We start from the raw sequence: 119,804 nt of genomic DNA, 5'->3' as shown, positions 1-119,804 counted from the left end.
ATTTTGTTAACCATCTAACACGAGTATATTTCTATCTTTCTTCAATTTGAAAAAGGAACTGTCATGTCTAAACGGTTTTTGGGAAGGGAAACGGGTTTTATCAATAGGATATAAAAAACATTGTTTTGAACCACAGTCAGCTTAAAAATACTATCGAGACGTTAAAAATACAGTTTCTAGCTAACGGAGATATGTGGGGGAAATATTCATAAGGTTTTTTTTTGATTTACGACATCTCATGGAAGTTCTTATAATGAAAAGCTGTAACATATTGATTTCATCATGTGTGCCAGCGTGACCTCACTGGCCATATAAAGTGTGCTTGGTTTTGTTAGTTTATTTCTGACCAAGAGTGGCCCTCGATGAAATTAACTTATCCTTTCTCTTGTCTTTGATTATTGTTGAAAGATTATATTGGAAATAAGGTCAACAGAAATTAGGGATTTTACAGAATAACAGCTATGCAAGTCTTTGGCTTATATCTTTGCCCTTTTTATAAAATCTTGCAAAAAATGCCACCGCCTGTCGATGTGAGCAAAAGGACCTTTAAAATCATCGTAACTAACAGAATTACAATCAGCAAAGATTTCGGGCTCTGAAAAAAAGCCTATAAATTAAAAAGTTATTGCTATGTAAAGCAATCGTTTAAATCATAGAAATAACTATTAAGTGCGTACCTTCTTACCGTAGGTGGGATTCGTATACTGAAGTAGGCTAAAAGCCTCTTATCACTATTAACTCTGTATTAAGATAGTTCCGCATCCCAATGAACTGAATGCGATTACATTTTAATGGAAATTTTGAACTGAAATCATTTTGACATTTTCACTAGCTGCTTCCTTTCTCCAATCCCATTTAAGATTATTTAAATGTAATTCAGGAGCATGCACAGAGATTTGATGTAGGGCTTGGGAGAATGTATGACCGTGTTTAAATTATTTAATCATACATAGATCACAGCTATAATATTCCATGTACTCTTAATAAAATCACTAATTATTTTATTAATAAGAACAATTTATTCATTAGCACTAAGAAAAATATTAATGTATAGAATCGAAAGATGGCACTTACCAAATCAAGAATCAAATATATGCCATATACGATATCGTATTCTTTTTTCAAGCTCACAAATGCATTTTGATAACGTTTCATATTACGTTTGTAAAGCCATACCTACTTTTTATTGATATAATTGATAAAAATGTCTTATGAAATTGATGACAGAAATATCTTGATAAAATTATGGTTTTAATCTCTTTATCTTTGACCTTTCTGATTCCTCTAAGAACATTCGCAATACAGTGTGCCTTCCGGCTAAGGTTACGTCCACATTCTCAAGAAGTATCACATTTTATAACTATTGTAATATTTCCAAAAAAATTTATATACTATTAAAAACAGTTTTTTGTTAATACTAAAAGTTTTGTTATAGAAGTGAAGTCTTTATTTACTTAAAAATCTTTATTTATTCATTTGTATATTATTAGGGTTTAGTTAGTACGAAACTATATTACATAATCATATAATGAGATCTAAGACTTTCGCGAGTATTCAATAAAATAAAACTAATATTTTTCGGATTTACTACACGAATTTTATTATTTTAATCACTTCACATGTCGTCTGCCCGTGATCACGGTTGCTGAAAAGTAACTGAAACGTGGGGATTATGTAGTTAAAAAAAAAAAATTCGCGTAGTAAATAAAAAAATATTCGTTTTATTTTACATAATCATGTTTTTTTTAAGCAGACATTAGTTCGATCTTAAATTTTTGCATTCTTAAGTCCCTTGCGCTGCGTATGAAAGACTACAGAAAGACTGTGTACTAGTTAATGTCATTATTTGACCATAATCCACTATTCAAAATGAGACGGTAACAAAATAATTTTGAGAATCAAACGGCGATAGTATAGATTGGAACAGCTGACCAATAATTTACTTCTCAATAGTAATATATAAAATTTACATAGTTATATATTATGGAGTTATTTCAAAATAATAATTCCATATTGATGGGAACAAGAGAGTGTGAGCTGTTTATTTAAAAAAGTTAACATATTTCTAAAATGACAGTTTATTAATAAGGATAAACATATTCAAACAATTATTGAAATTCAATGCAATACAATGAAATTTCAACCATATTTGCATTAATTTCCAATAATCCGAATGTGTTTGATAGTGACTGAGTTATATCGCAAAGGACTGATTCATCCCTTTTTGAGCAATCTCATGTTCGAAGTAAGTTAAAAGTAACTTTTCAGTTTTGGAATCAACGTCAAATGGCGTTCCGCATGCGCGAAGCGCTCACTCGTGTTTATGTGATGCGACCATGCCAACGGTGAGGTCAGGGTCCAATCGCCGTACTGTTTATTGGTTGTTTTGTGAAATTACTAAACTTTGGGAGTCTTCACGATCTGGACCAGAAAGGCGAGGCTATGCTGCAGGGTTGCTACCGAACTGCTGTCAAAACTCTGAAACTATCGATTCGCAAAAGACAGTCTCGAAGGGGGACGTCATCCAGTCGGTTTTGCTGTTTCATGGAGTGCTTTCCCACCTCTGGCATACGTTGGAGGTATAACTGCAAGACAAATTAATTTTGTGTGCCCGGTCCAGTGTCTACCGCCATAGCGTCAGCTCCACAGATGTCCATGCGTGGGCCCATTTTGTGGAAGCCATGACTAGTTCCCGCGCATTAGGAGGTTTTGCCACGCTTATGACACCCGCATTATCAGGCGGGGACTCATGTCACCGGTTACCGAGCCAACGCTGCTGGCAAGTGATCCTCCTCGGAATCTCCAGACGAAGATCTTTGCTGCAGTGTACTGAAGCGCCGAAAGCTCCTCGCATTAGGGCTAAGGTACAAAGGGCCCTAAGTCAGCTATAGAGCCAAGAATTGGAGTGCCCAGCAGCCAGTATGTTCACCGTGTATGTAATCCGTGCGCATGCGTCCGATTATGGCAATGATTAATAGGCAGACAACACGGTACCCTTATGTTCCAACTTTTGACAGTTCTACGGAGGCATGGTTACTTTGGAAAACAGTTGCACGAGATAGCAAGAAAAGAGGTGACTTTTTGCATCTGTTATGGGCCGGAGAATTCTGTTCGTCACACTCGCGTGGGGCTGTCAGAGAGTTCAGTTGGCGGTCGTAGATTTGCGGCTAGACGTCATATCAAAGATGCTTGACAGAAAGGTCGTTTGGGTTGCCATGAAGTGATTCTGCTAGCAAGTCATCAGCGTAAAGAAAGCCGCGGAACGGATATTGTAGACTGTTTCTTTCACTGATCCGCTCCTTCGGGGGACCGGGTATAGAGAGTAGGGAATGTGTCAACCGCCTTTTTAATTACTTTGTAGAGCAAGGGTAGAGAGGGAAATAGGGGCCACTATTTTTCGTCCCATAGGCCTATGTCATTATGATGCTCTGAAACAAACCTTTAAATTTTATAACGAAATTTATATTTTTAATATTTTTCGTGTCAGCGTTGCAGCATCAAGTATTGTGATAACGACAAGATCTGTCAGAGGATTTTTAAATCCAATCTAGTTTAAAGAATACAAGAAAAAGATAAAGATTTAACGATAGCATGTTGATTGGCGTAACTAAAATAATAAATGCATTGGTACCTAGTGTTAGTCCTGTTGAGACATCCCTGCAGGTGGTCGCGATGGACGAGCTGAACTTCCCGTACGATATAACACCCTTCACTGAGGAGGAAAACAAAGAATTTTTGAATTTCTTACAAGGTATATTGAGATCTAAGTCTTTCGCGAGTATTCAATTAAATGAAGCTAATATTTTTCGGATTACTACTTCTATTTTATTATTTTAAAAACTACATACTCCCGACTGTGAATCATTCATATCCCGTCTGACCGCGATCACGGTTGCTGCAAAGTAACCGAAACATCGGGAGTATGTAGTTTGTAAAAGTTTATCCTACCAATAGAATTTAAGTAACCTTACTAGTTTATCTATAAAAAAGATTTATTATAATATAAATATAAATGACTAGTCTTTTGCACTGCAATCTAGATGCTGTTTATTGTTACAGTTAAAATATTTGTAGTAATTATGATCGATTGATATAAAACGCCGACAATTTGTTTCATTTAGGTTTAACTAAAAAGTACAGTCGTATTGGACCCAAAGGATATGTACTAATACGAGAATATGATCGGGGCATGGCTGCCAATATTTATAACTTCCCATTGAGATCTGACGATGTATTCGTCATATCTTTTCCTAAATCTGGTAATTTTTCAGTTTTTTTAACACTATTTGGGCTCTTCTTTTTTTCATCTCCTATCTTCTCCAAAATCCAAGTGAGATCGCTTAATAGATATTTTAGTTCTACGATAAGTTTTTGTTTAATATTTTATTTATCCAAAGCCGATCCTATTTCATTCGAAAACCACTATATTTAAAAAGTTTGAAATTAAATTACAATAATGTGTTATAACTTTCCAGGGACAACGTGGACTCAAGAATTAGTGTGGCTGTTATTGAACGATTTAGATTATGAAAAAGCAAAGAAAAGCTTAAATTATAGGTTTCCATTTTTAGAGTAAGTTATTTTATACGAAATAAATAATGCTACTACTATTTTACTCTTATAATATTAAATATTCATATTATTTAAGGGCGTCAATGTTTGATTTCGAACAACCTGTACCTGAAGATCCCAGATACGCTATATCAAAGGAGATAAAACCACCAACGGTAGATCAGATAAAAAATATGCCATCGCCTAAATTTATTAAATCTCATTTACCTCTCTCTTTACTCCCGCCAAATTTACTGGAAAAATCAAAGGTAAACTACTTAACTAATTCGCAAATTTTACTTTAATCATCTGATATACCATATCGTAAGTCTTTGTGTAGGTAGTGTACGTCGCCCGTGATCCGCGAGATGTTGCTGTATCCTTCTTTCACCATTACAAGCTTATGAAGATGATGGCGCCAGATAGAGACTTCAAGACCTATTGGAGCTACTTCATTAACAGTAAATGTAAGTTGTTTCTGTTTTCATTTAGAAATAATGCTTTGAAATAATATAATAGGCATTAATTCATCTGATTTACAGTACTTTGGACGCCATACTTTGCCAGTGTACTGGAGGCTTGGGAAAAACGCAACCATCCCAATATGCTGTTTTTATTCTATGAAGAACTGTCCAAGGTTTGTATAGCGTCCTCCTTTTTAGGGTTCCGTAGCCAAACGGTACAAAACGGAACCCTTATAGATTCTTCATGTCTGTCTGTCCGTCCGTATGTCACAGCCATTTATTTCCGAAACTGTTGGGCCTACATAGTTAAAACTTTGTAGGTTGATGTATTCTGGTAACCGCTATTCGAATTTTGAATAAAAATTAATAAATTAAAAATTAAAGCGGGGCACTCCATACACGGAACTGATTAAAAAAATATTTTTTTTCAGCTAACCTATACAAGATGGGTGTCTATGAATAGAACTTTAAAAAAAACATTAAGGTTTTTAAAACCATCTTTCGTCAAAATCACTTGTTTGACCGATAGACGCTTCCAAAGTGAAAAAATGAGTGTCCCCCCCCCTCTAACCTTTAAAATAAGAGAGTGAGAAAACTAAAAAAAATATATGCTTTAGATTTCAATGGAAACTTTCAACGAAAATAGTTTTGAAGGAGATATCATTATTAGTTTTTAAGAAATAAAACATTTTCAAAAAATGCATATACAACTTTGTCGTTCCAAACACTATGTTAAACAAAGTTATTTTTTTTTATAAAACATCGCTCAAAGTTACAACGCACTACAGTAACTGTTATATTATGTTATCTACTTGCTGCTACGGAACCCTTCATGGGCGAGTCCGACTCGCACTTGTTTTTTATGTTAATATGGATGCATTAATTCAAAAATATTAGGTATAATTATTAACGACAGATATTTTTATATAAATATTTTAGAGACTTTTAAAAAGAATATTTTAAGCACTTATATTGCATAAATGAAACTCAATAGATTAAATCTATCTTTTAGGATTTGTCCGGAAAAATTCGTCGTGTTGCGAATTTCTTTGACAAGAAGATAACAGATGTCCAAATAGATGAACTGAAAGAGCATCTTAAATTTGATAACTTTAAGAAAAACAAATCCGTAAATTATCAAGACATGCAAGATAAAGGCCTCTTTAGCAACGATGGTGGATTCGTGAGAAAAGGTTAGAATAATTAATGTTGTCAAATCTACTGGAAACTCAAAAAATATATAAGGTAGACTAACTAAAAAACTTTATTAAACAGGTAAAGTCGGTGGATGGAGAGAGCACTTCGATGAGGAAATGACAGCTCAAGCGGAGAAATGGATTAACGAAAATCTTAAAGGAACGGACTTTAGATTTCCTCAATGAATTTTTAATTTCACAATAAACATTTATATCGCGACGCTGATGTTTGTAAAGTTATAAAGAACTTAAATTAAGAAAAAAAAATTTTTTTCTTAAGTTATTGTAAAGATAAAATTGACATTTCTTTTTAATGTTATGTTAATGAACAATAGAACACAAGTTTAGATCTCATCTGGATTCGATTACAAGAGAACAACTGGCACCGACTTCATATTTCTGGTTTATAACATCAGAAATTAGAATATTTGCGAGAAGGTTGTGCAATCTTATCATAAGAACAATCAGCAACATTGCACTTTCTAAACTAGCTACTACCTATATATTTTTTGCTATGACAAAGTTCCATTAATATCAACCTTGAATTGATAAAAAGCACCGTGGGTCATATACGTATATTATATTTAGAGCTATAGAGATAATAAAGATATTTATTATAGATGTGACGATATATAATCTATGACATCACATTGTTCTTATTAATTTTATCTTCGGTGTTGTTACGTGCACGAATCTGTGTTAAACCTAGTGCTGCCCAAAACCGGTCTTGGTCTTGCAAAAAAGCAAGAACAAGACCAAGACCAAGACCACATATTCTTAGCAAGACCGAGACCAAGATTGACTGGGCAAGATTTAAGCAATAATAGGACCAAGCCTGTTAGACTCTTGCATCTTGTAGTTCAAGACTGCGGGTCGTTTCAGGGAGTAAGTACAGGGGTTTGGGGTACACGCTTAGGGACTGTATGAGACGCAAAAAGTATATGAATTTTTTTTTTAATTACGAACACTAGGTACTAGGTACATAGCGAATGAAAATATCCATTAAAAGAAAAAAGAGTGTATCCCTAGTTTAGACTATCGGCATTGTGTGTGATAGTGAGCGGTGCCTTGTCAGCATTATCACAGGCCAGGTACTGAATTCTCATAGAATTTTTGCAGTTATTCGGAAGTACAAGGTCAAGATACACGTGCGGTGGCTTCTATTGCGTATACAAACAATCGTCGCCGCCGCGCCGCAGACACAATATTTGACACCGTTTGATTGCCGCCACAGAGTACAAATATTCCAAAGTAATCGAATCATATAAAAAGTGTGCAATAAGATTTATGTACTGTTCAGGAGCAGGAATATAATAATATATGAGAGAACTGTTAAAATAAATAATTTGATATATTGACCGTTTCATCACAATATATTTTTGTAAATATTCATTTACATGTAAAATACAGTCTAGTTAATGTCATTGTGTTTTCTATCTGTTTAAACCATGTTTTAGTACATTGAAAATTATTAAATGTAAATGTTTATTAAGAAACAGACTGACTCCCGCGGGACACAGTTGATAGCTCAGTAGGTTAGCTAGAGCATTGTCACTTAGGTCGTGGGTTCAAACCCCAACCGGTGTCAGTAGATTTTTTGAATTTCTCATGAAATGTTTAAACAATTATTAATTTGGTTGGTCTTTATCACGTCTATATTAATTTAAGCTCAAAATGTACCCACACTGTTGCGTTGTTTTAATATCTAGCGACAGGATAATAGGTAATTGCAAGACTTGCAAGGCTCTTGCTGCAAGAACAAGACCACGACCAAGACTGGGAGTGCAATACCAAGACCAAGGCCAGGTGTATTAATGCAAGACCAAGACCAAGACTGGCCAAGTCTCGTCTTGTTCTTGCATTTGGGCAACACTTAAACCTAAAGTCTTAAACGAAAACAATTCGAAAGTATCAAGACAATCTTTTAGTATTAATTCTGTTCCGCTAGTTAACTTAGGATGTTTTAGTCATCGTGGGCCAAACAGTGGTCCGCATTGACCGCTGTGGGTGGTCCCAACTTCCAACCTCTTATTTACGAGCGTCATCGACGCTATACTCGGTAGCGAGGAGTTGCCTCCTTCTTGATTTTCTTTTGTTAAAAGCGGTTACTTTTTCTGCTTAAGATTCTCGTAAATGTACCTATATTCAGCACAAAAAATATTGTTAAAACCAGTAATATTTTGTGGTGGCAAACAGGGTCTATAACAATTGAGTAATATAAATATGATACATAGGAATAAAAAACATATAATTCACAAAATATACTTACAATAGAAGACTAAGACCATTGCTTTTAATTTTTTAGTATTTTATGAGTATTTAAAAACCAGTTATCTTCGGAGAGCCTTAAAACCCAAATAAGTTAATGAAATTAAACTTATTTGTTGTGGAAATTATTCGTTCTAAAGACTCGTCAGAAGATCTACAAGATTTCTATGAAGTTATTTTACTGTAAATGAGAAAAAGAAAAAATAAGAGTTATTTTTATTTATATTTTATATTACTACATTAATGCAATAGGACTAAAGTCATACAAAACTTATTTACAATATATCATTGTGTTATATAATGTTCCGTGGATTTGTTCGTTTACAAGACGTAGCGTAAAAAACCCTCACCTGTTTTTTTTCAAGGGACGAGAGTGACGATCAAAAAAAAATTAACTTTAAACTAAATCAAAAATCTATATTAAAAAAAAAATTACAAATAATGTCAATAAAATAGCTTGCCTTTATTTTATGAAAGGAAGTTTAAATAACCTTAACTATATGCAGAAAATTACACAGCAACCATTTCTATTCTCATTATTAATCTTATTATTTTGGTGTTTATTGAATACATATCAAATATAATAACAGAATGTAAAACGTCCAAGACGTGAAAGTATTTAGCACACTGACCGTTGAACAACCTTTCTCTTGACACATAACAGCCAGTGGTCGCTGCCAGTACATACATACACATTATATACGCCGCTTGATAAGAACAAAAATTTAAACAACTTTTTTCACTTTATCACATTATTTAACCATTGTTACTATGCTACGGTATTAATATTAAAATTTTCACATAGTTTAGAAGAATCGTCAATATATAGCTAGCCCTTGCTAAGTCCTCAAACAGCGCTGATAAAATAATTATTTACATAATTTTTATAGACAATCGAAAATTTTGGTCTGTTCGAAAAGTACATAAAACGATGTGTTCATGAATGTTGCAGATGGGGGAATCTGAAGTCCGTATCCTGCAAGTTGTGTTCTATCCAATCCTCGGCCTCTTTTGTCATCTCGTCATCGAAATATTCGCGCCAACCGCCTGCTTTACCTGAAATACGTGATAATAAAATTAAATTACTAGTATTTATTACGATTTTTAAGACTTTTGAGTGTTATATAGCTGATATAGCTAAACGGATTAGCTCTTTGAAGTGGCAGTGGGCAGGCCAAGTAACACGAAGAACAGATGACCGTTGGGGCCGAAAAGTTCTCGAATGGAGACCACGGATCGCGCTGCGTTGGACGACCACCAACGAGATGGACGATGACTTAATTAAGGCTGCGGCTCCACGGTGGATGCAAGCGGATTCCGACCGAAGCGTTTGGAAGTCAATGAGGGAGGCCTATGTCCAGCAGTGGATAATCTCACAGCTGCATGTTTTAGATAGAAGCTGTTTAATATGCTCGTGCTTAGTTTTAAAAAAATATTTTTTCTTGCAAGTGCAACACGTTGGTTCCTATTACACCTAGGAAAATATTATTATTGTCGTTTGTGTTAATAGTCATTGAGGACATGATAAGCGTCTAATTGTGATTAAGTTTATTTAAATTAGTCTAAAACTATGTATTACTCGCTTAGTTCTCGTATTTTGTTATTGTTAACCGTTCAATTATTTTTATTTTCAAACCGTATAGTTCAGGTGAGCTTTATTGGTCCACGGAAACGTCACACAATGCCGTGATTTTTTTCAAACATTAATCTTAATATAAGAACAGACGGAGATAGAAAATACATTTTATGGCAACTCCCGCTCTTGTTAGCTCTTAAAATTATATTGATTTTTTTTTCACACACGAAAGCTGACTTTCTAATGTGTTTATCTCACGTCTTACCTTTTCTTATAAAATTATCTTTTCCTCCTTGCAGTAAGCCAAGCACTTTCATGACGTCATAATTCACTGATTTATTTTTCTTAAAGTTTTCAATACTCAGGTGGTCGCACAACTTGTTAATCTCCGCCTCGGAGTAATTCTTCCCAAAGAAGTCAACAACACGTCTCACAGTGGCGGAAAGATCCTGAAATGAAGAATGTATATTTGAAATAATAATTACTGCTATAAAACAAAAATACCAAAATATTTCTTTAATTTTTATAAAACTAGTTTAATTAATATAAAGATCCTTCTTGGTTAATCAGTTTTACGATTATACGAATAGTAACAGACAAAACTTAGTCAAGAATCTGAAACCCCAAGAAATATATAAGACAGTTGATTAAAATAACCAGTCTATAAAAATATATAAACTTTATTACTTTAATAATTCCGTTCAATGTGATGTCTAGTTAATTTATTCTGCGATTTGTTATTTAGAGTAAATTTAATTAAAAATTCCATAAATAATTATATTACGCTCCGGTCTGTTTAGTTCGTTCTTAATATTGTTTTATTTATTTATTTTGTTTTCTTAGACGAATTGTCTAACATGTTTTTAAAAAACACTATTGTGTTACGGGTCACATACACCACAACTTTCGAAAATCAAATAGGAAAAAGCAGAAGCATTGTTATCCTAACATCGAGGGCGTGGAAAAAGGATGTAATTTTGTAGGTTTCTGGAGAGAAAATCTTCAAAGATTTTTTAAGAGCTTTTCTGAACGATATAGCCGGGCTTGGTACTCGACTCCTGGTATGGGTGTCTTAAACTTCAACAAGAAACAGCACCTTTTTGAAAGGGATTTTAAATTTTACCTTTGACATTTCTTCATAAAATAAAAACAGCATATTAGGATGATCTCTCTTCTCCCACGACTCTTTAAGATGTTCGAAATATGGTGTCCAATGATCTGAATTTAAAAAATGAATATAATTATTATATTTTCCATGAAAATAGTAGTTATTTCACGGACTATAGATGGTAGTAATCTATAGACAGAATTTCCTTAGTAAGAGAACTCACGAAGGTACTCACGTAAATCTTTAATGAAGAACTGCCAATAGGTTTTGAAGTCGCCGATGTATCCCTGCGTCCTCATTCCTTTGTTCAGATGATAGAAGGAGACAGCAACATCTCTTGGATCTCTGGCTACGTAGACAACTTTCGCGACATCCAGCAAGTTTGGCGGAAGGATGGAGAGCGGTAAATGTGTTTTAATGAAGCGAGGTGATGGGGCCGTCGCTAGTTGTTCTGTGCCCGGTTGCGTCACTTGTTCCAGTAGCTTTAATTTATCTTCACTGTGACTGTTCTCAGAGACGAAACGCTGCTTCAATATTGGATGGACGTAAACTGAAAACCTGTGTATTACTCTATCATGTAGTATACAGCGACAATGACGATTGCAACAAAACAAAGGAATTCATTCGGTACAAAAATTACTTTTATAATTTTAATTTAAAAAAAATTGGCGTTTCGACATTCTGTAAGTAGTGGGCATCGAGAAGCAATTGATTGATTACGGTTTAAATAAATTTTATTCATTGCTTACTCTAAGAAAGGGTATCTTTCAGTGAGAGGAATAGCATCGGATTTCTCGTAATCTAAATCATTCACGACCATCCACACCAGTTCCTGTGTCCATGTCGTACCTGAAATCAATGAACAGACAAATAATAAACAATACTTTAATTTGGGTACAAGAAAATGTGATGTATAATGTTTTTACAGAACCAAAAATCCCAATCTATTTATATTCTGTGGCCAACCACTTCTGTGTCAGGATAACACAAACTCTTCCAATTCTCATTGACAAATTTCGAACTTTGACGTATTTGACGTATTTAAGTTAATTTCGGGTTATCACGAAACATTAAAAAAATGCGAAAATGGTTCAACCTAAATGACTATAATAAGACGTATTTTAGTTTAAGAGTGTTTTTACAATACTTACCAGACCGTGGGTAGCTAGCTACGAAGACGTCTGTAGATCTAAGGGGCATATTGTATATATTAGCAGCTTCCTGTTTAAACTTATTAGGAAGAAAATATCCTTTGGGTCCCACCCGAACGAAACCAGTGTGTTCGCCTGAAATAAATCAAATAACTAATTAGTTATGTTAATGTTTACTACAAATATGTACCAAAATATAAGAGTTAAATATCTTTTATTACTAATATATGTGTTCAACTATGTTAGGCGCTTGCAATCTGTACACAACAATCTTAGCAGAACAAGTACAAACAAAGTTGTTCTCCCAAAAAATTGCAAACAAATTGCAATAAATATATTATAATATTTAACTAACTCCAATCAAGGCTGGTAAGTGGTAACAATAAAGAATATAATTCTGTTTCATAAAGATTGGTTCGGAAATGAAGCGTGTAATTAAAGTGCGTTTTTTTTTTATTATAATGGACTGTAAAATTTGAAGGTCGGGGTAGTTTGTTTTTTTTTTAAAGTTGACCTCATGAAAAGGCAAGGAAGTATTTTAGTTAGTTGTATTGATTGCATTATCGACTCTTAAATTTCAAGGCTGTGAAACTATGCGCAATTTAAATGAATAGGAAATAGCAATTACTGCGCATTGTGAAAATTTAATTTATATTAAGGTCATGAAAACGAACAAAATTTATGATCTTAAGAATCAAAAGATAGCAATTTAGTAGCAGAAAGTTTGAGTTGTTTTTTCAGTTGACGTCAAAATTTTTGACAGCGTTTTTCTGTACAAGAATTTTGTACACTTGCAACTGTGTCAAAAATATTAGGGCTTTAAGAATAAATTATAAAAAAAATCAATTGTAAATATTATAGGTAGGTTTGCAGCGATTTTTGCACTATACAATATAGTTTTGTAAAGTGTAGGTATACTTTTAAATGAATAACACTCGCGAAAGTCTTAGATCTCATTATGTAGGTATACTTATATCTATATGTGTATACTTATATCTTTATCTTTTACGTAGCATAGAGACACATATTATTATTCAAGATTATTTATGTTTGTATCAAATGAAGCTAACATCTTGGAGAGTCTTAAAGATGTGAACATTTGGATGATTTGTAACTCAAGTTATATTCAAAGTGCAATCAACTACTATTTATAATAAAATAATGAAACACCTAAACACAAGTTACAAGATTCTTAGGAATACCAAATCCACGTTCCATAGTTGGGTGATATTTTAAGTAGATTCAAGAAATTTAGAATATTATTTACCCATAACTATTAAATTCTCTTTATGATTTTTTTAAACCACGTTCTTAATATATGGCAATATATGGCAGTATATGGCAATTTTAATGAAAATTATTATGAGTCAGATAAAAAGCGCAAAACAAGTGTAATATAAAATCCTTATCTATGTATGACTTTTCGTAATAAAATTAATACCTAAAGAAGAAAGCTGTTTTTGTTCTGTTTTTCTTATTTATTTTGAAATTAATAGATATTGCACAGATAGTCTTTTGAAAATCGAAGTTTATCAATTGACACCTAATATTGACCTTTTATTTTTTATTACAATTTACATCTACATACTTTTTTCCCTGTACTTTAAGATTTCGACGATTCGATACTGTAACATTGAGATTATTAAAGGCATTGATACATTTTATTTTGTAGGTAAATTAATTTTATAATCAATTTTCTACCAATATTATTTTCGGACTCAATGCCTCTGAATAAAACGTCGTTGAGTTATTTAAAGTAAGGATATCGTTTTATGTGTTTTCAGGAAGATGACGTGAGGATGAGATGAGGACCTCTAATTTTTTTAGATTAAATCTTTGTAAGCAGAAAACTTTGCAACAATATCTTTTATTAATAATTTAATTTTAAAATGTAATAAACTATTAAAAAGACGTCATGAATGTTTACTGTTGCCAGTACTTTGAATTATTGATTATATATAAGTCATATTAATTTAAAGGTATAGCATGAGTGTTGTTATCTTAATAATTAAACGTTTAACGCCTTCGCCAGATAAGACGTTTATCTATGAATGTTTCCCTCTTCTGAGTATCATTGTCTCATGCGGGAACCTAATTACAGTACATGAGGATACAAATAAAAACTCAAAAATAAACAACAAGCTCATAGACATGTTTGTACAATTATGTAAATTTAGCTAACATAGGAAAAATATATCGATAGAAGAATTTCGTCTTTCAAATATTTTTTTTTTAGTTAGTCTAAATCGATATTATCTTATTTATTTATGAATTTAATTATAAAGATAAACGTATTTATAATTTATCCAAACACAAACTCATATCTTTATATAAAAATTATAATTAAAAGGAAATATTTTTTTAGAAAACTATATAATATCGTAACCTGCAAACTTTCTCCCGGAATTCAAGATTTACCACTTTTTGCACGGTTGTTTATAAAAAATAATAATCTCTTAAACGATTTTATTCATAACCCTATTCCAAATATGAATATTTTTTTTAAATCTCATTTGTTTCGTACCACTAAAAAAATTGCAACTAAATAAATCAAGTCTATTACACGCAAGTATCCGGTTGATAAGAATTCTATATTAATTTTATTCATTTTTAACTAGTGAGTTATTTGTTTTTTTTTTTAAATATATGTTGACATAATTATAATATTTCAGTCTGTTTACTATTATATTGATATGTTCATTAGTCTGTTATTCATTTTGCGTAATGAAAACCCTATCAACTGAATATCATTTGAGCAATCTGTGTCACCAAGTTTTCGAATGTCACCATAAAAGTACAGCAAGAAAATTAAAAGATTATTTATATTCTAGTAGTTCTTTATAACTTTAAACTTATATTTAATATAGAGTGAAAACATAATGTTATCTATGCTTTATATGACATGTAATTCGTAGGTAAAAGTTGCATATAAACAACTACATATTTACCTGTGAAAAATTTCATGAGCATCTCAGCCACATCCTGCTCAACGTCGCGAATCTCCAATGGACAATTGTGATTATTTTTATGAGGCATAGCACCGTTAACACCGCTACAAATTATTTAAACACAAAAGAAAGTATTATTTCAAAAGAGGCGGGCGCACGACTCACGGACCTGCGCACGACTCGTACGATTCACAGACTTGCTTTGATTGAACGTTCGAACCTATGTCAATGATCTTTTACTAGAACCATGCCTAATGAAATGGTCTATTAACATTTATCTACACTCCACCTAGTCTATTAGCCACAGAAAATCAAACGATGATAATTTACAGTAAAACAAAATTTTCAAAAACAATCATAATTTTACAAACATACCTAAATATTTTATAAAATTCTGTATTCATCAGTAATATTCCATCGACCCATTAATAGTATTAGTGTTACAAGTGAAATCGTTTTTAGTAATGCGATAAATCGATCGTACGGACATGAAGCTCGTGACATTAACATAATTAAATTGCTTTATTTTTAAGGCAACCTGTTCGAGATTATTTTTATAACAAAAATATAAACGATTTCTTCTCTTTTTCTATGTGATTCTTGTTGTAGTGGTGTTCTTAATTTAAACATATATTAATTAACAAGAAAATTAAAACTCTCGATTTATAATTTTAATTGTAAATGCTATAACTTAAGTACGTACAAAATGAAAGCAATATCACATTTAACACATATTGCCATTCTTCAAACTAGGCGCTGTCTTCTAAACTGTAAATAAAATGCACAAATCGTTTTCGAATTTTGATAAAAACGTTCCAAACTCTTTAAACCAAATATGAATGGATGTAAATGTGAAATATTAATAATAATAAAATTTGTGAGAATGAGTACCTATATTTTGTATGCATGTTGTCGACTTTCACGCGAAAACTAATGAACGGGCTTTCATGAAACTTTAAGGTAGTATAATGAAGCTTAGATCAAAATAAAATACGGGCTATAATTTATCCCGAAACACGGGATAGATGTTGTATTTTATATGAAGTCACGTGACATAGACTTTTTGTGTTGCTACCGGTTAACAATCTTATCGGTTGTAATTTAATACAATATAATTCGTCTCTGAGCCCAATTCTGAAGTCCAGGATGGCGAGTCGTGAATAAAAAATAAAGTCAAAATAATAATAATAATTACTTATACGTATTACAACGACAAAAAAATCGGTGTTAGAAAATAGATTTTGTTTTAGAAATTACATTTTAAATGATTTACTTATTGACGGTACATTAGTTTGGTTTAGGTAAGGACCGAAATAAAGTTTTAAAACAATAGAAACCTTCAAAAGCAGTGGTTAGCACAGTAGTTATTTTCTACTTCATTAGACTACGAACCTACAAGATATTATGTATATATTTTTAGATCGCACGTTGTTCCTAAATTTTTATATATCTAAGATTAAACAATTACTCATTGCTCATATTAACTAATTACTCATTTAAATTTTCAAAAAACTTCACAATTTGTTTTAAAATCTTATATCATGACTGGACTCATACTTTCATTCTTACTTCAGTACTTTCGTAAAGAATTATTCAAGTAAATATTGTCTTTATTTTCCTCCGCCTTCAATCTGAAGTATTGGTGTCTGTTTAAAATGTCCTCGCCAAGTGTCCTCGCTGCATTTTTGCTTTTGCTGTCAGATTGTGTACATGTTTTTTTTAAAATTGTAACTCTAATATGAAAAATTCTAAATTCGGTTTCGCTACAAGTTAAGCTTATATTTAAGGTTAAGATTAATATGTTCTATGAGAGTTTAACCAGTTTTTTGAAGAATAAATAGTTGAAACTAAATTTTTTGAAGTATAAACGTAAATTATATATTCCCTTGTAGAAAAATTCTTTAAATAAAGTACACTGAGAAATTACTAGTAAGTGACAAGAGAATTTTCAATAGGGGATATTCATGTTTTTTTTTTTTTTGTTTTAAATTAATAGTTTACTACCTTATAACGTAGAAAAAATATAAATTAGCTTCAAAATACTCTAGATATTTTTAAAAATTGAATTTAAAACATTGACAAAATTTGAGCAGTTGAAACGCCGTCATTTTGAGCGCTCTTTGCGTGACGTCACAGCACCCATCATGTGGGTATTTACTGTGAACTTTTCAGTTACTTCGTACATATTTACAGTTTAAATAACTTCAAAACCATGGAAGAAGCCAAAAAATTATCTTATAAGTATTGTATAGTACCGGAGTGCACAAATGCTATTCGGAAAAACACTCGCCAGTGATTTTTCGTATTTCAAGTGATGCGAAAATGCGAAAACGGTGGGGTAAGGTGATGAGAAGGGATAATATATTACCTAAATCGTGTTTATGTTGTAGTGAAAACCATTTTAACGTTAGTATACTTTATTTATAACAGTAAGTTTGTGAATTAGAAGAAAGTAAGTTTTGCATTAGTTATTGAAGATCAGAAAATTCGATTTAAAATTAACCTCGCGTATAAGAAATGTTCAGTAGCTATAACTTTCAAAAAAACTTTATTACTGTTGTGGTTTTACGAATTTTTTATGCCTTAACAACACATACGTCTCCATCTCGTTTTACTTGGACGTATCCAACTGCTGAATCACCGTAAGATTCTCGTTAAAACCTGAAATAGACAAGTACTTAAAAACACTCAAAGAAAACAGTCCACGTAAATCAGGGTATCAATTTATAAACATTAAATCATTATATATCTATCTCAGATACACACAAAGTCAAAGTGATTATACTTGAGTGAACGTCAATAATAAAACATGTGTGTATTATTATTATATAGACGTAAAATAAAAGTTTCAGAGTAATTTTAATGACAACTGTATATGTATAGGTTATGTTTTGGTGTATTATAAGTGAACTGCTGTGTGCAATTATGAATAAAAATCTATATCATGGACTTATTGTTAGATATATTATGAAACATAGCAATTACCTTGCAGCTTTTACTCCTCTGATCTCTGCGCTTGTAAAATCGAGATTAGATGCAATATATACCGTCATAATAAATGTATTTTCGGTAGATTGTCGGATTGTGCTTTCATAAAACCAGCTTCAGTCATCGTCATAAATTCATTACAAATCTAAACTAAACTTCACACAAGAATACAGGTTTAAATTACTTATTTTTTTCACAAAAACTTGTAAAACAGTATGAGTTTCGACCCTGATGAATGCAATGTCGTATGAGATGACGTCACATTTCGTTCCACCAATGATAGCGTGTTTTGGAAGTTTGACTTTCGCTCCCTTATTTTGCAGTTTTTGAATATTATTATAGGGGTTTAAATAATAAGTAAATAAAAAACTTTTTCATTATATAATGACGATAATAAGTATTCGAAGAAAAATATTTTAAGCCATATAAAATTTTATGCATATTCCCTATTTGGACAAAATTACCCAATTAATCGAACAAAGGAATTTTTATTTTCAAATTTAAGAATAATATCATAAGTCTAAATTTTGCCTTAATATAGAATTAATATACTACAGAGAATCATTTCATATTGTTTTAAAAATAAAATTATGTTATTTAGTTTTACGAAGAAATGAAAAATAAAATATTTTCTAGTATTTTATCTCTGACCATAAAATAATCTGAAGTTAAATTGTTTAGAACAATATTTTCTACTACATCGTATTTTACTTTTCCTTGAATTCGCAAAGAATTTAATTTATGTAAAAAAATATTTTTCACTACTTATCACTATCCATCGACTGCTTTTTTGCATGGTAAACTTGCAATTTCCTTTAATTGGCTTAAAAATTTTAGTTTTATATAAAAGATAAGAAATAAATTTGTTAATAAATAATTACGCAGTAAAGTCAAAAGACTATTATTGTCAACTTAAAGCTCCGAGTTTCCTTTAGGAACTGTATACCTGGGAATTAACCTAACAAAATATATCGTCTATAAAACTGCGTTTCTTACTGTTTTATAATCTTTATCTTTATTATTGATCGTCAACTGTTTTTTATTGGTTTCTTCATATTTCTAAGCCATATATTTCTATTCGTTAGTACTGTTAATAAGGGACCAAAACAAAAAGGGAGAAATAATCTTTCGTAATATTCCATGACAATCAGTTTAAATGGAAAAACCTTTTCGATTTCGTGATCATCGCTCACAGATCCCTCCTCAACAATATGTCGTTGTTGTTAAGACTTATCTTATCTTATTTGTCTTATACATCTAATGTTTGAATGACAGATAAATTATATAGAAAAATTGTTTATGTTTTTTTTTTTTTAATTATATTGGACATGCCCTGACAGATTGAAAGTTAATATTAGATGGATATTCCTTTAAAACAGTAAACAATTTAAGCAACGTGCTTTAATGGAACAATTAAATCATGTCAGGACAGGAATTTTTTGTTCCTAACGGTGACTTTCTTTCAATTAAGAATTTTTTAGTAAATATCTCTGTAAATAATATTTTTCAAAGAGTATACATTGTAACTTTCCTTGGGGGGCTGGACTTTACATACATTGAGGTATTTAGATAGCGATAATTCAATGATAAAGTTTTGCCAGGCGTTTCTAATCCTATATTTCTTATACATATGCTATAAACTCGAACTAAACAGTAAGATAGCGATAAAGTATTGTTTTGATAGAATGACTTGCGTTACTTGAAAATAAATACAAACCCACATTTACTTTTATTGAGACATCCCTGCCGGTGATCGCGATGGACGAGCTGAACTTCCCGTACGATATAACACCCTTCACTGAGGAAGAAAGTGAAGAGCTATTGAATTACTTACAAAGTAGGTTTTTATAATTCTAATACATTATAATTATTACATTTTTGCATTGATTGTCCAACAAAAATTGTATATTTATCATAAGTTATCAAGTATATCCGTTAAAGAATACACCAAGTTTACCAAAATAGGACTTTCTGTGTCTGTATAATAAACTATATCAGAAGTTTTTTTTTGTTCCTTTCTTCGGATAAAATACTTAACCACAATATACTTGTAATGTTAAAGCTAAATCCTTATTCAGGTTCTAAAATAGTCTACAATCATATTGGACCCAAGGCCTATGTCCTACCCCGGGAGTATAACAGGAAAGAGGCAGCCAATATTTACAACTTCCCTGTGAGATCTGATGACGTATTCGTCGTCACTTTTCCGAAATCAGGTACTTTTCACTTCTCCTCACTCTTTCATTCTCAATTTCAAGACTACCAACCTTACAAATATCAAATTGGATACTTATATTGCAGCAATTAATTACATATTTATAGGAATTTATTAAAAATTACGTGTTATAACTTTACAGGGACAACGTGGACTCAAGAATTAGTGTGGCTGTTGTTGAACGATTTAGATTATGAAAAAGCAAAGAAAAAATTAAATGATAGGTTCCCATTCTTAGAGTAAGTTATTTTACACGAACTTTTAGAACATCTTTTTTAAGTATTCCTTGTTGATATAATTTTTTGTCTTATTCCTCTCAAGGGCATCACTGTTCTCGTTTGAAGATACTTTTTCTGGCCATGTTAAGGATGGTGAATTACAAGATTTTGGTCCACCGACGGTTGATGATATTAAAGCACTACCTTCTCCTAGGTTTATCAAAACCCACTTACCTCTCTCCTTACTTCCGCCAAACTTACTGGAAGAAACAAAGGTATAGTGTCCAGCTCTTATTATAAAATTTACTTTTAAATTCCAATAACTTCTACTTCTACAAAAGTTTTTAAATTAGGTAGTTTACGTCACCCGTGATCCGCGAGATGTCGCTGTATCTTTCTATCACCATTACAAGTTGATGAGGGTCATGGCTCCAGATAGAGACTTCAAGACATACTGGAACTTCTTCATGAATGGCAAAAGTAGGTTGTCTAGAATATTTTTCTAAAAGTTTAATCAACATTAATATAGCAACGAACTTATTATGTTCACAGTAACTTTTGGTCCGTACTTTGCCAGTGTCCTGGAGGCTTGGGAGAAACGCAACCATCCCAATATGCTGTTTTTATTCTATGAAGAGCTCTCTAAGGTGCTTTTTTTTATTTTCTTTTTATAATATTTCATTCGAAATTAATTACAATATTAAAACTGAATAGTTTTATATTAAGACTTAGGTTAGGCCATGTGTGAGATTATTGTAACTAAGAGTTATTTTATAGTCGCGTACACGGTGATTCACTTCCAGGATTTGCCTGGAGTTATTCGTCGAGTCGCAAACTTCTTTGACAAGAAGATAACAGAAGAACAAATAGAAGAACTCAGAGAACATCTTAAATTTGATAACTTTAAGAAAAACAAATCCGTCAATTATCAAGACATGCAAGATAAAGGAATTTTCATGAAAGACGGTGGATTCGTGAGGAAAGGTAGACAGCATATGCAGCAGTAGTTTCAAAGTATCGGCTTGTTTTTGATATTTATTTTATTTTATTATAAAACTTCCTTAATTCACAGGTAAAGTCGGCGGCTGGAGGGAGTATTTTGACGAGGAAATGACAGTTCAAGCCGAGAAATGGATAAACGATCATATTAAAGACACGGACTTTAAATTTCCCGAATAAAATATGTTATTACGTGTTTAATGTCAACCGTTAACTTAACCGTTAACAAAACAACACCCATCTTGTAAAATATAAATATTTAGTCCTAGAACACGGGATTTTTATTTCCGTAGCGTGCGTCTGAGAGACTTGTGTCTTTTTTAATGTTTTGTATTCAATATAAGCAATACCTAAGCGTTTCCGCAATATATTACACATTCATAATAATGCTCATAAAAATTATTTTATTAAAATATACAGGAAAAAAAATACGATTTCACTTATATGATAATTTTATTTGGTTTTGTTTAGCGGAGTCTGTGTTAATAAAAACCATACAATTTATTACTAATAGGTAAACGACTCTTTCTATCGTTTGTTGATAAAACAAGTTCCATTCACGAGTTGAATATAAATTTCTTTGTCGCTTATAAAGACTACTGAATTCTCCTGCATATTAAGAATAAAAATAATATACATAAAGACAATATACGTATATATTTTCGCTCATGGAAATATCGTTATAGAAAAAATATTTAAAATTAATTAAACCAGCAAGATTCTTACGGTTACGGGGTAATTAATAAAAATGAATTGTATCGCAAATTTTCTATTCCATTTACCTGATAATGTTTCAAAATAGAAATGAACAATACATATAAAAATTAATTTAAATATGTATGTCTATACAATATACATACGTTTTAAGTAACATAGTTTTATATTGTTAATGTTGAAAACTCATTAAGATTGTTTTGTCGATATAAATGAATGAAATGAAAATGGATGATGGATTTAAAGGGCGCTTGTGACGTTTTACACGCCTTTACTCTTATCTGTCTTGGTGCGAAAAGATATCGCTCTATGAACGATAAGGATAAACCTAACGGGGGGCTATATCTAATCTTATTAGTTACTGCAAAAACTGCGTCTCCGATGAGATAAACCCCACATTTTATTCCAACTTAATATATTTTTCATTTGAGGTTATTTAAAAGGAACCATATTTTTTTATTTCACCCAATCGTCTCATTTATTATATAATATATAATGTTATTGCTCCCCCTGCAATGATATACAGATAACAGCATATAGCTATTAGTAAAACCAACTTACAATACCGATTAGATAATTCATTTGACGTATTATGGATTAACTTCTTTAACTTTTATTTCGATAACTAGCTTTTCTTACGGTTTACTTGTTTTTTCTTATATCAGCGGCGACATGTTTAAATAAACTTCAATCGTATTAACACTATCTCATTAACAGTCTATTCACACTATCTGTGAAGATATCCAAGTTTTAAACAGAAGGTAGCACAGATACAGGCCAAATATTCCGATACTTTGCTGTCATGCGGAGCAAAGAGGCGAAGCTTGGTCCGGATTTACGGAAGGACGTAGGCTCAGCGTGCATCAGATTTTTCGATGACAAAAATGGCTGAAAAGAAAGTATGCAATTCAAGAGCAGACCCCCCTAAGTGTGTTCTATGGTATACTTTACGCCTCTGCTAAAGGCTACCTAAAAAGCTTTGCTTATTAGTTCCTCAACGATTGTGGTCTTATATGAACTAAGAGAACAGCGCTCTTATGTTAGACAAATACGTTTTGAGTGAAAAGATGTGTATAAGCTGTGCAAAAGCTTGTTTATTTTTTGGGCCTTCTATTCATATGAGAATAAACAAACTGGTGTAAAGAGTGGAAGTTGAACGAAGTCATGAAATTATAGCCATCAAGAAGACCTTAGTGTGTCTTAATCGGCTCAAATGTGAAGGCAACTGTTCAGTCCATCCCCCACATGAGTACGTAAGACAACACACTGGATCCCGAAATGTTAGGTTTCTTTACCTTGTCTGATGGGTGGTTGCTAGAAGTCATTATATATTATAGGATTACAATATCGCCGTAACTGTTCAAGCAGACGCGGATTTAAGTTCATACTAAGAGTTCCTAATTACTAGGACGGTGCACACGTTAAAATAGTTAGATTTCTTTGCTCATGGTGAAAATTTCAGAATTTTCATAAATAATGCAAAAAGTGCTTTGAAGATTTTACTTTATTGATATATTGGCAATAAGTCCAATAGTTTCGATCCTGATATGAACCAAACCAATGCTGCACTTAACAACATATTATATTATTAAATTTACTGAAATCTGAACTCTGTTCCCTTAAGATTTTCGTTTATCCATTTCCCCGCTTCAGCTGTCATTTCCTCGTCAAAGTAATCTCTCCAACCGCCCACTTTTCCTGAAAATAAAGCAATTCTCTCATCGCTTGTTTTATGTGTGTGTGTGTGTGTGTGTGTGTGTGTAGAAACTACAGTGTGTTTTTACCTTTTCTTATGAAACCGCCCTCACTTCTAAATATACCTTTATCTTGCAAATCCTGTAAATTAACAGATCTGTTCTTCTTGAAATTATCTATCTTAAGATGTTCTCTCAGTCCTTCTATTTGCTCATCGGACAGTTTTTTATTAAAGAAATCGGCCACTTTTCGAATGACTGCAGATAAATCCTATTTTAAAAACAAAACTTATTATTTTTTTGTTTGAAAGTGACAGTATCCTCTTCTATTCTAGCGACCTTTTCAATATTATGTATTTTAGCTTAAAATGTAACCAAAAGTAGTAATGGAGACTTCTCAATAGTCTTTAAATGTATCAATCAAAAACAAAACAAACTCTTTTTATAATTACATTAGAAATTAATTTATATTTCTTTAAATTTTTATTCATATTTTGACTTACATTTTTTTCTTAATTATTATTTCACAAATTATAACACATCTATAGCACATGATTACCAACTATCTATCAGAAGATAATTATTAAAGTTTCAGACCTTAGAAAGCTCTTCGTAAAATAGAAACAGCATATTGGGATGGTCTCGCTTTTCAAAAGCCTCTAGAAAACTAGCGAAATAAGGGCTCCAAGTCACTGTAAGGATGGAAAAAAACAAGCCCGAATACATTTATATTTTAACTAATTCGGTCTTCTGAATTTTCATCAAAGAAAAAACTTTATACTAACAGTTATTATTGATGAATTGTTTCCAAAATGATTTGAAATCCCTCTCTGGTGACGTGAAACGCATCAATTTGTAATGATAATAGTAGGATACAGCGACATCTCTCGGGTCACGAGCTATGTACACGACCTGTACAGTTTGAATCACTGGTATCAAACGAGTGTTATTAATTTATTATAATCTGTAGTTGGTAATATTTAATTTTGGAATCCAAGCCCTTTATTAAATTCTATTTTTTTACCTTGGTGTTATCTAATAGAGTGGGCGGGAGCAAAGATAGAGGTAAATGACTTTTTAAAATTCTCTGTGAAGGTAATTCGTTTAACTGTTTAATAGAGAGGGGCATAAATGTCTTTTCAAGAGGATTCCTATCTTCCATAGACATATCTTCTGCATCCATGAAACCCAGAAGTCTGTAAAAGAACAAGAATAATAAAATAAATAAATAAAAATATATATTATTTAAAGTTAATGATTATTTTTACTCTAAAAATGGCGATCTTTCAGTCAAAGGGATGCTCTTGGCTTTCTCATAATCTAAACCGTTTAATATTAACCAGACTAATTCTTGAGTCCAAGTTGTTCCTGAAATAATAAAAAAATACATATTTAAGTCACTTACTTATCTTATAAACGTTTCTGGATTTCACTTCAACGTTATAAACTATAATAACCTGATTTCGGAAAACTGACGACAAATACATCATCGGGCCTAAGAAGAAAATTGTAAATTTCAGCAGCATCATCCGTGTATCCCTTGGAGACTACGTAACCTTTAGGACCCACGCGGTAGTACTTCGAAGACACTTTAAATAAACTTATAAACTTAAAATTCTATAAACAAGTGCAATTATATCAGAAAATTTTATTCGAATACATTCTGTAATGCGTTGAAAAAAAAGATTCCTCAATGTTATTACAAGTTTAGAAGAGCTATGGAATCATATTTTGTTTCAAATGAAATTAAAATTTAATCGATTGTTAGGGGTTTTAAATTTTAGTCTAACCAACTGGGGCCGGGGTCTGCAAAAATTAAGACAGCTCAATATAACATAAATAATTTAATCCTTCAAAATAATATCTTAAATAATAATGTCTACAAATTGCGATATCACAAAAAATACTAAACAGAACCTACCCTATTACATCGTACACTTTAATAGCGTTAATGCTTTTGACTGGACAGTTTAAATGAGATTGTTAAATTGATTTAACATTTGAACTCTTTTGAAACAAATGCTTCAAAAACACCTACCTTGAATACATTCTTTGAGCTGTTCATTTTCTTCCGTATTGAAAGGTCTCATCTCATAAGGAAAGTCCTTAGCCATCTCCGTAATTGATGCTGTATAGTTTAGTGTTCAAACTGTTTGTCGTTTCAATCCAGAATAATGTATTATATTATCTACTATCAAAAAACGTTTATCCATAAAAAGACAGAATATATATTAAAATGATAAGAAAGAAATAACACAGCAAAACGCACTTGAATAAATATAAGAAATATAATAATTTTATCTTTATTATCGAGGACTATTTTGATAAAATTTCTACAATTTATATGACGTCATGCCATTGCTAAACAATATTTATACATGCTACAAAATATTATGTATCAATTAATTTAACGTGAAGTCGTTTCTTTTTATAAATTTTATGATGTTTACATTTGTATCGGACAATATTAAATTATACTTACAACATGTTTAATATTATTTCGTTGGCTTCTTTTAAAATCGATATACGTAATTTTTCATAATAATATTTATAAGGGTTATTTAAAAGCCAAAAAATATTACTGTGTGGTGTCATGGTAAGCCACAATTGTCGTATAAAATGTAATAAATAATTAAGCGAATTAATAAACACAATTCTTTGAAATATTTTTTAATATTTCTATAATTTTCGTACCACTTCTGCAAAATAAATCAGTCTTTCTGCATTCTAAGCTTGGCGCTCTTTAAATACTAGCTATGTTTACAGAATACAATTTTCTTCAGATTCAAAAGTTGCAATGCTGTAAACAAAAAATTGTTATCATCAGGTATTCTTATCTTTAACTTCCTTCGATACACTCGATGAATGAAAAACAATGGAAATGTTGAATTTAACATTCTGATTAATCTGCTTGCTTCGATGTTTACTTACAGAGTAGTGAAGGCAGAAATGAATCTGTAAAAATATTAAGAAAATTAAAAAAAAAACACGAACAGTTTTCTTTCGTATATCATCGTATCGCTCACGTATTAATGACCAGGTCAAGGACAGACTTACAAGAAACCGTAACTATATATAAATTAAGCAAACTGATAGCGAAACAGAGACATACCTAGTACCTACTCGGATAACGAAGTGAAGTCATTAGTTATAGAATATCTTTTTCTAAATTCAAATAATAGATTCTTTGAATACCTCTATTTACTTATTTAAACAACATATTTTATATTTTCATTTCAATCAACGTGACGGTGTAATTATTTTTTTGTTACTGAATCATACGTTACGTGACAATTTCCTTTTCTAAACAAGGTGAATATCAATTGTATGTATTAATATTTTTTTTTTTGTTTAATACATGAACATGTCAAGTAGTTAGTCGTATAAAATGGACATCGTTAAGAAAACACGAGACAGTTTTATTTTAATACTTATATTATTAAAGAAAATAATAAATTACTAAAAATTAAATCACATAAGAAAGGCACACAATACAATGACAGTTAAATGGAGTTAGGCGGAGATTGTTTTACGAGGAAGCTAAAACTACTTCGGGAATTTTCTCTGAATCTTCTATACGCCTGCACATGAGCGTGACTGGATCTCTCTGGCGACCTGGACCACACTGTTCAGTAGCACCAATTAATTTCATCTCATCTTCTTGTGACGGTTCCGGGTCTATATGCCTCCTGCTGGCTATCACCACCTCAGCACTTTTCCCGTCACTATCCGCATATTTTTCAGTCTCTGGGCCAATTTCGACACGGTACGGTGTGCTGGGCTCCACAAAAGCCTCCATTACTTGAACATCTGCTCTGTCCTGAGCAATCGGCTCGTTACCGCTTTTGGAGCTCTTCGAGAATAGATCTAGAAGGAAGGGAACTTTTTTTGGCAACGCTACCAATAGAACGACATTCTGCACGTCCGCCTGCACATTAAAGTCGCCGTCTTGTCTTTGATCGTATGGAGGTGCAGCGGCCGCTACCGCCAGCGTGATTGCGAGGAAGACCAGCATTGTACGTGCTGTTTGTGGACCTTTCGGAATAAGACTGTTCGATCTCAATCCTCGCGCAGCTTTTACCGAGTACTGGCGGACCAGTCGCCACTAAATCGGGCACATTGTAACGGTTCTGCCGACACGATAGTGCTTTTAACTTTGCATACGGTTTGTCTGATACTTATATGATTGTAGGTTGACTAATCGTAAATGGTATCTACATTTATAATCGGATATTCATCTATGAAACTAAAGTATGATATGTTTTATCTTTAATTTTATTATTTACAAACAAGTCTTACAAAACTCTATCCATAATTTCATTAGTTTTATGATGGATGGATCCATTATTTCTAAAATTATTTGGCATTCATTGCTACAATTCGCCAAAATCATTAACAAAATGGAGATATCAATGTGAAGTCGTTTAATTACTATATGAAGGTTCACATGCCTAGGATTAAGAAATATTTTGTGACTATTATTTTCATAAATATTAAATTTAAATTTTATCGTGTTATGATGGATACGACGTCTGTGTAACCTCTGATATTGACCGCGGGTCATCAATACGATAACCGAGTTTCCTTTAAATTGCGCACGCGCATGGTTTCATAGTACGATCTAATAAATTATTTAGCTATCCTTGCTATTACGTAATTCTGATAAAATGAACATAACTTATTAGTAATTTATTTTAACTTTTCATATTTTTAATATGAATTTCAATAACTGTCTAGATATTTTATGGAATTATTTAAATTTTAATTTTTTTTTACATTTATAAATAATTAACTTACATTTAAATGTCCTAATACAAAATACTATTCTTTTTTAATTATTGTCTTAATATTGATTTGTTCTCGCCAACATTAGACGACAAGAGTGTGGACAAGACTGTATTGAAAATATTAAAAAAAAAATAACAGAAAAGAATACTGTTAATTTAGTATTTTTTGGAGAACCTTAAACATAACGTAGTCTATGTCTAATTTCAGAGAATCCGTTAATATTGTTTTTATGTTTATTAGAATTATAGATACGACCTCATTGGCCATGTTTGAATAAATCAAGATAAAATAACTATCAAAAATCTCAGTTCAGTTGTAATTTGTTCCTTCTATATGTGCATTTATATAATTGTTTAAGAGAGATACAGCTTCCTTTAGTATCGGATATCGATAAAAATATTCCCATAAGATATGAAGTGGATTGAAACACATGTTGTAATTTTTTCTTAATAAATAATTTGAATATATGAACATTCACATTAACATCTCGTCTGCCCGTGATCACGGTTGCTGTAAAGTGACCGAAACTTCGGGATTATGTAGTTTTTAAAATAATAAAATGTAGTATAATCCTAAAAATATTAGTTACTACCGAAAGTCTTAGATCTTATTGGATTATAATTTAACTCCTATTATATAGATAGATACCTAACAGGAATTAAATATCTCAGCAGAGCTCGCTAACCACTGATCGTTTTACCCTAGATTGAAAGGAATTAAGTGGATTTTAAAAACAAGGCTCGTGCGTATATCACCTAATACATTAAGGCGTTTTTCCTGCGATGTCTGTGTAAACAATTAGAAAAATATATCAGCACAGATAACAATTAGTGTTAAGACACCTAAAATATCGTGCACATAAAAATCCCATACAAATGTATCTTGCCTTTATATCTATCATTCATTTAGCGCTTTGCTCTCTTTCAAAAACTTTAAAAATATTTAAGACACAAGTGTTTGTTATTTATATTTTAATAAAACCTCCATGTTATTAAATGTTAATTGTTAAAATAAAAAATGTAAATAAAAAATTTGTATGTATATGTTCATTATCCAAATCATTAATACGTTGTTTTGAAATTAACTTCAAAAATGTATGTTAAAATATTATCGTTTTCGTTTAAAATTAAATTCTCGGCATCAAGTGCATTAATAGAAATAAAATAATCTTCAATAAAAATACTAAAAATGGATTTTTCAATAAGAATTTTTATTTATTTTCAACAAAACAATACACATACATTAGTACATATCTTCTTAAAACTAACATAAGATTACAAAAAATAAATGCATTTACGTATCACTCTTGCAAAGCCTTTACGGCATTTATATTCTTGGCATCATCTTCGATCACAATAAATTTTCAATGGTTGCGGTTTTTTCGTAACAACGGTATAAGAACGTTAGCAAGTCGCTGCTTCAGTCTGAAAAAATACGCTATATAAGAAAAAAATTAAACGAGGAGACGAATTTTGTTTTTATTATTAACTTGAAACTTTAAAAGTTCTTTAGACGTTCAATATCTTGTTTATAAAACGCGGAAATATCAAAAGTTACCTTTTAACTTTTTCCTGTTTTCTAACAGAGGCGTCCTTTCTTTGTGGACTAGCTTCGGGCTTTTGTGTATCTTCACTGCTTAATTTATCGTTTAATATATCCGATACTGGCTTCGCTGGTTTCATGGAATCGGAATTAGGCTTCAAATAATCGTCTAACTCAGCCATATCCAATAAGTCTCCGAGATAACTCGACGCCGATAGAAAAGACTCGGCTGGAGCAACAGCAATGAGGACGCCATCTATATTGAGACGATAATTTTCGGTGCCGTTTTGACGCTGATCAATCTTTTTCTCTTCGCAATCAGGTGCTGGAGCTGGGGCGGCACAGGCTGCGGCCACTATCAGCAGGACTGCGGCCACCTCGCATACAACTCGCTTGTAGTTGACCATCTCGTCTGTAGTCTATACAGTCACTGACGACCGCCCGTGCTTGGGAGGCACACTTTGTACCCACTCTCCCGTGCATCTTTTATTTATTCGAGAAGATAGCGGTACAGGCAACGCGATCTCGCCGAGCTACCAGTTGAATTAAACTGGATATAATAAAACGCTGTTAGGGCCGTTATAGATACCCAAAGTTTATATATGAATGTATCTATATAGTTATTATAAACCACATGGGTTTTCTATTAATAATTTCTACTTCTTTGTTTATGATATTTTCATTAGCTTAGTAATCTTTTTATTCATTTTGTACCAATATATTTTAAAAAATTACTTCGTTTTAACATTAGAAATACTCTCTTGTGTCATGGTTTGCGGAGAATACAAGTTGTAGGAGTTGTTCTAGGAGAGACTATTAATTACTGCTTATACAAAAATTTACAAAAAACACACAGAGATATATCAACGAGACTATATAAGCCCGGTGATTTTCTCATATTTTAATATGATGTATGTTAAATAAGAATTCTTGGAAACCAGGATAAAGATTTGTTTCCAATTCCGTCAAGTTTTGAATTCCGCCACAGTTCTTTAAAACCAAAAATTGTCAATTCTATAATCAAATTTACAATAACAACAACGAAAAAGAAGTTTATATAGAACTGCGATGTACTTGAAATACACATAAGAATTTTATTTTGTTTATACTGATATGACCTAAACATACACTGAAATGCTTAAGTAGGTTTTATCTTATTTGGTGACAAATTTACGCTGGACCTAAAAGTAATTCGTAAAAAAACATAAAAAATGATTTGGCTGTGTTGTGAATTTTATAGTATGTAATTGTGGGATAAAAACTTATTATCTCGGTCAGTAAGTTAAAATATTAAAAAAAATACATTTAAGACGATTCGTGCACAGATTATAGCTTCGTAATTAATCCAATATCATCGTAGATAAACAGTGTTTGACACAGATAGAATAAACAACCTGTTACGATGCGGCTGCGCTGGCACGCTAACTGTACCTACAGCTACAGCGCGAACGGTAAACGGTACACTTGTTTTGTTTTTATTTACTACTCACGGATTAATAGCCATTGCAAAATGTTCGACGTTTAAATTCTATGTTATACAAGTAAAAGATTCTAGAATTATCTAGAGATATCTAAAAAGGTTTTAGTTTTCTTTATTTTTTTTTTATTTGGTTGAAGAAGAACGAGCACAGATTGTCGATATGCAGTTACAACCATAGCGAAGGATAATTATGGATGTATCTAGATTTTTCCCTACATCGTTAGAAATTTGAACGCATGGCTTAAATTCGTCGAAAAAATCCTATTACTTAGAACCTTAGTGAAAGCAAATGAATTGTAAATTTAATTAATATAGCGATAATAAATAAAAAAGTTAAATGAGTGGAGTCAGCATTTAAAATTTAACAGTTTGTTTAATAACAGGTTTTTATATAGTGGAACAAATTTCTTATTTGATGTCAATTGGAAAGTAGGATGTGTAAACAGGACCAAGCGGCCAGCATTGAGGTTTCCGTGCAACTTTTGTTCTCCTTTTTAAAACTGTACCGGGGCATTAAGCTTTTGCAACACACAAATGATATGACAGAAAATTTTATCACTTTAGCTCCCACAAATTAAATTTAAATAAGTATCTAATATTCATGATGTATTCATGTAAGTATTATTCGCCAGCGGCTTATATTCTTGTGTTCTGACAAATTTTGTTTTAAATATTAACAATTGGGAAAAGCAGGTGTTACAAATGAAACTTGCTCGTATTATTAAATTATTATATTGCCTGTATTAGAAATATTTTCAAGTTTTTGTAGGATTTTAAGGAATTATTATCACTTAATACTGTTCTTATGAAACCCAACTATATTTAATGATTTCTTAAAAGTAACGTTGCGATGGAGTTTCTATTAATATCTATTTAGAGAAAATATTATTTTATATCAGTCACCCATAGGTATGTTGATTTTATGTTCTTTTAGATTTCTCTTTCATTTATGAGCTTGTCAAGAAACTAGCATCCAGTAACCATTTGATTACAGTCATTTAAATAAACAATTTTATTGCTATGAAATTACCGCACCCAAATACTAAGGGGCAAACCTAACTTTCTCGTAGGTAACTGATGCTAAAGGCTCGTAAAGATTCCTACTATCAAACTTCAAATATGCTTGTAATTTATAAATTACTTTGTGTTCTACAATACATTTGTATGGCTTTGTATGTTACTGATTACATGACATTGCTTTTTGTGAATATTTAATAATGATCAAAGCTCAGTCTAACTTAGCTACCTTTAACACTCCTATGGGCTGGCAAGACAGGAGAAGATTTTTTTAACGACATTTTTGCTCGACATATTCTGGAGAAAATTGTCTGAAAATATTGTATGCAATTTAAAATCTCTGGATCGGAAGACAAAAGTCTGTATGCAATAATTTGTGGCGACATCTTATACACTTTATATTTTTCCTTATTTAACTTTTAATTTTTCATTTATAATCAAACAAAAACCTTTTCAAATTCTCTTTGTTGTAATATCTTATCAGTCATCTATTTCATGGAAGGCCGGTCACTGACTATTTATGAACCCTGTTTAAACACAATTCACACTTTGTGTCTGTCAACTAAGTTTTGAGACACAAAAACAATGAAATGTTCCTTAATATTTAATAAAAAAAAATTGATAATCATAAAATGAATAATAAATTACGTTTATTTAAATAATTGTAGTTAATATATATTCTAGTATAATGTTTAAAGGGAACTATTAGATAATAATAAAAACACACCCATTGGGTAAACAGTAAACTGGTAATGATGTGTTTAAATTGGTTACCAGTGGTAACTATATATGAACATATTTAGGTACTATTTGATGTACTGTTTTTATGTTCCACGAATAAGCTTAACGAATGCTAACCGTCTGATGCTAAGCGGTCACTATATAGTATAGACTATGGACCTCTGTCATAGTTTGGTCGCTGCAGACCCTAATTTTCTTCTAGCATGTAAGATTAAGTACTAACTTTTTAGTATCATCTGCAAGGGTATTCGTAAGTAGTGGTAAGTGACTCCTAAATAAATACTGTGGGGAGTGCAGAAATTAATGAAATCAACCGTACACACTGTATGTATCATAGAAATGTTTCGTACTTGATAAATAAATCTAGCTTACGATGAAAATTAAAAAAAAAACCTGGAAGCAAAAGCTCTTTAAAATAAACTAATAAAACTAGTCTGGATTGATTGTGTGTTGCTGTTTTAGACAGCAAAGTTTGTCAGAGTATCAATTTTTTTCATAATACATATGGGGTGAATGGCCGGCGCAGTTAATACCCAGTAGACAAAGTCATGTCTCTAACCAATTCGTGAGGGTTCCGGTAGCTTTTCCAATATTTTAGTTGTGTCGAATACTTGATCATGCGGGATCCGAAGACGGGTGTTCCATCACCTTGAAGACCTCAAATTTTCTATCCACTGGATGCTAGCAACACTGGTGTGGGCAAAATAGTTTATGCTGGAGTCTACAGGTTACCATGGAAGTGTCCTCCTAATTGTTAAGCTCTGACTCCTGTCTGGTTAAGTCTGTATCCAACCTATTCATATGAAAAGCAAATGTGGTGATACAAGTAAGCAGATGGTGATAAAATGAGACGTTTCTTCGCATCTCATCCTTTTCAATTTTGCTTCTCTTGAGAGCTCCCTAAAGATTCGCGGACGCTAAGATTAATGTGATACATCAGGCGACCGAATATTTGATTCCCACCAGTTGGTGTCACAACTCCCCCATGATTCATACCCGAAAGAAGTCAGGCTGAAAAACATAAGCATTAGGCGTATCTTTCATGAGTAGATATTCAATTCGCAAGACTCCGGATGTAACTTCCAAATAAAGAGCCTTCACAAAAGTCACTAAGATCTACAAAAGCGCATTACAGAAATCATTTCTTGATCCTATTAACTTCTGGCTAAACCTGCTTCTTTGACTTTTCTTTGCTGAAAAACATCGCCTTAGCAATAACAATAGCACAAATTCTCGCTAACATAACTGCGGTTTCTCTGACAAAGGTCCGCGTCCTTACTAATATTAAAAATGCGAAACTACCTATGTCTGTCTGCTACTGTTTCACGCTTAAACCACTGAACCAATTTGGATGAGTTTTGGTATAGAGATAGATAGAACCATGGACATAGGTTACCTTTTATCCCGATCTCAACCCCGATTCAACACGGGTGAAACAATAAAGTCCAGTTCGAGTTCAGTAGCCGTATTGGCAGAGAATAAATGATGTCAACGCGGACGGAGTCGCGTACAAAAGCTAGTAACTTATAAACAGGAACTGAGAACTCTGCGTGAACTTGACAAAACTAGGCTTGGATGATATATATACTGTAGCTTTAAAGAAATGTGCACCGAGTTGTGTTCTGTTCTGACACGTACATATGTTGGATCTGAATCTTTGAAGCTTGCAAACGTGTATCCTGTGCCTTATAAAGGGAGCCATGCATAGCCTGCATATTATCATCCGATATAAATTACCTTACAGATTATGGATCATATATATTTAGAACGGATGCCTCAATTCACACCAGGAAGACAGTGACCATCTCAGTAACCGCCAATACAGGTTTCTATGTAATATATTCTCCGTACGTATTCAGTAATGCAAGATTTCTGACAGTCCATGCATTTTGGCCACTCCACATTAATACTTGTCTCTGGTAACACTAAATATATTTCTCAAGTATCTTACACATTATTTATATGTGTTTTATCAGAACATTATTTTTAAGATTAAATTTATGCGGTGTTTGAACAAATACACAGATTAGTTAAAGAAATAAAAAGAGATTTAATTATCAACAACCGTTTATTAAGAACAGATAGTCCCGATGTCAAAACATACGTGTTACAACACTTTCCATATAAAATCCGTAAAATAGTATCATTTTACTTAAGGCACTTTAAAAAAAATTACATTTTTTTCTAATTTTAGGTAAATTAAAATATTTAACATTATTCTTTCATATACCATTCATTCGATCAGCTGTGGAAAGAGAAATCAACTGGTGGTGTTCAACAAAAATAAATCAACACATATGGAAACTTACACAAGGAAACAATTAAAAATATCATTGCAATATCATTAATTACATTCTAAAAACTGAATGGAAGACAGTTGACAAATATCAGATGTTTAAGGAAATTAAACTTAAATAGTTAAAAATTACATAACATCAAACAAATTGAGTTTTTAATGTTCTTTGTTATATATAATACTGGCTTCACTAATAACGAATATAAAAAAGTTGAATTGTTGAATAAATCCAATAATAAGAATGATCACTAATAATACAACCAAAAATTTTTTTAACAAAAATATAACATCCTGTATTAAGCCACATATTAATCAGTCTTTAGTAACTATTTTCTAAATAATTTTATGTATTTTTTTTTTTTTATTACTATCAAATGTTAAAGTCACAGTATTTTTTTTTTTTTTGAAGTTTAAAAATTAATTATTGTAAGCTATTATTGTCATTTCACATATAAACTTAAAGTTTGTACCAACTGGAATACTCCTTCATTTCTGTTTAATTCATAATGTCTGTTAAATAATATAAAAATTAATAAACAACATTATTCAATTACATTCTTAGTTCGCTCCATGGCTACCAACCACACAGCACCACTTAATTTTTTTTTTTATTAAGCTATGGCTTCATTCACACCGGCATAATGGAATATTTAATCATCATATTAATTTGTTAAACAATCACTTAACAATAATGAATTTGTATATAACAATAACGGTGTCAAGATTCGACATTAAACGATGACATTCTGTGTGTACTCCATAGCTACCAACCTAAGCATGTGTTCATAGAATCCATCACCATATCTCAGACGGTACAGAGATGTGTCCAAGTAGCGTTGCACTGATGTAGCACAGCTGAATGTGGGGCATGGCAATGAACACAGATCACGTGATGCGGTACACAGGGACACTGCCTGACTCCATATACGGGTTCTCACTGTTGAAATGATTTTCTTTAATGTCATACATAATATTAATATAAAAAAATTTCCTTATATGTACATAACAGGTAACCTATTCTTGAATAGCGTCAAAACCATCAAAACCATTAATATATGAATATACATCTGGCTAACAAACATTTTAATTTTGTGTAAAAAACAAACTCTAAACTGCATTTAAAGTATCAATTCCATGAATGAATGAATGAATGAAAAAATTATTCAGTTTCTTTAGTCTAATTCCCAGTCTTATTTTTACCATTTTCTCACTTTAAGTCCAGTTTAAAATAGTTTCCTTATTTTTATGTAATTCAACTGCATATTAGAATAAAAAATAATATTAATAATGTATTATTCCGAGTTATCTGGTCTATTTTAATGCTTACAAAAGTGCTGCATTTCAGGATCGCAGTGCTGCAACAGTGCTGTCAGGGGCACTGTTCTGTCTACACCCGGCATCGTACTTCCAGAAACAAACATAGATTGAGCCGTAACTGTATTTGATATTACCCTTTCTATTTCCTCTTTCATGCACTGAAATGTTTTAGAATTTCGTAAACAAACTTAGAAGTAGCCATATGTAAATATTACAGCAACATCGATAGGAAAAAGAAATTTATGACAACCTTAAATTTATAATAAAGAATATATGATTGAGTCTGCTTGAAGAATTATTTTTTAATGTTCTTTGTTATATATTTATACACATATAATTATGTTTGGTGTTATTTACCTGTTCACTATTTACATGTCCTGGTAATTTCCTTAGATCCTCTCTGATTACGTGTAGCCTATAATGGGTGGGTATTTGCTGAAAATAGATGGGGTAAGCTTAAAATGTAAAATAATTAACTAAGCGGGCCGTTTAAGATAACTAACTCACTTTGGTATCAGCCAGCATTAATATTCTATGCACATGGGGTTGCTCGGTCGTATCTGGTGATAAACTGTTCATACAATCGGGATACAACTCGCTGAGTACTACAGTATTATCTCCCCCCAATTTAATTTTATCTATTTCATTTATAACCAAGTCATCGAGCTTGTCGTAAATAAGACTGGCAACTCTTGGCTTTACGTCTGAAAAATAATTTCAAGCAAATAAATAACTATGAAGTCTTAATTAATGTCTCTACATTCGCTTTTAATGAAATAAGGTGAAAAATTACTAGAAGAATACTGCATTTCTGGCTATAACATCAAATAACATATAATCTACAAATACTTACCAAAATATTGTTATGAGAGCATGGAAAAATATTGATATGTAACAATTAATAGAAAAAACAATACATACATCATTTACTTTCAATATAAGTTTCAAAAATTGTTTTAGACATACCAAAATACTGAGCTGCACTATTGAGTTCAGCATCTTCACACCAGGCCAAGATTAACTGGAGAGTTTGTAATATTGTACATTGTAGCTTGAAAAAGAAGGAACCAGTTCTAATAGGTTGCCTTTTGCTACATCCTTCACAAACCCACTGTACTCTGAAAAATATAGTATACAGAGTGTTGATATTATTAAATTGTTTTCTTTCATTTCACTAATATTATTTAAGTCAGCGAGAATAAAAACAAAGGAGGTGGTTCAGAGTCAGGAACCGATTATAAATTATTGTATGTCTACTTTTAATACAAATAAACACATAGTACATACCTATCAATGACCCGTGCTAACTTACACACAACTTTACATGTAGGTGCATCTTCAGGGCACGTTATATTTACTGGCAGAAGTCCAAAGGCCTGCAGTTTTGTAATTAGCTGACTTTCTAAACTACGATTCCCACTGTCACTCACCAGTTCTTCGTACAGCTTTAGATTGCTAGAAATAAGAAAACATTAGAAATACATCTACCTAATTTTCATGAATAAAGCTTGAAAAATCACCACTCACGCTGGGTTACAATTGAATGGTAAACAGATTTCGCTATTTGATGATTTTCGATTGTCTTCATAAGTTGTCGAATCTGCTTCCATGTTTACAAAACTGTGTGTTGTTTGTTATGAAAAGTAAATGTGCTCATTATTACTATAAACACAAGTTTTTAGATTTATCTCATATGTTTGTTCTGTAAACGAATTTTCATGATAGTTTATAAAGAAAATTCAAGTTTGGATACATGTTTCTTTTTTCATAATAAATTAGGTGCCATAAGTGTCAAATTTGTCACGACTCAAAAATTTTGTGGTAATATTGGTACTCAAAAGTGTCATGAACACAACATGTAATTAGAAACCTACACAATTTAAATAAATGTTAATTATTTAAAATTTAAAGTAAGATCACAAAATCAGGGGCAATTATTCTTATGTACCATAATAATATTTTCATGTTAACCAAAAAGTTCTAGTGTGTATACATTACAATTTAATTTTCTTTACCTTATTAAAAGTAGAAATAACGAAATGAAGAATAATTATATACTATTGAAATTGAGGCGATTAACCTTAGAAAGTATAAATATTTTATTTTAAGGAAGTTTTTTTATTTATTATTTAGTTTATTTTAATTAGGATATAAATACATATTAGGTTTACCTATGTTCCTATTTAATCATTATTCACATAATTGTAGATCTGTCATGAAATTACGATCGATATAAAAACAGATAATAAAATACTTGTATACCAAAAAAAAGTTTGAATTTCTTTGATTTACAAATTTAATATTTGGATAATATAATAAAATATAATTTGATTTACTAATAAATATATTAAATGTTATAGTTGTTATGATGGCAACAAGCCTATATTGTCAGTTAATGACTTGAGTTTCAAGAGACTCCGTTGTGTTTTTACTTCTTCCGTAATCTTTCTTTAAATTTTGTTTGTAGTTAGTATTACAGACGTTTATAATTCATTTATAAATGAAATTCACCGTGTAATTCATTTTTTTACTATCCTCTCATCATATTATAGTGTTTTGTTAGTAATAAGCTGTACTTCAGTTTGATTTATTGTTGATACTACGGTTATTGCAGCAAAATGGTACGTATACCTAGATGTATTTTAATTAAAATATATTGTCGTATGAAGAAACTGAGTTAATATTCAAGTGTAAACATTTATATAATGAACTTTCATTCTGTTTACAAAAAAAAATACAAACTATTTAAGTAAAAGGTTTATATTTCTTTGATTTTTTTTATTATTCTAAAATAAAATGATATGCATATTTCTAATAAGATATTTAATTTCTATAATTAAATTAATTAGTAGAAGTACATTTGAAGTAATAAATAATGATTACAGCTACCTATTATTAGGTTTTAGAAAACAACACATATCTCAATAAACTGATAAAAAAATTATATATCTTACTTTTTTTAAGTCTAAAAATAAACTATTTTTTATTATAAATTACATGATCACTAGCCTGTAACAATCAACACATGTTAAGTTGCCATAAATAGTAAATTGTGGCAGATAGTCAGGTGTGTGTGGCTATTGTTTTATTTTAAAAAAATGAGCTTAGTTTACCATTCCTGTGTATAAAAGAATTAAAATATGTATTATTTATTTTCTTTCCAATTAAGAAATTAAAAAAATGGATTTCATAAACAAAAAATATTTTTCTTTAATAAGAGTATTTAATTTATAATACACTGTGAGCGTATATTCAACATTTATCTTCAGTATAAATATAAAGCAAATTGATTTAACTGCCTACATTTTTGTTACAAATATTTTACTTGGCCATTGTAAGTCAATACATTCAAATGTTCAACATGTAAGTGGTATAACATGTTCCATAACCAAATTTTCTGTTATTCCACGGTTCTTAACCTTTACATGACAGACGACCTATATTGGCGCGAATCCCGATAAATTTCAAATACGTTTAAGATATATCCCGGACACCGAGATGAAGGTAGAATTGAATTATTATTTGGAAATACAATTTGATTCCTTTAGTCGGAAACCTACTACATAACATTACGTCCTGCGTTTCTCCGACATTAAAAAAGGCTCTTTCCTTTGCCATATTTAGTTTTATAGTCCCAGAACAGTGAATTGCGTAGGCGCATTTTAATTTGCTCGCTGTTGACTAACCGTTAGGGCAAAGATGTTAGCACTAAAACTTTCTAAATTACCATAAAATACTTTCGTTCCTTCTCGTAAACAATGTAAATGTTTACTATTTAAGTAGTTTTAAAATTTACTCATACATACGAAATATGAGATGAGAAATACGCCCTAGCAAACAGGGCTTTAATGGGTCTATTCTTATAGAAGCTTATTTTCAAATAATAATAACAATTAACAGAACGATTTGAATGCATCAAATCATCGAATTACTTCGTTAGGCTAATATAAATCATGGTACCACAATGAAAATAAAATTATTACCTACATTCCATCTCACGTACGTATATGAGAGTCTATAATTAAACCTAAGCTATAATCAATAATGTTGTGTAATTTGTTTAGAGCAGTAATCTAGCTTCTAGAACCACGTTCGTCTCTTGATAATATGAATTCTAAGTTCGTACTAGAGCAAAAAACAATAATAAGAATGCTATATACCTCTGAGACAAGTGTTTCTAATCTATTGTAACACTAAACTGTTGTCAAAAAAGCACAAATCTCCTGTTGAAGCAATCGAAACGTGACACTATAATAAGTATATATCGTAAAGGTCTAGATTTTTCCTAGAACTCTCCGTCCTGTCTTTCATCGCTCACGTCGATCGTTCCTGGAAGATCTTGGCACTTTATTAACTACAAAAGGAAGCCATGAACTCAAACCATTTTATAATATATGGCCATTGCGGTTAACGGGGCTGCTATGATCGGAGAGTAATGTGGAGCGTTGCCAACTCACAGCATCTAGTGCAGATAACTTATACATGCTTGAAAACACCTGTATACATCCCTACACACTCCATAACAGAAATTCTCACATAGTAATCTACCAGAAAAATTCTAAAGAGGTTGCAGTCACTTAATTTGTTGGTTTTATTGAGACCGTCTAACGTGGGTACATTGCAACCGTTATGTTCTCACAGCCATCAAAGCAATGCGACTAAGAAACAGACTCCCAAATACATATTAACAAATTGTGATTATTTAATATACCTACCTATAATTTCTTTTGGATACGAATTCGTTATTCATAAAATATTCTTCATAAGTATTTCATGCACAGACGAATTAAACAAAAAAAGACCGAAAATATATATTTTTAGTATTTGTCTTGTCATTAAGTTCAACAAACCAACAATCACTATCTGTTTGTTAATTAATGACGCAACGTAAATTACAATAATCGCGAGATCATCGTAGGCTGCATAACGTCAAAAACGCATTTCCTCAATATGGGGAGGGATGCGCACGCGCACTTAATATTATGTCCGTGTACTAATTAACTGGTTATTCAGTTCTACTGCACACAGTTCCCGTGATTGCTATACACCTTGACATAATGACTCATAATTATATATAACTAGCTTTGGTCTTTGACTTTGCTTGGTCAGAATTCATGCTATGCTTGGTCATGGGACAACATATAATAGAAAACTGTTTTGCCGTGATATCGCTGAAACTACGCCGATTTTCTTGAAAAATTATAGCATTTATGGTAATCGCTCCATAAAAATCTTTTTGTAGTTTTTGGTTGAAAATGCTGCAAATAACTGTGAAATGTTAATCCTCAAACACTTCGCGTTTATGTCTAATGTTTAATACGATCACGAATGTACATCAGAGATTGTGACACTTTTATTTATTGTTTCAAGTTTCATGTCACATTGTAATATTTTTTTAGGCTTTACTTTCACGATAATGTCGAAGTGATTCGTTACAATATTTATATCCAAACGAACTTTCACCCGTCGAGTCAACAATGTAACCAGTCGTTTTTTTGAACCGTATTCCGAACGTGGGACCTATAGACTGTGTTGTCTACTAGCGTTTATTTTGAAATCACAAAGCGTTGAAGCGTAAAAACTGTATTAAGACAGTTTAGCTTCATGTTATGCAAGTAGGAATCAGAATTTATCTCGAATGTGTTGCGCGGAATTAATATTGTGTGAAATGTTGTTACTTACTGTCTGTTCACCATAAGATTGTGTGAAACTTGTTGCGTGATCTTAATTCCTAACTATTGTAGGCGTTACGTCGCTATAGGACGCTAAAATGCAAACAGAAATGCATAATCTATTTGCGTTTAAAGCTTTGTTTCAAGTACGGTCGGTATGTAAAGGAATAAACAAACACGCTGATATCGTTTGATTATTTCAAATTGAATATTAACTTTGTCATTTTTCGTAGCTTACGTAACTTGACCTTGGCCTGAAAATGATGCTTTCAGTGGCTTAGCTCATATTTCAACTTTCTTTTAAACTTGCGGTTACTCGGTCTTCCGCTGCGACAGTTTCAGCTAAATAATAAGATATTTATGAAAGAGTTGGGGACGTCGTTAGCGAAGTCATGAAAAGCTGCTAGACCTTTTCAGCAACGTATATATCTAACAAAGTTATATAAAAATGGTCTCCATATAAAGGCTCATAATAAAAATGCCACTCATTTGTTTAGTTTAAAAAAATGCACTTAATCGTACTAAATCCAACAACCTAAGTGGATTATATTTCATTGGCTCTTATTCATTGATTCATTTTAGTCTCGTGAATAAGATGCCATGCCACATATAATTGTCTGCGAGAATATTTCACAGAATTAACAAAGCATTACTTAGGCACTATACATTTCGGATATCATGTATAAAACATAATTAGTGTGATGTACCAAGAGGTCAGTATATCGAGTATCTATACAAACTGCAGACGTTTTTGTCCTTAACTTGTGCCAACTGTCGAATATTCAGAGCCCTAACTTCCTTATTACGTGAAAGCAGACTGAACGGCCAGCATTAGCAAAGAGTTTGTAAATCACCACAAAAATTCATTACGACATACGGTCATTTTAGACTCGGAATTTTTTTTTCTTAATTTTGAATATGCAGATAATAATTTTGTTCTGTTCAACAAGTAAGTTCTCGAATATCTTGATTCCTGATATAATTAGCCGAGCGTTCCACATTTGTCTTGGTTAGTGATGTGTGTCGATGTTTTACAGAAAAGTTATAAATGTTACTATGAAGGTTTTGACATAGTTTTTAGGCGATATTATATAATGTATGTTTCTTTTATAATAAAATCATATTTTCTTATGTAAAGCGGTCTAGATAAAGTTAATGGAACTGATAGCAAATTTCAGATTTAGGTCAATGTGTCCTTTAACTGAAAGGTTTTTGAATAAATTTACTCATATAGACTATAGAGTTATATCAAAATTTTTCATCCATTTCATAACAAGTGTAAAATATGTCTAACATAATTTGATCATCCCACAATTTGACAGTCAAACCAATAGTAAACAGTCAGAAACTCAGAAAGCATAGCAGTAACGCTCAGACAAACCTCGCAGACGGTTGTGTTTATCGTAAAAAAATTGTGTGCCTCTAAACGTGCTGTGGATATTTTATTTCAATTCAACTGTGACGTAAAAAACGATTCCTCTGCGACAGTTTTCATTCAGGGACCAAAACCATTTGCAATTTTATTTTCGCATGTAAGTATGTAATATTTTTTTATATTTATCTATATGGTAATGAAATTTAAGTATAAGTACTAGACTAGTACGTCCGGGTACCGACCGGTTGGAAAGTAAGGCTTTGTTAAGAAAACCGGATTGATAAAATAATAAGTTGACGCGTGCAACATTTGGTATATTACTTCCTCTTGAAGAGCAATATAAATTTAAATAAATAGGTTATTAAAAAATATATATCAACATTCAACAAACAGCTGCTTCGTAAATTGGACATACTGTTTTAGGACTAGTAAGGATCTATTAAATCAATCTCCAATTATATAGAATCTATAGTTCACAAATTCAAGGACAATTGAATATTTTTTTTTTTTTAATTCTCTATTTATATATTCAATGCTTTTGAACCTTCCTCAAAAAAAAAAAACTTCCTACTACATATTATGTTTTCATCTACATATATTTAAATGAGTTTTATTACTGTTTGAAACTTGATTTTCTTATAACATTACATAAGATATTAATGTATTAGCATTTAATAACAATAATTAACGTAATGATAATTATTAATTGGAACCATAAATGTCCGCAGTCGATAAATTTGAGGTATTAATTACGGGAATATACGTGATTATTATGTTCTAGTTAATGTATAATGTTATAATTAATTTAAATTATTATTGCTATTTATAGTTAATAATTCCCTTTCAATATCTTAATGTTTTTGTGAGAAAAAATATACATTCTAGGAAAACGTCATCCTTACAATGTTTATACCTCTCATGTCGACCCAAACAGTCCGTACTATTTAAAACAACTTCTTAGAAATAATGATTTAACAGTGTAAGTCGACTATTAGTATTTCAGTAATAATATCTACTAAGAAAGAGTCTTCGTAAAACTTCCCAGCTGAGATTTCCAGGATTGGTACTACGCTTGTTATTAATTTATATAAGATTTTGTCTTTTAAAAAATTTGTTGTTAAGGATACAAAATTTTCTGTTTACGTATGTGGGCATACCTTTCTCGAAAAATGTATAAACTATCTCCCGATCAACAAATCAATCGATACTTGCTCTGTGTATAAAGATATCAGTAGCACGTGCGTACTTTATTTTTATAGTAATGTAACGAGAGTAAATAAACATGATCGTATTAACAACCGGTCAACGAACTCGTTTGGTTGCTTTTAGACTGATGACCTTTTAAACTTTTGTTCAGGAATATAACGGGGAAAGATATAATATTATGAATTTCATACACTTTGAGTGCATTGAACTTATTATTTTATGTTTGATTTTTTTCCATTAAATTCAATCAGATGTTAAGGCTACGAATGTATTACTCGACTGTGCAAGAAGAGAGAAATGATGTGTTTTGTCTTTTATGTTACACATGTGCAATAATTGATTAAATTAAATGTCGATTCCTGACTTGACCTCTAGTTTTCCGATTTGCTTACTTGTATCCCGTCTTAAAACCATTTTAATTATCATTATCCAATATATTATTAACCTTGTTAAAATTTAACCAATAATAATGAAGTTAGCATGTAATCAAAAAAAAATGCAATAAATTAAGTTTATTTCCGTTCACTACTTGAAAATTATTTTGAACCCTAACATGGTCCCTTTGTTTATTCAAATACACCTATTCAGTAAGTGAATTATGTAGCAAACTATTCTACTAGTTATAAGGCTATTTGAATTTTTAGGAGATATATAACGAAACGTAAACCTAAATGCAATCCACCCCAATGAGACGTATACGATATATGAGATCAATGAAGTGATCTAGACACAAACTTACATGCATATAATATTAGCCATACATAAGTCTTTCTTAGGAACACGACCAAATGATGGGACGACTTAAGTACTGCTATGTATATAAATTGTTTATAGTGATGAGATCTAAGATTTTCGCAAGTATTCATTTAAATGAAACTAGTATTATTCGGATTTACTACGCGGATTTTATTATTTAAAAACTACATAATCCCGACGTTTCGGTTACTTTGCAGCAACCGTGATCACGGGCAGACGAGGTGTGAATGTCTGTCAGTTGGTCCTTGTTATTTATCATTGTTCATAGTGATGTATGTAACAATACTTTAGAAGAGACTTGACTCTAACTGCTTGTGGTTCTATTTACTTTTGTGACTACTTTACGTATTTATTTCTTTGAAATCGTATTAAGTTTTTGAACTCTAACCCTACACGATATATTCAAGTTCCAAATCTAAGAAACTTTCGATTGGAATTCTCGTCGAAACTGCAAGACATTGAATTGGGTGAAATTAAAATTTCATTTATTTCATTAACGGTACTGAAAGATTAAAATAAATTTTAAGAATCTTGCATTTATCATTCATACATCTAAGATACAACATTTCAGTATTCATTCTTCATGTACATACAAGCTCCATTGAATGGCCTCGCTCGGATCGTTTTGTCTCCCGTGTCCTATTTTAAACTTATCGCAGACGTCGCCGCAACGTCTACTTGCTCCTGACTTTCTGAATGCATTTAAACTTATTGTTTCCTGAGTAAAGGTTGCATTCTTTAAAACCTTTTTTTTACTTTTTGTAAATACCGAATCAATCCTTTATCAGATAAGTTCTAACTAATTTTTACAACTTGCAACAATAGATCGAATTATTAAACAGTTTATCTTTAAAGCTGTTCTTATTTAATTATATTTATTAGAACTTATCAGTTTAAGCTAATGTTATCGTGAAGTTGCGTAAATTACTTAGTACCATTGAAGTAATAGCAGTCTATGCAGACTGTTCTGTGTTTATATTTTTTGTTAGTATAACATCAAGTTAAAATTTCATCGTTTAGGAACAGGGAAGCTGTTCTTCATGTTTATATTCACTGAGTATTTCGTGCCTGTATCTCGTTGTTTATCGTCTAGAGATAGGGCCAAGTCGTAAAGAGATTACGACTGTTTCTTGTTCCTCGATTTGTTTGGTTTCAGAGTGAAATAATTTTAGAATTATCCTTCATGCGGCTTGTATGGTTTCAGATTCTATATTTATTTTTCTATCAGTTTCGTGTTTTATTTTACTACAAAGCATGTCATTGTCATTCTATCATAATTTATAACATAGCATCATTCAATGGGTACATAAGAGTAATGCTGGACTTTGTAGCTTACATTTTGTGAAATACCTTAAAATGTACAGAAAACAAAAAACATATTAAATTTCAGTTATCTTAATATCTTTAATGCTATTCGATACAAGTGCGGTTCTCATTGTGACAGCGGGCGCCGGATTGTCGCGTCTGCGGTGCGAAAACTGAAGCGGGCTCTTTCTGTTGCTACATCATAGCAATCTCAATATAACTAAACCCGACATTATGGGTCAACGATGTTGCAAAATACAATCAAACTGTCCTATGAAACTCTGATTGATCGTGTCTGAGATTAAAGAATCTTGAGATTTTGTTCGTTGAATGAAAACGCTTGGTATATTTATGATAAAATAATTCAAAAATAAATTTAAAGAATGACGTTTGTTATGTAAAATACGATATTACGGCGCCGTATTGCCGCGCCTGGCAAGTTGCGAAAACTCGAATTTGGGTTATTGTGACACGGCCTTTGAAGTAATCCCCGGGGGAGGCCGACCCTCGATAGGTCATCGTTTGTCATCCCCATGATTTATGTAATATGGAGAATGTCAAATTGTATAGAAAATTATGACGATTCCTAAAGCCTCATACCTCATTTGTTTCACAGGAACTGCACTCCAAAACCAGGTGTAATCCATTCAGCATTTTCCAATACAAACATCAATAGGCGTATTACTTTAGAATATTAATAATGAAGTTTTATAATATAATTAACAGTTAATTTGAAGTATTTACTTGTTATAATATTTTAACTCATAAAATTTTAAAGTCGGAAGAAGAACAATGGAAAATTTTTACGAAAAGATTATCCCGGAATGATCTTTCCGCTGAACACAATGATAAACAAAGTAGAATATAATACTTTATGATTTTATTACCTATACTTTGAACACATTATAACCTATTTTTCCTTGTAACTCGGTCCGCGGTAGAGAATTTAAATAAATCCTCGTACTAGTAATATAATAGATATTTTTTAAATAAAAGAATTTTTTAAGGATAAATATTTAAATTATTTCTTTATGATCGTTTAAGAAAAATATTAAGACACGCCGATTGTAAACAGATTGAAATTGAAGATTTCTCATAAATATTCATAATATTTTCACAGTTTTGCTTTCATAATAAAATTTAGAAGCAGTGTTTATACAGAAGCAGTTTTAGGTAAAGTCTAAACGGGGTGATTTTCCTGGTTGTCCAATTATTTTGAACCACCAATTGTGTAGTCGTTACCAACAATCATGGTGATCGCTCTTACGTTACATAATGAGCCTAGACTAGACTGGAAGCTACAGACTACATGCTGAAATTCTCCGTATATTTTATTTTAAATCTAGCTTATACAAACACTGGTTTTCATAGTTCCACTCATATTTTATGTTGAATATTAATATCATTATATTTATTTGGATAATACCTTTATTACTCCAGCAAGATGTCCTTAAGAAAGCCAAACAAAAGGAATAAATATGCAGACGGCGTCCTGGTGCAAAACAATCGTGTGCCAACGAACCCAGGAACTACCATAATTGAATCGATTCAAATCATTCTAAAATATATCGATGTGTCCTGTGATTCATCACATATAAGAGATAGAATTATTACAGCTATTCTATATAAATAGATATTGGATAATCAGAGACTCGTTTAATTGACATCGCATTTCTTATATTCTCTTTTGTATCGATTAACGAATTATCGATGTGCTACACAAATACTGAAGCCGTGGCAATGAAATAGATCATTTTATATTCATCTTCCCAATAGATATCGAATATTGTTCTTTCTAAATTTATACACGTGCGGCTAAAAAACACGTGCAATGCGCAGCTGACGCTTTCAGTTCGACAATAACCGTTAATTTTTCGGTATAACCAGCCGACACAGATAAGAACTTCCGCATACAGATATTTTTTTTTTTACTTTTTCTCTGTTTATATAACAAACGTATCGAATATGAATCATAGTTAAATACATATAAATCCTCTTTGATATTTATTTAAAAAATTCCAAATTCAAAAACTTATATACGAATACACAACATTTTGTTAACCTTTAAACATATCGTTATATCATATACGTAATTCATATTAAGTCATTTATTAAAACGTATAGCGTTAACAACATTTTATATTAATTTGAATAATTTCCTGTTATTGTTACAAAACCGAGCCGTTTATACACATAACTAACTTATGAAATACGAAGATTCTTATCTTTCTAGTCTTGTGTTACGGCAATAAAATGAGTATTTATATCAATATGACGGTAATTTTGACAGTTCTTATAATTATCTGTATTGTATGAAAAGGAGGGTAGTTTATAGCTAATATAATTATTTATTACTATCATAAAATTATATTAAATGTTTGCGTGTGGTCATCCAGTATAGTCTTGTGCCGGACGACGGTCATTAGGCGAGCCGCACTAACCTATATATAGACATAAAATGTGCTACAAATATTCATGTTTAAAAGAACGTGAAATCTCTAATACAAATCGGCTCGATCATCCAAGAAAATACTATATTTTACGTTTTTAGTCAAACAACTTTTGATAATAATAGAGTGCGTGGCTTACCACTAAAGACCAAACTAGATGTATGTTTTTAGAGACTTATTGATATGAAAAGACATGAGTTAGTTTTAAGTGAAGCATAGAATTTAATGTTCTATGAACATAATATGCTTTACGAACTCATGAGAGCCAAAGATCATGTTTCGGCCTTCAGCTGCACGATCACGATCATTATCCATTTAAGCTACCCCGTGTCGATGATTAGATACGAGATACAAATTGCCATTTAGACGGAATAGATTCTGTAATACAATTCCACTGCTCGATTATCAAATGTATACTCTATAATTGTTTTAACTAGAAGAAACCAATCAAACAGAGCTTATTGTGAAATAGATTTTAATTCATAAAAAAATCAATTTCAACCTTTCAACTTATTGTGCTACTTAAAAAAAAAGCTCAATTTAGATAACACAAAAAAAAAATATTGCCAAATTCAGCGTACAGTAGAGCTGGAGTGGAGTGCAATGCGGAAATGGAATTGAATAGCTATTTGAACACTGCCTGTAAAACATCTTCGAAAATAAATCAAAATGAAAACCGTGAAACCAACCCGTTTTATAAATACAGCGTGGATTACAAGCTATTTACCATCTTTAGCTTATGTAATGTCTTGTAATGTTATTTATTCAGTGGTAATGAACTCCTTTGTTATGTCTTATAAATGCAGATATTCTTGATTTGACTCCAAAAAAAGTATTACCCTATTGATATTATAAATGAAAAACATTTTTGAGTTTATGCATAAAGTATGCTGGTGTAACAGGTACAGGCAGGCACGCTAGGCACGCGACGGGGGACCGGGGATGGTCTAAAAATAAGACCAAACGTTCTCGTTAGCTCCGTACTTATTCGCTATTACAAAAACTGGATAAACATAAGACATTTCTTTCATTATTCTCACTTTCCAAAGCGTTTTATAATTGTAATACATACCTCGTTGATTTAAACATCGGAACGTGTCCAAGGGCCTTTCACGCGTGATACTTTTTGCTGCTACCTGTATTTTAAAATGTCGTGACTGTAACTAACGTGACAGAAATGTCATTTTCTATACAAGTCTGTTGATGCCCTAATAATATTTTTCCAAATGTAATATTAATTATTTCAATAAGAAATTATGTTATGGATATGTGTATAAAAGCTGTTTTAAACTGCATGAAGCGGCGTAACACTTATGTTAAGATGAGCAAAGTGCTTGCTAAACTTACACACGGCACTCGTATTTAATTTGTTATTTTTGTTGAAGATTTTTCGCTCAAAAAAACCACATAAACATTCCAAACATAGCATTCATTCTTTTCATACATTTTCGGGAATATTTTGCTGAGTAGGAATTCCGAGCTTAATTGGTATTACATAAAAAAATCAAAGTTATAGCTATCTAATATGATAGCCGTGGACGAACGGATACCGTTCCGGCCTTTGCCTCTAAGATCCAATTGCATTCAACAAATAGACCATTGACATAAGTAGTGTAGGAACTGATATAACATCTCCTTATTAGATAATCTGTTTTTTTATTGTATTATATTATTGATAGTCTGATCTCTGTATGAAAAAATATATGTATATTCGATCGCAACTTATGTTCTGCGTCTTCGTTTTACAATAACTTCATGGTCAGTCATTGTTTAAAACTTCACTTCAAGAGGATCCCTTCAGTAATATAATAGAAAACTATTGTTTTACTCTAATAATGGCTCTGAAGTAGAGTAATTAAATTTTACATCATTAACTTGGTAGCAAACTTTTTAACGTTCATTTAGACATTGTCATGAAAAGAACATGAGTTTTTCGGTACTTAGTCGTACTATTAAACGAAATAAGTATCTTATATTTTAATTTTTTTATGTAAAATGTTCTGTCATTTGCGTACAATATTTTAATTTGAATTAATAACCATCAGCATCCATAAAGTTACATTACAATGTAACTTAACAGACAGACATCTTCTTGTTGAACTTATTTCATTCAAATGATAATAAAGATAAAATAATTATGATTAATATTTTAAAATGAAATCGAATCAAACTTCTAGTGTACGTCATTGATTTTTAAATAGTCGAGTCTGCAAAAATCCGACCCATACAGGTTTTAAAGTGCCATTCGATGCGGTGCAAGTCACGGTTGCATAGGTCAGTTCAATGATTTATCGAGTGTCGTAAAAATTTACATAAAACGAATATTTTTAAAATTATCTACCTTAATTATCAATAAAAACGGCGTGACTGTTACATTTTAGATAATATTTTAAGGCTCTAATAGACACATAAATGTTCCCGATGCCATAAATGTAATTTCTATCCGGGTTTATGTGTCCTAAGTTCAAGTCCCACTTTAACAACACACTTATATGTTTGCTCAAAGCTTTCGTATAATTAAATCCTAGTTTATAGGTTGTGCTAGATTTTTAGTGGAATAATATTCTTAAATATTTAAAGAAGTCTCGGTAGTTGGTCTTCCTTAAGTCTTTCACATAACGATGTGCCACTGATTGATATTCTGATAGTACTTCTGATAGTAATTTTGTCCGTTGAAATTGAAGTTTTATTAAATTCTACACGACATTAAAACTTAATTTTTGTATTGTAGCATTCAATATAAAATGGATTGCATTTTTGGGTGTTGTATAGTCATCGACATAGATGTGCTCGGTTGCGTAAGAAACGGTAATTAGATATTGCAATACTCATTAACAATTCGAATCACGCTTACGTCATACACTTAATATGCAGTGTAACCGAGATCTGCAGCGGTGTGAAAGAAAAGTGGTCAATCCATCTTGTATTGAGTGGATGGAGTCACTGTAATTGCTTTGTGCAATACTTCTCGGAAATATTGTTGTTATTTTTTCTGCTATTCATTTCTTTCCTAACGAAACTAATTTCACATCATACAAAACGAAGCCAAACGAAGCTTTTTTCATGTCATTAATGCGTTCTTTATTTAGGTCAATTCTTTTGACTAAGTGAAATTGTTTAAGTCCATAAGTAAGGAACCAAATATTATGCATTCCCATTAAAACAATAGCACTTGAGCAGTTTTAGAGAGGACAATGAATTAAATTTTGTATAAAAGTAATTTCCTTTGAATTTAATATCTTTTAAAATGTTATGTTACGTATATTCTGAGTAATTTTAAACTATTACACAATCTCTTACTTGAACGATTAAGTACTACTTTTATTCAAGATAAAACAATAATGACTTGTACGCTACAAAATACTTAATTTGTAAATATCTTTTTTGAGATATACGGCAAGCAAACTCTTATTGTGTGTTTCAAAACATACATACGTTAATGAGATCTAAGATTTTCGCGAGTTTTATTCATTTAAATGAAACTAATATTTTTCGGATAAACTACGCGGATTTTTATTATTTCAAAAACTCATCTCATCGGGCATCTCGTCTGCCCGTGATCACGGTTGCTGAAAAGTAACCGACACATCGGGATTATGTAGTTTTTTAAATAATAAAAATCCGCGTAGTTTATCCGAAAAATATTGGTTTCTTTTAAACATACATCCGTTTAATGATATTGATAAATAAACTTGACACGAAATTTTTTAGTTAGTCGTCATAAACGACCTTAATACGAGACAGGTTTGAAACCTCAGGAGCTAGTCTAACGAACATAGTAGGCCATATAGGGCTTAAGCACGAATCAGACCACATGGTGTTAAGTGGTCAAGGCGAAAAAGTTCACAATTGTTGGTCTAGTAAATAAAATAGATGTATTTTTATATAACGGCATAGTAACTAGCAAAATAGTTACTGCTGGTATTGATTTCAAACCTCAAAGAATATGTGCTCAGTGAGATGAGGTACGATTGTTCAAAATCAATGGACGGTTTAACAATAGTTAACCGTACAATAGTTATATAATACAATAGTTAACAGCATAGTTTCAGTTAAATAACGCTATCTAAAAGTGCCACCATAATATATAAACTCGATGAAAATTCATTACAATTTTTTGCTCTTGAATGTGATCAAGTCAAGGGTCGACGATCTCGTTTTAACCACGAACAGCAGCTATTTGAAAGTGATTGATTTCAACGGACAGTATTGTTACCTTGGAAGACTGTTGAGAATTCAAATATTGCATTGTTATAATTATAAAAAAAGATCAGAACTCAATTTTGCCTGAAGTCAACAACATATATCATCAGAAGTTTCCTCATTAAAACATAGACCCCGATTCAATTTCAAGAACAGATATTGTTAGTTGTCATTGAATTGTGCAAACAGACCTTGGATTTTGGAGCTCAGAGCAAATCGGTGTACTCGTTTTCGACATTATTAATTTTGTTTTTATTTTATTATTCATCTCCCTGTTGAAAAAACTATAGGAGAATATTAACAGCTTGTGTCTAGATGGTAATCCAATCAAACTGGCCATGTAATCAATAATGGAATGGCTATGTTGTTATGATGGAAAACATAATAAATTTACTGCTCGGGACTTCCTGTCCTATGATACAAGGACCCGAATCGAACAGGATATTACTGTTAGATCACAAATTGATTTTTAAATTAGCTCTATGATCGGTGTAATTGAAAATCACTTTTAGACTACCACTATCACTTTCATTGATGGTTGTGATAAAAATTAATTTTGTACCCAATTAGTATGGTCAAAATTTTTCTTATTTTCTTTCAGTTACTGAAAATAAATTAAAATGTTTTTCTTACCTGCTTTAACTGGTATAAGAGTACAATTATATATCCGAGTCAGAAAAATTGATAAAGATACATTAGCAGATTATCTCCAACATGTTTAATAAACTGCCAAATATTTATGGTAGACTGTCCCGACTAGACTGATAGACTCGCTCCATGAATTTTTGTTATGACAAGTATTGTTAAGACAATAGACTATTAATAAAAAATATTCTTCTCTGTGAGCACACGGGTACGCGAGCCACTTTCATCGCTTTGGTATTGTTTTGGTAATGATTCATAGGAATTATCATCACTTGATCTCGCATGTGTTCCCAAAACTTATTAAAAGTTTCTTACATTTGTTTTGATTTCTCTAAATTTTATAATAAAATATATTTAATGAACAGACAAAAAATTTCGCCAGATAATAGATTGTCTGGATTTTCTGCATATTACTCTTCAATATCCAAATCCGTTCCACACTTTTTATGAGCGTTGAAGACGTGGTTTTCGTTTGAAAATTCTCCGAAGTAAGTATGCAAAATTAAAATATTTTTTTTTTTTATAAGAAAGCAATTTGAAAAAGGTAACCGAGCAATGACTACGAGATAGAAACATCCATAGTTCAGACTAAAAAACAAGTAGAATGTGTAATGTGTGTCTTTTAACAAATGAAGTCTCTATGTTAAAATACATTCAACTTATTTTGTCATTAAAAGATTTTATGAATTATTGTATGTAAATAAATATGAAGCAGCAAACCGAATGATAACTCAATACCGTACTATCTCATGAATCTAATTAAATCAGTCTTTTTGCTTTCAACGAACAGCGACAAATCAAATGATTTATATGCATTTCTTGATTAGCATTTTCTAATGTTCTAAAATTTAAAAATATTTTAAATTATTATATATAAATTTATTTTCCAACAACGTGTCAACAAATAAAAAAAATATTTTTCTTGTAGCATTAAGAAGAACTGGGTCTTTTGAAAACTTTATATAATTAACGTCGGACGCTATGTGCACCAGGTTCATTAAAATTATAAATTCTTTCATACAGTAGTAACAGTGTGTCATCTGGTTAGGTGAAGAACCTTTCGCTCTGAGCGTTCTTGACATTTGTAAAAATTCTGTGTTGCGCCGTTTCAACTTGAACCAAATTCTTTAACATGAAAAATATCTTCCAGGCATTTCAATCGAATACATATACTCCTTGTATCTGTTCTCATTCAACATCTATTTCAAAGTAATCTCATCACATTCAAATTGCTTTCCAACGATCTGTCTGTAGGAGACTCTTTATTCCTTTTGAAATATCTCAGACGATTCAAGTACTTGTGCTGTCTTAAGTTCCATAGCTGCAATCAATTTAATGTCGGTCACAGCTGCAGAACAAATCGGCATGGGGCATTATAACCTTGTCAAATGCTGTTGTAATGTTCTTGCGTGTAATTACTAATAATGGTATGTGCTTGAGCGATAGTTGGGTTATCACAGCAATCGCACCCCTCGGACGTCGCTGCGAAGTCTCATTTAGTTTTATTGGTGCTTGCTGCGTACGTTGACGTGTCTATAGGACGGCGCTGCAGAAATTAGTTTCTCAAGATCGATATTACTCATATTTTTTTTTGTTGTGTGTGATATGTGTGTAATTTTTTTGTTTGTGTTTAAGGTATGTATTTTGTGTCTATATACGTTAATATAAGGTTAAATTTATAACATCCGGACGATGTTATCGTGTATTCAATGTTGATATAAAAAGTTATCAGTCAGATGATTTGTTCGATGTTTTTAACAGCCTCATACTGTTATAGATAAAAGGTTTTATCGATACAGATAATATACATAAAAAAAGTTTTTCAATTTAAAAAAAAAATATTTATTCAAAAATAGAATTACTGTGCATAATTTTAATATTTTACTATTGTTTTAATATAATTTATTACATAGAACTAGTTGTGACTTCTTCAAGTATGGTGTATCCATAATAATTGTATTACCTTTATAACCTGAATGAAATACTATGTCCATATTTATGTGAAATGAAAATATTAAAAATAGCAATCGTTTCAAAGATAATGAATCAAGTGACGGAAAATTCAAAACTATAGCACGTGTTTACCAAAATCGATGACAAAGCAAGTCCCTGGCTGTCTAAAGCGAGGGTGACTGGCGAGGGGAGAAGTAATTATTGGAATAACAAAACTTTTTTCCCAACGAAAGTTGGACCTGCATTTGTTATATATGAACGCGACTATATTTTTCAACTCCGCCGATGCAATGCTAAAAATTCAAAACTTCTGCAAACTCGAATGCCTATTAAAATTTCAATGCGGCTCTGAAACCGAACTTTCTTAATCGCCATTATTTGTTAACACTTCACTAACCTCGATACTAAACACTCTGGAATTAAAACCGCCAATTTAAAAAGTAAAAGTGTAGGTCTATTCCAGTGGTTTACCTTATTTACATTGTTTATCTTTATAAAATCTAATTATTATAACTGCCTTATGATTTCGTGATTATGTATTTATCAAATTTATAAACTCGCCTGGAAGTTTGTTGACTTTGAGATATAAAAACCGACACATATATGTACATCGCTATATAGATAGATATCATCTAACAGGATACGGGATAACAATTGTATGAAGCAATTTAATCGAAGGTATTAAGTACTTGTAGGGTTGCTAGCGAATTTGAAACTACGTGGGCTTATTGCATTCAACTGCATTTTGTAATTAAATTTCAACAGGAATTGCTTTAAGTCCGGCTTATGAATACATAACAGTTTCCACGTTGGTACTTTATAAATATATTAATATACGTATTAATTTATTTATTTTTTTGTTCATATATGTGTAAGTTAAAAATATAATGTAATGAACGGTTTGTAAGTCGGATGTTTCCTATGAAGGTAAGAATATAGTAAATAATATATTTACTAATACAATACAACAGTTATAAAACGTTGCAAGCTTATACACATTAGGTAGTTCTCACACAAGCCTTTCCACGTTTAACAAGAGTATTTTTACTTCCACATAGCAGCGATATACGTGTATATATATCCAGTTTATTTGCAATCACCATGACATGTCGTTTTATAATGTCTCGACAATACTGTACATATCCGGTCCCACCCTGACTATTGCTGAACGCAAAATGTAGAAAGTCAAACTTATTCTGGAGGACTTACTGGTGTTTTTTCAATAACAACAAAGTTAATTCAATCCTTTTCTCGTTTTGATGTAAAAATTAAAACATGTATTTTATATTGAAAAATTCGTTTCAATGTACCAAAATTTATATATTTAATTCCACAAATCCAACGATTCGTGAATATAATGAATAAAGATATATATTCAAACATTATAGAGGCTTATTATAAAAGGAAATAAGGTATACGCAATTAAAATAAAATATAACCATACCTAAATTTTATATTAAATATATAATAAACATTCAACAACGGAGAGGACATTGCCTGTTAGTGAATGCGTGCCGAGCCCTCCGGGACCCTCCCAGTACCGTTACGACGGTGTCTTTATATGCCTCCATATTAAACATTGGTAAAAAGAAATTAACTCCTCGCCAACCCATTACAATGACCACACAAAACATGTTTAACATTGTCGACATTTCTGACTACCTTATAAAAATTACCATGGTAATTTTTAAAATGCTTCATTCAAAACATCAAATTTATAACATTAATTTTAAATAAATTAATTTAAAACCATTTTAGTAGGAATAAAAAATATAATGAACTTATTTTTACGATAGAAAAGCGCAGGAACAAAACAGCCGAATTAACCTGTATATACTTAGTGGCATCCAAAATGAGGAAACGGAATAAAAGTTACAATATGGTGTCAAACTCAGACAGAAGCGGTATACTGATGAGATGAAGAGATTAAAGTGGCAATGAACTTAAAAACTAATTTGGAATATAATATATTTGACTTTATGATTAACTGTTACTGGGCCACTCCATCGCCGCGCCCACTCATGCTGCCTCTATTGTTATAACTAATCTATAATCTGCCGTTGAATCAGTGTTCCCTAAACTTAAAAACACAAACACTTCATATACTAAAATATTTTTTTATTTTTTATCAAATTACCACCATCAAGTCTTTATATGACTTAAAAAAAACTCCAGAGATACGTTCTTTTTGAATTGTAATCATACATTTTGCAATAAAGTAATAAATATTACTATCTATACGATGTTTGAAAAATTTACAACTGGCAATAAAATGTTCAAATTGCTAGTTACCAAGATAAACCCACATATCACGGACGGGTAAACAAAATATTCGCGATCGTATCCGGCATCGAAGCCGCTATAATCGGAGTGCAACGAACTTGCATGTTTACACAGAAAAGGACATGATCCAAAATATATGAGGGAAATATTTTTAATATGGAATCTATGAAATGTATGCATTGAAAACGTATGTAGTGTTAATCTGTAGGCTGTAGTCCACCAGACTGCATTGCTGCTTAAACCAGTTAGTCTTGTAGAATGCGTAATATCTAGCATACCTGATGCAGCGAGTCTAGACTCTAGATGACAGCCTCTTCTGTTAATGACACCTGCTTGTTGAAGTTATGTAACAGCTTATATTATTATCGTCGCCCGAAAGCTGTGTTATTCATATTAAAATATTCCTATTGCCTCTTTAAAAAATTTCTTTAAGGCTCTTGAGGTAACAGTTCATTTGCATTTCTTCATAACAAATACATAGTTTGTTTCCATAACGATTCGTTTTATATAATTATTGCTTCCTATTTTCCTGTTTCTTATTTTTTATAATGTTTTCCCTGACAGTAGCATTAGTTATGGATTTTATACTAAATTAAATCGTCTTTGTTATAATATTCAGTTTATTAATGACGAGCAAATAGCTTTACAAAAATTATAGATTTGATCTACACGATGCCGCCACATGTTTCGTTTAAGAAATTTTATATCTTAACTACGATGGAGATAAAATTTATAAATAGCTAGTGAAAAGAATATTGAATATATAAAAAATTTATGAAGACGATTTTTAAACAGCAATTCTGATAGAAGTTATAGTGATGTAGGAAGTCAAGTCAGTTCATTGAGTCTCTATAAAATATTTTTCTCCGGAAATTTTCATCCGGGAAAGGTTGAGATGGGATGAATAAGATGAAGCTGTGATGCGTCTGGCGCCAGATGTATCATTTATTTGTTGTATTTATTATTCGCACATGCTAACAAAAGTTTACTAACGCTTGCAGTCATTTGGCAGTCTAAATCGAGCGATGACGGCCCTCGCTATAAATTAGTGTCTGGCTTTTTTTGCCACCAACCATTAAGCTGTATGAAGTTGTTAGTTGTTACTTTTGTAGACGTTTCTCTATTTAAGATCATGTTCCTTTAAACTTTAAGAGCTTCATTACCATATTCAGATAAATGTTACTTTATGACAGCATAAAGACACGAGGTTTCGTTGTCGTGAGATCATCCTAAGTAGGGTTATACGACATCCAAACTGTGATAGGGTATACAAGAAATATATTAAATTCATAAATTTATAATACGCATTGTTATAAATACAGGTAAAAGTTTTTCAACAATGACGTCATTGAGATTTGACATTTCAGAAAGACAAAATCTACCAAAAGCCGGATTTAATTATTTGTTAAAGTTTTTTTAAACAAGTTTAATAAAAGACCAGCAATTAGCGGCATTCCTTCCGATCTGACGGCATACGGTAAAAAACCTCACGATAGTTCATGGCTATTTAAATAACTCATAAACATGTTGTTGCTGTTTCATGATACGTTTGTATACTTTTATATAAATTAATTCGAATAGTAGAGGCTTTGAAGTGCTAAATTAGTTATCCCATATCTTTATGATATTTTCTTTTTCGTTTCCAGTGCACAAAGTATGAAACCTGCCTTGAAATAATTATACCATATAATGCATATTTAAAAAGCATATCCATAATAAAAATAGTTTGCTAACATCATAATCTCTTAACAGGTTGTCTATTAACCTTATACCCTTTTTTCATGTCAGTTATTCTACACCCAGTACTTAGACACGTAGTTTGCCAGTCCATTTGCTGGGTTTTGTGTTACATATTAAGCTGTCCGTAAAAAGAAGTTTCGTTTGTAATTTTATTAAGTTGGCTGTCAAATTAATTGCCAACTTACATTCCTATTTGCTTAACTGAAGCTATAGAGTTAGCAACGAATTAGAAATAAAAATCTATGTATAATATAAATTGCTTCTAAAAATATTTATCCCGTGAAATGGCCATAAAACGCAGAATTATATCACCAAATATCTACCTCTTCTTTCATTACTCTGATGTCATACTTATTACTAAAAATTGTGCAACTCGTTGCATACATCAATATGCAACACCGTATTAACCCAGATGCTGGGTGTCGGTACTGACTCTGTTAATTCTATTCATATTAAAACGTGACATTAAACGAGTTATAAAATAAAATAATTTTGTACCTACAATAAACTTCTTGTTGTCATTCGGGATTGATTGTGTAATAGTCTTAGAAGTTTTTGCTTTTGAATTGAATAACTGCTTGGCTAGTCTTTTATTGTTGTTGAAATATTTAAATTCAAGGATTCACTCGAACATTAAAACCTAACCTAATACAAGAAAGCGGGTTCCGTTTATCGTTAAGTCAGCAAGTACGTGATTTAATTTATACAAACAATGCCATCAACACAACGTGAATACAAATGTTTGTTGCAAATGCCTTTTCTGTTTACGAACTTTTCTTCGGTCGTTTCAAAATACTTTATAAAAAATTCAACGTAGGTACAACGCTTTCGTTTTCTCAAGACGTGTACAAACATATCTATTGACCGAGTTGTTTGAATTCAAAGCCTTAAGGTAAAATCATTAACGACATAAAAAAATATCTTCATATTTGGATATCGTGAAAATATGTCCAATTAGTTGGCCATGTGACCTCATGAGTGAGGGCTTTCTACGGAGCCTTCACCATGACCTGAGACACATTCAATAAGCTGTCCACTCGTATATTTATAAACATTGTTTTAAACGCTGTAGACGGCGTGTCGACGTAGCTTTATAACCATGACTAATGAAGAACTCGGGCTAGATCCCCTAACGTGCGATGACCCCGCAACGCAACAACTCGATCGAGGTATTAAAGTGCTCAGAATGTAAGGACGCTATCGCAATCTATAATTGTCTTTGTCGTCTTATCATCTGTGTTTCTCTATATAGATAAGATTGGCTTCGTTAACAGATTATATCCTCATCGACGTGTTTCAATGTGGTCTAATTAAAATTTATTTTCTGTTCTAGTTAACAATTCCGTGATCTAATCTAATAAATGATAGTTAATATGGAAACTTCTATTTATTTTAATAACTTATTATCTGGTTTTAAAATAGACTTGTTTCATGCTGCGTTCCATAGAATGCATTGATTTGTGACTAGTGCGAGGTCGGTTTACGGTTTTTTCGGTTGCATTTAAAACAGCCCGAAAACGTAAATTCCAAGATATGCGCTTCAATAAATAATCGGTATTAATGAAGATTTACCAAAGAAAGTTATTCAAATCAAGGTTTTGTTAGACGATTCACATTGTAATAAAAACTTTAACTTTACTCGTTTACTTTTAATGAAATCGTCAAATAAATTCACTTTCATAAACTGATTAGACTCATGTTAATGGTAGTGTGCAAAACACAGATATGTGAATGAATGTTGCAATTCTAAACGAGTCATGAGGCCCTCAGACGTGGGAACGTTGTTTTGTGCTCTGTGTATGAAAGCGTCCTTTGTGTGCGTATTATTCTTTTGTTATCAAGGTCTTTTATATATTTTAATACGCTTACGTTTTTTATTGACCAAAATGTGAAAAATGGTATCGGTTTATTAAAGTATAACAAACATGAACTGTATATGTCTAAAAAAGGCTTCCATTGTTGTAATTATTTACATCGTTTTGATTTGTATGTCCTATTTCAGTCCACAGATAGCTGGACTTATGACAATGTTCTGAATAGTTTGAGAATAGACTGAAGAGAACAATAGAAATAAGCTCCCTCGAGATTTTTGACCCGAGGCCCTGTAAGCGAGTGCCGTCTTACAATAACCGCTTCATTCACAATACCACTGCCGCCAGCTGATTATTTAGCTATTAAACGTCAGATAATAATACTGCAATTATGCTCCATGGCTCAACTTGTCTTTTTTGTTCCAGATAATGTAACTTGAAAGTTCGAGATGGCGGAAGAAAATAAAAATGCTCTCGTCGCGTGCGATCCGCCTCCTAATTTTAATAATTTGGATGCAACTACAAATTCAAACCAGCCTTTAGAAAGTAAAGGACACAATATAATTGATATTTCCATTGCTGCTGTAAAAGGAGACAGTGATATTGTTCCTGTCAAAGTAGATGATTCTAAAAATGCAAATGTCAATGTAAAACAAGATTTAGTAAGAAACGGTTCGTGCGACGCTATAGATGACGTACGATCTTTGGGGGACCTTGACAGTTTGCCTGTCGGAGATGACTTGGTGTTAGGCGCAGCGGGAAGCGACAGCGGTGTAGAAGGATGTGGCAGAGCTCTCAGTAGCGGAGGTGGATCCAGATCTTGTGCATCTAGTGTTGTTTCATGTGGATCTGGGTGCGGATCAGAGAGCTCTTCGTTAGCTGGGGCACCTCCGCGACCACGTCGTCGAGTAAACATCACCGTTCAAGAACCTAAGAGAAGTTCACCGGTCAATTTATCATCACGACCCGTAACAGCACCTCGTGGCCCTAATTTGGCAACTCGCGAACGCGCAAGAAGTAGGGAAAAACCAACACCCCCAGAAAAACCGCGACCTCTAACACCTAAGCCCAAAATACGCCCCACAGCTGATCTTCCCAACTTAGTTCGAGAAAGTCCAGCTCTTCGTGCAAAACCAACAAAAACTTCCACAGCAAGATGTCGAACTCCAAATTCTCCCGTGGATGAAAAGAAATGGCCAACCAATGGTCACGTGCAGCGACTACCAAATGCAACTGATGCCTCAGCAACCCGCGTCGCTGCTGATAAATATGGAACATTGCCACGAAGGAGAAGAGACGCTGATCCGGAGTCATCTCCAAAACATGAAAGTATACCGCCCACCTCAAGAAGGCCGACCGTCACACGATCTGTTTCGTCTCGATCAACTAAAACCCGTGTAAGGATTTACGCTGAAAAAACATGCCAGACGGTTCTCGTCGGGGCTGATATTGAATCGGCGCTCGCTGGATTCGTGCCAAACATTGAAAGGTATTTTATCACAAATATTGAATGCTTATCACGTCAGTTTAGAATATATTAGAGGCACGGCACTGACACTCAAAGCATTATTACATACTAGTTTCTGCAGGCGACTTCGTCCGCTGGACTTTCGATTTGAATTCAGATTTCGATATGATAAAATATATACAACATATATTAACATAATATCAGCGCCATCCTTCGTGATTCAAAAACATACTTTAATACCATTTTCCTTAAACAATAATTTGGATTTTCGGATCAATTATAAACTATTTGTTATTTTGATATCTTAATTAAATAAAGGGTAAGTATCGTCAAAACCGATCAGTAGCTTTTGTGAGGAAAATCAACAAACATCTGCGATCACCATATTAACGAACCTTCGTCTTTATAAAATTGGTAGGACTATATTTCTGATAAATAAAAAATTTTGTTATTTTAGACGGGACGTTACCCTTTGTCACCGCGGAGTTCAGGCTAGCTCACGGGATACTGAGACAGCTCGGCTAGTAGCAGCAGTAGCGGCAGCAGAGGCAGCAGCAGCTGAGGAGAAGGAGCGAAGACAGCATGTCGAGACGCAGTTAGCCGCTGAACGTTCAGCACGTCTCAGTGCCATTTCAGAGCTAGAGAGAAACTCCCAGAGATTGCTCGAACTTGCCGGCGCTGGTATGTATTTAGTATAAACGTCACTTTTTATCTTGTGAACATCCTGTATTACTATACAAATTTCTTAAATTCTGCGACTGATCTTTAAAAATTAACTTTTAAACCATCCAAAGTTCAAACTGTTATCTAATAAGAGAAATTAAACCACATTTTGAACATCATTATTATTAAAGGCGCTGGCGCTGGCGCTGAAGGTTGTCTGCGAGCTTTGGAAGAACAGCTCCGATCAGCGCGGGAACTATCAACAAGACAGCGGACGGAAATAGACTCGCTCAGGGAACACTGTGATAAACTACATGCGGTTAGTGAACATGGGTTATGTACAATAAAATATCGCTCCGTTTAACAAAACATCTTAAGAGCAAAGCAAACCTTAAGAGCGTTATCCAACCAATTCGTTATCCCTTTCTGTTTCGGAGTATTTTCTTCAACTACTTTCTTCTATATCGGCACGTGTCCTATATTATTAACGTATGTCTTCTCTTGGTGCTTGATTTTTTTTTAAGAAAAATGCTCTTGGTTGGGCTCATGATACGGAGAAAAAATGTATTTACTTAGGTTTTACGGATTTTTACATTGAAATAAAACTTCAAAGATAATGAATGGAGAAAAACAAAACGAATCTTCTTATCGTTCAATGGATTGCCGTGCGGGTGCCGGGTCCATCGTTGCAGGGAGAGGAGCTGCAACAGTGCCTGGGACTTGCGACCCAGGTGTAGGTTCAAGCGGCCCCTGACTATGTTTAATCCTATGAATATTGTTGTGTTCTATCAGGAGTGGTGTCGCGTGCGCGAGTCGCGCCGCGTGTTGTCCGCTCGTCTGTCGGAGGCGGAGCGCGAGGCCGCTGAGATGCAAGACTTCCTCGCCGCGGAGACCGGAGCCCTGGGGGACTCGCTCAGGGACGCCGAGGCGGAGATTGAAAAATTAGCTTCTGAACTAGAACGAAGGTAGGCAGAACACTTCCAAGTTTTGTGAGTTTTGGGTGTGGTCGATATATCAAAGTTCAGTTTAAGAAGATGTGGAACGAAGGTATGCAATGAGTTATTCGTTTGTGACATTTTGGTTGATATCTTTATATAAGAATATGTTAGACAATAGATTTGTAATAAAATAAGGTAATCTCACACGGAAGAACATCACATCTTACACGGTGCTATACAGACGCGTTCTTGTTATTGGATACAATAACGAAGAATATTTTTATTTTATTCACTATCAAATTTCTACGTCTTTAGTGTTGGTTTATTTGTTTACCTAAAAATTATTTCTATATTTATTCCAGCCTTATACGTTGTTTCCAAGCTATAACTTTAACAGATAATAAAATATAAAAAAATCCTTAACAAATGGTAACACTGAAATAAGTCAATGATAATATCAAATTATAATAGAATAAATGTAATTTGAGTAGTGTAAGAGACAAGTTGAGAATTTACACGAAAATCTTAAAGCTTATGTAAATCTTAATGAGATCTGAGATTTTCGCGAGTTTTATTCATTTAAATGAAAAACTACAGACTCCCGACGATTCGGTCACTTTCCTGCAACCGTGATCACGGGCAGACGAGATGTGAGATCACACATTTCTTTCAAAAATAAAGCACGCGTAGTATATCCGAAAAATATTAGTTTTATTTATGTAAATCTTCCAAAAATGTTTTGCAAACAGTTACCGTTAATTAATTCCCGGGTCATATTTTATGGTGAACTTTACATATTAAATAAAAATAAACAAAAATATTTCAAATGGCGACAAATTTTCATCAACGCAATGAAAAATATTAACGTTTTATACACGATGTTACATGAAAGGCGAATACTTTGATACCTACATTAGTCAATTAAAAATTTACTGTGTAATATTTTTTACACTAACTGTATAGTTTATACCAAATCACATAAAAAAAAACTTCTCTTTCTCTTTATTTTGAATTTTATCATCAAGTAAAGCTAAATTTTTAATAATAGCAATGAGTGGAGATTCCTATAAATATTCTTATTGTCATATATGGCTCTTTTTTGCTATTTTCAAATTTCGTATATTCTATCTAGACGCGGCGAGTGTCGTCAGTTAGTCCGTATGTGTGAGCAGCGCCGCCAGGAGGCGCTAGCGGCGAGCGCGCGGGCTCGGCGCGGCGCGGGCGCGGCGGCCGCTCTGGACGCTCTCGCCCGCCGTTTGCACGCGCTCACCGAGGCCGTGCGTGCGGCGTACCAGCTGCCCGCACACGTCGTGCACCCGACAGTCTTCCACAACGAGGCGTATTGCAGGTACGTCAGTGAGACTTGTGTGATTCATTACTTTTCTATACTTTATAGTATCGTTAAAATGAACGCAGAGAAAATATTTTATCGGCATGACCGCGCGTTTATAATTATTTTTAACAATATAATCCAGACGTTTTGGGTAACTTTGCAGCAGCCGCGATCACGGTAAACGCGACAAATATTAGTTTCATATCAACTAATACCCCCGAAAATCTTAGATATCACTACAGAACATTAAAATTTTTTTATATATAAATCTGCGCACTATCAAGCGAGTACTTAATAGAGAACAAATTATGTGTTTATTTTCGCTAACTCAAAAACTACAGTATTTCGCAGTGATTTTTTTTTTGCAATTAATTAATATGTTGCTTAAAGCCGTAGCGACAGCGGCGAGACCCTGTCTCCGTCGGAGGAGCCGCTCGGTCTCCTGGGGGCGGTGTCCCGGGCGCTCCGCTCGGCCTGCACACCTCTCGTGCATATGAATCAGCACGAGGACGACCGCTCCAGAATGTCCGATGACAACGACAACTCCGCAGACTTGCTAGACTCGGAAACGGAGCCCTGTCTCGTCACCGATCCGGGTGAATAACACATTACTAACACCAGACTATTTTACATATATGATTATGCTGATTCAGACTCAAGCACCGATTAATTTCATATGGACTCACGAAACAGCTCGTATAGACGAGCGTCTCTATTAAAAATATTAACACGGAAGCCTATAGTTGTTCTAACACGTCATGCCTATCACCTGGTGGAGGATCAGTAAAATGACTTGTTTATGACACAATGAAAATTATTATATGACAGAATTACTCTAATTTTTCTCATTTTAATTCTTTCCACGATTTATTTTTGTAGCAAGCATGATTTTTTATATAAAGGATTATCGCAACGAATACAATGCATGCATTAGTATTGCATGGAAATATAGATAACAATAACGAACTATTAATTTGTGTCGATAAACATTATACATTTTCGTCCATCAACCTATTAATCATAGAATACGCCGAGGACTGGTGGTCGGGGGCTGAGGGGGTGGAAGGGGGGGACGGCGCCGCCGGGTCCAGCAACGATGACCTCAGCCCGGAGAGGGAATCAGCAGATGTCGACAGAGGTTACTATACACAATATTTGACACTGACAGACAGCTTGACTGATGCATTTTTTTAAATATTTGAAAACGGAAGCGACGGTTTAAAATAAACAGCCAATAACGTAATGACTATACTTTGTGGGCTGTTTAATTTCAGTCAGTTTATGTTTCGATGAATATGCATTTCATATGATTTGTATTAGGGTCAAAACCAAGAATGGTTTGACCGGATACTGGATATTCAGCAAGTATTGAGGCCAAAGTGCTTGATATACAATTTATGAACCCACTTACAATTGCTAGTAAGGGATATTTTTTAAAAAACCTCTCAAAGCAATAACGACCCATACACAGTGGTAACTGACTTTGAACAAATACCCGCAATTGTCAAGGTTTACCAGAAATTATCTTCCAGTACCTGAAAGTAATTAAAACGAATGGTTGCTTTTAGAAGCTGGTCTGCTATAAGAAGCCAAGAAGAATAGTGTCTCACACAAAAATATGGACTATTTGGTCTCATTTCACTACAACTTTATTTTGTTGATTTTGGACTAAAAAGTAAACAAATAATCTTGACGTATTTTAGCAAATAAAGAATGTCCATACCTGAACGTAGTATAATTTGCCTAACGTAAAATAATAAGATTTTTTACATTTGCTATACGGAATTTGGGTGGATATTAAAGTTCTATACAGTATCCAGAAAGAGAAAACCAAGCCTTATAGGCCGGATATCGGATGATAACCGGATATCCGTTACATGTCCGACTTATAAATGGCAATACAATGATGTCAATTAATCTTAATTTTAGTCAGCCAATAAAAATCATTTTACACCTCACCTTTTCTTTTACTATTAGTGGTTAGATATATACGTATAGCGTTTATTTTGCCTTATAATTACATTAGATATAAAATTTATCATCATTCGATAATCATAGTTATTACTGAATGGCTATAAGGTAAAATATTCTTCAGTATCAATTAAATATACCGACACATGTCTAAGTCTTAACAGATTTCTTTAAATCACACAATTCCATCGTTTAAAATATTCGGTGTATTTGTGGTGTACAGAGGTGGAGGGGTCCGCTGAGTCTTCGGTGTCGGAACGGGAGTCGCTTCGAAAATTGTCAGCGGCCATTTCGAGGCAGCGCTGGGAGGCCGAGGCGGAAGCGGACGAGGCGGCTCGTGGAGCTCTGTTGGACAGAGTGTTGTTGCTGGACTTGCGCCTGGCAGACCTCTTGCGCGCTCTGGCAGCCGCCGCCTCCGCCTCGGCGGCCTCGACCACCACCCCCGCCTCGACTTCTTCACCAGATACCACCGCTGCGCTCGTTAACGCGCTCAGGTATATTATTTTGTTGCTCTACTTTTATAACTGCAATATGTGGGATCGATTCACGCACAAAAAAGCTCTTTATGAAAAAAAAACATAATATGTTCCAAAACGTTATCCTCAGTCGTATCTGATGTTTTATAATTAAAGTTTCAAATTTCCAGAGACAAAATAGAGGTTACAGAAAAGAATGTTGCCGACGTTGTCGTCAAGAAACTCGCCGAGCTTGAAGCTTGTAAGAACCTCATAGAACAGTATCAACAAAATATAGAAGTGAGTATATGGAAGATAAATATTATTATTATTATTATTAAAGTAAATAAATCTTATTACATACATAATTTTTAATGACTAAGTGAAGTGTAGCGAGTAGTGTCAGTGACGTTAACTGATGTAATGTGAACCAAGTATTTACACCATTCAGGACCTGCTCGCTGATCTCGACTCGAGACTGACACAAGGTTAATACACACTAGCGCTTACACGCACACATTGATGCATAACAACTTGAGAACAAAATATGTATATACATACTTTTTTATAAAATAAAGAATTCTATTTTCAAAAGTCTCTTAACATTTATACTTGATAAGAAAATACAAACACATTCTATTTTCAAAACTCTTTTAACTTTTATACATGTCATGAGAAATAAATACATTCTATTTTCAAAAATATATGCACCTACTTGATTATTTATTATTACATAATCTCTCAGATACACTTTACTTAAATAATTCTCATAATGAAGATATCACACGCGGCTTCCCAGCACCGTGTACATATTGGTATAGAATATAATGTATATTACACTTATTTTATGTTATTTTTGTTATGATTGTTCCTTATAACTTAATATACTATAATATGGCTCGTAGGACCATTTAAGATTTCTTTTATCGTTAAAAATATATCTTTCCTGCATTCTATGGAATGGTACAGGATATTCGTAAATGTTATTGAACCAATAAACATGCATGTTAAATAAATTAAACGTTCCATTATATTTAATCACCTATACTTATAAATAATACAGCTTTTTTTGCAAAACAGGTAATTATTATTTGCAAAAAATAAAATATTAGTACTTATCCACAGTATTCTCTTGAATGTGTGAGGTATAAATTACTTGCTTTGAAAATAATTACTGACCATGAAATAAAGCCAAGCTTACCTTTATTTTCATAGCTTCGAGATATAAGTTATAGTTCACATAGGTATCCATAGATCTAGTTTGTATATTATATTATAGTTAACGCTTTTAGATTACAAACATACAAGTAAAAATTTTGATAACATATTACGTGTGATTAATTTTACAGGCGCTCAAAAATCAGGTCGTTCAGCGCGTTGAAGAAGACGATAGCGAGCTAATAGAACAGGTCGGTATTTGGTGTATAGCTGAAACAATAAATGAACCATAGACGCTGAATATTATCCATAAAATCTAATATCAATGCGGGTATATGTAAAGTTTCTTCTATAACAGGAATTAAACTCTTGTGATCCAAATGAGCGAAGTCGAAGATGCGAAGCCGTGGAAGCGGCGTTAAGCGCTCTACCAGCACGTCCGCGACTGTTGCCGCTCCGCACCCGACTGCAGCGTTTGGCGCGAGCGTTAGCGCCCGCGTCTCCCCCCACCCCGCCCCCCGCGCACACTTCACCCGCCGCCACGCCAACCGCCTGCACATAACCCGGGATGTTATTAATTAAGTATTGTCGTGTTGTGACGAAACTCAGGTTTCACGAAATTAATATGGTTTGTAATAAATTGGTTATTGTATAGTGTCCATTGAGATATGCGAATGCATTGGTTCTTAAGTGGATTATATCAAGGAAGTTGCCTTTTACAATTTCCTACATTCTAGAATATTCTATCGAGAAATTCTAACGCTACACAGATTGAACAGGTAACATGTTTTAGTTGATTTAAAATAAGATGGATGGCAGATTTATTAATTGTGGGACATTTGTTGTTCAGTATTTACAAAATTCTATTGTCATAAGCTACTAACTTTTAATTTTATTATAAAGTATTCACGTGACGCCATCTTTGATCTAAGTAATTCGATCATTGATTATGACTTAAGTTATCCTGAAATTTATCCGCGGGCGGATCGAAAAGTAATATTACCTACCATAACATTAAAAATTATTAATAAACTAGCGCAAATAGAAATTTATAAATAAAGATGATTACTGTAATTAATAATATTCTAAGTACAATATACAATAAGTATACTGACAAAATATTTTAAACCAATTTTTGTTGACGGTGCTTTATTGAAATTTGAATTACAAATAGCTTAAGAATCTATCAGGTATTAAAAAATCAAACAATCATTGACAGTTATGAGTCATTTAAACTACAGTATGTCTAAGAATACTTATTAACTGTGGCTTATTTAATAATTAGGCTTGTTCATATGAATTACAATTGCTTCATCATATATTATTAAATTAAATTAAACATAATTTCTATTCTAGAATTTTCTATGCCATTTGTTATGTTTCAGTCAGAACAATTACTTTGTGTAATATTATATTTTATTGTTTATATGTAAGTAAATGACACGTAAAAAATAATCACTGACACCAGTTGGTCATTACTCATTAATTAAACAGATCACATTTTCCATATAATAATTTGTTTCTGTATGTTAATTTGATTCTCGCGCCCCCTACCGGTGCCAAAGAATATAAAACTTCCGAACCCCGAATTTCAATGTCTTCTACATATTTATAAAACACATTATGCTTCAAATATTACTTCACATATTGTGATGTGAAATTGTTACCGAATTAATAAAATTATCCAAAGATATAATGTTGCAAGTAAAGAAATATTGTATTAGCCATAAATATTGTTAGCGAAATGTTAATAGGAAAAATCCGTAATTTTAGATAGCGAGTGATATATAACAAATCGTTTGATGTCGATTTGGTATTCTCAATATTTTGGTAATGTATTTTTTTTATAAATTCTGCTAATAGTCGCAAACCACGCCATTTATGCAATCATCCGTCCTCCATGTCAGCGCTTGCCATTAATGACAAATAATTTTATATAGATACAATATATTTAAATTGAGAACATTTTGTGGTGATTGAGATAGGCATGGGGTAGGAAATGTTTACATAACGTTTTGGAATTTACAACCATACAAGTAGACGTCGTAGTGACGTAGGTATGCTCATAATATTGGCACAGAGCTGCAATAAAATTATATTTTCAAAAGTTCTTAAGCAATTGGTAACATATTTATAATTGATCTCAACCTGTTTAATGCAATGTATGTAATGTTGTTTTCTTTGATTATTGTAGATGTCAGATAGAATACTTTCAAGTATCAGGTATTGAAACGTAAGAATGATTGTTCGTTCCGATAAGCATTTATTTGTAAAATCATTAAGTATTCATTATATTTGATAGCAATAATAATAATTAACATATATCGTTTTGTCTCTGTTAAGTTATTTTTATTTCTGTCACATGCTATTATACAAATCTATGTCTAAGTGTTCGTAGTTATATCGAAAGTCATTTCATATCGGAAGTTTAAATTTGCCATTGTGCCATTAACATTAATGAAAATGTATTGAAAATTGCAAATGTATTGAATTGTTGTTGTATTTGTGAAAAACTATTGTGTGTTGAATATATGTGATGATGGACAATTTCTTCTCTTGAAATCTAGTCAATAATGTGGACGCAAAATCATGGGATCTTCAATGGAACATTCACATACAAAACTGGACGTAATGGTATTCAGTTGTGTCCTCTTGGATTCAATTAAGGTCCCCATTTGCATGACATGTTTTTGCCTCTACTAACCGTGTATGTTTGCATGTCAAACTATATATGGAGAAATTAAAGTTTTTCATTCACAATTATGTACAAATGTTTATGAGCTATGTATTTTTGTATGAAAATCTGTAGTTTGGTTATGCGATGGTAAATGGACTGTTTGACGATATCACATAAACCTAGAAATTGTAAATGAGACTGATGTATTTATTTTCAGCGGAACGTCTTGTTTTTTTAGGAGATAAATGCCTCTTATTCAAATGCAAAGGTTCAATTATTGTAACGAGATTAACGAGATTCAAACGCTTCGTCCATTAATGCTTGCTTTAGATGCTAGGGCTTCTTGGTAAGGAGTTTGATTGTAACACTAATACATAGTCACATTGTGTTGTATATAATGTGTAAATACAAAATAAACAAACACTTTGGTTTCATTTCACTCTAACAACAAAAATAATAAGAGAAAATAGTTTGGAAAAATTTATTTCATACTCCAATTTGAATTAACATTTAATTTATTTAGATAAACAGTCTGGTTACATCATGCCTCAGCCTTAATATAGCTACTTCGTACACTTTAAGAGTTGGGGCAAATTTTTAATGTTACTGTTTTAATTTAATGTAACTAACTTCATTACTTGAAATTTTATATTAAATACCCTAAACAATGTGGTAAGTTGGATAAACAGTTTGTATCGGGTTACACATAGCTTTCGGTGATAGAGCGAAGGTAGTTAATTCTAGAATAGTATGACCTTTTTTTCAGTCCAGACATATCCTATTGACAACTTACCTACCATATAGCTGAAATAGTTTAAACAAATATTTTTTTAACAGCAATATGAAACCGATATTCAAACAAAGGACATAATGAATACGGCTAGGAAATACAACCATATTGGAAACGATACACTATTGGCTGTAACAATTAATCTAATACATTTAATAATGTAACAAAATTATTCCTATTTGCACTTTTTTTTATATCATAAGTAAGTGTTCATGAAAATTTATTATATCGACCACTAGCTGTTCAATTCTCATCGGATAACATTAAATAAATTATTAAGCATTGTTCTTATATTAACATCAATGATTTTATGTACATACATTATGAAACGGATATTTAAAATTCCACATGTCATAGTTTCAGAAGTGTAAGCGACCGATGAGCACATTCATATTCAAAATTTTAATCGTATTTCGAAATTATTGTACCCTTAGTAACATCACACATCTCCCAAGGCTGAGGTAAAGCGTACTACAACAAGATTCGTACATCGAGTTAAGGTAATGTGCTCTACATTTATATAATTTTTTCACAATAGTCAAAATTTATTATTAATGAGAGTTTTACATATGTTATACGCAACTTACTGGCATCATGTAAAAGTATAAAAAGATACGAAGACACGGGAATGCAGTGCTATAGTCATATAACCCAATGAGTGTGATAAATATAAATACGTCAGTCAGTGGGTCGTCATTTTCTACATTTCACTATGTACAACTAAACACTGCATTGCTAACCTTCCGTTAACTGAAACATGTATAGATCATATACAAACTTAAAACTGTTTACACACTAGAGTAACTAACTTGTTCGACTTCAACACGCGCTAACCATCAGATATCTCAAGATGCGAAATAGTTCACAAAATGCAAATGACATTATATTGAGTTAGTACATCACAATACATGGAAAGTTGAATTATATAATAAGGAATGAACTTGAAGCGTCCCATTGATAATGTCATATTTATTAAATTATTACAGTGAAGTCACATTTTTACTTAAATTATAAGAAAACAAATGAGAAGCATTAATACTTTGAACTTTTTTTATCTCACATGAAGATATCGTTTGAATGAGTGACTATAGAGATAGTTACATTATCAGTCAGTTTAGTGTAAATATCAGGCCTCTAGTCACATTCAAATGATAACACCGCAGCCTACAATCCAAATCACAACCCCCTTCCCCCAAATCCGACATTCAATACTGTTTCGCGATCCATTCCCAAATTTAGTCAACGAGATCAAATTGGAGACTACGTGATTTCCTGAAAATCAATTTACTATACAGAACAAAAAAATATTATGCTCGAGTCAACCGCAGCTATACAAGATCGAAGTTCGACATACACGAAACAATCTTCATCCTAATAAAATATTTATAATCGAACACTAAACATGATAATTAGTGATAGTTATATATTTTTCTACTTAAACGGTAGCGTATCATTACAGTTAATCATAGTTTTTTTTTTACTAAACTTATTAGAAAATATATAATCATTGTGACAGAGACATAGAATAAATAATTTACCAAAATAGAGATAGTGCAAGTTTAAATATTGTACCGGCGACGACGATGGAACCTGTCTGGTTAAGGTACAAGACTAATGTTCGTCTGGCACCTTACACAAGATCGAGACGGCCATTTATATATTTGCATCTAAGCGATATTTACATCAAGCTTTCTCTAGAATTCAAACGCAGTAGTTCCTTACAGCCGAGGAACTTTATGAAGTTTATCTTAAGTGGAAAGATAAAGCCGGTGGTAGTCGTTGGCCCCGAAGGCTGCGTTGCATTTTGGACATTTCCGTTGACGTGTCTCATAGCGAGTGCGGAGACAATCCCAGCAGAAGACGTGAAAGCACTTGGACAACACAGCATCCTTTCGTTTCACCTGAAAATTATCATACAAATAAATACATTTGTGTACTAAGTGAAGTTTCCAAACATCCGACAACCGTTTGGTGTTAGGTTAATGAACATTTTTCCAATTATCCAGTATTCGCTAGGAAAATGCTAACAAAAATATATATAAAATGGGCACATGACAAAATCATGAACTGCCAGCAAAATCACCGACATTGTCCAGTTGATAATTTACCTTGCATGAAGGACAGGTGAGAGTTTCCTTGTACTCTCTTATTTCTTCTAATAAAACCTCGTCCATGGAACTACCCGCTTGTTCCATCTTCTTCATGCGCTCGGCCTTGCGACGTAACACCGCCAGCTCCTCCTGTAACGATCGATGGATTGAAGATATATACTTATTTGGAGTGGGAAGTCAGATTATTCTGTGTCGAATTAAGACTAGCTCAAAACAATTCTCCAGATATACTTTCATAGGGCTTATAGGACAGAATAGAAATGATGTAGGAGCTATTCGTATCAATGTGACTACATCTTGTATTGGCACCGAGGGTTATAGCTTCGTTTCAAATCAGTAAATCCTAGTTCATCCTTGTTCCAATCATACTATGAAATATCTCACATGTAATCTTTTTGTTTTGTAAGCCTCCGCCTCGAGCGCGCTGGTTTTCTCTGCGACCACCTGCTGTGCTTCTTTCATCTGTGCGTGGTATTTTTCTGAAGAATAAATAATTGGTCACTAGGCTGACATCCAATAACAAACACATAATGCTTACGTGTTATAAGCAATCATTATAACGTTGCGCCCATTAAAGCAATCATTATAACAATCAGACTAATGATATATGTCTATATTACTTTTATAGATTAAATGTTAGAAGACATTTTCGACAAAAAATATATATCATTAATTTTAAATTATATTGTGTAAGAAATCTCCCTGTTAATGAGATTACCACTTCACGAAGACTTCACTATCAGATTATCCTTCAGTTGTGCAGGAAGGACAAAAACTAGTTCACGGAAATTCAAAAAGGGAACGTATTAATTTTAATACGACCTCAAACTCTTTTGTTACGAAAACAATATCAAAGACATATCTCACCAAGATGCAGTTTAAGATCAGCTGCTGACTGTGCGGACTCTATGGCCTTTCTTTTATGCATTTCCATAGCCTGCTGTCGTAATAACAGCTCCTTCTCCACCGCTGACAGAGTGTTCTGCAACAGACGTTCTTTTTCCTCAAGCCGCCGTGCCACCAGCCCCATCGACTCTATTTGCTGGTCCCTTGTCACCACCTGAAAATATGCAAGTTGAAATGGTTAAAAAAGATTATAACTACTTAATCCTACATTCGCAAGCCCAAACACCTGTTTCAGAACGAGTCGCTGACAGATTTTGATTGGGTCCCATGAGGGCTCCCCTTTAGTCTGACGAGAAGGAGATGATGAAACCATCTCCTTCTCGCCCTTAACCACCCAGTCATAGTGTTTCTGCATTCAGAATGTCTATATTGCTGACGAGGAAGTTTTTCATGTATACCACTGGCCACTCCCCACCGATGATATCCAAAAGCTTGTTGAGGAAAATGGACCTTACAAACACGGGCCAATTGTGTTGAGAGATGGGATGGGAGAGTTCCTTGAAAGGACTATCTTTCGCTACACATCGTTGAAACGGGCCCAGGTCTTCGCTGCTTTGGCTTCGAGTGGGTAAATTAACCATTTACATTCTGAGAACTTTGAGAAACGTGACCCAGGGGGCAATGACCAAGGTGGACTTCACCCTAGCGATTTCGCTGGATGTCACCCATTACGTAACTTACTGTTCGAGACTACGGTACGAGAACCTGACGTTTCACGAAATACCTTCCTACCTCTGGTGTCTATTAGAGGTCTGCCTGCATAGCATAGATGTCCTGAAACTGTGTCGTGGCGCATTGAAACCTCAGACGTTCGGGTAAGAGGCTTTGCGGAGGCGACCAGGCTAGCAACAGTGGGTATCACACAGGTGGCGGGTTGTAGACCTGCCTGCCTGGGTGGCCTGCTGGGACTTAGAATCTCAATCGAGGCTTTGATGTTTCACAGGCCTCGCATCATCCACATTCATCTCTGTTCAATCAATGCCCAAAAATAGTATCTGGGCCTTACACTGGAAAGTAGGTGTGGTTTCGGGGCCCATTTCTCTTCGTTGGCTTGGGAAAATATTCTGCCCGAAGTTAGTGGCAAGTTTGTTCCATGTCTAGCGCGTATATGTGGGCGTCGTGAGCAGCATGGCTTTCTACGGTGCCCCTATTATATGGTCGAAAGAGTTCGCACACATGTCGTCGGTATTTTTCATATTGTTTAGTACCGTGATGTGCCGGAGAGTGAAAAAAGTTGTAGAGCAGCAGTCTGCCTCTGTAAGTCAGTCACAGTCCAGACAGTGGCTGATCAGCAGGAAGAGAGTTAATCCCGTTCTTAGTAGACGGCATTGTTTTGAGCGAAGGCCTTCACCAGTCACCAGGCCGTCACTTAGGGGACGCATATAACCACTCTTTACGAAGTGTCAGGTTCGACACTGCAGCCCCAGTGTTAGAGCTGATACTTCGCCTTTCGAAGATTGCGCCAACTTGTATCTGGGGCTTATCAAAGAGCCCTGAATGCTCTTCTTAAGAGTTTCCAGAGCTTCACATTACTGCAAAGGAAGGGCACCGATGGGTTTAAGTGGGTATATCGGCCCGTCAGCCACATAATATGTGACTGTTCTCTGCCTGCCCTGTTGAGAAAAAGTTTCACCGAGTCGACGCTTCTAGCGAATGAGCCTCTCAATTTCAGGTAGAGCTATTCGCTGAGTCCTGACACAAGCAAGAGACCCATGACAGTGACGAAGCATTAGAGGCTGTAAGGCTTAGGAACAAAGGCCTTGAGATCGAGCTGAGGAAAAGCTGCCGGTTTATTTTGGTTGGTTATGCTGATTGGTGACTTTCATCCGCCTTTTGAACGATGGAGCAAACGGCACGGGACCCGTACTTGGTAACGAGCTAAGGCGACAAGGGTAAAGGATTGGTGGGCGACGCTGGATCTATCCCTTGTAATTTGACCTACTCCTCAGACACTCCCTTCGGAGTGCAGAAAAGTAAAAATCTCTTCCTCATCGACTAGTCTAAGCTACTATTACTATATATGTACCATAAAATTTAATAAATTTAACAGAAAAAATCTTAAAAATGTCGGAATCCTCTACCTGTTCTTGTAAAAGCTGTTTTTCTTCGCGCAGCAACTTATGCAGTGAATTGGCCTTTATTCTTTCCGACATAAGTTTGAAATTAGCGTCATCTTTCTCCCGTAACTGCTGTATGAGCCGGGAATTCTGTTCCTGCATGTCTTCAAATGCTTGCCCCGTTACCTCCATCTCGTTCAGTAAAGCTTCTTCCTCCTAACAGACAATAAATTAAAGGATTTTAAATTATTTTTAAAAAACATAATATCAGAGTTATGATCAAACACCAGAGATACTTTGGTTACGGTAAAAGGTGGACGAAAAAGTGCTGGTACTAATATTATAAAGGCGAAAGTTTGCCCAGATGTACCGACGTCGACTATTCTGTGGTATAAGATACATTACATGGTTTTTGATGAAATCTCCTATATCAAGTGTACATAATTAATTTCTCCCTGAACTGTACCGTAGACAGCGCAGACTCAGTCTCGGACATATTTACTGTAATGCGTGTTCGCTAACCTGCGATCCAGCGAAAGGCCTAGGGAAGGCCATGAGCGGGTCGTTGTTGGGTCTGGCGCACGATAACTGTTTCTGGAGCTCGTACTTCTGTTCCTCCAACTGTTTGATCTTACGAAGCGCGTCCTCGTCCGCCACACGCCTCTCGCGTTTGCTTTCCTGATAATAATATATATAAACCGTTGAGATATAAAAATTGTTTGTCAATATTCTTATATTTAAAATCGTACTGACGTATTTTTCTACCAACTGTTTTTACCACAAATACATTAGTACATTTTTAAATTATCTAGTTTTTAAACTTAAGATACAAAGTAAATAATAATAATGGTATATTAAATGTAATAGATGTTAATGAAATTTCTGTTTTCAGTATTTTTATACATTTTTTCGGTTTTGATAATCTCGTTCTGATCTTTGTAACTTAATTCAGAATTCCTCAAATCCTTTGCCTATTTTCTTTAAGTTTTTTCGTAGAGAACTTTAAATGGTTCATAAATGTTGGATTTTCTAGAAAACAAATAGTTTTTTGCTAGAAAATGTCGTGTACATTGGCTGTTTGAAGTGAGCTATAATATTTAGAAGACTATTGTTCTAAATTCAAATTTGACAATTAAAGGAGGAATCCAATTAATTCATATAGTAACCTGCGCCATCTTGGCTTTCTGTCGATGGTCTTCTAACTCCATCCTGGCTTTCCTCTCAGCCGCCATGAGCTGCACTTTGTCACGTTGTTCTTTGCTAACTCCCTTATACATGTCCAGTAACAGCTTCAATTCCTTTTGCTCGTTCACTGCTTTTCTATTGGATTAGGTTAAATGCTTTTGTTTACACAATGATTTAAGTAACTAACGCCATTAATAAATTTGCCCTACAATATAATACTATATATATGCTTATTTTAAGTCTTGATTATATCCTTATTTTAAGAATAAGAATTTAATTCAAAAAGTATTTCAGTCAAAAATTAAGTTGTTTAATAAGGAGGTTGCATTCTAAACTGACATTTATCATAATCTAATATAATGGTTCATTTGACAACTAATTTCTTTCATATGCCGACCGTACACACCATTTAGTTATGACACTTACTTAAGCTGTTGTTTAAGGTCCTTAATAAGTAAATCTTGTTCGTGTAGCTTAGCTCTCCCGTGCTCTTTATTAGCTGTGGCCGCAACCATCTTGTTTTCCCCACCACTCCCACCTTCATCGCCCTGAAAGAACATAATTACAATTGTAAATCATCCCATAGAAAAGGATCTACAAATGATAATATAATAATTTCATATTTATAAGATGTTTCTATTATTGTTCAACAGATACAAGATAGAAAAGGCCGTGATAATATAAATTAAATTACAAACATAACGCAAACATGTCATGCTGGTGGATAGTAATTGTATTCTCAAACTGGTTAGTATAAGTTATATAAAGCATGTATATAGTTAGTTAGTGAGTCAGTACACGAGCGACCTCCGGCTCGGGTTCTTCTTTCTTCACCACAGGCTTCTCATCGGTCTCTGGTGGCGGATGAGGTCCTGATCCTACACGGCTGGTGGCGTCTTCGAGCTCCTTGCGGATCTGGAAATAGATATAATATTATACTTTTAAATACTTCACAAAGATATTAAGTAATATTCACAGTGCCATTTAAATATAATGTATGAATTGACAAATAAAGTGCATTATATACCGGTCACACTAAGTTTTTCCTCATAAAAGCACATTAGTCTTGAACTCTTTAATTATATCAGCTTAATTTCAAAATGATATCAGATTCACGATTGCATCAAAAATTTAGAGTAAATAAGTTTATTCACATTTTGATTAAAAATATGCTTACTTAAGTGTATGTATTTTTTTTTTTTAGTTTAATTTCATTTTTTAACTTTATTAATGTTTGACGAAATAATTAATAATCTGTCTCTAAGGTAACCCCAAATAGAAAGACTTATATTTTATTTGGATATCAAATGGGTACATTAAAAGCTTAACTCTTTCGAAATTTCCTGGCTGAAATGTTGGTCTTGGAATACCTGTTTATTTATTATAAGTAATGTATTTAAAAATAGAATAAGAAATTTAAAAAGCTGTTAAATTAGGTTCCTCTGCAGTATGATGACTTTACTTTTTTTTAAATTTATAAACACAGATATTAAGTCAATTCTTCTTATTCTATAACTATATAATTTGAATATGGAGAATTTTTTTTTACAGAGCCAAAAGAATACATATATGATATAATAATATTTATTAAATCGTAACTCAAGATAATACCTTATTTAATTCCTGGCTGGTGTCCTTATACTTTCTTTTATACCTATGTACCTCTCCTTTCAGCTGTTGGTTATGATTCTGTAGAGATGTAATGAGATGCCTCATTTCTCTATTAATTGGTCCAGTCTGCTCATTAGCTGCTAGATTCTGTTCAAACTCTATTCTCAGCATCTCATACTCTTTCCTCAGCTGACCGAGCACATCTTCTAGCTGTATCATTTCAGCCCTTAAAGCCTTCTGCCTTGCGAGCTCTTCGCTCTGAAACCGGTTAAGGCATATTTATGAGGCATATAATGGAAATATTGAATCAACACTATGTTCAATATAAAGTCTAAGATTTTGTATATTATATTTTTAAGTAGAAAATTTATAGATTATTATTATTATAGTATTGCAGAATTTCTTCCAAGTCCTATAGACATCAAGTGACAAAAAAATCCGCAAATTATATCGCTTTAAAGTTTATAAAATATACATTCTATAGAGACAAAACTCTTTACATTAAGTGTGGAACATCATTTAACAAAATATTATTAATCAAGCTACTAATACCTCCATCATCTCAATTTGCCTCATGTGGAGATTTTTGGCGTTCTGTAGCTGAAGCCGTGTCTCATCTAGCGCGGTCTTCATTTGCATGGACTCGTTATATAGAACGGAGAACTGACTTTGAAGACACTTGTATTCTGTGGTCTCTACTATAACAGATTCTGGCAACTGGCGAATCTGTGGTCATAACGAAGATTTGGTATAAATATATGAAAATCATTCATATCTTTTCTATGTTAGAATAAGAAAATATTGAAAATCTACTCATACAAAAAGTATGTATAATCTCCCGAGGGAGTAACTAACTTTCTATTAGAAACCCTATATATAGAAAAAAAAAATACTTCATACATAGTATAACCATGTAAACTTGTAGTAGGATGACATTATATTTTATATTATGTATTTAATACATAACAAAATCAACAAATGTACATAAAAATTCTTTAATACATACATCCATTTTAAGCTTCTCCAACTCCTTGAGAGTGTCTCTATGCTGTCTGTGCAGACGGTCTAACTCAGCCAGCCTGTTGTTGGCCAACTCACGTTGCTCTTCAAGCTCGGCGGCCACATCCTCCAATTTGGCACTGGCAGCTGAGTGTGGAGGGCAGGGCGCGGCCACACTAGCACTCACAGTTGTACCGGACTGGTGATAGCTCTTCAGCTTCTCTATAGCCTCAGCTAAATGATTTTCTAACTTGTCATTGCGCGAACGTACCTAGAACATACAATGCTATTGTTTTGAGTGACCTTTCAAAATTTTATTGCAAAGCTTAGTACTGATTGCATACATTAGATTTTTTAATTAAGTTTATTGGGATATGTGTGTAGCCAGCCTAATTATAAGCAATCACTATAGTCTATAGAAGCATATGATATCTGTAATTAAGGGTAGCTAACTGTACAAAATATTGGCATACCTTCATAAGCTCATACTGAAGATCATCGATTTGGTTCTTGAGCTCAGCATTCTCTGTATCCCTACTATTCACTGCATCCTGTAACTGTGCCACTCGTAGAGTCATAGCATGATGGCTTTCATGCAGAGTTGTGCATAATGCTTGTAAACGACGATTCTCCACTGTAACTTCCTCATTTGTCGCTCGGATAACTTCATCCAGGGATGGGGCTGGTGCACTCTCTAAGTATTTATAATTCAATAATGACAATACAAAAAACTTTATTATAATATAAATGATACAAACGAAATGAATATAAATTAAAAAATAATAAAAAAAAAATTAAGTTATTAAATATTTCCTCATGTTTTTTGAAACCATATTATTTTCATTATTTTGAAGTCATATTATTGAGTGACACTTGTATAAAAACATTAACAGATTAACACTATCTTAATACAAAATGATTACCACGAATCAGCCAACAATTCTTACCCTCGCTTTCCCCTTTGATAGCTCTCCATATTTTATCATTTCTCTGCTGTAGTCTATCAAAAGCTTGCAAAACCTTTGCAACCGCACGTTTGCTTACTTGCACTCTATTGGCCAATTGTGCGTCCAACTCCTCTTTATCCCAAGTGGACAATTGCATAAGAAATGAAGTGGTAGCTTCATTCTCATCTATAACATGTAAATTCAGGTACAAATACTGAAAATAATGGCATAACCTAATCCTCAATAAACAGAATAAATTTATACATGAAAATTAAGTATAGATATATATGTATTAAAATCATTAATTTCACAAAAAAATTAAAGACATGATAATTTTGTCATATCACATACATTTATGACTTACTTTTATTTTCGGATTCATCAGCAGTCTCTGCATCAAATCTCTGCAATAATACTCTAATATCCTCATTCAGTAAATTCCAATAACGGTTGACGACACATAGCACAGCATCATCTTGTGTCTGACGTTTTTCTAACTGCTCAATCCTTGCTCTCAGTTCAGCTTCACACCTGTGTCTTTGTTCAATCCTCTGGGACACAAAAAGTACTTTTATATTAGTCTTATTAAATGACAAATGGAACAATAAGAATACTCAATGTTTCCATATGACTTTATTGTATACAATATTAGTATGTGTATGTTCAAAATTATAACTAAAAATATCACATAATTAAACTGTCTTTTGTCTTTCACGATTAAAAAAATTTAGAGATCTATAACTAGTCTAAAACTTGTTGAACATCAATCAGCTGACTGTGACATGGTTTCATTTTAAGTGTGTATATAGAATCGTAAGTGGATAGTATCTATATAACTAATAGACACGCATTAAGTTTTACCTGTGCTAACTTTTTGTTCTGGAATTGAAGGACTTTAATGTCCATTTCTTCAAGAGTAGATACAGGGCCAATAAGGTGTGGCTCGAAATGAACCTTCTTAATCGGCGGTTGACTGCTGCCATTTCCACTCTCTTCCGCAATTCTCTTAGACATCTTGATCTGAATATAACGTTAGAATATCATAGTTTCTACCGAAAACTAAACGTATTGATTTCGACTATAAGCTGACCAAGTAAAAAAGACATGATACAGACAGGATTTACACTAGCAACATATCTATTTTATTTGGCCGGTTTATGTACATACCTGCTTGTCAATATTGACAAGGTAAAATTAATATAGTTTTAAAGCAAATCTTTATTAATGAATGTTTTAATAATACTTATTTCAGTAGAGTCTAACATCTTTTAAGACTTCATTTAATTGAGGTCAAATAAATTAAATTATAACAACAGATCGTCTTTAGCTTACACTCTACAGTACCAGTACCAACTCAGCCAACCTAACCGTTCTACAAAATACAGATTAAACAGAAATGTCAAATTGTTCATAGTACAGATTATGTATGAACTTATGTTTTGGCATAAGAACCGTCTAAAAAAACCACCTTTGTAAATTAAATTTTTCACAATTCTAATCATATTGCAACTCATTTAAGTTAAAAGTAATGAAAAATGAAATCTTAAAAAATATGTAGAAAATCACTTAAATCTTCCAAAGCAGTATATATTAAGTTAAAAGAAAAAGCACGGCAATAATTATTTTTTTACATAATTTATACTGAAAATATAGATCACGACATAAATAGAAATAAAACACAATTTTTAATTATCCATTATATTTCTATAATGCAATTGATCTTGGAACATTCTTAGAAAAACTTTGTACTTTTTATCATGGAATGATTTAATATCTTGGTTTGGTAAAACAACATCTGCCATTCCCCCCATACTTTGAATAGCAGTTTTTACATCACTAAAATGCTTAGAAACACATGCTCCTAAAATAGCTGATCCAACCAGCACAGACTCCTTCTCATGGGGCAATAGAACAGGCAGTCCTACAGAATCTGCCTGGATCTGTACAAAGAGTGGATCTTTGGTAATTCCTCCACATATGGGTAAAGACTTGAATTGTGAATAACCAGAGTGTACTAGAACATCTATAATATGCCTGGTGCCATACTGAAATATTTATAAAGTAAAATTTTATTTAAAAACTGTATATTAAATATAGTGATAAAAATGATTTTTATATTACAATAAATATTTCGACATTAATACTACTTACTGATAGAGCTTGTAATGTGGCTAAATAAAGAAGAGCTAAGTTTTCTTCACTGTTATCAATGGTTAATCCAACTATTATGCCCTTCATGGTAGGGTCTGCTAAAGGAGAACGATTCCCATGGAAATCTGGCCAGATATGAAAATCTTTGGTCAGCAAACTAAGGTCTGTAAGGCCTTTACTTTCTGCCATTTTTGTTAACAGTTCTCTCAAATAGTTTCTTACTCTAAAAGCATAATAAATTATATAAGAGAAAATAACTCAAAATATAATAAAAACTTTCTAAGAAACACTTACTCTCCAGTATTTAAATCCTTTAAGAGAATTCCTCCCATGGGATGGCTTGAAATTACATGATCTAGTAGCATGCCTGATGCACTTTGACCTGCTTCATTTAACCACATGTCAGGTACCATAGCGCTAAAGTAAGGACCCCATATTCCCTGGACACTTATAGGGTCCTTATTAACAGCCATATGACAGGTAGAGGTACCACAAATTAATCCTAACCTGGTAGACATTTGCTGATCAATATCTTCTCCCTTAGTACCAATCATACCAAGACCGCCGGCATGAGCATCAATAATCGATGTGGCGACTGGTGTACCAGCTAAAAGACCCAATTTTTCTGCAACTTCTTCCCTTAAACCTCCACAATAATCTCCTGGCATTAACACCTTACTACCAATTTTTTTTAAATTATCCTCAACCAGATCGTCCAGACCAATTGATTTTAGGAAAACAACATTCCAACCCTGTTTACTTTCTGTTGAATATTCATAGTTCCACTTACATACCAATGAACATAATGATCTTGTTGTAGCACCAGTTGCCTTCCAAGTCAGGAAATCTGGGAGATCAAAAAAGTACCCATATTCAGGCCAAGACTTGGACATATGTCTCTTTAACCAAAGTAGTTTAGGCATTTCCATTTCTAAACTAACTTTTCCACCAACATAGTTCAGGATAGAATGGCCAGTTTTGTTAATGATATCTGCTTCATCTTGAGCTCGATGATCCATCCACATAATAATATTCTGGTCATCATTGTTAGAGTTGCTAACAGCCTTTGGATTTCCATTATTATCCAAGACTACAAGAGAACATGTAGCATCAAATCCAATACCTTTTATATATTCTTTATCAATATCTTTGGTCACGGTCTGAAAATATTTACATTTTAACATTGATTTCTGATTTAACATTAATAAATACTTAGCAATTGTTGTTATTACTAAATTTAATTATTAATTTTAATTTGAAAACATTTAAAAGATTTTTCTTAATGAGATATAAGACTTTCGGGAGTTTTATTCGTGTCTCATTCACATCTCGTCTGCCCGTGATCACGGTTGCTGAAAAGTAACCGAAACGTGGGGAGTATGTAGTTTTAACAAAAAATAGGGCACGCGTAGTATGTCCGAAAAATATAAGTTTCATTTAAAAGATTTTTCTTATATTTATTGTGTATATTATTTCTGTGTAAGCAACAAACGAAGATTTTATAAATTATAAGTAAGAAATATGATTGTTTACCTTGATAACATGTTCACAACATTCCCATACATCAGTCGAAGATTGTTCATAATAATCTACTTTGGGTTTCCATGTTTTCAAATTTTTGGCGGCTAATTTAATGACACGTCCAGTTGGATCAACTAACGCACCGCGTACACTCCCTGACCCAACATCTACCCCAATAAAATATACCGGATTCATAACTGCGGTACCTTAAAGATTTCAAAATATTAAAATAAAAATAGTCTTCATTTATGAAATGGTTTAAACAAAAAGAAAATCAAAACACCTTATCAAATGTGAATATTGATAATTATGTCTTCATGATAAAACTAGTAATAAAATATAAACTTATTGACCTTGGAGTAGGACTGTGTATAAAAATCGATTTTCCATTAAATATAGCTTTTATCAAATCTTACTTATACGATACTGCAATCGATTACAAGAGAGAAGTTAAAAGTTTATAGGAAAGTATCATTTTTATATCGGTTGCTTTATTAACAATTGACAGCTCTATCTAGAAAATATATATTCAAAACAACTTATTTCTTGAAAACCAAAAAAGTGAGAATCTTCTTCCTAGTAGTATAACTTTTAAAGTTATATAAAGTATTACCTACTTACTGAAATAATTATCTATGGTGACGATCTCTTTTCATCTCCCTTTTTTTTCGCTTTTATCAAAATCTACAAACATTTTAATACAGCAGAAAAGCAGAGTTTAACACAAAGGAATAAATAAAAATACTCAGTAATATTGAAAATTATGAAAAAAAAAGTTAATTTATTTTTCATGTTATGTACTTATTTTCAATATATTTGATATAATATAGAAACCCTATATTTGATATAATATAGAAACAAATAACTTTGATTATATTGAACATATTCATATATATATATATATATATATGAAAGAAATATTGCAAAGCGATAGAACACAACATATCACATCGAAAGAAAATCGATATTAGTTTTAGATAAACATCCCTATGTCGAAGATAAGATGTTGATGATACACAATCTCCATAACCTTTTTGTCCTTGGAATTACTTCAGAGAATAATAAGTGCGTATAGTGCATAATATGAATTTATATGACATCTTGATGTTCACGATAGAGGCGTAACCTAGTATGGATGTTAACGTTTATTATAACTTGTAAATGGATAATATATTACTATTATTTTAATACACTATAAAAACTTATATTATGTCAAAAAAATATGAACTAATGATCAATTGTAATTAAATATTCAAATCTAGTTTTTTTTTAAAACCCCATTTGCTAAGATTAACAGAATTATAAAATTTTTAGTTAATTTTGGTTAAAAGTAATATACGTTTCATGTGGAAATTTGTATTTAAACTTAATAGACCTATTTAAAAATAATTCTGACGTTATCGCTCTAAACATTTATTTTTAAATGGTAGTATAATAATAAATATAGAATTTTATTCATTCACAATATTATCACTAAGACTGAGTAATCTTTTTCTAAAATATATACCTACAAATTAAATACTTGATTCATAAATTAACAATTCATTTCTTTTTTCATAAGGATTATTGTCTGTGAACTTTATTGCTAGCTCGTAATGATGATGCTTCAGATACAGCACTCCAGCGTTCAAATTATTTAGTTGGCGGTGAGACAAAAAAGACATGTTAAACGGAGAAGCGGCACGTAGAGATTGAACTCTTTGCAATCTTGTTCATATATATAGGTACAAAGGCCACCAAGCCTGATGAACACGTGCACAACACGAAATGTAAGAAAATTTTGCAATCGGTTAACCAGACAATAAAAAGAGGAGACTATGTTCCAACACTTAAAAGATAAGTTTATCCTAGTCAATCTCTTACTCTAAGGCTCTTACTCTTATTAAACACCGTAACTAATGTCTTAACTCGAAGTTGTTATCCCTTAGCAAACGCTATCCTTTCTTTTGTTAGTGTAAAAGAATTATATTGGCTACGGTAAGAATATTATAAGTTAATACAGGAGCATCGTGTTATTAAATATCCTATAATATTGCCCTGTCTACAGTTGTCAAAAAATTACAATTCTGCCACACATCGGAGATAGGAAGAGAATTCCTCTCTAAACATTTAGGACGGAATTCTAGTGTAGGAAATTTATTGCATCAAGAGTAAAAAGATTAGGCCTAAAAAAGTAGCCTGAACGCTGCCTGCCTTCTTAACCGCCCTATTCACATATTATATAGATGAAAAAATGTTCCGAAATAGATATGTTAAATATTTCTAGTAATAAAAGATGGCACCTTGTGGAATGAAGCTAAGAGTTGCGTTTAAGTTGGTAAGGCATAATTTGTCTTAATTTGGCAATAAATTGCACCACACAACAAGGTGGTACCTCTAGTTTTGCAAGGATTTTGTTAACTGTGCTTGAATTTACGAGTGACAATGACAGATGTCAATATGTTTTTATTATAGGTTTAAAATTTCAAGCATCTAACATGTGGTGATTGGATTTTCTTAAAGGATAATCATAACAAGTATTGAATGATTAAATCATATTGTGGAATTAAAAACGGATGCATAATTTATATCAAAACCCAATTGATCAATAAAACGATAACTTTTTATATTTAATAAAATAAAATGGTCCGTTTTAAAAACAGGTAAATTATTTTATTACAAATATATATATATTTTCTTAACTCGTTTATTGAGTTATTATTTTTACTTGTAGATATGTTACTGTAGAAATTAATGCACCAGCTATACCTGAAAATAAACCTCTTCACTTGAAGTCGAAAATATTTCATGACACCGTTATGGATAAAATACAACTTTTATATGGTGACTTTGGAGTAGCAGCTGTGAAAATAGGATTTCTAGCAAAATATTGCAATGAGAACACACGAATAGCTATATTGAAATCAAGACATGGTCCTCATAAATTTGTTACGAGTGCCTTACCATTTGTAACTAAAATAGGTAAATTAGATGTAAATTTAAGGACTCTACATGTTGGTGCTACTTTGAAACATAGTTTTATGTTCATCCAAAAGCATCAAAGAGCTTACTTGGACTCAATGTGGTCAGAGCTTAAAACTGATGAGGAAAGAAAAGCATTGGAAAGTGCTGTCATGGATTTTAGTAAGACTGATGTAGCAATAAACTTAGAGAATCTTACATAAAACTTTTATTAAGATAATAAATACATAATAAGTTACTCAAGTATTATTATTGAGTTATAAAAATGATTTAAAGTCTTATTTTTATAAACCTTTTTACCATTATAGGGTTACTTGAATTTAAAAAAAACCTTAATCTTAATTCCAAGTTTGAAAAAAAGAATCATTAAAACATTAATAATAATTACATTCTGAACAAAAAACATAGGTCCATTTCTAGAGAATTAGAAAATATAAGAACTCCTTACATTTTTATTATAAAACTCTTCTTAAATGTTGCTATCTACATAATATATACTATTATATGTCTATACAAAAATTATAATCATACTTAATAACATAAATTACTCTTATTATAAAGAATTGTAACAATTTTTAAAACCAAAGCATGTATTGTGATATATTTTTAAGTGCCTTATAATTTTTATTCCGGAATACTCAAGTACAATTTTTTTGTCAAAGTAGATTTAGATAGTGGTACTTGAGGTTTGTGTAGTTTAGTGCATAAAGCTGTAACATTATAGGTCACCTTAGTAAAAATGTCGATCAGATGTTCATATTTGGCTCTTTTCTTTATAAGTGCACAGATACATTGGATAAATATTGATCCTTTATCTTCTATTCTGAACGCTTCATATTCAGGAGCAGTAGCCCAATAGACCAAGAAATGAGATTTTTTTAAATAGAAATCGTTTAAAGGTGGACTGTCTGCAACAATTTTATTTTTCACCTCCGACTCGGTTTCTACTTGACAAGCTTGAAGGATGAGTACTTTTGGAATACCACGGAGATGATGGGCATGTTCAGAGTCTAATAGATTTTGTATATCATCTATTTTCACCCTTACCGAGTCTGCTGCATAAACATGGTCTCTTACACCATGAGAAAGTATACACAGCATAAAAACGCTATCTTCAGCTGTGACATGATATTTCAAGACATCTTTTATAAATTGAAAAACTTCTTCATGATTTAAGTTAGATTTACTTTTTACTTTGAAATTCAATGACGTCATAGTTCTCTCTAAAGCCATAAGATCCAACCTAGAACCCAAACGGTCTTCTAAATCAATGTGTTCATTGTTTTGTAGGCTTTGTTTCGAAGGATAAAACTTGTCTTGGTTTATTATGCAACACACACCGATTCTTTTTCTATTTTTTATAACATATGCATCTTTTAATAGCATTGTGTCAGATTTGAAATTAGCCCCAGGTTCATTTTCGTCATTGTGACATTGGTTCATCAGCTCAAATATCTCATCAAAGCCCTCTTGATATTTGTCTTCTTTGATTTTTGATGGTCCAGGAATGTTGTATGTTTCTATACTAGTAAAGTTCTGAGGTTTATTTTTTAAGTTTGGTGAATTTATTTGCTCTTGTATTTCCCTTAAGACTGATGCTAATATACTGACCGTTGAAAATTTTTCAATAATTTTCGCAAGCTCTTCAATATCATAGGTATTGGTGTAAGATTTTTTGTCTTTATCATAATATCCCAATTTAATAAACCTTTTTGATATTAGTTCCAGTAAAACTAATTCACATGTTCTATATTCAGCTACATTATAATTGTATGATATAAGTGTCTTTTGCAATCTAGAAAATATTTCAGAATTTAAACTTTCACAAAGTTTATACAGAACTTTCTTCATGGGATCTGTATAAATGCTAACATTGAGGTTGTCCGGTAAGTAGTGTTTCCTAATTTGCGAGACATCAAATCCAAGTTTTCTTATAATATTGTATAATCTACAAATAGTTAAAGCTTCCAGAAATTCATACTTCCATGTTTGGCGTGATTGTGCATGAAGTGCCCAGTCATAGAGCAAGTTTACACTATGGCGTGCTTCATCGTTAGATAGCCTCTGATAAACAATTAATCGCTGAAGAGCCGTGTCTGGGGTTTCGTACAATAAAAACACCAAAGAAACCATATCATAAGGATCAATATCTTTTTGTATTTCCAAAATTATGTCGACACGTAGATTGTTAATACTACGAAATATGTTATTGTTATCATTTTCTGTTTGGGCATCAGAACGCAACATTGTCAAACAATTAGTTTGCGGAATATTTGAATTGTAACTAAAAATAAAATAGTATTAGTCTAATTATATATACGTAATGTGTTTATGAAGAATGATATATACCGTATACCTACATATAAATAATTTTTCTACTCCACCATATTATAAAGAAAAAGGGACTTCACCTTGTTTATCAAAAATAACAACGACCCATGTACGTTAATACACGTCCACCGAAATAAAAAGGTTTATGCAAAGAATTTCTAGCTAACAAAAATAAAGGAATTACAATAATATTCACTATTAAATTAATTCTGCGGCACTTAGTCTATACTTTAATGTTATCCTGTTTATTGTTACTTTTTTTGTGCTATGACTTCATGTTGCTGCTTTAAATAAGTCATTGTCAGACGTCAATAGCCCAATAACAAATGAGGATGACAGTTTAAATGCAAGGATACTTGAAATTATTTGTTATTCAATCTGTATAATACCTACCACTAAGTATTCAATGTTATGAAAAACACTTAAATAATATCATATTTTTTAAGTTTTTACTTCGTGATTGTATTATTTTATATTTGACTTAAAAATGCATAACGCTTTATGATTTTGCTTGTAATCGAATAATTTTTAGTTTTAATTGAAAGTAGAGTTACGAAATTATTAGATTTCATTTCATTTTATTATTATATATATTCTTGTCTTATCGTCCAATCTATCCCCTTGCAAAACATCATTCTATATATATTTTCGAAGGCCATATTTTAAATAAACAACAACATAGAAGTTTTCATTCAGATGACAAAAAAGTCGTCTTGATTACCTTTAATAGAATACATTTCAATTTAATTGACATGCGTTTGGGTACACTAACCAACTACTTACTAAACCAATATTATTTACAAAAAATAATATGCATAAATAAAGTTGTTTGCATATGAAAATATACACGATAACTACATTTTTTTATTTGTTTGTAATTCTGTTAGTTTCACCTAATTACCTACAGGTTGATTAATTTTGTTGTGAATTTCATTTGCAGGTAGGAAAGAGGTACTTAGTAAGTAAAGTTTACAATATCTATAAAAAGTATGTAGTGAATACACTTCTGTTTTTTTGTAACTACTAGCGGCATTCCGACTACTGTCATCCTAAATTTGATTGACGTTTTAGACTTTTTAGGTTACAAATTATATTGAAATTGTACCTGTAATACTTAAAATATTTAACGAAATCAATGTAATTAGGTGTAATATGTCCACTTCACGAACAGATATATTGAAATTATATAAAAATTTGATATTATATTCAAAAACATTGAGGTTTACGGACGTTAATTATTTTAAAAGAAGAATCAGAAGTGAATTTAAGAAAAATAAGACATTAAATAACTCAGAAGATATAAGTTACGCAATTAAGGTAATTTAAATTTAATTTTACCGCAGTATATATACTTTAAAAATGTTTACTGAGCATTTGTGATTACAGAAAGGCGAAGCTTTACTTCAACGGGGTAGTGTCGTATAAAATGTTGACATTCAGAATTTTAAACAATGTAAATAGAAGCGTCTCAGCTTTTCAAAAAAATTCTTCAGCATTAAAACATACCATTGATTTCTCTAAAGTACCGAAAATTAATGAATGTGATCTAACAGAACAATTTGTTAGAGGATCAGGGCCAGGAGGTTCAGCAGTTAATAAAAATTCTAACTGTGTTGTTTTGACACATATACCTACAGGTACATATATAAATTGATTGATTATATATTTGATAAAAAAAAAATTTGATGTAATTCTTCTCATGTATAAGTTATTGTCTAAAGGTTTGTTTAATTTGTATCTACCATTTTATTTTACAAAGGTGTATAACAGAATTAAACTATAAACATTTCAATTTTGTTAAATATGTTGGTAGACAAAATATTATCACACTGAATTAGTGATAAAGCCACAGATTATTATGCACTTAAATAATTTTATTTTTAAATAGTATGTTTTATACTTTTTTATTGTATTTTTGTAGGTATTGTTATAAAATGTCACACCAGCCGAAGTCAAGATGAAAACAGAAAAATGGCACGGGACATGTTGATAGCTAAGTTAGATGATATTATCAATGGTAAGGATAGTGTAGAATCCCAGAAGAAAATGATTGAAGAAAATAGATTCAAAAAAGTCGAATATAAAAAAAAGAAAAGAGCTGAAATTAAAGAGAAATGGAAAAAACGAGAAGGCCTTATATAAGTAACAGATTTGTGTATAGTTTAGATATTGATCTTAGGATTTATTGAAACAATCTGTTTTATAATAAAAAAATAATGAATCAATAAATATTTTATTTGTATATCTTATTGTGACAAAAATACATCCTTTTTTTATTAAAAAATTATATAATATATTACTTGTAAACAATTTATGATTAATTTTTGGTCTATGAGGACATATTCTGGGATAAATGCTTATAAATAATAGCAACTTATGTCAGTATGTTTCAAATATACTGTTCAAGCAATTCACAGAGGTATTACTATACTTTACTATATTTACTAAATTTTTATAAAGAACCTCTTTTTGGAAATTGGCTGTATGTCTGAAAGCAATGTACATTCACCATTTTTCAGATAACTTATGATTTATTTGATACATATGTTTTTTCTTTGAACATTAGTATGTAATATTATTTATGTATACCTTTATCAAAGCCAGTGCTAGACTAGAATACATGTTTCAAAATAAAAAAAATCACAAATAGTAAAATTTATAACTAAAAAAGATTATGTGATAATGTTAGAAAAACAATTATCTTTTCATATAAAAGTTTAACTTAAAATTTTAGCACTACCCAAGTTGACAAAATAACAAGAAGGATTAAATGTAAGTTTTATTTCTACAAAACATTAACCTAAACTCGAAGTTTTTTTTCGTTACTTATCTATACAAATGTTATAAATAACTACGTTATGACTTGAAGACTTCGTACTTTTACACAGTATTCTAATGTTTCTCAGTAAGTTAAACCGAATTATATGCATTTTACTTATATTCTAAATAAAGAAATGGTCAAAAGGGGGTTTTAAATTATCACGGCCAATATTATAAGCCATTTGTACATCTGGATATTTGGCACTCTTTCCATAAAAATATAACATAAGTGATTTTTATGAATTCTCGTGATATAGACGTTAGATGGCGGTGTGTGTAGCGGACCATATTTTTAATATTAAATTCGATTATCTTGGTAACGTTAATTGGAATTATTTAATATTTTAATGTTAAACGTTGCTTATACAGGGTGCGCGTCACTGCCAGCCACGATTAAAATAATACTACGAAATTGTTTAGACATTTATTATAATAAAGTCACATAGTTAAACCTATATCGAAACAACATTAATGTGTGTTTCTGGAATCTTCTGGTTAAGGTGGCCATGGATTTTAACCGCAAAGCCACCGACGTCGTCTGAGTACCCGGTTTAAACCGGTTAAAAAATTTCTTTTAGCTTTGCTAACTGCATCATGAAATTCAAGAATAAATCATGAATAACAAAACAAAAACGAAATATAATATTTTGGATATAAATAAATACCAATTTAATTACCTAAATAGGTATTAATCGGCTAAGTTATTTGGATAGGCCAAGATAGAATGACTGCCTAGACAGCTCTGTCTGGATGTAGAGGGTAGGCTTAACGATTAAGAAAAGCGTTTTTTAATCGTGTTTCTGAGCTTGATCCAAACCCTTATTAAAAGTTGTAGGAATATCACTATCGCTTTTATAAGCACATATTTCTATTTGCCGACGACTTTCTTTATTCCTGCATTCCTGATAAGTAAAGTTTCATCGTCCTCTACCTAATTTGAACTCTATTAAAGGAGAATGTGGTTGGGTTGTTTAGCTTCGAAATACACAATTATGAAGGCTAAAGATAAATTGTAACCACACGTATTTTTTTTTTGCATTAAGAGGCTTTTCATCTTGTACTTTTGTTATTTTACCCGTAATTGAGACATATTAATGCTGTGTGTGCGACTGCAGAAGAGATTTGTTTGTTTCCTTTTAATCACATAGCTGTATTTAATTCCTTAGACCAAAATAAAAACTAAATATGAAACGACCTCTTTAATATTATTTTGTTGCAGATATTTGTTAGTTACGGAAATAATATTTTAAACTATACTTGCATTTTATTCCGGATAACTGTAGGTACTTGCGTTACTTATACGGGATAACGTAACAATGCTCTCAGAGTTTTGTTTGCTATGTTTAATTGACATTATTGTTACAACAGTGTAATCGTAATTATAAAATAGATCCAGTGCAGAAGTTGCTCTTTAATTGTATTTTCTAGTAGTTCTTGAAAACGATCCAGGAATTAAACGATAAGTATCTGTATTTTTTTTTGTAAATGTTTTTACGGCTCTGGATACGAGTCGTTTTCAGCCTGATAAGTTTCTGCGAGTTATAAGATTGCCAGTTAAAATCGTACTTCTGTTGATGTATCCTCAGTTATAAGTAAACGTAACAAAAATTATAGACATTAAAGTTTTCTCTATGTATAGCCACTATGTATAACAGTTCAATATTTTGTGCAATCTAATACCTATTCGTACATACAATACATAGTCGAAGCGCCGCAAATGCAATTTGTAGTTTCGAAGTATGCAAATTATGTTGTAACTGACATAAATGAAACCACCAAATAGGAAATAGGAACAAAAGTTTGCATCGAAAAATGCTTTATATACATTATAATAGTAGTTATTTTACACTTTTCTATTTAAAAACTTTAACAAACTAATAATATTTTCTAAGACATAATAAATATTGTGTTTATTAAACTCGAATTCATAGATTATAGGCGATGTTTTCCAGACCACCGTTTGGGACCCTAACAATTAAAAAAAGCTCGTGCGATGGTTATTTCAATACTTGTATATGTCAAGTACATATGTAAACTAGCATAATCATTTGAGGTACGTGGGCTTTTATACTAATATAAACTACAATTTTATCGACTTTAATACAAAGTAATGTAACAATTTCAAAAGCACTCTTAAGTAACATAACCTGCTCTCTTGTGCTTATGGTAGAATATAAATTATTGTTTGCAGTCATTTAATGAATATTAAGAACAAGTGGTTCTGGTTTACATCAGGGGTTTAAAGATATAAAATTTAAAATAACATATAACCATAACAATAAGAATTGAAAATTTATAATTTGATTATTCCATATCTTAATAATAAGTTGATATGGTTCGTTATAAGTATTCAGGTTTCCTGCAGAAGAAGTTAAATTAGTTTATTTATTCATACGTTTATTTTGCTGAACACCAAATAACATAATAAATGGTAGTATTGCATAGAGATAAACATTTAAATTAAGGAATATACTAAAATTGGAACGATGCAGGGAAGATTAGCATGGCCCCTGCGCAAGGATGACAAACAAAATCGTGAAGCGTACCATATTTTTTATTCACACATGACATTTGAGAAATTTATAAGGAAACGTCAATAACTAAAAGAGAGAGAGAGAGAGAGAGAAAGTTGTACGTTCATTATTTACATTTCTTTTATATTTAAAACTATTTAAAGCGTCCCAATGATTAAAAACTATCAGCTGCTCACACGATCAGTGTGAAATATTTGTAAAATCAAAAAATTGACTGAAATTATCAAATCTATTTACCTCACGATGTAACCGAATATGGAAATGTCACATTTACGATCATTATAATTAACGTGTAATTTTCTTTTACAACGAGAATGATATGATTAATTTCTGTAATGAAATAACGTGTAAAACGGTGCGGCGACAGGAAAATGCTACCTCTTTGCCCTTAGGCTTCGGGTCCTACATTACTCGAACATTCTTAATGGGATTCCTCCGTATTTGTTCTTAATGTAAGAATATGAAAAAAATATAAGTTAATTGGTAGATTAAATTAATTTAATATTAATATTAGCTTGAAATTCGGCCTATTATATATTTTATATTTCTGCATATTATATTTTATCCATTGATTATAAGCATACAGTAAGAAAGTACTTAAGCCACTCCTATAGTATCGTAGGGATAACATTTGGTAACGAATGTTCAAAATCTTCATATATTTTTTTTTGCCAAACGTTTTCATAAAGTTAATGACAGCGCTACGTTTATCCCAGTTGACCGAATATATAACTTCTGTGTGAATGCACAAAATGTGAAAATGTACATTGAGAAGCTTTTTAATACATCAGACATTTTTCAGGCACAGACTTTCCAGTGTGAACAGTACGGTTATTCGGTTATATATACGGTTACATATATATAATATGCATCAAGAAATAATGCTATTAAAATATATCATTACTTTGATTGGACACAAGTCTCTCGTGAATTTTTATATTAACTAAAAAAAATGTTTAATTCGTGCATTTATTTTAAGTAACCGGATTAGAAAATACGTAAAAAGATACGTCACAGCTTAAAATATACTTACTATTTTGCTTAGATTCATTACTTATTAAGATATACGCTAGAACATAGATTTGCAAGCACCAACTGTTAATAGTGATCAAATAAAAACATCAATGTCATTACACATACAGTTTCTAAATATGGATAAAGGAGGACATTAGAAAGACCAATTCTAATATTTTAAGAAATATTTAAGATGTAAATACCTATTATATTTGGTAAAAATGGTTTTTTCATCTCCCACAAAGAGTGCTTCGAATTTTATATCTTCTATATTCATAATTTTTTTTATGTGAAACGTGGTAAACGAGCAGAGGGCCTATTTGATGGGCAGTAGTCATCGTCACCTACGGACGTCCTCAACATCATAAATAGGGGATAAGGAGATGGCAGGAAAGGGTGGGAACAAGGAAAGGGCAACCGGCTCACTCACTCATCGGACAAAACGCAGCCATTAAAGACTGCTTCACGCCAATCTTCTGTGAGGAGGTGGCACTTCCCTGGTCGAGTTAGCACACGTTCGAGCTGTAGATACTTGACAACAGCTAAGCTCTCCCACCTACCAAAGTAATCCTTTCTAATTTTTTTATACAAATGTATGTTAATTCAAATATCTAACAAATGTACTGAAATCCATTAATAAACCAATGAAACAGTTATGATTCCTACTTAATATGTAACAGTAACATAAAATCCTTTTATAAATATGTATAAGCAAGAAACAAAGGACTTTGCGACAGAATGCTCACAACACAATAGTTTGAAGCTTTCAAAAGGGAGATTTTGTATGCATAATGAAGTATAAATAAACTAGTGTATAATATACTGTATAATTTGAAAAAGAAATTTAACGGATTCCGATATTGATATTCAGGTATCAAAATTCGGCTGTTGTATCAGAAACCTCGTTTAATAACTATGTTACCATATGCACGTACAATGTTTATAGCTTATGAATAATTCTATTAAAAAAAAATGATAACATTTGAAAGAGATATTAAATATATTATGAACTATAAATGTTATTTATAAGTTCTTGGTTATATTTGTGATTGTCATTTGTCTCCCTAAATCATCATAATGTATATAGGATAAATTCCACAAGGCACACATTTTATAAATTTCAAAAAATCCCAACGCATTGATTATCATTTATTTAACTTTCAACTTCCAAGCGTGAATCACTTCATCGAGTGATTATACGCCAAAAATGCCCTTCATCTTTTTGATAAGGAACTGTAATTCCTATACCGCTGGACCGATATTATCAAAACATAGCTAAGAATTTCAACAGGAAACTGCTTTTATATGAAAAAACCGCATCGAAATCGAGCGATCCGCTTGAGCTACGATGCCACAAACAGACACACACAAAATGCGACGTCAAAGTTATAACACCCCCCTCTATGTGGCAAGATTTAAAAGCGATATTTTTATAGCTAAGTCAGGTACCCTGAGACTCGAGAGTCAAAAAATCATTGTATATTTTATACGCACGTAATGTACGGATGCAAAATGTTTATACAATATAGTAACATATGCATTAAACAAACCAGTTCATATTCTTTCGTTTCTCCGTAACAAACCGTGTTACTGAAACATGAAAGCTTTCGTATATAAATAGAAGGAGCGATAAATTAGGAATACTAAATCGTTGATACAAAGTAGAAGCTGTTTAACCTCGTAACTTAAAATAAGCGATCCGAATAACATGACGTTTATTGAATAACTTAATGAAGACCCTCCCAACCTGTTTAGACAGACGCTGTGGAAATTAAACCTAAATAAGCATTTCATGTAGTATTTTTATAACACTATTAAGAAGTCCATAACTCCTACTAATATAAAAATATAGCAATGATTGCAACTCGGATTAGCTTCTGTATAATTCTTACCTATTGAATTAAAACGCTATAAATCACACAGCAACCAGTTATTTTAAAATATAATTAATTTAATTAAACTTTTTTATAAAAATCTCAATTGTATATTTTTTTGAACTTCGTTAAAAGTCGTTATAGTTAGTCGATAAATGGTATTTAATATTTTTAAGCATTTAATAAATTTAAACCATACTTTTTCATGCTACGATATCGCATTAAATAAATTTTACAATACAAAATGTTTTTTGCTATTAGGAACATAACGTTCATTAGAATATTTTCTACAACAAAATTCAACTCTGTAACACAAGTTAAATCAAACTATGCTTAGTTTCAAATTAGGTTATATAAGAAACATGTTGTTTATACATTACCCAGATTCAATCTAATTAAAACTTTATATTTTATTCATTTAAATGAAACTAATATTTTTCGGATATACTACGCGTGCTTTATTTTTTTTAAACGACATACTCCCGACGCTTCGACGTTTTAACAAAAAATAATGCACGCGTAGTATATCCGAAAAATATTAGTTTCATTTAAATGAATAAAACTCGCGAAAGTCTTAGATCTCATTATATTTTTTATTATTATAAACAAATATAAATTAATGCTCTTAAAAAAACAAAAATATTTTTTCTTACAATATCTTATTATAAAGAACGCGCATTGGTTTAAAAAGTTATGTTTTGTTTTTTTTTTTTAATAAACATGTTTCTTTAATAAAACAAAGTTACTCATTACCGGTTTTAGATTTCATTCGTAAAATTTTCTTCATAAATCTTTATAATAAATAGAAAATAAGTAAGCATTGAATATATTAACAATACCTGCTTTAAACTTTTTTTATTAATATTTACAAAACAAACAGAATTGGGACTTTCAAATATTGGTTTTAAGAACTATTATACAAAACTATTACAATAAAATAAATTTCGACCTTGTCATCTTAAGGTTTGTTAAAAAGTACATAAAATTCTACAAACAAGAATTAATTAAGAAAAAACAACAACAAAAAAAAAGGTTTAGTGTTTTAAGGCTCAACAAAACGTATTCGAATACAAAATCCTCAAATTAAAACTGTGATTTGTGTTAAAAATACATTTTTATTATTTATTTTATTATTCTATTACTTTTATTTGTTTAAGCATGAGTAAAAAGTTCCTTCTTTTACACCAATAACATTATATGTGGATAGGGTTAGTTGCTCCAAATTTATTTTGATTGTTTAATGAAACAGAATAGCTGGACATCAAATCAGCCTAATGTTTTAGTAATAATAGTAGAAGGATTATATAGTAGCATTCTCTCTCTGAATTGAAGGCGTCTATCTCATGGTTAAGACTTCCAAAAACCTATTATAATAATTGTCATCTAAAGCATTAAGAGACGTCGTTAAAACGCTTTAAATTCTTTAAGACAACGAAGGTTCTATAAAATTATATTAATTACTTATAGTTAATTATAATAATAACACAAAATACAATTAGTTCGTAGTTTGAGAAGACATCAATCATTTATAACACGAAACAAAAGTACTTCATAATATTATTTGTAAATTGTAATTCAATTGTACTTATAATCTATTTGAGTATAGCTTTTTAATTAATTGAAAAATTTTACAGATGGGACCTTTTTACACAGAAAGGAATTGTGTGAAAAGGTCTGTATAAAAATGGGTTACACGGACAATGATAAAGGATGTCCAAAGGATTGTCTGAAAGTATTTTACATTTCATTGGTTCCTTTAAAGATATATTTCTCTTTTGAAATGTACTCAACGTCTATATCAGGACTGAAGGAATAATATATCACGTACTTACTAGGTTATATTTAAAACGCTGAATTACATATGATATTAATTTAACATATCAAGTCTCAATCAAAATTATTCTTGAACTCAAATGCATGAACATATTACTTAGTATTAAATAAAAAAAAAACAGTTATTTATAGTTTCATGACATTCCTTTAATGATACCAAACAAAATGGCGACCAGTTTTCGTCATATTATTTACGAAATATTATCGCTGGTTTAAATCCTTGTTACTTTATGGCATAACATAGATAAATCTTTGACGTAATTAGTTTGTCCGATGTGGAGACGTTAGCTTGGAGGTAAAATACGTGATCAAATTGGAGGTGAGCCCGGAGCGTTTAAGAAATCCTCTCGGTAAATCGGTTTCAGACACGACTTGTATATTTTGTTATCTTCAAGATTGCTATTTTTATATAACAAGAAAACATTGTCTTTATTCGTAATTAACTTATTCATTTACTTCTTTTTGGTTAATCTTTCTACTTAAATAATAAGAGCCAGGAGAAAATAAAAATATCTTTTGTTTAAAGTGAAATTCATGCAATTTTCAGCCGTTTTACTGAGACGTTTCACTACGCTTTATCACCATAAAATCAGATGGAATGGCTATAAATTACGTAATACCGCTTTTTGATGTATAACGACTCAATTAAATACTGAAATTTTAAATGTTAAGTATTCTGTTATTACTTTTTCTTGTTCTAAATTAAATATTATATTTTATATTACCACCATAATAACACGAATATTAAAATAATACATTATTATGTGTTCATTATGATTTATAAAAATCAGTAATTTAATATTGATAAATTAGGTTATGATTTTTATTTCACAAAATATGCGCAGATTACATAGTACATATGTACATAGTACATATGTACTATGTAATATACAGTTATGTATATATACAGTTATAGTTACGAATATTTAATGGACATTTTGATGAAATTTTCATCTCGGTCTCCTGTTATCATATAGGCGAACCACATACTGCTAGTTACATGACATAATTAACTAAGCAAAAAAACAAAATTATACGATGATAAGAAGCAGACATTATTGAAAGACTGTTACGTCGGATAATGTACCTTTTTATGACACTATCAAAATGTGACCGTAAAATCCTCTACTCAAATAGAGAGATTAACACTGTGTAAGTGATTTAATACAATATATGATAACGATTTAAGCTGTACAGTTACGTGTCAATGTAGTTTTGTATACAGGAATAAGTTGTATTCATATGTAAAATATATCATATCATAGAAGATCATTAAACTATAGTTTTACCCACAAAACATGATAATTTTGTGAGCTGCAAACCGGAGGGTAGAAACCAAAGAGTAAAGATAACAGGATATTTGACAACATGTCGTCTATATTTTTTTTCGTTTAAGTAATTTATACCGTAATAAATAACATTTATGATATATGTAGTAATAACGGAATTCTTAAATGGATGTTTTAATTTTGAAATATCTAATTCGATACGATAATAAAATAATGTACAGATATTTTGTTTAGACATTATAACTTCATAAAAATTTTACATTTTACGACGACGTTAAAGGCATAGAAAACACAAGAAGCAACTCAAAGATTTTTGTGAAAAAACTATTTTCCATTCCTTTCGAAGTTACGCCTATTTCATATTATATTTAAATATTCACGCGTCCTTAGATAAGATAGATAGATCCTAAGATACTTTAGCAAGGACTATCCTGAGACCATGAACAATGTATTATTTAAATCATAAAACATACACACATCTGAATAACGATGGCGCTGTATGTTTAAATATGATAGTTAAGTGATAAAATCAAAATTTTTTTCAATTGCAGACAAAATGTTCCCTATGAATTCATCGTGGTAAGGTAAATATTAATAACGACAATGTATTTCATATATTCTGTTTATCATAATAAAATTCTTCTTAACCTCTTATTTATGTAATAGAAAAGAACAAACGCTGTTTTTCAATTTCAATCATGATAAAAACTTCTATTCCTTGGAACAAAAACAATTAAGTGTTCCAAGTAAAGTTTCTTGTCATAAATCTTTCACGTAGGGACTCCGAGTACATTTATTTCATTTCTCCCTTACGTTCGTTTTAATTGTTGAATATTTTATTTTCAAATATCAAATATTATTTATTAGTAGGTATAAAATACAATATTTATATAAAACACAAAAAAATTGTATGTTTGAACGTTCATAAAATGAATTTTTAAATTTCGAATATAAAAATATAAACTGGGTTTATGTAATCAAAGAGCCTGTCAATGTTTGCCAGTTATGTCCGGAATACGAGCCAGTAGCTATCCTTTTTATGCAGTGATATTTTATTTTTACCTTATTTGTACATAAATGGTTTGTAAATAATCTGTATAGTATATTATTTTTAAGACAATAAATACCCAGATAAATTTTCCTTATAGAGTACATAAGTATTCAATAAGGCAAATTAAAGTGTAGGCTTTCATATGTGATAAGTATATTTCTTAATTTTTTTCGACCTTTTCATCGCTACATAGAAAATGGTAAACGTTGTCAAAACAATGTCTTCTATTTTATATTAGATAGTTAATGCGAATTTATATGATTATAAACATGTCAAAAAAGGTTCACAAAAATAGGAATTTTAATACTGTACTGGAGTATGCTTTTGAATACTCTAAAAAGAAAAATTTAAGAAGATCTGGTTTGAAACTAGATGTAAAATCTGGTCACGGTTAAAACTAATAATGATAAAGTATTTCTTAGTAAAATTATATACAAGTATATAAGTAACGAAATGTATACTCAATAACTATTTAAGTCTTAAAACTGATTATAGAAAAGTTACTTCAAAGGTGTTGGAGTTCAGTGAAGACGGTTTAAATACTTCCTACTTTAAAAACTAGAACAAAGACCGTTTCAAAATTTCAATAGAATTCTATCAAAGACCTCTCTTTAAATTTAATGTAACTCTTCATTCAAATAGTACTGAAGTTTATAAAATGATTTCTTGGATTAATTTTGTTTCTTAAGAAAAATATCAGCGTAAATATAAACATATATGTGTATATCATATTTAAGTAATCAAATAATATGTCGAATATAAAATTAAACGAAAAAAATCTTTTGAAAGTGGGACCATTTTTCTATTGGCAGTATTTTAAAAATTTGTTATATATTTTTTACTTATATCGTCTATCCGTGATCACGGTTGCTGCAAAGTGACCGAAACGCGGGGAGTGTGAAGTAAAATAATTATAAAAGCGTAGTGAATCTTAAAAGGCTTTAATTATCATTATATATTACTTTTATTTTTTACTTGTTTTATTTTTATTGAATAATATGTTCCTTTTTGATTATTTACCATGCCAATATAAATTTCAATGGTTACAATGTTAAAATTATATCAACAGCACTCAAACGAATTGGTTTCAGAATACAAACTCAATATTTTTACATTCTTTCATACTCAACTCAATATTTCTACATTCTTTCATACTCAACTCAATATTTCTACATTCTACATTCATTCATAATTAAGACTTTCTACCGTGTTCATTGAAATAAAAAACTAATATTTTCGGATGTACTTACTGCACGTATTTCATTATTTTAACAATACACACCCTACTAGAAATAATAAACAACGCTCTGTACATCCGAAAGTATTGGTTTTTATTTAAATTTAATGAAATCACGACAATACTACTAACATCGACAAAATTGTTACATCATTTAGGTTCATGTTAAGTTGTTTTTATCAAACAATGAAAAAATATATTAAAATAAAACGGTTCAGAAAACTGAAGTCAAATTACTATTTATTTGATTGAACTTTAATTGCGAGCGTAAAATCCTTTGAGAAACTTAAGGGTCATCATAATAATTGGACGCTATTACGATCATTTCCCAGTTCCATTCCAGAGTAGAGCATGACGTCACGGATGACGTAATAGTGAACATTACGTCTTACCCAGAACAAAATGTAAAAGTACTTTTATTTAAAATTAAAAACTATCTTATCTATCCTCACGCTAAGTTTTATTACCTTTCATTTTTTTATTGTATTCATTTGCAAAGTGAATTCAAAAACTAGTTTTTAATTTTTTCAAAATAATCCGAACATCAGTGGCACGACTTTTCAATAAATATTGGATAATCTTATTCAAATATTTCTATGTTATTTTGCCATGCGAAACTAATAGGTCTTTTTTTTAAACCATTTTATTTAAAAGCAATTATAATATATATTTCATGGACTTCATTCTAGTAAAAAGCGTCGTTATTTCTAGTGTCAAAAACATGCGACCTCCGTGGCTTGAGTTATTCAAATATTGATAAGAATAGACCAGTACTCAAGATTATAATTTGTCTAACATATGAAAACGTTTATAATAGCAAAATATTCCACGATTTCAGTGCGAATGAAGCCGTAGATGAAAAACATAATGACATAGAACGTCAATTTATTTTACTGCGTCCCTTGGACAAATAAAAAGGTGTTTTAAACAGATATGAGATTACTAGCTTTAATTACATTAATTTGATGGATTTTACTTAAATGAAACTAAGTTTATCGGATAACCCTCGATAACCCTCGCGTATCGATTCCTCTACAGCAACCGCGGTCATGGGCAGATGAAATGATTTTTTTTTTATGTGAAAGGTGGCAAACGAGCAGATGGCGTACTTGATGGGCAGTAGTCACCGTCGCCTATGGACATCCTCAACACCTCTGTTGCGAATGTGTTGCCAACCTTATTTGTTAAGGAAAAGGTAGGGTTGGGAATAAGGAAATGGCAGGAAAGGGTGGGAACAGGGAAAGGGCAACCGGCTCTCTCATTCGTCGGACGAAACGCAGCCATTAATGACTACTTTACGTCGATCTTAGTAGTGACTTAACCGCAGCTAGGCTCTACCATCTTGAAAATGTCTTAAAGTTTTACATACTCCATTATAAGGAATTAAACTTACGAGAAAAATTTTATACGTCTTTTAAGTATGCTTATTTACAAGGTTACACACATATGGCTACGAATGAAAGTTCAATGTAAAATGTACAATGATTTTTTTTTATACATTTTGTGAATCATTCAGCTTATATAAGATAAAAATAATTATAAAAATGTTAATTTGAAAATTAATATTTAAAGCCACAACGGTGTCAATGAGCATCCATTCTTTAGTACGACTTATTTGCTTATTGTTTGAAATGTACGGTTTTTTGGGGCTTTAAATCTTTTTTGCATAATAAATCTAATATAGAGGCAAAGATAAACATACATGAATCAACAATTTTATTAAATTTGATATTATTCTTATAACTAAAACTAAAACCTATATATTACATATAATTAATATCTTTTTACTATAAACGTTCAAAATAAAAGGGAATAATAAGAGTATTCCTTTTTTATAAAAATTTTAATTATAAAATAAAATTATTTTTATAATCTTGGTATGTTCCGAAAATTTATTTATTTATTTTAAAATTTTAATTTTTCCTCTGGTTATTGTATATGTAAAGGAAGTAAGAGAAACACAATAATTTAAGGGTTTTATCTTTAAAAAAAAATCGTATCTTTTGTAAATAGTAAAGATAATTAAATATTAATTTTTAAACAAACAAATTAGAGATTCTAAAAGTGATATTTAAAAGCAATTACGTGGAACACAGTATTAAACATTTTGGCCCTGATTATTATACGTAACAATATCGTTTTAACATAAGTTATAAGAAAATATTTATTTTTTTATAACGCAACATGTGCATATCAAATTATAGCTGTAATTCAAAATACCCATTACTCGTAGAGCGCGTAAAGCGCGTAGAGCGTAAAAACACAATTATCGCAGCAACAATTCCACTTAAAATAATTACGTTTTTCATTATGAAATATTTTCAAATTCGTTTGTTTTATTTGATATATATTATTTGATGTATATAAGAAATTAAAAAGATAACAATAGAAAGGTGGAAAATTTGAGAATTAAAATGAATTAATTAAGTTATTATTTAAAATATAAAGAAACAAAAACAAAAATAATATGTTACAACAACATACCTTTTTTCAGATTAAATTTAAGCTTTATATGTTTATCACGATGATTAAAAGATAACACGCTGTTGGTGTATTACAGCTTCTCTAAAAGTGGACGGTAACGCCCCCTCGTGGCCGCTGCAGGCTTAAAGTGGAGCGGTAAGAGACTCAGAAAAATTTGGGAGTGCTTATATAGCTAACGATAAGTAATACATTTAATTTGAAGTGGTAATGGTTGTTCAGTAGATGAAAAAATGGGAGCGCTAAAAAATAATTTACTAACAAAGTGGGAAGTAGAGAAAATAAGTTTGGGAAACCCTGACGTATTATAACCATGAGTCTAAATGTATACTTATATAATAATGTATATTTCGTATATGAAATGCTGAGTCAAAATATATTTTTTTTAATGAATAGTTCAGTATCTTAACATGCTTACGCTCTGTCGCTTTACAAATTTCAAACAAAATAAAACCAGTTGAGTTTAAATAATTTATTACATTAAAAATAATCATGTCGCTTGAATACCGTATAGTTAGTTATTAATTATAAACGAAAAAAATAAATAAAAATACAATTACTTAATTTTTGTTTGAGACAAAGTTATTGATATTCTTATTGAAATATTTGGAAAATATTGCTAGTTTGTATTTTTTTAATGATATATAGTACTTGTCTATTCATATATTATATAATATTATTCATATATATAGAAATTACAACTTATGTTAACTTATTTAATTTAATAACAACTGATATTGAGGGACATTTTCTCCTGATTTTATTTAACAACTCGCGTTGTTATTTAAGGACTTGAATATTTTCTGCTTTTATCATATTCTATTTTTATAATCTCCCTCACTTTCTTATATCGAAGGCGAATCGGATTACCTTAATAAAGATAAGAACATTTTTATTTCTGTAATATAGTGCAGAGAACGTGATCAATATACTTTATTATAAGAATATGAAACTTGATATGACTGTGCCTCGAATATGAGGTCCGTAAACGATATAACACCTCCTTTTATAGGGCAGCACACACAATACACTTTTAATAAACTTCAATTTATATCTCATCTACATTGAAATTAAGTTAATTCAACGATTATTCAAAATGAAAATTTAAAGCTCCTCTCCCTGCAACGCGATGGACCCGGCACCCGCACGGTGAATCCGCGGATCGCTGAGAAGTTTCGTCTCGTCTAAGAAGACACGCAAATGGAAGAAATGATTATTCTTTCTTTTAAATTTGAGGACCAAAATACATATAAATGTTTGTTTTTCTCATTTGTACCAATAAAAGGATGTAACAGAAAGATTGCAATATTGAAACTCGAACTGTCACAATGCATTGTCAGTCGTCTGCTTTCAGTTTTGTAACATTGATACACAGATATTAATTTTATAATATTGTATGGGACTTAGAATTGTGAGTTGATTATGATAGTTAATACACCACCCAACCTAAATTAAATGCAAAATTTCACAGAAGAAAGAGACAAAAGGCGACAAATACAAAGACAGACAATACTGGATTCCTATTTGCTTTTAGGAATATGTGGTAGTAATTTTTTAAAGGACCACAGAGTTTCTTGTACATTAATGGTGTTTTTATCTGGTGCCGTATTTCACAGAATCGAGTTTATCAAAATAGAGACATTTTCTTATATACATTAGAAGAAAATATTATCGCAACTTACCAAATGTATTTTACTCGACTACCGTTTCTAATTACTTTGCTTTGGTAACGTAAAACATGTTCTCAGAAGAAAACTTCAGGGTTTTAAAACGTTCTGATCTTAATAACTAGCTTAACTTCTTTAAAGAAATTCAGGGACAAAACTCTTATATAATACGATAATAGACTTATTTTTATAACTATGATAAAAAAATATATTTCCCCACGTAAATATTCTTAAGAATTTTTAATATTTTTATATTTTATATTCTGTTCTTAATCAATGTCATAGAATTGATAGCAAATATTATTTAAATAAATAAATAAAGATAAACGAGGAACTTGTTAAAAATAACAAAAACGCGAATCGAATTTTCTACAAAAATATTTTTTATATGGACAAGTCAAACCTGTAGAGAGTTCGAACGAACTTGGTTAATGAAATTTGTTGGCAAAGTAAGCAATAATAAGAAACGAAAAAGTTGTGACACGTGGAAGTTATAACAAATAAATATTTATAGCAGAAACGAGTTATAAATAGGATTTCCCGTATAATTGTCTATTCTAGCGTTGGAATAATAAGTGGCTTTGTAATAAGTTTACATTCTCATTAACTTAATGATACAACTGGATGATGATTTAATAAAGGCCATATAATAACCTCTGAAGTAGATGAAGGCTGGTAAAATTTATTAATTATTATCATTAAAGATAAGAACAAGGGTAAGTAACGCTAATATCCCAAAAACACTGTCAATATTACCAAAATTTTTTTTTTTATAAATAACGTAGAAAGGTTTAAAATAAACCTTAAAGAATAAAACTATGAGCTACGCCATTAAAAGGTTTAAATAGCGTAAATAAGCCAAAGCTTTTAAGTGTATTAATGGTCGGACATGGTTTAAAGCTTATCTGAGCAAGTCATAAAAGTATTTTACGAATCCCGCCTGATTACAATTTGGTATTACTTATGAATATTCGAATGCTATATTTTCATTCGCATCACATTTTATAAGAATTTAAAATAAATAATATATTTATAAATTAGATCTTAAACATTCTTTATTGAAGCACAAAATCAAATAATATCAAGTTAAGTAGGAGGGTTGCTATAAATAGGTTTAGAATTACGAGAAATCATCGAACGAGATGTTCTACTCGGGTCTATTCTAACCAAGCTACTTTTTTAAGCGACAATTTGCTTGACTGCTTCGTCAACTGTGATCGAGGAGACTGATCTCAAGTCTTAGTTAAAAGTTCAATCACATAGCGAAGCTGTTAATATCATAGGTAATAAATGTATTTTCCTACGATTTAAAGCAAGACTAGTTTTTGCAATAACTGTACAGTAGTAGTCGACTACAAATACAAACGTATCTGTAAAATAAGACTTGGTTCATTAAATAATAACTCTATAAAAATATTGCAAATAAAATATATCGATTACTCTATGTATGATTCGCAAGGAACTTGTTAAGTGTGGCGTCATTGAAGGTTTCACTTTACCTCTAAAACCATTATCCTTTTTTTATGCTATGGCTTCATTAACACTGGAATAGCGGAATACATTGCCAATATCAACGTGTTTGTTTGTTAGAAAAAAAACCTGTTTCTTGGTTGTCTAACATTGCGATGCGACGTCAGGTATTTTACTGTCATTTCGAAATAAGATTTTAATAGCAATATCAAGTTGAGATTCAAATTTGTGTAACTATTTGCATGTCTAAATTCATTGTTAAATAATTTCGTCAATTTATGGGACTGCATAGCGTTGTACGTTGGAAAAACCTACCAATGCTCTTATTTCCTAATTTGTATTATGAGAGAAAGAAGAAATAAAGTTATTGAAATAAATCCCCCGTCCCTATATAACGTTAAACTATATAGATTGTCTAATATTCTGAGTCGGTCCAGGGCACAAAGTTTAAATTATAAAGCGACTAAGAACCGAATTTTCCAGACGTCTAAGATATTTTTCTATATCTTTTATAATATTTTTTAAAGAGATTCTTTAGCTCGACTTCTGTCACTTAAATTATAAAACAATTCCAATAAAAATAAAATTTTATTTGCATTGTTACAAATAAACTTTGTTGGTAAAAGAAATAATAATTATTACACATTAACTTACTTTACTTAAAGCTACTGATAAATAATTAAATTCTATGTATCGAATAAAGCGTCTGATTAATTTGTTTTATACTAATTACCATTATATCTGAATTACATAAAAAGCATATTTTTATCAGAATTACGACAAATAAAAACATTTACAAATATCGAATTTTAAAACATCAAATACTGATGAGGAAAAAATGATGAACAGAACTCGAAAATAATATAAGCATAAATTTTAATACGATAAGTACAACATGGGAAACAGAAACACGTCTCTAGTAAAAAGTTTTATAAGGTTTGGAAAACTACGGTAAGTATACGACTAAGATGAAAATGCACAGCAAATTGTTAACCGCATATCTCCGTACACATACGTAGGAACCGATAGACTAATATTACCTCAAATAAATTTAATTTATAAAGATATAATTAATCAAATAAAACTTAAAGTTGTTAGGTAATCGAGTTTAAAATTATATGACTTTCGAAATGTTCACAAACGTTGAACAGATCTTCACGCCTATTGCTTTATTCTTCGTTTCTAGAAGTAAGCTGCAACTATCTTTACGAGTTTTTGTGGTCTTTGGAACACTCGCAAACATTTTCTTTGATGTATATTGTGGCACTACAAACCATTTAGAAGAAATTTTGTAGCGGTAATCAGCTGTAAAAATATCAAAGTTATTCTAGATAATTGTAGTATTACTATTTGAACACTAAGTGATTGTTTACTAGTAAGTTAAATTATTTTTGCAATAATCTTCCAAATAAAGCTAAGGCAAAACTGTTTTAGAAATTTACATAGCGTCAAGTGAAACAAGGAGATCAATAAATGCGGCTCGTTAAATTGGCAGAACAAACTTTATATTTATAATTTATAGAATACTATCCTTATATTTAACAAGTACTCCAACATTGAGAGCAAATACCTAATTACTCAAGAACGTTACAAAAACAGTCTCTCCTTTGCACTCATTAAATATTTAATGTCTTATGTCAAGAGAAGCTGGACCTTTCCAGGTATTAATTATACTTGCGTTTTTATGGTTTCGTTGTTGTTTCACTAAATGAATTTTAAGAAAAAATGTATAAAAAAATCACTTAACCCTTCTGATCTTTATTAACACTAATTCCACTTATAACATTCCAACTTAACAGGCTGAACCTATTTCTGCTTTCTTATGATTGCTACCATTATATCTTGTCTTTGAACATTTTTAAATACTTTAAAATTCTGTTTTATTTTTTTATTTTTGTAAGCCATTAGTGCACTTATTATTACTTTACTCACTCTTTGTCTTTTATTCGATACAAAACTTGCTTGGTATGATATAAAAATGAGAACAACATGGACTGATTATTTTTTTACAGTTAGAAGCTGTTATTGAAAAAACTTATATACTTACAACACAGTTGGGAAATTGGCTCTTTTCTAATCCGTAGGAATGATATTGTTGGGAGCATATAAAAACTGTTGTTATTTCCTATGTGAATGAGAAAGTACTTCACGAAATAAACAATGCGTAATTGAAAATTGATCACGAAGAGCACCTTCGCAGTCTGGAGTTAAAAATTTAAATAAAGAATCTACAAATCAAAATAAAAAAAAATAGCACTAAACTATGCGAATCTAGACAAAATAAAAAAAAAAAAACGAACCATGATTACGAATGGAGAAGGCTTACAACACCTCAAAACAAATTTATGTCAAATTTTGCGAAATTAAATTAAAATATGGCGTTTTTGTAGATGAAAGAACTTAAGAACGACAAAGTCACTAATAGAGTTTTCAGATTTATGTCGAAATTTTTGTGGAAAAAAGGAAACTAAAAACTAGAAGGATATCGTGCACGAATTCTTAGATAACATATTTTTATAGGACTTTTAAATATCACTCAACAAGTCACTGAAAATTGTCCTTTTGGATTTTCTTTAGTTTTTTACCTGACAATCTTGGAGAGTTATGTCACGAACACGGCAAAAGATTTCATCGGGATATGTCATACATAAGACCTTATAACGTGAAATGTCCCCACTGTTTTCCTCACTTGTGTTGGTAGATTCCACCGCAAAACACCACCAGATAATATAATTTAACGATATGTAATAAAAATATGGTATGTTTTTTAAAGATCGTTGTATTTGTCATACATAATATAATTTCTACATTACGTAAGTTATGAACAATTTTTCGTACAAACATTCGCTCTAATGATTACCTTTTAATATTACGCGCAACACATTTTTTTTTAAATCAGGTATCTTTTGAAAAGTATTTTTTTTATACCACGACTGCGGCCAGCAGGCTGATGGACTGCCTAATGTTAAACGGTCACCGTAACCAGAAAAATGGACGCAAAACATTTGCTAGAGTCTCTCATTTTATATTGATTTACTTAGTTTTTCACAAGTTAAACAGTCAAAGACGACATAAATTAATTCCTTTAGTGAAGTTTCTTCCAATATCTTTTGTTATTAACGTATTTTATAAAATCTATTTTGGTGTCTGAAACAAATTACTATTACAACTAAAGCATCTTCACATTTCTTATGACTTGTTTGTTTTGGTAACCATAAAGTATTTGTCTGTGTCTATAAATATAACCATCAATATTGGGTCAGTAACGTTGGAATTAGCTTTAATACCTTCTAAGACTAATCAAAACAATAAACTTAACGGGTTACAAAACCTTTTCCCTACACGTTGTTCAGTAAATAGAGAGACGAAACATTCTCAGCATTCCATGGACTCACCGTACGGGTGCCGATCCATCGCAACTGTCTATTTTAATACGTAGAAAACTTTAAGTTTTATTTGATTAATTATATCTTTATAAATTAAATTTATTTAAGGTAATATTAGTCTATCGGTTCCTACGTATGTGTACGGAGATATGCGGTTAACAATTTGCTGTGCATGTTCATCTTAGTCATATACTTACCGTAGTTTTCTAAACCTTATAAAACTTTTTACTAGAGACGTGTTTCTGTTTCCCATGTTGCACTTATCGTATTAAAATTTATGCTTATATTATTTTCGAGTTCTGTTCATCATTTTTTCCTCATCAGTATTTGATGTTTTAAAATTCGATATTTGTAAATGTTTTTATTTGTCATAATTCTCATAAAATATGCTTTTTATATAATTCAGATATAATGGTAATTAATATATGTATAAACTGAACTTATTTGAGAAACATCTTTTTAAGCTACGAAGTTGATAGGAGTTACTTTTGGATTATTCAATTTACGTCAGTCAGGGGCCGATAAAGAACTTCTCAGCATTCCATGGATTGACCGTGCGGGTGACGGGTCCATCGCGTTACAGGGGGAAGAGTTTTATCTGATAATTTGTAAATGGGAAAAAAAAAATTCAAACAGAAGGCCATATTTTTTTTTATCATATTCGAAAAGATTGGAATGTAACTTATAATTTTAGATTAAATTAATTAAAATTTCACGCGGGACATAGCTCTTTCAAACGTTTTGTTATGTTTAGTATACTATATGAACTAAAATACTTACGGTATTTCAATAACTTTTTCATTTAGTTCCTCTTTTAACATGTGTTACGGTAAGTCTACAAATGACGGAACTTAAAATATATTGTTGAAAGTGTATAATTGAAAATTTTTCCTGTACTAAAAATTTATAATGAAATTCTAACAGCCCTTTCATGTCAATGTCATTTTAAGAAAGTTCAAATTTGGAAATCAATTAAATATTCAGTGAAACTTAAAACTTTAAAAGCTGGGACAATTAACATAAGTACTCTTATTAATAAGATTACAAATTATACTACCTAATTTATCAATTTAATCTTAAACTTTCAATACTATGGGAATCCAAAGAGTTTTCTTTGTTAATTTAACATAATATCTTTGTTATTTGATTGTTATATTAAAAAGAAAAAATTTATTAACGTACGTTAGAGAATATCAAAAGATCGTATATTAAAAAAAATAATGAAAATAATACTTTCCTTTCGAAAACATAAAGTAATGAAAGCTCTTACATTGTATGGAATATCTTACTTTAATTTCATCCAAAACATATTATAAAAAGATTAAGTCTGAGCTTTAAGCTCAATATTACATTTAGGACAACGTCTATACCTATCTTCCAAAAGTTTTTCTTTGAAGTTGAATTACTTTAGATCACTGATTTATTATAGAGGAAGCGAAAATATTTTGTTACATCTTATGAAGTAATCTTAGTTATTAAGAAGTCTGTTTTAGAAGTTAATACGCTTGTTTATAATTTGCGAAAGTAAATTACTGCGTATTTTTATGTTTACTATCTATAATATCACCTTTTTATAACTGTCAGACGTAATCTGGACCAACCTTCAATGTCTTTAACAGGTATTCGGCATTCATTACGTAAAAAATCATTAAATGACTTGAACTTAATAGATTTCTATACCGATTAGTTTATATTATTATTAGTAATCACTGAAAGTTTACCTCATATGCGTATGACATATATTTTTATTTATATGTATGTGTACTATATTTAATAAAATAATCCTATTAATTTGTAATTAAATTCAAATGATATTTATATACATGTACTTAAGGTGTAAAGGAGTTTTTATGTATAATATATATATATATATACATATATATATATATATGTATATATATATATATATATATATAAGTTATAAGATCAGAAATCTAAAATATACTTACTACTAATACTTAAAGAAAACCCATCTAAAGTTTTGTGGTCAGTTGAGCAACTGTCGTCGTTTTTCGTCATTACTCATATCTGTACAGTAGGTTGAGAAGTTTTTCACCTTCATTATGAAAATATTATATATCAAAAACTTAAATGTTAAAACCTCCAAAGATTTGTAATGAGGAAGTAATTATAAAATAGTAGTTAGTAACAGTCTTCTGTTTGATATGTACTCGTGGTTCGTTCAAAACTTATACTCTTAGTTACAATTTTTTACGAACGATCTCTTTGAAAGCTGTTCTACCGTATATTTCGCTGAATGCATTCTAACAAAGACCGTTATTATTTAAAGTGTCAAAGACTGGGAGCAGCTGCGGGTAGTGTAACATTAATATAAATGTGCTCTTTCAATAAAATGGATTTCATATTCATAGAATTATATATAAAATTTTGTTTTATTATAATCCTATGGTCTCATTTCGTGATCAATGTTTGTCCACACATATATGACTTTAGTAACAAGTAATACATCGAAATCGTTATAATAATAGAGATCTAATTAGGAAGGTAAAGGTTTAGAATTTAATTCTTTTGTGCAGATATTTTTTTCTATTAAAATATTTTCTTTTAAGATAATGATATCTAAGGCATTCGCTAGTATTCATTTAAATGAAACCTTTATTTTTCGGATCATTACGCGTATTTTATTATTTTAAAATCCACATACTCTCGACGTTTCGGTTACTTTTCAGTAACTGTGATCACGGGCATTTCACACCTCGTCTGTTCGAGATGTGAAATGCCCGTGAGTCTCGTTTCCCGGTTGGGCTTGTGGTTGTCCCGCCACTGCTCGGTGACACCGTCTAAATACTCTTAGAAAATACATATGACTAGGAAAAGATCAAATTGGTACTTGCCAGGTTTCGAGCCCGCGCCCTCACGTATGAGAAGCGGGCGTTCAACCTCCAGGCCACCGCGACAAAATTTGATAAAGATATGTCAAATACATTGATATCTTACAACAACTTGAATTAAAAATACATCACATTAAAAAATATATTTAAAACAGTGCTTACAAGTTGTGACCTATATAATGTATTTTCATGTTTACAATAAAAGTCTCCACTTTCAACAGAACATTTTGTACTATGGATTTGAAATTGCTTTCAACATCTCATTTGAACGGACACGGGAAAACGAACAACCGCTCCCAGGCTTTTACGAGAAAGTTTTGTAATAAACGAACACTTCAGGGAACTCTAATAACAATTACTCAGAAGAATAAATATAAATGTCCAGTTTAAAATTTTAATGCGTTATTTATTGTTCTTTGACAAATAAAGATTATATACGACGAATGAAAATGTGACATTCCTTGCGCATACCTTCAATCGTTTAACAACATATTAGGGGTATAAAATATATACACTGATATAATCTGTGATTGAGAAGAGGAATTATGATGATCCTATTCGATAGTCATAAAGATGATACATAAATCAACTTAACGGTCTCCCAATAAATGTTATATTTATAAATCCGTCTTGATTCATAAATCCTTATTATAAGAGTTTTTCTACATGGACAATACAAGCAAAAACTCTATCAATGTTGCGTCGGACTGATGTGAGAAATTTTATACTAACAGCAAAAATGCTTCTATTAATAACTCAGTAGCCTAATTATTTTTTTTCATATTTCTTAGATTTCACACTGTACATCTTATTGCGATACCCATATAACTTGTAAACCTAATTAAGGTGTTATGTCCGTAATAAGATTATATAAAATATTTAATTTAGATTCCAAAATTGAAAAATTATATTTGAATATATATTTTTTTTCCACCAACACAATTTATATAAAAGAGGTAAAACGATTTTAAAATAACGTAAGTAATGGAAAAATACTACATTGTACAAAATTTAATCATCGTTTAGGGAGACAAATTAAAATGTGAACGTACGAACTAAATGTATGTGTATGAAATGCTTACCGTTATTTGTTATGTTTACGTCACATACAATTCATAAAATATAACACGCAGGTCATTTTATGCATAATACATACTAGGTCAATTTATGTGAATAAAGCTTAAATTTTATATAGTTTCCAAGTCAACAATTTAGAAAGATATTTGAAAGAGACAAAATGTGTAAGGCTGGCAGACAGTTCAACATTTAACATTTTCTGTGTCCTATATTTCTATTCGAACATTATTCAATTATTGTATAGAAAATGGCCCCCATGTGTCCCCTATTTCCATTCACTAATTACATTAAAACCATAACTAAAGAGATGACGTTA

General features: G+C 31.6%; 13 protein-coding genes, 1 long non-coding RNA gene and 1 other non-coding gene across 25 annotated transcripts; 6 read left to right on the top strand and 9 right to left on the bottom strand.

Annotated features, from left to right (window-relative positions):
• The first annotated feature begins 3,512 nt into the window (after positions 1-3,512).
• LOC116767278 (sulfotransferase 1C4-like) lies at positions 3,513-7,018 on the top strand. Its single transcript, XM_061527244.1, has 8 exons — positions 3,513-3,751; positions 4,122-4,259; positions 4,476-4,572; positions 4,649-4,820; positions 4,892-5,018; positions 5,094-5,188; positions 6,028-6,208; positions 6,291-7,018. The coding sequence occupies exons 1-8, from the start codon at positions 3,592-3,594 to the stop codon at positions 6,395-6,397; spliced, it is 1,077 nt and encodes a 358-aa protein (XP_061383228.1). The 5' UTR covers positions 3,513-3,591; the 3' UTR covers positions 6,398-7,018.
• A 1,857-nt stretch (positions 7,019-8,875) lies between these two features.
• LOC116767262 (sulfotransferase 1C4-like) lies at positions 8,876-15,478 on the bottom strand. The gene is made up of 7 exons (XM_032657519.2): positions 15,263-15,478; positions 12,315-12,449; positions 11,913-12,012; positions 11,399-11,721; positions 11,179-11,273; positions 10,321-10,504; positions 8,876-9,535 (listed from the first exon to the last, which is right to left on the bottom strand). Exons 1-7 carry the CDS (start codon positions 15,348-15,350, stop codon positions 9,417-9,419), a joined length of 1,044 nt encoding a protein of 347 aa, XP_032513410.2. The 5' UTR covers positions 15,351-15,478; the 3' UTR covers positions 8,876-9,416.
• Positions 15,479-17,661: 2,183 nt separating this feature from the next.
• On the bottom strand, positions 17,662-18,501 carry LOC116767266 (uncharacterized). The gene is made up of 2 exons (XR_004353302.2): positions 18,248-18,501; positions 17,662-17,923 (listed from the first exon to the last, which is right to left on the bottom strand). It is a non-coding gene; the product is annotated as an uncharacterized LOC116767266 (long non-coding RNA).
• A 1,434-nt stretch (positions 18,502-19,935) lies between these two features.
• On the top strand, positions 19,936-21,953 carry LOC116767263 (luciferin sulfotransferase-like). Its single transcript, XM_032657521.2, has 8 exons — positions 19,936-20,087; positions 20,329-20,466; positions 20,608-20,704; positions 20,787-20,958; positions 21,037-21,163; positions 21,236-21,330; positions 21,487-21,667; positions 21,756-21,953. The coding sequence occupies exons 1-8, from the start codon at positions 20,009-20,011 to the stop codon at positions 21,860-21,862; spliced, it is 996 nt and encodes a 331-aa protein (XP_032513412.2). The 5' UTR covers positions 19,936-20,008; the 3' UTR covers positions 21,863-21,953.
• A 1,094-nt stretch (positions 21,954-23,047) lies between these two features.
• On the bottom strand, positions 23,048-27,030 carry LOC116767265 (luciferin sulfotransferase-like). The gene is made up of 10 exons (XM_061527235.1): positions 26,573-27,030; positions 26,129-26,281; positions 25,548-25,679; positions 25,359-25,458; positions 25,115-25,286; positions 24,876-25,002; positions 24,688-24,782; positions 24,181-24,361; positions 23,995-24,094; positions 23,048-23,284 (listed from the first exon to the last, which is right to left on the bottom strand). The coding sequence occupies exons 2-10, from the start codon at positions 26,202-26,204 to the stop codon at positions 23,260-23,262; spliced, it is 1,008 nt and encodes a 335-aa protein (XP_061383219.1). The 5' UTR covers positions 26,205-26,281; positions 26,573-27,030; the 3' UTR covers positions 23,048-23,259.
• Positions 27,031-27,507: 477 nt separating this feature from the next.
• On the bottom strand, positions 27,508-28,246 carry LOC116767264 (uncharacterized). Its single transcript, XM_032657522.2, has one exon. The coding sequence runs from the start codon at positions 28,103-28,105 to the stop codon at positions 27,620-27,622; it is 486 nt and encodes a 161-aa protein (XP_032513413.2). The 5' UTR covers positions 28,106-28,246; the 3' UTR covers positions 27,508-27,619.
• Positions 28,247-30,067: 1,821 nt separating this feature from the next.
• LOC116767517 (uncharacterized) lies at positions 30,068-30,893 on the bottom strand. The gene is made up of 2 exons (XM_032657863.2): positions 30,436-30,893; positions 30,068-30,302 (listed from the first exon to the last, which is right to left on the bottom strand). The coding sequence occupies exons 1-2, from the start codon at positions 30,825-30,827 to the stop codon at positions 30,242-30,244; spliced, it is 453 nt and encodes a 150-aa protein (XP_032513754.2). The 5' UTR covers positions 30,828-30,893; the 3' UTR covers positions 30,068-30,241.
• Positions 30,894-35,707: 4,814 nt separating this feature from the next.
• Positions 35,708-39,078, bottom strand: LOC116767658 (uncharacterized). Its single transcript, XM_032658081.2, has 7 exons — positions 38,799-39,078; positions 38,559-38,726; positions 38,238-38,389; positions 37,779-37,975; positions 37,629-37,706; positions 37,282-37,429; positions 35,708-36,891 (listed from the first exon to the last, which is right to left on the bottom strand). Exons 1-7 carry the CDS (start codon positions 38,879-38,881, stop codon positions 36,686-36,688), a joined length of 1,032 nt encoding a protein of 343 aa, XP_032513972.2. The 5' UTR covers positions 38,882-39,078; the 3' UTR covers positions 35,708-36,685.
• Positions 39,079-39,681: 603 nt separating this feature from the next.
• On the top strand, positions 39,682-81,363 carry LOC116767275 (uncharacterized). Of its 5 annotated transcripts, XR_009753585.1 has the most exons (14): positions 39,682-39,892; positions 63,097-64,159; positions 64,596-64,819; positions 64,993-65,120; positions 65,594-65,766; positions 66,872-67,087; positions 67,463-67,668; positions 68,097-68,210; positions 69,267-69,537; positions 69,690-69,798; positions 70,848-70,907; positions 71,015-71,435; positions 81,036-81,129; positions 81,222-81,363. XR_009753585.1 is itself a non-coding variant. In XM_061527342.1 (12 exons), exons 2-12 carry the CDS (start codon positions 63,120-63,122, stop codon positions 71,216-71,218), a joined length of 2,745 nt encoding a protein of 914 aa, XP_061383326.1. In that variant the 5' UTR covers positions 39,682-39,892; positions 63,097-63,119; the 3' UTR covers positions 71,219-73,754. The 5 variants fall into 5 exon arrangements, 4 of the variants coding, with proteins under 4 accessions (XP_061383326.1, XP_061383329.1, XP_061383327.1 ...); XM_061527342.1 differs by lacking the exons at positions 81,036-81,129; positions 81,222-81,363 and having other exon boundaries at positions 71,015-73,754; XM_061527343.1 differs by lacking the exons at positions 39,682-39,892; positions 81,036-81,129; positions 81,222-81,363 and adding an exon at positions 44,189-44,475 and having other exon boundaries at positions 71,015-73,754.
• Positions 73,801-85,319, bottom strand: LOC116767256 (E3 ubiquitin-protein ligase Bre1). 3 transcript variants are annotated; one of them, XM_061527339.1, is made up of 17 exons: positions 85,107-85,319; positions 84,801-84,959; positions 84,304-84,490; positions 83,940-84,125; positions 83,466-83,686; positions 83,000-83,263; positions 82,546-82,719; positions 81,994-82,251; positions 81,181-81,297; positions 80,809-80,930; positions 80,364-80,517; positions 79,720-79,875; positions 79,222-79,413; positions 77,102-77,294; positions 76,619-76,713; positions 76,232-76,363; positions 73,801-76,024 (listed from the first exon to the last, which is right to left on the bottom strand). In XM_061527339.1, exons 2-17 carry the CDS (start codon positions 84,951-84,953, stop codon positions 75,872-75,874), a joined length of 2,757 nt encoding a protein of 918 aa, XP_061383323.1. In that variant the 5' UTR covers positions 84,954-84,959; positions 85,107-85,319; the 3' UTR covers positions 73,801-75,871. The 3 variants fall into 3 exon arrangements, with proteins under 3 accessions (XP_061383323.1, XP_061383325.1, XP_061383324.1); XM_061527341.1 differs by having other exon boundaries at positions 81,190-81,297; XM_061527340.1 differs by having other exon boundaries at positions 85,272-85,289.
• Positions 85,320-85,621: 302 nt separating this feature from the next.
• Positions 85,622-88,353, bottom strand: LOC116767627 (FGGY carbohydrate kinase domain-containing protein). Of its 3 annotated transcripts, none has more exons than XM_032658040.2 (5): positions 88,233-88,353; positions 87,624-87,817; positions 86,385-87,250; positions 86,091-86,313; positions 85,622-85,984 (listed from the first exon to the last, which is right to left on the bottom strand). In XM_032658040.2, the coding sequence occupies exons 2-5, from the start codon at positions 87,804-87,806 to the stop codon at positions 85,625-85,627; spliced, it is 1,632 nt and encodes a 543-aa protein (XP_032513931.2). In that variant the 5' UTR covers positions 87,807-87,817; positions 88,233-88,353; the 3' UTR covers positions 85,622-85,624. The 3 variants fall into 3 exon arrangements, with proteins under 3 accessions (XP_032513931.2, XP_032513928.2, XP_032513930.2); XM_032658037.2 differs by lacking the exon at positions 88,233-88,353 and adding an exon at positions 87,965-88,085; XM_032658039.2 differs by lacking the exon at positions 88,233-88,353 and adding an exon at positions 87,895-88,034.
• Positions 88,354-89,686: 1,333 nt separating this feature from the next.
• Positions 89,687-90,810, top strand: LOC116767438 (ribonuclease P/MRP protein subunit POP5). Of its 2 annotated transcripts, XM_032657758.2 has the most exons (3): positions 89,912-89,928; positions 90,066-90,253; positions 90,325-90,810. In XM_032657758.2, exons 2-3 carry the CDS (start codon positions 90,234-90,236, stop codon positions 90,773-90,775), a joined length of 471 nt encoding a protein of 156 aa, XP_032513649.1. In that variant the 5' UTR covers positions 89,912-89,928; positions 90,066-90,233; the 3' UTR covers positions 90,776-90,810. The 2 variants fall into 2 exon arrangements, with proteins under 2 accessions (XP_061383202.1, XP_032513649.1); XM_061527218.1 differs by having other exon boundaries at positions 89,687-90,253.
• LOC116767481 (caspase-8) lies at positions 90,763-93,215 on the bottom strand. Of its 2 annotated transcripts, none has more exons than XM_032657819.2 (2): positions 92,933-93,215; positions 90,763-92,856 (listed from the first exon to the last, which is right to left on the bottom strand). In XM_032657819.2, exon 2 carries the CDS (start codon positions 92,817-92,819, stop codon positions 91,197-91,199), a length of 1,623 nt encoding a protein of 540 aa, XP_032513710.2. In that variant the 5' UTR covers positions 92,820-92,856; positions 92,933-93,215; the 3' UTR covers positions 90,763-91,196. The 2 variants fall into 2 exon arrangements, with proteins under 2 accessions (XP_032513710.2, XP_032513711.2); XM_032657820.2 differs by having other exon boundaries at positions 92,984-93,215.
• A 644-nt stretch (positions 93,216-93,859) lies between these two features.
• Positions 93,860-95,139, top strand: LOC116767482 (mitochondrial translation release factor in rescue). Its single transcript, XM_032657821.2, has 3 exons — positions 93,860-94,220; positions 94,290-94,540; positions 94,825-95,139. Exons 2-3 carry the CDS (start codon positions 94,330-94,332, stop codon positions 95,043-95,045), a joined length of 432 nt encoding a protein of 143 aa, XP_032513712.2. The 5' UTR covers positions 93,860-94,220; positions 94,290-94,329; the 3' UTR covers positions 95,046-95,139.
• A 3,035-nt stretch (positions 95,140-98,174) lies between these two features.
• Positions 98,175-98,278, top strand: LOC116767813 (U6 spliceosomal RNA). The gene has a single exon (XR_004353340.2). It is a non-coding gene; the product is annotated as a U6 spliceosomal RNA (small nuclear RNA).
• Positions 98,279-119,804: the final 21,526 nt, after the last annotated feature.

Source organism: Danaus plexippus (genome assembly GCF_018135715.1).
Source record: "Danaus plexippus chromosome 9 unlocalized genomic scaffold, MEX_DaPlex mxdp_24, whole genome shotgun sequence".
In the NCBI taxonomy this organism is placed as follows: Eukaryota; Metazoa; Arthropoda; class Insecta; order Lepidoptera; family Nymphalidae; genus Danaus; species Danaus plexippus.
This window is presented reverse-complemented; position numbering and strand designations above follow the sequence as displayed.

What these genes read in the sequence shown, in the direction of transcription:
- LOC116767278 (XM_061527244.1), top strand. Translation starts at nt 3,592, where the DNA reads ATGTTGATTGGCGTAACTAAAATAATAAATGCATTGGTACCTAGTGTT. An exon ending in TCTATGAAGAACTGTCCAAG is followed by an intron (nt 5,189 to 6,027) that starts GTTTGTATAGCG and finishes TCTATCTTTTAG; the next exon opens with GATTTGTCCGGAAAAATTCG. An exon ending in TGGTGGATTCGTGAGAAAAG is followed by an intron (nt 6,209 to 6,290) that starts GTTAGAATAATT and finishes TTTATTAAACAG; the next exon opens with GTAAAGTCGGTGGATGGAGA.
- LOC116767275 (XM_061527342.1), top strand. Translation starts at nt 63,120, where the DNA reads ATGGCGGAAGAAAATAAAAATGCTCTCGTCGCGTGCGATCCGCCTCCT. An exon ending in CTGTCTCGTCACCGATCCGG is followed by an intron (nt 67,669 to 68,096) that starts GTGAATAACACA and finishes TATTAATCATAG; the next exon opens with AATACGCCGAGGACTGGTGG. An exon ending in AGTATCAACAAAATATAGAA is followed by an intron (nt 69,799 to 70,847) that starts GTGAGTATATGG and finishes TTAATTTTACAG; the next exon opens with GCGCTCAAAAATCAGGTCGT.
- LOC116767265 (XM_061527235.1), bottom strand. Translation starts at nt 26,204, where the DNA reads ATGGCTAAGGACTTTCCTTATGAGATGAGACCTTTCAATACGGAAGAA. An exon ending in CTCTATTAGATAACACCAAG is followed by an intron (nt 25,003 to 25,114) that starts GTAAAAAAATAG and finishes CAAACTGTACAG; the next exon opens with GTCGTGTACATAGCTCGTGA. An exon ending in GGGCGGTTTCATAAGAAAAG is followed by an intron (nt 24,095 to 24,180) that starts GTAAAAACACAC and finishes CTTTATTTTCAG; the next exon opens with GAAAAGTGGGCGGTTGGAGA.
- LOC116767262 (XM_032657519.2), bottom strand. Translation starts at nt 15,350, where the DNA reads ATGCCTCATAAAAATAATCACAATTGTCCATTGGAGATTCGCGACGTT. An exon ending in AGCTAGCTACCCACGGTCTG is followed by an intron (nt 12,013 to 12,314) that starts GTAAGTATTGTA and finishes CATTGATTTCAG; the next exon opens with GTACGACATGGACACAGGAA. An exon ending in TTTATGAAGAAATGTCAAAG is followed by an intron (nt 10,505 to 11,178) that starts GTAAAATTTAAA and finishes TCTTCATTTCAG; the next exon opens with GATCTTTCCGCCACTGTGAG.
- LOC116767482 (XM_032657821.2), top strand. Translation starts at nt 94,330, where the DNA reads ATGTTGACATTCAGAATTTTAAACAATGTAAATAGAAGCGTCTCAGCT. An exon ending in TTTGACACATATACCTACAG is followed by an intron (nt 94,541 to 94,824) that starts GTACATATATAA and finishes GTATTTTTGTAG; the next exon opens with GTATTGTTATAAAATGTCAC.
- LOC116767256 (XM_061527339.1), bottom strand. Translation starts at nt 84,953, where the DNA reads ATGTCTAAGAGAATTGCGGAAGAGAGTGGAAATGGCAGCAGTCAACCG. An exon ending in AACAGCTTTTACAAGAACAG is followed by an intron (nt 77,295 to 79,221) that starts GTAGAGGATTCC and finishes GCATATTTTCAG; the next exon opens with GTGGTGACAAGGGACCAGCA. An exon ending in TGATCTTAAACTGCATCTTG is followed by an intron (nt 76,714 to 77,101) that starts GTGAGATATGTC and finishes TTTATTCTTCAG; the next exon opens with AAAAATACCACGCACAGATG.
- LOC116767481 (XM_032657819.2), bottom strand. Translation starts at nt 92,819, where the DNA reads ATGTTGCGTTCTGATGCCCAAACAGAAAATGATAACAATAACATATTT.
- LOC116767263 (XM_032657521.2), top strand. Translation starts at nt 20,009, where the DNA reads ATGGACGAGCTGAACTTCCCGTACGATATAACACCCTTCACTGAGGAA. An exon ending in CGTCACTTTTCCGAAATCAG is followed by an intron (nt 20,467 to 20,607) that starts GTACTTTTCACT and finishes ATAACTTTACAG; the next exon opens with GGACAACGTGGACTCAAGAA. An exon ending in TCTATGAAGAGCTCTCTAAG is followed by an intron (nt 21,331 to 21,486) that starts GTGCTTTTTTTT and finishes ATTCACTTCCAG; the next exon opens with GATTTGCCTGGAGTTATTCG.
- LOC116767658 (XM_032658081.2), bottom strand. Translation starts at nt 38,881, where the DNA reads ATGGAAGCAGATTCGACAACTTATGAAGACAATCGAAAATCATCAAAT. An exon ending in TAATGCTGGCTGATACCAAA is followed by an intron (nt 37,707 to 37,778) that starts GTGAGTTAGTTA and finishes ATCTATTTTCAG; the next exon opens with CAAATACCCACCCATTATAG. An exon ending in TCCTGAAATGCAGCACTTTT is followed by an intron (nt 36,892 to 37,281) that starts GTAAGCATTAAA and finishes TCATTTCAACAG; the next exon opens with TGAGAACCCGTATATGGAGT.
- LOC116767264 (XM_032657522.2), bottom strand. Translation starts at nt 28,105, where the DNA reads ATGCTGGTCTTCCTCGCAATCACGCTGGCGGTAGCGGCCGCTGCACCT.
- LOC116767438 (XM_061527218.1), top strand. Translation starts at nt 90,234, where the DNA reads ATGGTCCGTTTTAAAAACAG. An exon ending in ATGGTCCGTTTTAAAAACAG is followed by an intron (nt 90,254 to 90,324) that starts GTAAATTATTTT and finishes TTTTACTTGTAG; the next exon opens with ATATGTTACTGTAGAAATTA.
- LOC116767517 (XM_032657863.2), bottom strand. Translation starts at nt 30,827, where the DNA reads ATGGTCAACTACAAGCGAGTTGTATGCGAGGTGGCCGCAGTCCTGCTG. An exon ending in AAACAGGAAAAAGTTAAAAG is followed by an intron (nt 30,303 to 30,435) that starts GTAACTTTTGAT and finishes GTATTTTTTCAG; the next exon opens with ACTGAAGCAGCGACTTGCTA.
- LOC116767627 (XM_032658037.2), bottom strand. Translation starts at nt 88,001, where the DNA reads ATGGAAAATCGATTTTTATACACAGTCCTACTCCAAG. An exon ending in GTTGTGAACATGTTATCAAG is followed by an intron (nt 87,251 to 87,623) that starts GTAAACAATCAT and finishes AAATATTTTCAG; the next exon opens with ACCGTGACCAAAGATATTGA. An exon ending in CCACATTACAAGCTCTATCA is followed by an intron (nt 85,985 to 86,090) that starts GTAAGTAGTATT and finishes TAAATATTTCAG; the next exon opens with TATGGCACCAGGCATATTAT.